The sequence below is a fragment of the Bufo bufo genome, chromosome 3 (genome assembly GCF_905171765.1).
Source record: "Bufo bufo chromosome 3, aBufBuf1.1, whole genome shotgun sequence".
NCBI lineage: Eukaryota > Metazoa > Chordata > Amphibia > Anura > Bufonidae > Bufo > Bufo bufo.
Genome location: NC_053391.1, coordinates 558820778 through 558964956, shown reverse-complemented (window position 1 = coordinate 558964956; position 144179 = coordinate 558820778). Strand labels below are relative to the sequence as shown.

General features: G+C 44.5%; 1 protein-coding gene across 2 annotated transcripts; it reads left to right on the top strand.

Moving 5' to 3' along the window:
- Positions 1-63145: 63145 nt before the first annotated feature.
- LMBR1L (limb development membrane protein 1 like) lies at positions 63146-127426 on the top strand. Of its 2 annotated transcripts, none has more exons than XM_040425529.1 (17): positions 63146-63349; positions 86503-86587; positions 90953-90986; positions 108866-109005; positions 111198-111301; positions 111474-111600; positions 112042-112110; positions 117060-117124; positions 117265-117337; positions 117421-117504; positions 118029-118105; positions 119489-119566; positions 119763-119836; positions 120020-120110; positions 122707-122773; positions 123498-123659; positions 125300-127424. In XM_040425529.1, the coding sequence occupies exons 1-17, from the start codon at positions 63284-63286 to the stop codon at positions 125353-125355; spliced, it is 1452 nt and encodes a 483-aa protein (XP_040281463.1). In that variant the 5' UTR covers positions 63146-63283; the 3' UTR covers positions 125356-127424. The 2 variants fall into 2 exon arrangements, with proteins under 2 accessions (XP_040281463.1, XP_040281464.1); XM_040425530.1 differs by lacking the exon at positions 63146-63349 and adding an exon at positions 107661-107725 and having other exon boundaries at positions 125300-127426.
- Positions 127427-144179: the final 16753 nt, after the last annotated feature.

The following is a 144179-nucleotide window of genomic DNA, read 5'->3' as shown; positions in this document are numbered from 1 at the left end:
CTCGGAACAAACTCCATGAACGCCAGCAGAACCGGTCACCTGAAACTGAGACACAGTTTTACGGAGATCTGCTACCTCCAGTGAAAGACCTTGCATGCGGTCAATCAAGGATCAAATCGGATCCATGCTTAAGACGGTTATGGCGGTTTATAATGTCACGGGTGGTGTTGCAGAAAGCTGGAACTTATAAATAAACATCCAACTGGCTTGATCCCAAACTAAGGAGCATATGGGTGAGCCCTATAAAACCCCTAGAGCTCTCCCTGACTGCTATGCCCATGCAAAGGTCTTTATGGTTGACGATTACATGCCCACGTACCTAATACTGTGTGACACCTGAAAACCCTATAATAGTGAGGGAACACGACCACCGGCTCCCTGCACTTAATACGGACGGAGTCAGGGTCACCTAGAATCAAGCCAGCAAGGAAACACAAATAAAGGAAAAAGACTTATCTGAGGAATCAGCAGTAGCAGTCTCCAGCAGTGAACAACTCATCCAGGAAGTAGTATAAACCGCAAAGTGAGGCAGTATAGGATTATATAGGGAATATAAAGGGAGACAATTAGTGTAAATAGGTGACAGCTGGGAGAAGGAAAGGAGATGACAAAGTGAAACCAAAACAAAGAATGTCATGCAAGAGGTAGAGAAGAACGTCTAACAGACCTTCTCACAGAACTGGCGGTGACAGTTGGTTAGGAAACAAAAACCGCCCCACCTCCTGGCTCTAAACGCTGTCCCTATGAGGGGCATTTAAGTATATATATGTATATATACTCATTATAAACCTGGGGAATACATGGGCAGTTATAGTCCTATATATATATATATATATATATATATATATATATATATACACACACACATACATATATATATCTATATACATATACCTGGGGGAGAGCCATGGCAGATACACATATACAGATGTATGCACTGCATACACACATCCTCACATATACATCTACATAAGAGGGAATATATACACGGCCATACAGGGAATATATATCCCTATTGGCCATATAAGGGGGCCCATATACATACATATATACACATATCAAAGAAGGGGCAGATACATATATATATATCCATATACATACGCCCAACTGACTTCCCTCTACAGAGGACATGGCTGACAGTAAATATTAATCCATATTCCTTACAACTGGTAATACACTTACAGCCAATGCATTACAATACAGAGGTATTGTAATGCATTGTAAAGGGGATCAGACCCCCAAAAGTTGTGGGGAACAAAAAAAAGTTTAAATAAGGTTTTGCATAATAAAAATAAAAAAAAGTTTTCTTTTCCTATAATTAAGTATTAAAAAAAAAAGAAAAGTCCATATCAACCGGCTCTATACAAATATCACATGATCCACCCTGTCAGGTGAATGCAGAAAAAAAAGAAAAAGTGCCATTTTTTGGTCACCTTCCCTCACAAAAAGTGTAATACCAAGCGATCAAAAAGGTGTATGTACCCCAAATTGTTACCAACCAAACCGGCATCTCATCCCGCAAAAAATTAGATTCTACCTGAGACAATCGTTCAAAAAATTAAAAAAATAGGGCAGTCAGAAAATGGCAACACAAAAACAAGATTTAATTCTCCGTGGTTTCCATTAGGTAGGCCCCTCAAAATCACTTTATATCTGAATTAGTGCTTAAAAAATTGTTTTGGAAATTTTGTTGAAAAATTGCTTCTAAACCTCTAAACCTTCTAAGGTCCTAAAAAAATAAAATGACATTTACAAAATGATGCCGACATAAAGCAGACATATGGGGAATGATGACTGATGTCCTCAAAAGACAGCTGGGCTCAGCAGCAAGTTGTCTCTGTTTTGGAATCTGAGGCATGGTGCCGCGCTAGAGGGCTGAGAGCCGCATGCGGGGAAACGGGCCTCCTAAAGCCTGTTGTGGACCACTGGAAAAACCTGCTAACAAGGTGATTGTTTTGTTCTTTGGACTTTCCTTTGTGTGAACGAACACTAAGACTGAAAAATGTTGCTTTGTTTTTGCCTTGTGCGTCAATAAAAACTTAAGTTTTGTTTTACAAACAGTTTTTTTGCCTCTGTTCTGCTTCCGCTTACCCTGCCTACCAGAGCGAATCCCCACACCACATAAAGTGACATGTCAGATTTGCAAAAAATGGCCTGGGCAGGAAGGTGAAAACTGGCCTGGGGTAGAAAGGGTTAAAGGGGTTGTCTCATATTGCCTCCTTTGCAGGGGCGTAGCTAAAGGCTCATGGGCCCTGGTGCAAGATTTCAGCTTGGGCCCCCCTTCCCTCAGTGCTTTGTGACCAGGGAGGCAAAAATTGAAACGGCACCCCCCATCCCCCGTCATGCCAAATTCTTGACCTAACCCCTTCCCTGCAGCCAGAGGTGTAACTTGACCAGCATGCACTTTCCATAATACCAGTTCTTCTTATGTGGCACAAGGGTCTTTGTGCCCCCTCATGCTCCTGGGCCCGGTAGCGACTATAGCTACGCCCCTGCTCCTTTGCTGGCTTGATTTATTTTTCCAACACATTATACACTGCCTGTGTCCAGGGGTTATCTGTAATCCAGCAGTGGTGGACCTGCTTGCACACAATAAGAAAAGGCGACGGCCTCTCTTCTGTCTGGGATCAGAGGAGTGCACATAGCCTGGTGCCTTTTCCTATAGTATGCAAGCATGGCCATCGCTGCTGGATTGTAAGCAGTGTTTAATGTTATGGAAAAATGAATCCAGCCAGCAAAGGAAGCAATATGGACAATCACAATACATTAGTAAGTGGCTTGTATTAACTTTCTCTACATGATAAATGCCATTTTCTGAAGTGAGACAACCCTTTTAACCCTTGAAAAAATGAAAAATTTGGGGATAAAACAACATACTACTGGACAAAATGTAAGTTTTCATTTTCACAATCCAATGGTAATAAATACCATGCAACACATGTGAGGTCAAAACCATCACTACACACCTAGCTGAATTCTTTGTGGGGGTGTAGTTTAAAAAATGGGGTTATTTATTGGGGTTTCTACTGTACTGGTACCTCAGGGGTGCTGCAATTTCGAAATGGCACCCAAACCCATTCCAGTAAAATGTGGGTTTTAAATGCCAAGTGGCGCTTCTTCCATTCTGAACCCTGCAGTATGCCCAAACAGCAGGTTATGACTAGGGATGAGCGAAAGAAACATCCGAAGTCGATTCGCATAATAATTTGTTTGAATACTGTATGGAGCGAGCGCTCCGTACAGTATTAGAATGTATTGGCTCCTATGAGCCGAAGTTATTACTTCACGAAGTCTTGCGAGACTTCGCATAATAACTTCATAAATCAATTTCTACTGTAAAAAAAAACATTTCCCGAACTCGGGTTTGGTTCTAAGTGGTATATGACAATGGTCCTGCACTGAAAAAGAGCTGGAGTGGAGGTAACATGATCAAATAGGAAGGAGATGGGCTTAGGCCTCTTGCAGACGAGCATGTGCGGATTAGGTCCGGATGCGTTCAGTGAAAAATGCGCGATTTCGCAAACAAAGTCATTCAGTTTTGTCTGCGATTGGGTTTAGTTTTTATCGCGCAGGTGCATTTAATGCGTTTTCCACGCGCGTGATAAAAAACTGAAGGTATACAAACATCTCTTAGCAACCATCCGTGAAAAACACATCACATCCGCACTTGCTTGTGCATGCGATGCGATTTTCATGCAGCTCCATTCACTTCTAAGGGGCCAGCATTGTGTGAAAATTGCAGAATATAGAACATGCTGCGATTTTCACGCAACGCAATGCGTGAAAACCAACGCACATCTACACAGCCCCACTGAAATCTGTGAGAGAAGGCATGGGGGAGCAGTCTGTGAGAGAAGGCATGGGGGAGCAGTCTGTGAGAGAAGGCATGGGGGAGCAGTCTGTGAGAGAAGGCATGGGGGAGCAGTCTGTGAGAGAAGGCATGGGGGAGCAGTCTGTGAGAGAAGGCATGGGGGAGCAGTCTGTGAGAGAAGGCATGGGGGAGCAGTCTGTGAGAGAAGGCATGGGGAGCAGTCTGAGAGAAGGCATGGGGGAGCAGTCTGTGAGAGAAGGCATGGGGGAGCAGTCTGTGAGAGAAGGCATGGGGGAGCAGTCTGTGAGAGAAGGCATGGGGGAGCAGTCTGTGAGAGAAGGCATGGGGGAGCAGTCTGTGAGAGAAGGTATGGGGTAACTGTCTGTGAGAGAAGGTATGGGGTAACTGTCTGTGAGAGAAGGTATGGGGTAACTGTCTGTGAGAGAAGGTATGGGGTAACTGTCTGTGAGAGAAGGTTTGGGGGGCAGTCTGTGTGAGAAGAAAGGTCACATGGGGGAGCAGATGAGATGATGAGAAACGCTTCACCTGATAAGCAAACAGTAATGCCTATTACACCATATAAGGAATTCAGGTGACTTTTAGACCTGGGGACTTCCCCTTTAAGCCTTGTATGAGTGACAATCAGAGGATCCTGCTCCTTACCTCACTTGGCATTGGTGTGTCATTGAATATGATGAAAGAGTTAATTGGTTAAATTAAGTCACAAGGATAAAAGCAGCCTAAAACGTAGAACCGATGGTTAGAAAACTGGCCCTTACTGTGTTCCCTGACCCTAAGATCCCCACACTGCAGTAGAGGTAACCATACATTTATCTATAGTCTAAATTTATTTGTGTTTCTAAGAAGCGTGAATATGGCTGCAGAAGCAAGAGGCCAAAGATTTCTCAGAAGTAAACTCTGCAGTCCTCAGGAGAAGTTGTCCTAGTGGCATGGGTCAGACAGTGAAGAAAAGGAAAGAGAATGTCTATGACTGTAAGTGACTTAATTTAATTGTATTATAATCCCTTTCATGGTCTGCAAAGTGCGTAGAATTGATACCTATCATTACATAGTCACTCTGGTATGGTACAGTGGATATAAAAAGACTACACACCCCTGTTAAAATGTCAGGTTTCTGTGCTGTAAAAAATGAGACAAAGATAAATCATTTCAGAACTTTTTCCACCTTTAATGTGACCTATAAACTGTACCACTCAATTGAAAAACAAACTGAAATCTATTAGGTGAAGGGAAGAAAAAAAACAAAAACTGCACACCCTCTTATAACTGGGGATGTAGCTGTGTTCAGAATTAAGCAATCACATTCAAAATCATGTTAAATAGGAGTCAGCATACACCTTCCATCATTTAAAGTGCCTCTGATTAACCCCAAATAAAGTTCAGCTTCTCTAGTTGGTCTTTCCTGAAATTTTCTTAGTCGCATCCCACAGCAAAAGCCATGGTCCACAGAGAGCTTCCAAAGCATCAGAGGGATCTCATTGTTAAAAGGTATCAGTCAGGAGAAGGGTGCAAAAGAATGTCCAAGGCATTAGATATACCATGGAACACAGTGAAGACAGTCATCATCAAGTGCAGAAAATATGGCACAACAGTGACATTACCAAGAACTGGACGTCCCTCCAAAATTGATGAAAAGACAAGAATAAAACTGGTCTAGGAGGCTACCAAGAGGCCTACAGCAACATTAAAGGAGCTGCAAGAATATCTGGAAAGTACTGGCTGTGTGGTACATGTGACAACAATCTCCCATATTCTTCATATGTCTGGGCTATGGGGTAGAGTGGCAAGACGAAAGCCTTTTCTCACGAAGAAAAACATCCAAGCCAGGCTACATTTTCCAAAAACACATCTGAAGTCTCCCAAAAGCATGTGGGAAAAGGTGTTATGGTCTGATGAAACCAAGGTTGAACTTTTTGGCCATAATTCTAAAAGATATGTTTGGCGCAAAAACAACACTGCACATCAGCAAAAGAACACCATACCCACAGTGAAGCATGGTGGTGGCAGCATCATGCCAAGGGGCTGTTTTTCTTCAGCTGGAACTGGGGCCTTAGTCAGGGCCGTTTGAAGGAATTTCGGGGCCCCAAGCAAAATAGACATGGGGGCCCCCCCCTCCACGCCCTCCCCACCTTACGCACGCAAAGCCTACAGGAACCACAGTATAGCCATACAGTTTAAGTTCACCCACACTTTATATAAATAAAAAAGGAGGTTTACAGTGCAAATACTGCTGTTGCATTTAATTGCATGAAATTTTAACATTTTCAACAAATGTCCTACTTACTCTCCCCCTCCCTGTTTTTTTTTTTTTTTACTCCCTACCCTACCTTAGATAAGTTCCTAAGTTAATTCAGTCCTCCGGCTCCTTCCCTGGACCCTGTAGCGTGGCCGAGCTCCTCGCTCTCTACCTCCAGTCCTGGCTGTCACTCAGTGCGGCCGGGAACCGCGTGGTACAGGTCAGGAGATTCAGTTTCCTGTTCCCGGCCGCGGCCGGACTAAAAGGAAGTGAGCACTCAGTGTACACTTCCTGTCAGTCCGGCCGGGAACAGGAAACTGAATCCCCTGTTCCTATACCGCGCGGTACCCGGCCGGACTGAGTGACAGCCAGGAGGTAGAGGAGGAGAGCTCGGCCACGCTACAGAGCAGCAGTCAGCAGAGGAGGAACTCGGGAGGTAACCAGGAGTGCTGCAGCCGCCTGAGCAGGGGCGTAGCTAGAAATGCATGGGCCCCATAGCAAAAAAATGTATGCCCCCCCCCCCCCCCCGTGCCATCCACAGATCCCCCTCCCCTAAACAGTGCCATCCACAGATCTCCCCCCTAAACAGTGCCATCCACAGATCCCCCCCTAAACAGTGCCATCCACAGATCCCCCCCCTAAACAGTGCCATCCACAGATCCCCCCTAAACAGTGCCATCCACAGATCCCCCCCTAAACAGTGCCATCCACAGATCCCCCCTAAACAGTGCCATCCACAGATCCCCCCTCCCCTAAACAGTGCCATCCACAGATCTCCCTCCCCTAAACAGTGCCATCCACAGATCTCCCTCCCCTAAACAGTGCAATCCACAGATCTCCCCCCTAAACAGTGCCATCCACAGATCCCCCTAAACAGTGCCATCCACAGATCCCCCCTAAACAGTGCCATCCACAGATCCCCCTAAACAGTGCCATCCACAGATCCCCCTAAACAGTGCCATCCACAGATCCCCCCTCCCCTAAACAGTGCCATGATGGCACTGTTTAGGGGAGGGGGGATCTGTGGATGGCACTGTTTAGGGGGGATCTGTGGATGGTACTGTTTAGGGGAGGGGGGATCTGTGGATGGCACTGTAGGGGGATCTGTGGATGGCACTGCCATCCACAGATCCCCCTACAGTGCCATCCACAGATCCCCCTCCCCGACGCTCACAGCAGTATATTTATAAACTAATCAGTAACTACTTTAACTTTAATCATTGCTCATTGCTGAGCTCTTATGGGAGGAGCAGGCGCGTGGGAGGAGCAGGCGCGTGAAGTCAGTGAGTGAGCGCCGCCCCCCGCACTGCCTGCTATTACCGGAGCTAAGACAAAGTAAGATATCCAAATAATCCAAGTAAAGAGCTCAGCAATGAGCAATGATTAAAGTTAAAGTAGTTACTGATTAGTTTATAAATATACTGCTGTGAGCGGCGTGGCCCTGTATATTCGAACCCCCAGGCAAGCGTCCCTGTCACCATGGGAACGCCTGGGGGTTAGAATATACCATCGGATTTGAGTTTTTACGATCTCACTGAGCTCGTAAAAATCAGATCCGATGGTATATTATAACCCCCAGGCAAGCGTCCCCGTCACCATGGGAACGCCTGGGGGTTAGAATATACCATCGGATCTTCTGAGTTACTCAGTGGCCTGGCTGGAAGTTGGCCCCGGGCCAGATCGGGGCCCCAAGCAATTGCTTATTTTGCCTGTCTGTTAGCGACGGGCCTGGCCTTAGTTAAGCTAAAGGGAATTATGAACAGTTCCAAATACCAGTCAATATTCAAAACCTTCAGGCTTCTGCTAGAAAGCTGAACATAAAGAGGAACTTCATCTTTCAGCATGACAACGACCCAAAGCATACATCCAAATCAACAAAAGAATGGCTTCACGAGAAGAAGATTAAAAAGTTTTGGAATGGCCCAGCCAGAGCCCAGACCTGAATCCGATTGAAAATCTATGGGGTGATCTGAAGAGGGTTGTGCACAGGAGATGCTCTCGCAATCTGACAGATTTGGAGTGTTTTTGCAAAGAAGAGTGGGCAAATCTTGCCAAGTCAAAATGTGCCATGCTGATAGACTCATACCCCAAAAGACTGAGTGCTATAATAAAATCAAAAGGCGCCCACAGGTGACGTGGACCAAGATGTGAGCGCACAGGATATACGTCCAAGGATGGGTCCGATATGCACGCAGTGGAGAGGATCGGAGGAAGCGACTGTGATTGGTCGCAAGTGACGAGTTCCGGCAGGCGGGCGGGACCTGGAAAGATATAAAGGAAGGTCTTAGTGAGCGCGCGCGCACATATACCCCACATCCCCTGACGAAGCCACAGTCAGTGGCGAAACATGTCGGGAGGGGTGGTATAGTGCGACAATTTTAAACAGCGTCCATGTGCAGGGAATTGATGTGATATAGCACGATGCAGCAGATAGGAGAGTGTCAGCAGTGAGGGCTACAGACACTCACAGCGTTACAGAGACCTCTATGAATAAGAATAGAGGACCTAGTATAGCTGCGGTATAGGCTGACAGGTAGGAAAACAGCAGTAAAGACTGAATAGGGTTATAGAGGCAGCCCTGCAATAGAGAATAAAGAGCTACAATCACTGAAAGGACAGCAACATTGTTGCTGTATGGTTACCTTAAGACTAAGGGCCAATAAGTAGCGAATCTCAGCAGGAGCAGTACCTCTATTAGAACTCTATATGCATACACATGCAAACAACTAACCAACCTACAAATAACGCGCAAATTACCCTACATAAAACAAGAGGGCCCTCACCAGATGAGTGTCAAAGGAAGTACACCACTCCAAGGGACATCATCCCATAGACCACAGGACACTGACAATTTTAAAAGTTACCCTTTTTTTTTTTTTTTTTTGTGTGTTATTGTGGATATAAAACTTTTAAAAATAATTAATAAAGATAAATATTTTATTATCAGTTAGGGACCCCTATAGGGATTGTAGGTCTCAAGAGACCATTGGCGCATGAATAAATATCCCGAGGGTCTCTAAAAAGGGACTTTGTTTAAAAAATCAAAAGGTGCTTCAACAAAGTATTAGTTTAAGAGTGTGCCCACTTATGCAACCATATTATTTTATTTTTAGATTTTTCTTCCCTCTACCTAAAATATTTCAGTTTGTTTTTCTTTTTAAACATATTTTTCTTTATTTTATTTATAATATATCATCTTACATGGCATTTTCATTGCATGTCACATAATGGTGAATATAAAGTACATTATATATTTTAAGTATTTCAGTTTGTTTTTCAATTGAGTGGTACAGTTTATAAGTTCTGAAATGATTTATCTTTGTCTCATTTTTTTACATCACAGAAACCTGACATTTAAACAGGGGTGTGTAGACTTTTTATATCCACTGTATCATGCAATATCTTGTCCCTATTTGCATACCCACACCCTTCATTTACACAGAGTTCCATAAATACAATGTTAATGTCCATGCTATTAGCTGTTTCAGATTACTGCGGGGGTAGAGAAGCTACTTTCCATTTTAACACATGGCTCCAACGCATGTTGTAACAGTGGGCAGCCTTGCCCACATACATTAGATCACATTTCAGGTTTCTATGCAGTTTTTGTTAGAGTCTATGTGTTAAGGTAGTTCTATCAGACATTGTATTGGTGTTTTAGTCTGAGACAATATTCTAACACCTTATTGCAGCATGGCACATTTTAGGGCATACCAAATCTTAGATATACCCTAAGATATAAATGTGAATTACATATGCACAGGCAATGTCATTTTGAAATATATACATGTATCAAATATATTATAGTTAAAAAAAAAAAAATTTGTTACAAAGCTGAAAAAAGACCAAAGTCAATCAAGTCCAGTCCGTAATTCTGCTGTGTTGATCGAAAGGAAGGCAAAAAACACCTGTATGAGGCAGTTGCCTCTGGACCAACTCACTTCTTCAGAAATCCAGTAGCCATATACTGCAATATTTATACTTAAAAGGCCCCTCTTGAGCATAAACAATGAATCAACTATCACAACCTCCTCTGGCAGAGAGTTCAATAATCTTACTGCTCTTACAGTAAAGAATCCGGTCTATGTTCTCTAATGGAGCGGGGGAAAAAAAAAATGTTAAAAGGGGTTTTCTGAGAGTTTTTTTTATTTTTTATCCTCTGGATAGGTCATCAGTATCTGATCGGTGGAGGTCCGATACCCAGGACCCCTAGCAATCAGCGGTGTGAGAAGGCACCGGCGCTCCTATCAGTGCCGTGGCCTTCTCCCTGCTTACCAAGCACAGTGCCGTACATTGTATAGTGGTTGTGCCTGGTATCACAGTTCAGCCTTATTCACTTCAATGGGGCTGAGCTGCACCTAGGCCACGTGCCAGATGAACGTGGTGTCACATGGCCTAGGAAAAGCTGGAGAATGCAGTGGTGCTCAAACAGCTGATCAGCGGGGGTCCCACGCCCACCGATCAGATACTGATTACCTATCCTGAGGATAGATTATCAGTAAGAAACTGTCAGAAAACCCTTTAAAAACCTTGAGCAGAAACACAACTTCCCAATACAACTCGTTGCCAATAATAATTTAAACTTCGATTGGTGTGCATCACAATTTGCTAATGTTTTATGTCAGAATACCACTGCAAATAAATACAAAATTATACGCCCCATGTTGATTTATTTTGAAAATAAAAAATGTCCTACAATAGACATCATAAAAGTTTGTAAAAAAAAAAAAAAAAAGTAATACAGTTGTTTTGGATACAGAACATAACACTGTTGCATACAAGAACTGGGCATGGATCTTTGTCTGTTTTTATAAGGTTGCATCTGGATTTTTTTTTCAGTAACAAGCAGCTTACCTAAGAGGGTGGAAACCATCACTGTGTCCTAGATATGTCCTTACTAGCCCTAGATTATCTCATGCAGCAAAAACATCTCATCTGTCAAGACTCTTATGGAAATGTTAACATGTGAACACTTACGTCTCTGCCATAAGTAGGCACGTACACAGAAATCTTTGTAGTGTTCAGATAACTAGTGCTATAGTTACAGTCATAAAGCGATCATAAAAACAGTGGCAAACATGCCACATAGTACCACTTAGTTCCATACACAGTGCCCAGAAGTACCATAAATAGGGATGAGCGAACTTCTGTTTTCAAATTCGGCGTACAAGGTTCGGACCTTGTATGCCAAACTTGAAAACAGAAGTTCGCTCAACACTGAGGCCTCTTTCACACGGGCGTCATGTGCGGGTGCGTTGCGGTGCGTGACAAACGCAGCATGCTCTATATTGTGTGTTTTTCACGCAACGCAGGCCCCATAGAAGTGAATAGGGCTGCGTGAAAATCGCAAGCATCCGCAAGCAAGTGCCGATGCGGTGCGATTTTCACGCATGGTTGCTAGGAGATGATCGGGATTGGGATGGTTATAAGGGAAAATAATAGCATTATTAATACAGAATGCATAGTACAATAGGGATGGAGGGGTTTAAAAAAATAAAAAATAATTTAACTCACCTCATCCTCTTGTTCGCGCAGCTCGGCTTCTCTTCTGTCTTCTTCTTTGACGACCAGAAGGAAAAGGACCTGTGGTGACGTCACTGCGCTCATCACATGGTCCCTTAAGGGAAAATAATAATGATCAGGTCCCAATCCCGATCATCTCCTCGCAACCATGCGTGAAAATCGCACAATATAGGACATGCTGCGATTTTCACGCAATGCACAAGTGATGCGTGAAAATCACCGCTCATGTGCACAGCCCCATATAAATGAATGGGTCCGGATTCAGTGTGGGTGCAATGCGTTCAGCTCACGCATTGCACCCAAGCGGAAATAATCTCGCCGGTGTGAAAGAGGCCTAACCATAAGGTTTTAAGCTACCTACGACTCCTCCCACCTCAGAACCAGCCTCCATGTAAAAGCTCAATCTGAAGATGCACCCATTTCAACACCTACATAGACAGCAAACCTAAGAAGGCCTGTGGCCTATGTGTTACATTATGGCACAGAGCCATAACTAAAGACAATGCTCACAGCATACATAGAAGCACCCATATTGCCAACCTCATGGCGATACTAATATCGCCAGCCTGACAATAGTCTCATAAGGCCAATCAATATACTTCCCACAGTTCCAGATTTATTGTAGTGCCTTAGGCCCCTTTCACACGGGCGAGAATAACGCGCGGGTGCAATGTATGAGGTGAACGCATTGCACCCGCACTGAATCCGGACGCAATCACTTCAATTGGGATGTTCAGATGAGCGGTGATTTTCACACATCACTTGTGCGTTGAGTGAAAATCACAGCATGTTCTATATTCTGCGTTTTTCACGCAACGCAGGCCCCAGGGAAATGAATGGGGATGTGTGAAAATCTCAAGCATCCGCAAGCAAGTGCAGATGCAATGCGATTTTCACGCATGGTTTCTAGGAGATGATGTTAGTAAATTGATGAAAGGCAACATGGTTATAAAAGGAAAATAATAGCATTCTTAATACAGAATGCTTACTAAAATGTGGCTTGAGGGGTTAAAAAATAAAAAATAAATTAACTCATGTCTTCTTTCAGCACCTGCAAAAGGACCTTTGTTGATGTAATCGCGCTCAGGTGACGTCAGCACAGGTCCTCCTGAATGAAGATAGAAGATTCTATCTTTATTCAGCAGGACCTGCTCTGACGTCACCACGCTCACCACGTGGTGAGCGCGATTACGTCATCAAAGGTACTTTTGCAGGTCCTGAAAGAAGAAGAAGGAAGACGATGCCGGCTGCGCAAACAAGATGAGGCGAGTTATTTTTATTTTTTAACCCCTCAAGCCACATTTTAGTAAGCATTCTGTATTAAGAATGCTATTATTTCCCCTTATAACCATGTTATAAGGGAAAATAATACAGTGATTAGACTTTAATGGGGTTGCTCATCCCTATCATCACCTAGCAACCATGCATGAAAATCGCACCGCATCCACACTTGCTTGCGATTTTCACGCAGAGCCATTCACTTCAATGGGGCCTGCATTGCGTGAAAAACGCAGAATATACAACATGCTGTGATTTTCACGCAACGCACAAGTGATGTGTGAAAATCACTGCTCATCTGAACAGCCCCATTGAAGTGATTGGGTCCGGATTCAGTTCGGGTGCAATGCGTTAACCTCACACATTGCACCCGCGCGGAATTCTCGCCCATGTGAAAGGGGCCTTACAGTTCTGGAATGTATTGTATAACACTGACAGCATTATGTCAGTGTTATCCAATACATTCCTGAACTTTAAGGATTACATAGCATCATAAATCAATATAATGCTATGCGACCCCGTCAGTGCTGGGAGGTCAGGACAGTTACTGCTGCATACTCACACTGCAAGTCCGGAGTGTGGAACTCGCTCGTCTGACAGGTGGCCACACACATTGGAAAGAAATTGGTTGATGGTTGAACAGCAATTAAGCAAACAATCATCCGGAGAACGCTTCTCTCACAGACATGGCCATTCACATTTTATTCCATATTGGTCGTTACAGTTGTTCAGACTGCCTATACAGGTTCAATGAAACCAGGGGATGGATCAAAGAACTTTCTGGGAACATTCTTTGAACGAAAGATCTTTTGTCTGACTATTGGAAAAAAATAAAAATAAATGTCCGACTTCTTTTCAAACGATAATGGCCTGTTATTGTTCAGCTGAAATCATCATTTGTTGTTAAATTGCAACCAATGAACATTCGTTTGGTTGAAATCATCCATTTTGATAAACTTTATACTAATATGTGTGGCCACTTTTAGATGTACTCTAGGGTCCATCAAACTGGAAACAGTTGAGGACTGTGTGGTGCCTCAGTAAGGCTATGCTCATATCTGCGGTGAATGTTACAGGCAGGCCTTAGTCAAGAAAATTCCCATGATGGCATTTGTTAAAGGGGTTTTCCCATCTCAGACAATGGGGGCATATCTCTAGGATATGCCCCTATTGTCTGACAGGTGTGGGTCCCACCTCTGGGACCCGCACCTACAATGAGAAAAGAGCGGGGAAATTAAAAGAGGGCACACTGCGCATGCGCAGCCGCCCTTCATTAATTTCTATGGGGCCACTGAAAATAGCCGAGTGCTGGCTCGGCTATTTACGTCTGGCCCATAGAAATGAATGGGAGCAGGGGCGGTGGGTGCGCTCCCATTCACTTATATGGGAGCAGCGCTTGGTCGTAGACGGAACCCGGGAAACCCGGGATCCTCCAGCCACAGCTCTTCCCGCTCCGTTCTAGTTGTAGGTGCGGGTCCCAGAGGTGGGACCCGCACCTATCAGACAATGGGGGCATATCCTAGCGATATGCCCCCTTTGTACGTGATATGATAGGAATACCCCTTTAATAGAGCGTAATTGTGATTAAATGCCCTAATAGTGACTTTGTTGGCTTCTTACACCAAATAGAATTAGCTCAAACACATATAAATGCTGTGCCTGACCCGATAAACTCCACCACACCAAATTGCAATACACCAGCATATATTAAATCCAAGAAATGTTTTACTTAATACATATTAGAAAAATACATAGATAAAAATATATAGCAGCAGCATGTATACACAGGAAAGAAAAAGAACCATACAATAAGTCACAGATCAAGCATCCAAACTCGTTGATCAGTGATACTCATATCAATATCTATTACACACAGTGGAGATCACACTGGCTTCTGTAACACCAGCTAAGCCCTGATGTGGGGGCCATAAGAAAAGCAGACAAAGCAGCATTGATTGACCCAGAGTTCTCACTTGATAGCACCTTTCTTACAGGGAACCTGTCACATTGGACATGGTGTCTGAGTTGCAGGCAGCGTGTTATAGAGCAGGAGGAGCTGAGCAGATTGATGTATAGTTTTATGGGAAATGACTTCAAAGCCCAAAAGGAGGGAAGGGAATCTGTCACTATTTTCATCGTGACAGGTTGCCTTCAAAAAGTTCTAATTGTTTCAAGCAATCCCTATTGGACATGCAGCTTTGCATGTCCAAGAGGAGTGCTCACTCACCTTTGCCGCAATTCTTAGTGCCAAACTTAACACCCCCCTCCCAAGGCTGCTGCATCCACTAGTTTAGTCATTTCAGATGCTCAAATTTTGCTGCATTCTCTCCCGTCAATGTTATCAATGCTAGTGTAATACTGCTCCTGGCCATATGGTGGCAGTCTTGTCAAGTTTTTCAATTCAGCGTAATGTTTACACAGAACTGATTTATTATTTGAGGCAGATTGCCAAAGTGGTTACCAGCCACACTATCTGCTCAGCGACAATTTGATAAAACAATTTGTCACTGGTACTTTTTACCACAATTTATGATATTTTGTAAGCAGGTTACTTAAACTGCTTTAGCACTGCTCACTGCATGCTTCTATATATAGATCATACATAATGGTGATCTAATGGATACCAGTCATTTATTGCAGAGAGCAGGCAGATCACATCCTCCCAACCCTTGCTATCTCAATGACACTAGTATGTGGGATTTAGCTTCTGCATTTGGGCTGTAATGATTAACCCCTTCCCACCCAGTGCCGTAATAGTACGGCGCAGAGGGACGTGACTTGCCGCCCTGCGCCATACTATTACGGCCCGCTGATCGGGCGGGTGCAGGAGCTGTGCCCGCCCGATCAGCTGCAGGAGACCGGCTGTTCCCGTTAGCTGGACCCCTGCTGTATGCTCTGTGTTTTCACTGATGCCGGCGCATTAACCCCTTCTATGCCGCAGTAAGCGCTGACCGTGACATAGAAGGGGTTTGCTGTGGGTGAGGGAGCCCATCGGGTCCTCAGGCTGCTGTGGCGGGGACCCGATGGGTGAGAAGGCAGCCCGATGCCGTGCAGAGGCTGCCCAATGCCTTGCACGGCATCGGGAACTGCCTTCTACGGGTGCCCAGGAGATGCAGCCGCAGGCTGGGTCTCCTAGGCAACCTGTTAGTGTATGACTCCGTGTCATACACTAACAGGCAATGCATTACAATACAGATGTATTGTAATGCATTGCAAGGGGGTCAGACCCCCAAAAGTTAAAGTCAGAAATAAAGTAAAAAATTAATTTAAAAAAGTAAAAAAAAAAGAAAAAAACTACCCTTTTCCCCTGATTTCATAATAAATAAATAAAAAAAAACACATATTAGGCATCTGTAACGACCAGCTCTATAAATATATCACATGATCCACCCCGTCCGATAAACACCATAAAAAAAATAAAAAGGCCCCTTTCACACGGGCAAGTATTCTGCGCGGGTGCAATGCGTGACGTGAACGCATTGCACCCGCACTGAATCCTGACCCATTAATTTCAATAGGGCTGTATACATGAACAATGTTTTTCACGCATCATCGCAGCATGTTCTATATTCAGCGTTTTTTTCACGCAACGCAGGCCCCATAGAAGTGAATGGGGCTGCGTGAAAAATGCATTGCATCAGGATGCACTGCGTTGCATTTTTCACGCAAGTAACTTAGCAACACTCAAGGGACATCAGACAGGAAGTAGGAGTTTTGTCTGCGTCTGACTTGAGGAAGCACATGAGCCAGAAGTTTGCTCCACCATTTTACAGTCCTTGTGGAGCCAAAAAAATACAAAATGCCCAAGACACCACGGGCAATGGAAGTGGAGAGGCTCATTTTCCTCATGCAGCACAGGCCCTACCTCTGGGATCTTCGTTCTGGGGAGTACCAGGACCGCTATAAGAAAGATGCGGCCTGGATAGATGTAACCCAGGATCTCTTTGCCACCATCTGAGAGAAAACATAAGGTAGTAAGTAGACAATGTATACATGTTTGATCCTTGCTGTCCTCCCAAGTATATAGGGCATGTCATACATTATCCTCCCTAGTACATATGGCATGTCATATGTTATCCTCCCTAGTATATAGGCCATGTCATACGTTATCCTCCCTAGTATATAGGCCATGTCATACGTTATCCTCCCTAGTACAGTCCTGATCAAAAGTTTAAGACCACTTGAAAAATGGCAAAAAATCATATTTTACATTGTTGGATCTTAACAAGGTTCCAAGTAGAGCTTCAACATGCAACAAGAAGAAATGAGAGTGAGACAAAACATTTTTTGAGCATTCAATTAATTGAAAATAACGACTAAACTGAAACAGGCTGTTTTTTAGCTGATCCAAATTTTAGGACCACATGCCTTTAAAAGGCCAAATCTGTGCAAAGATGTGGATTCATTGTCATTTTCTGTCAGGTAGCCACACGTTGTGATGGCAAAGGCAAAAAAACTCTCCCTTTTTGAACGTTGTCAGGTTGTTGAACTGCATACAGGGAGTGCAGAATTATTAGGCAAGTTGTATTTTTGAGGATTAATTTTATTATTGAACAACAACCATGTTCTCAATGAACCCAAAAAACTCATTAATATCAAAGCTGAATATTTTTGGAAGTAGTTTTTAGTTTGTTTTTAGTTTTACCTATTTTAGGGGGATATCTGTGTGTGCAGGTGACTATTACTGTGCATAATTATTAGGCAACTTAACAAAAAACAAATATATACCCATTTCAATTATTTATTTTTACCAGTGAAACCAATATAACATCTCAACATTCACAAATATACATTTCTGACATTCAAAAACAAAACAAAAACAAATCAGTGACCAATATAGCCACCTTTCTTTGCAAGGACACTCAAAAGCCTGCCATCCATGGATTCTGTCAGTGTTTTGATCTGTTCACCATCAACATTGCGTGCAGCAGCAACCACAGCCTCCCAGACACTGTTCAGAGAGGTGTACTGTTTTCCCTCCTTGTAAATCTCACATTTGATGATGGACCACAGGTTCTCAATGGGGTTCAGATCAGATGAACAAGGAGGCCATGTCATTAGATTTTCTTATTTTATACCCTTTCTTGCCAGCCACGCTGTGGAGTACTTGGACGCGTGTGATGGAGCATTGTCCTGCATGAAAATCATGTTTTTCTTGAAGGATGCAGACTTCTTCCTGTACCACTGCTTGAAGAAGGTGTCTTCCAGAAACTGGCAGTAGGACTGGGAGTTGAGCTTGACTCCATCCTCAACCCGAAAAGGCCCCACAAGCTCATCTTTGATGATACCAGCCCAAACCAGTACTCCACCTCCACCTTGCTGGTGTTTGAGTCGGACTGGAGCTCTCTGCCCTTTACCAATCCAGCCACGGGCCCATCCATCTGGCCCATCAAAACTCACTCTCATTTCATCAGTCCATAAAACCTTCGAAAAATCAGTCTTGAGATATTTCTTGGCCCAGTCTTGACGTTTCAGCTTGTGTGTCTTGTTCAGTGGTGGTGGTCTTTCAGCCTTTCTTACCTTGGCCATGTCTCTGAGTATTGCACACCTTGTGCTTTTGGGCACTCCAGTAATGTTGCAGCTCTGAAATATGGCCAAACTGGTGGCAAGTAGCATCTTGGCAGCTGCACGCTTGACTTTTCTCAGTTCATGGGTAGTTATTTTGCGCCTTAGTTTTTCCACACGCTTCTTGCGACCCTGTTGACTATTTTGAATGAAACGCTTGATTGTTCGATGATCACGCTTCAGAAGCTTTGCAATTTTAAGAGTGCTGCATCCCTCTGCAAGATATCTCACTTTTTTTGACTTTTCTGAGCCTGTCAAGTCCTTCTTTTGACCCATTTTGCCAAAGGAAAGGAAGTTGCCTAATAATTATGCACACCTGATATAGGGTGTTGATGTCATTAGACCACACCCCTTCTCATTACAGAGATGCACATCACCTAATATGCTTAATTGGTAGTAGGCTTTCGAGCCTATACAGCTTGGAGTAAGACAACATGCACAAAGAGGATGATGTGGTCAAAATACTCATTTGCCTAATAATTCTGCACTCCCTGTAAGCAGGGTCTCTCACAGCGCACCATCGCTGCTGAGGTGGGACGCAGTAAGACAGTCATTTGGAATTTCTTAAATGATCCTGAGGGTTATGGAACAAAAAAGTCAAGTGGAAGACCCCAAAAAATTTAATCAGCACTGAGCCGGAGGATCCAATTGGCTGTCCATCAAGACACTTGACGATCCTCGACCCAAATTAAGGCCCTTACTGGTGCTGACTGCAGCCCCATAACCATCAGACGGCATCTGAGACTGAAGGGCTTCAAAAACAAAAAACGTCTTCAAAGACCGCGTCTCCTTGAACGCCACAGAACTGCTCGTTTGGACTTTGCAAGAGAGCACCAAACATGGGACATTCAAAGGTGGAAGAAAGTTTTTTTCTCTGATGAGAAAAAAATGTAACCTTGATGGTCCTGATGGTTTCCAACGTTACTGGCATGACAAGCAGATCCCACCTGAGATGTTTTCTACGGGGCAACAGTCGAGGGGGCGCCATAATGGTCTGGGGTGCTTTTTCCTTCAGTGGAACAATGGAGCTTCAGGAAGTGCAGGGGCGTCAAACGGCCGCTGGCTATGTCCAGATGTTGCAGAGAGCATTCCTCATTACTGAGGGCCCTCGTCTGTGTGACTGGGTTTTTCAACAGGACAACGGTACAGTACACAATGCCCGCAGGACAAGGGACTTCTTCCAAGAGAATAACATCACTCTTTTGGCCCATCCTGCGTGTTCCCCTGATCTAAATCCAATTGAGAACCTTTGGGGATGGATGGCAAGGGAAGTTTACAAAAATGGACAACAGTTCCAGACAGTAGATGGCCTTCGTGCGGCCGTCTTCACCACTTGGAGAAATGTTCCCACTCACCTCATGGAAACGCTTGTTTTCCCTTTCATCCTCCATGACGGCATACCATGAGAGATGACCCGCCTCCAACCAGGTAGGGACAGGAAGTATAAATTTGACTCTCCTCTGGCTCCTCCTCAGTGTCTTCCTGTCCCTCCAGGTAGGAGATAGGTTTTCGCTTATGGTGCGATCACGAAGAATGAAGAGGAAATCACCATGTGAGGAGGCAGCAGGGTCCGTGCCCTAGTTGGGTAACGGGCTCTGGGAACGTATCTCTTACCTGCTGCTAGGCGCGGGCAGACAGGTCCACGTGGGGCCGGACACTCACGGAGTCCCTCCGGTCGGTCATCATGCTCCCCACTGCGATCCGGCATGGCCGGTGCTCACAGTGTCATCACCGGAAGTGGACGCGCTCCATGTGTTAAACCATGCGGTCCACGGCTTACTTCCGGTTTGGGGCCTGAGAGCACTTCCGGCAGTGGATCGCATGCTGGGATGGCGGGAGATTTGAAAGCGCGCAGGATTATGACGGAGGTCGTCCTCTGATCTGAGGTCTTAAGGTAAAAGTTATTTAAAAAGGGGGGTAAAGCAGCTGTCTACCCTAAACATGTTGGATCCAAATGGAGTTATGGAGACCATTTAGGAATCCACACTTGTGAGTAACTTTACCGGGACAAGGGTTAAACAGTATATTCTGTAGTTAACCCATATGTGTTTCTCTTTCTTTCTGTATGTTTGCAGAGTGAGAAAGAGGTTGCTCAGAAAGTTAAATCTAGTCAGCGGGCTAAAAAGTGCAGTATTTGTTCGGCAAAACTTTCAGATTCCTATACTAGGAAAGTTTGTGTAAAATGTACTGACAATATTTCTAAAGATTTGGTTCCGTCTTTAAAAGAAGAACTTAAAAATACAATCAGAGAAGAAATCAGGGCTGCTATGTCAGATCCCTCGGTAATTCCTTCCTGCTCTAAACAGGTGTCAAAAACCTCTGATTCTGACTTAGAGGAAGATTCAGAGTCAGGAGAATTAGATTCCAGAGACTCTTCTGGATCTGATTCAGAATTTAAAAATTATCTTTTTTCCTCTGAGGATACCAGGAAATTAATTAAAGCCGTTAGAGTCACTATGGATCTTTCTGAGGAAAAGGTCCGCAGATCAGTCCACAATGAAATGTTTAGTGGTTTTGAACAGAGGTCTAACTGAGGTTTTCCGGTACATAAAAATATGCATGAGCTAGTCAAAAGAGAATGGAGGTCCCCAGATAGGAAATTGTTCATTCCCAAAACAATAAGACGACGATTTCCATTTTCTAGTGAAGATGAAGCTCTTTTAACCACCTCCGGACCGCTGTACGCAGATTCGCGTTCCGGAGGTGGCAGCCCTGCGCTCAGCGACGCATATACGCGTCATCTCGCGTGAGCCGGGATTTCCTGTGAACGTGCGCGCTCACAGGAACGGAAGGTAAGAGAGTTGATCTCCAGCCTGCCAGCGGCGATCGTTCGCTGGCAGGCTGGAGATGTGTTTTTTTTTAACCCCTAACAGGTATATTAGACGCTGTTTTGATAACAGCGTCTAATATACCTGCTACCTGGTCCTCTGGTGGTCCCCTTTGTTTGGATCGACCACCAGAGGACACAGGTAGCTCAGTAAAGTCCCACCAAGCACCACTACACTACACTACACCCCCCCCCCCCCCGTCACTTATTAACCCCTTATTAGCCCCTGATCACCCCTGATCACCCCATATAGACTCCCTGATCACCCCCCTGTCATTGATTACACCCCTGTCATTGATCAACCCCCTGTAAAGCTCCATTCAGATGTCCGCATGATTTTTACGGATGCACTGATAGATGGATCGGATCCGCAAAACGCATCCGGACGTCTGAATGAAGCCTTACAGGGGCATGATCAATGACTGTGGTTATCACCCCATATAGACTCCCTGATCACCCCCTGTCATTGATTACCCCCCTGTCATTGATCAACCCCCTGTAAAGCTCCATTCAGATGTCCGCATGATTTTTACGGATCCACTGATAGATGGATCGGATCCGCAAAACGCATCCGGACGTCTGAATGAAGCCTTACAGGGGCGTGATCAATGACTGTGGTTATCACCCCATATAGACTCCCTGATCACACCCCTGTCATTGATCAACCCCCTGTGAAGCTCCATTCAGATGTCCGCATGATTTTTACGGATGCACTGATAGATGGATCGGATCCGCAAAACGCATCCGGACGTCTGAATGAAGCCTTACAGGGGCATGATCAATGACTGTGGTTATCACCCCATATAGACTCCCTGATCACCCCCCTGTCATTGATTACACCCCTGTCATTGATTACCCCCCTGTAAAGCTCCATTCAGATGTCCGCATGATTTTTACGGATGCACTGATAGATGGATCGGATCCGCAAAACGCATCCGGACGTCTAAATGAAGCCTTACAGGGGCATGATCAATGACTGTGGTTATCACCCCATATAGACTCCCTGATCACCCCCCTGTCATTGATTACACCCCTGTCATTGATTACCCCCCTGTAAAGCTCCATTCAGATGTCCGCATGATTTTTACGGATGCACTGATAGATGGATCGGATCCGCAAAACGCATCCGGACGTCTGAATGAAGCCTTACAGGGGCATGATCAATGACTGTGGTTATCACCCCATATAGACTCCCTGATCACCCCCCTGTCATTGATTACACCCCTGTCATTGATTACCCCCCTGTAAAGCTCCATTCAGATGTCCGCATGATTTTTACGGATGCACTGATAGATGGATCGGATCCGCAAAACGCATACGGACGTCTGAATGAAGCCTTACACGGGCGTGATCAATGACTGTGGTTATCACCCCATATAAACTCCCTGATCACCCCCCTGTCATTGATCACCCCCCCTGGATACGTAGAACTACAGGTAACAGCACTCTGCTAGTCAATTGCGCAAAGATATAAGCAAACACTAAAAGAATAAATGCTTGAGGGTCATACTTACTGCAAATGCAGCTAGAAGCTTTTTGCGAATATAATTGATCAAAAATATTTCGGGCCCATCTACCGGTCGTCAAGGTCGCTTCTAATCAGATGGGTCCTACTCTGACATGCCTCTCCTGGGCTTACAGCCTACAATCTGGGCAAAGTAGTACCAAGCTGCATCCTACACATGCCTCTCCCAGGTTGTGAGCCTGCAGTATGGGCTGGGTAGAATACAGCTGTACAAGCTATCTAATTAAAAGCACATGGTAAATGGGCTGGTGGTGCACGGTTCAATCTCACCACCAGGGGGAGCCACTCCCCTAGTGGCAGTGACAATGGGGAAACCCCCCCTGTCATTGATCACCCCCCTGTCATTGATCACCCCCCCTGTCATTGATCACCCCCCCTGTCATTGATCACCCCCCCTGTCATTGATCACCCTCTGTAAGGCTCCATTCAGACATTTTTTTGGCCCAAGTTAGCGGAATTTTATTTATTTTTTTCTTACAAAGTCTCATATTCCACTAACTTGTGTCAAAAAATAAAATCTCACATGAACTCACCATACCCCTCACGGAATCCAAATGCGTAAAATTTTTTAGACATTTATATTCCAGACTTCTTCTCACGCTTTAGGGCCCCTAGAATGCCAGGGCAGTATAAATACCCCACATGTGACCCCATTTCGGAAAGAAGACACCCCCAGGTATTCCGTGAGGGGCATATTGAGTCCATGAAAGATTGAAATTTTTGTCCCAAGTTAGCGGAACGGGAGACTTTGTGAGAAAAAAAATAAAAAATATCAATTTCCGCTAACTTGTGCCCAAAAAAAAAAATTTCTATGAACTCGCCATGCCCCTCATTGAATACCTTGGGGTGTCTTCTTTCCAAAATGGGGTCACATGTGGGGTATTTATACTGCCCTGGCATTCTAGGGGCCCCAAAGCGTGAGAAGAAGTCTGGTATCCAAATGTCTAAAAATGCCCTCCTAAAATGAATTTGGGCCCCTTTGCGCATCTAGGCTGCAAAAAAGTGTCACACATGTGGTATCGCCGTACTCAGGAGAAGTTGGGGAATGTGTTTTGGGGTGTCATTTTACATATACCCATGCTGGGTGAGATAAATATCTTGGTCAAATGCCAACTTTGTATAAAAAAATGGGAAAAGTTGTCTTTTGCCAAGATATTTCTCTCACCCAGCATGGGTATATGTAAAATGACACCCCAAAACACATTCCCCAACGTCTCCTGAATACGGCGATACCACATGTGTGACACTTTTTTGCAGCCTAGGTGGGCAAAGGGGCCCACATTCCAAAGAGCACCTTTAGGATTTCACAGGTCATTTACCTACTTACCACACATTAGGGCCCCTGGAAAATGCCAGGGCAGTATAACTACCCCACAAGTGACCCCATTTTGGAAAGAAGACACCGCAAGGTATTCCGTGAGGGGCATGGCGAGTTCCTAGAATTTTTTATTTTTTGTCACAAGTTAGTGGAAAATGATGATTTTTTTTTATTTATTTTTTTCCATACAAAGTCTCATATTCCACTAACTTGTGACAAAAAATAAAAACTTCCATGAACTCACTATGCCCATCAGCGAATACCTTGGGGTCTCTTCTTTCCAAAATGGGGTCACTTATGGGGTAGTTATACTGCCCTGGCATTCTAGGGGCCCAAATGAGAATGGAGGTCCCCAGATAGGATGGATCGGATCCGCAAAACGCATCCGGACGTCTAAATGAAGCCTTACAGGGGCATGATCAATGACTGTGGTTATCACCCCATATAGACTCCCTGATCACCCCCCTGTCATTGATTACACCCCTGTCATTGATTACCCCCCTGTAAAGCTCCATTCAGATGTCCGCATGATTTTTACGGATGCACTGATAGATGGATCGGATCCGCAAAACGCATCCGGACGTCTGAATGAAGCCTTACAGGGGCATGATCAATGACTGTGGTTATCACCCCATATAGACTCCCTGATCACCCCCCTGTCATTGATTACACCCCTGTCATTGATTACCCCCCTGTAAAGCTCCATTCAGATGTCCGCATGATTTTTACGGATGCACTGATAGATGGATCGGATCCGCAAAACGCATACGGACGTCTGAATGAAGCCTTACACGGGCGTGATCAATGACTGTGGTTATCACCCCATATAAACTCCCTGATCACCCCCCTGTCATTGATCACCCCCCCTGTCATTGATCACCCCCCTGTCATTGATCACCCCCCCTGTCATTGATCACCCCCCCTGTCATTGATCACCCCCCCTGTCATTGATCACCCTCTGTAAGGCTCCATTCAGACATTTTTTTGGCCCAAGTTAGCGGAATTTTATTTATTTTTTTCTTACAAAGTCTCATATTCCACTAACTTGTGTCAAAAAATAAAATCTCACATGAACTCACCATACCCCTCACGGAATCCAAATGCGTAAAATTTTTTAGACATTTATATTCCAGACTTCTTCTCACGCTTTAGGGCCCCTAGAATGCCAGGGCAGTATAAATACCCCACATGTGACCCCATTTCGGAAAGAAGACACCCCCAGGTATTCCGTGAGGGGCATATTGAGTCCATGAAAGATTGAAATTTTTGTCCCAAGTTAGCGGAACGGGAGACTTTGTGAGAAAAAAAATAAAAAATATCAATTTCCGCTAACTTGTGCCCAAAAAAAAAAATTTCTATGAACTCGCCATGCCCCTCATTGAATACCTTGGGGTGTCTTCTTTCCAAAATGGGGTCACATGTGGGGTATTTATACTGCCCTGGCATTCTAGGGGCCCCAAAGCGTGAGAAGAAGTCTGGTATCCAAATGTCTAAAAATGCCCTCCTAAAATGAATTTGGGCCCCTTTGCGCATCTAGGCTGCAAAAAAGTGTCACACATGTGGTATCGCCGTACTCAGGAGAAGTTGGGGAATGTGTTTTGGGGTGTCATTTTACATATACCCATGCTGGGTGAGATAAATATCTTGGTCAAATGCCAACTTTGTATAAAAAAATGGGAAAAGTTGTCTTTTGCCAAGATATTTCTCTCACCCAGCATGGGTATATGTAAAATGACACCCCAAAACACATTCCCCAACGTCTCCTGAATACGGCGATACCACATGTGTGACACTTTTTTGCAGCCTAGGTGGGCAAAGGGGCCCACATTCCAAAGAGCACCTTTAGGATTTCACAGGTCATTTACCTACTTACCACACATTAGGGCCCCTGGAAAATGCCAGGGCAGTATAACTACCCCACAAGTGACCCCATTTTGGAAAGAAGACACCGCAAGGTATTCCGTGAGGGGCATGGCGAGTTCCTAGAATTTTTTATTTTTTGTCACAAGTTAGTGGAAAATGATGATTTTTTTTTTTTTTTTCATACAAAGTCTCATATTCCACTAACTTGTGACAAAAAATAAAAACTTCCATGAACTCACTATGCCCATCAGCGAATACCTTGGGGTCTCTTCTTTCCAAAATGGGGTCACTTATGGGGTAGTTATACTGCCCTGGCATTCTAGGGGCCCAAATGTGTGGTAAGGAGTTTGAAATCAAATTCTGTAAAAAATGACGAGTGAAATCCGAAAGGTGCTCTTTGGAATATGGGCCCCTTTGCCCACCTAGGCTGCAAAAAAGTGTCACACATCTGGTATCTCCGTATTCAGTAGAAGTTGGGGAATGTGTTTTGGGGTGTCATTTTACATATACCCATGCTGGGTGAGAGAAATATCTTGGCAAAAGACAACTTTTCCCATTTTTTTATACAAAGTTGGCATTTGACCAAGATATTTATCTCACCCAGCATGGGTATATGTAAAATGACACCTCAAAACACATTCCCCAACTTCTCCCGAGTACGGAGATACCAGATGTGTGACACTTTTTTGCAGCCTAGGTGGGCAAAGAGGCCCATATTCCAAAGAGCACCTTTCGGATTTCACTCGTCATTTTTTACAGAATTTGATTTCAAACTCCTTACCACACATTTGGGCCCCTAGAATGCCAGGGCAGTATAACTACCCCACAAGTGACCCCATTTTGGAAAGAAGAGACCCCAAGGTATTCGCTGATGGGCATAGTGAGTTCATGGAAGTTTTTATTTTTTGTCACAAGTTAGTGGAATATGAGACTTTGTATGAAAAAAAATAAAATAAAAAAAAATCATCATTTTCCACTAACTTGTGACAAAAAATAAAAAATTCTAGGAACTCGCCATGCCCCTCACGGAATACCTTGGGGTGTCTTCTTTCCAAAATGGGTTCACTTGTGGGGTAGTTATACTGCCCTGGCATTCTAGGGGCCCAAATGTGTGGTAAGGAGTTTGAAATCAAATTCTGTAAAAATTGACCTGTGAAATCCGAAAGGTGCTCTTTGGAATATGGGCCCCTTTGCCCACCTAGGCTGCAAAAAAGTGTCACACATCTGGTATCTCCGTACTCAGGAGAAGGTGGGGAATGTGTTTTGGGGTGTCTTTTTACATATACCCATGCTGGGTGAGATAAATATCTTGGTCAAATGCCAACTTTGTATAAAAAAATGGGAAAAGTTGTCTTTTGCCAAGATATTTCTCTCACCCAGCAGGGGTATATGTAAAATGACACCCCAAAACACATTCCCCACCTTCTCCTGAGTACGGCAATACCAGATGTGTGACACTTTTTTGCAGCCTAGGTGGGCAAAGGGGCCCATATTCCAAAGAGCACCTTTCGGATTTCACAGGTCATTTTTTTACAGAATTTGATTTCAAACTCCTTACCACACATTTGGGCCCCTAGAATGCCAGGGCAGTATAACTACCCCACAAGTGACCCCATTTTGGAAAGAAGAGACCCCAAGGTATTCGCTGATGGGCATAGTGAGTTCATAGAACTTTTTATTTTTTGTCACAAGTTAGTGGAATATGAGACTTTGTAAGAAAAAATAAATAAATAAATAAAATCATCATTTTCCGCTAACTTGTGACAAAAAATAAAAAGTTCGATGAACTCACTATGCCCATCAGCGAATACCTTAGGGTGTGTACTTTCCGAAATGGGGTCATTTGTGGGGTGTTTGTACTGTCTGGCCATTGTAGAACCTCAGGAAACATGACAGGTGCTCAGAAAGTCAGAGCTGCTTCAAAAAGCGGAAATTCACATTTTTGTACCATAGTTTGTAAACGCTATAACTTTTACCCAAACCATTTTTTTTTTACCCAAACATTTTTTTTTTATCAAAGACATGTAGAACAATAAATTTAGAGCAAAATTTATATATGGATGTCGTTTTTTTTTGCAAAATTTTACAACTGAAAGTGAAAAATGTCATTTTTTTGCAAAAAAATCGTTAAATTTGGATTAATAACAAAAAAAGTAAAAATGTCAGCAGCAATGAAATACCACCAAATGAAAGCTCTATTAGTGAGAAGAAAAGGAGGTAAAATTCATTTGGGTGGTAAGTTGCATGACCGAGCAATAAACGGTGAAAGTAGTGTAGGTCAGAAGTGTAAAAAGTGGCCTGGTCTTTCAGGGTGTTTAAGCACTGGGGGCTGAGGTGGTTAACAACCTGTCCTAAGATAGACGTATCCCTATCTAAATTGGTGAAAGGTCCCAATGCCCTACCTTTTGAGGATATGGGATCTTTAAGGGATCCCATGGATAAAAAGACAGATCAAACTCTCAAAAAAACATGGGAAGCTTGTGCGGCCCTGTTTAAACCAAACCTAGCTGCAACATCAGTATCCAGGTCTTTAAAGAAATGGCTCACGCAATTAGAATCCTTGCTGAAAAATGGTAGTACATATGATAGTCTAAAAGATTCCTTTCCACTATTAATTAAAGCTGTGGATTTTCTGTCTGATTCTACTGCAGAATCAGTCAGAATGGCCGCAAAAGCAACTGGGTTAGCGGTTGTAGCCAGGAGATCCCTCTGGTTAAAATCCTGGTCTGGAGAGGTCAGTTCAAAACTGAAGTTATGTACCTTGCCTTTTCATGAGAATTTGTTATTTGGAGAAGATTTAGAATCCATCCTAGAAAAGGCTTCCAACTCAAAGAAAACCTTTCCCAGGAAGTTTCCATTTCGGAGAGTTAAAAAAGGAGCTCCCTTTCAAACGAAGAAAACGAATAGAGATTCTGGCTGGTCAAGGGGAAAAAACCACAAAGAATACGGAATTGTCAAAGCAATGACGCCAGATCTCAGGTAGGAGGAAGATTAAAGTTTTTTCTATACTATTGGGCAATGATTACAACAAACCCTTGGGTCTTAAATATAGTAGCAGAAGGCTACAAAATTGTGTTCCGTCTTCCTCCTCCCTCAAATATTTTCAGGATTACTCCAGTGCAAAGAACAACCGTTCTTCAAAAAAATCTGGAAGAAGGGATTCGGAAGTTACTGGCTCAAAAAGCCATAATTCCGGTTCCCCCTTCTCAACAAGGTCAGGGATATTATTCAACCGTATTTCTAGTAAAAAAGCCAGACGGGAAATTTCAGTTAATAATAAACCTAAAAAACTTGAACAAGTTCATAGACTACAACAAGTTCAAGATGGAAACGATAAGATCAACTGTGAATCTGCTAAAGAAGGGAGACTTTCTGGCCTCCATAGACCTAAGAGACGCATATTATCATATTCCGGTATGCAAACAGTCTCAAAAATTCCTGCGGATAGCAGTCTATTTGGGGAAAGATCTTCTCCATTTTCAATTCCAGGTATTACCGTTCGGTATAACCTCAGCCCCCAGGGTCTTCACAAAGGTGATGCTGGAGCTGGTGGCGCATTTGAGAAGGAGAAACATCCTGATTGTCCCTTACCTAGACGACCTACTGATAGTAGGCGAGACAAGACAATCCCTAGAGAACAATCTCTTTGTTACCTGTCAGACGCTGTATCTAGCGGGATGGTTAATAAATTGGGAAAAATCAAAACCAGTCCCGTCCCAGGAAATAATTTTTTTGGGCCTCTTCCTAGACACCACTCGTCAAAGGACGTCTCTTACAGAGCAAAAGGTGTCTGGAGTGGTAGAAAAAGTCACAAAGTTTCAGAGTCATCCGTCTTGTACCATACGAGAAGCTATGAAACTATTAGGGACTTTAACTTCTTGCATCCCTGCAGTAAAGTGGGCTCAGTTCCACTCTCAAACTCTGCAACATTGGGTATTAACCTGCTGGGACAGAAACCAGAATTCTCTGGAACAAACAGTTCTGATTCCCTTAGCAGTAAACCAGTCTCTTCAGTGGTGGACACAAGTAAGTCACCTATGTCAGGGAATTCCATGGAATTCGGAGGAACAGGTGTTGTTCATCACAACAGACACAAGTCCTTTGGGTTGGGGAGCACATTACTCTCATCTCTTTTTCCAAGGGGCCTGGGCAGACCACAAAAAAACTTGGTCATGAAACCAGAAGGAATTGATGGCAGTTTGCGAGACAATAAAAGTTGCGACTCAGTACATAAGAGGAAAAGATGTTCAGATAAGGTCCGACAACACAACAGTGGTGGCGTATTTAAATCATCAAGGTGACACAAGGAGCCAATGCCTGAGCCAGATAACAGATCTTGATAGCTCCCTTATAGCCCAAAAAAATCATGGTTTCCACTGTTAAAGATCATGTCTATTCAGAGTCCGTGGATTCTCCCTTGGGATCAGGATCTGTTGTCGCAAGGACCAGTTCACCATCCCGGGGTGGAAAGGCTGGAACCTGAAAGGATGATTCTAAAAGCTAGAGGCCTGTCAGATTCTGTCATCATTACTATGACGGCCAGTAGAAAGGAGATAACCTCAATGGTAAAGTGTGGAGAACTTTTAATACCTGGTGTATGAAAGAAAAAGTATCCCCTGAAAATTTTTCCGTTCTTTCAGTTCTAGGTTTTTTACAGCCCGGGCTGGAGAAAGGGCTACGTCCCAATACACTAAGGGTTCACGTGTCGGCTCTTAGCGCAGTTTTTGATGAGAAAATTGCCAATCATTCTTGGATTATCAGATTCCTAAAAGGGGCAGACAGACTGAGACCATCGTTGAGATCCACGATTCCACCCTGGGATCTCAATGTGGTTTTAACAGGCCTAATAGAAAGTCCCTTTGAACCCTTGTCAAATGTCTCAATAAAATATATAAACGCTAAAAACCCTTTTCTTAGTGGCAATTACGTCAGCTCGCAGGGTTAGTGAAATCCAGGCCCTAAAGATTAATGAGCCTTTCTGTGTTATTTCTTCAGATAGAATTACGTTTAAATTGGATAACTCCTTTCTTCCCAAAGTTGTGTCTAATTTCCACAGGCAAGAAGAAATATTGGTTCCCTCGTTTTGTGACGACCCAAAAACAGAAGGAGAGGAAAGGTTTCATAAACTGGATGTACCCAGAGCAGTTACAAAAACCTTCAGAAAGACGGACTCTTTATTTGTTCAAATTGTTGGTACTAATAATGGGCAGAGAGCGACAAAAAAATACTGTCTCCAGATGGATAAAAATGGCTATTTCAGAGTCATATAAAGCTCTAGGGAAATCACCTCCTGAAGCCTTTACAGCCCATTCTACAAGATCAGTTTCTGCATCCTGGGCAGAAAAAGCTAACGCGTCTCTAGAACAGATCTGTAGGGCGGCCACTTGGTCTAGCCCTAATACATTTATCAAACATTACAGAGTCCATGTTAAGGCAGGTCAAGACCTAGCCTTTGGGAGGAAAGTTCTTCAAGCCATAATCCCCCCCCTAGTTGTTTAATATGTTATATCTCATGGTATGCCGTCATGGAGAATGAAAGGGAAAAACCAAATTACGTACCGGTAATTCCCTTTTCATGAATCCTCCATGACGGCATAGGGGTTTCCCACCGCAAAAAAAATAAATAAAAAAATTATTTATATATATATATATATATATATATATATACAAATATATATATGTATATATAATACAGATGATAGAACTACACATAGGTGATGGTGTGCGTGTTGGTGTGCAAAAAACCCCCCCCCAAAAAAACGAGGAATAAATTTAAAGATTCGAAAGAACACTCTCTAGGCTGTCGATCCAGAAAGACACTGAGGAGGAGCCAGAGGAGAGCCAAATTTATACTTCCTGTCCCTACCTGGTTGGAGGCGGGTCATCTCTCATGGTATGCCGTCATGGAGGATTCATGAAAAGGGAATTACCGGTGCGTAATTTGGTTATCAAGCATGCCGAAACAAATTTTTGAAGTGATAAACAATAACGGCGGAGCTACTCATTACTGAGTTCATGTTTGGAAGTTGGATTTCTGTTATGGGGGGGGGTTTCGTTTTTTTTTTGGAGGTGTGGTCCTAAACTTTTGATCAGCTGAAAAACAGCCTGTTTCAGTTTATTCGTTGTTTTCATTAAATTGAATGCTCAAAAAATGTTTTGGCTCACTCTAAGTTCTTCTTATTGCATGTTGAAGCTATACCTATCCGGCCCAGACGACGGCCAATGCCTCCTGCCGAGACTCATGTGAACACACAGGGTCTTGATTATTTATCTCAAGCTTGGCAGGAGGATCATCATGATCTATTTGGCCGGAGTCTGGCCCAATATATGCGCCAGCTGCCTCCAGAATGATTACTGAGAACCAGACGGGCTCTCGAAATCGTTCTGGAGGCAATCCGCATGTCACCCGCGCGGGAAAACGCAATAACACGACGCAATCGCATACAAAACTGACAGCACTCGCAGGCAAAATCGCACGATTTTCCCTGAACGCACCCGCAATGCATCCAGACCAAATCCGCAACGCCCGTGTGAAAGAGGCCAAACTGTGTCAAAAAAGGCATTTTTGTCACCTTACATCACAAAAAGTGCAACACCAAGCGATCAAAAAGGGGTAGGTCCCACAAAATGATACCAATAAAACAGTCACCTCATCCCGCAAAAGATGAGCCCCTACATCAGAAAATCGCTCAAAAAATATAAAAACTATAGCTCTCAGAACATGGAGACACTAAAACATTTTTTTAGTTTCAAAAATGATATTATTGTGTTAATGTAAAAAAAAAAAAAAAAAGTATACATATTAGATATCGCCACGTCCGTAACAACCAGCTCTATAAAAATATCACATGACCTAACCCCTCAGGTGAACACCGTAAAAAATAAAAACTGTATAAAAAAAACTATTTTTGTCACCTTACATCACAAAAATTGCAACACCAAGCGTTCAAATAGGCGTATGCCCCCCAAATTAGTACCAATCAAACCGTCACCTCATCCCGCAAGAAAGGAGACCCTACCTAAGACAATTGGTCAAAAAGTAAAAAAGCTATCACGCAGACAATGGAGACACTAAAATATGATTTTTTGGGCTTCAAAACTGCTATTATTGTGCTAAAGCAGTGCTTCTCAATTATTTTCTGTCATGCCCCCCCTAGGAAGAAAACATTTCGCGCCCCCCGCGCGACTGTAAATAGTATCATTTGTCTATAAAATTGTTATAAGTACACCTCTGCATAACACTGTATCCTTATTAACGTATAATAGAATAAAAAAAAGAAAGAAATGTGGATCGGACACACACTTATGGGGGGATCTGTGGATGACGGACACTTATGGGGGGATCTGTGGATGACGGACATTTATGGGGGGATCTGTGGATGACGGACACCTATGGGGGGGATCTGTGGATGACGGACACTTATGGGGGGATCTGTGGATGACGGACACTTATGGGGGGATCTGTGGATGACGGACACTTATGGGGGGATCTGTGGATGACGGACACTTATGGGGGGATCTGTGGATGACGGACACTTATGGGGGGATCTGTGGATGACGGACACTTATGGGGGGATCTGTGGATGACGGACACTTATGGGGGGGATCTGTGGATGACGGACACTTATGGGGGGGATCTGTGGATGACGGACACTTATGGGGGGGATCTGTGGATGACGGACACTTATGAGGGGATCTGTGGATGACGGACACTTATGGGGGGGATCTGTGGATGACGGACACTTATGGGGGATCTGTGGATGATGGACACTTATGGGGGGATCTGTGGATGACGGACACTTATGGGGGGATCTGTGGATGACGGACACTTATGGGGGGGATCTGTGGATGACGGACACTTATGGGGGGGATCTGTGGATGACGGACACTTATGGGGGGGGATCTGTGGATGATGGACACTTATGGGGGGGATCTGTGGATGATGGACACTTATGGGGGGGATCTGTGGATGACAGACACTTATGTGGGGGGATCTGTGGATGATGGACACTTATAGGGGGGATCTGTGGATGATGGACACTTATGGGGGGGATCTGTGGATGACGGACACTTATGGGGGGGATCTGTGGATGACGGACACTTATGGGGGGGGGGGTCTGTGGCTGGCACTGTTACAGGGGGATCTGTGGCTGGCACTGTTATATATGTGCCATCCACAGACCCCCCACCCCATAACAGTGCCATCCACAGACCCCCACCCCTTAACTGTGCCATCCACAGATTCCGTGTGCCCGCCGCCGCCGTTTAAAGTTATTAAACATGCCCCCCTCACTCCTAATAGTACCGTATATACAAATTTCTTCTGTATAATGCCGGCAGGCGGGCCGGCGCGTCCCTCAGTGACGTCACTTGTCTGCGCCGCCTGCTTCATTCATAAAGCAGGCGGCGCAGGCACGTGACATCACTGAGGGACGCGCCGGCCGACCGGCCTGCCGGCATTATACAGAAGAAATTCGCACACCCCAAAGGCCGGCGCTGAACGAGCCCCCCTTTACGGAGCCTGGCGCCCCCCCTGGGGGGCGCGCCCCACTATTTGAGAAGCACTGTGCTAAAGTGAAATAATAAAAAAAAAACATTAGGTATTGCCGCGTCCGTTACTACCTGCTCTAAAAAATGCCACATGACCTAACCCCTAAAATAAATAAATAAATAAATATAAGCGCCAAAAAAAGCAATTTTTTTACATCACAAAAATTGCAACACCAAACGATCAAAAAGGCGTATGCCCCCCAAATTAGTACCAATTAAACTATCACCTAATCCCGCAAAAAAGGAGACCCTACCTAAGACAATCGGTTAAAAAATAAAAAAAAGCTATGGCTCTCAGACTATGGAGACACCAAAACATAATTTTTTTGGTTTCAAAAATGCTAATATTGTGTAAATACTTAGGTATTGCAACGTCCGTAACGATCTGCTCTATAAAAATATCACATGACCTAACCCCAGTGAACGCTGGAAAAATAAATAAATAAAAACAGTGCCAAAATTAAAAAAATTTGGGTCACCTTGCCCCATAAAATGTAATAATGAATGATCAAAAAATCATATGTACCCAAAAGTGGTACCACTAAAAAACGCGAACTCTTCCTGCAAAAAATGAGCCCCTGCACAGGACAATCAGCAGAAAAAAATAAATAAATAAGGCATTTAGAAAATGAAGACACAAAAACTAATTTTATTTTTGAAAAATGCTTTATTATGTAAAACTGAAACAAAGAAAGTAGACATATTTGATATCATTGCGTCCGTAACAACCTGCTCTATAAAAATAGCACATGATCTACCCTGTCAGATGAATGGTGTAAAAAAGTGCCAAAACAGCAATTTTTTGGTTACCTTGCCTCACAAAAAACTTAATATAGAGCAATTAAAAATCATATGTACCCCAAAATAGTACCAATAAAACTGGCACCTTAGCCCCTAGTTTCCAAAATTGGGTCACTTTTTGGGAGTTTCTACTGTGAGGGTGCATCAGGGGGCCTAAAATGGGACAAGCATCTAAAAACCAGTCCAGCAAAATCTGCCTTCCAAAAACCATATGGTGTTCCTTTCATTCAGCGCCCCTGCCGTGTGCCTTTACATCAGTTTTCAACCACATGTGGGGTGTTTCTGTAAACCACAGAATCAGGGTAATAAATATTGAATTTTGCTTAGCTGTTAACCCTCTATGTGTAAAAAAAGGATTAAAATGGAAAATCTGCCAAAAAATTTAATCTCCATTTTCCTTTAATTCTTGTGGAACACCTAAAGGGTTAACAAAGTTTGTAAAATCAGTTTTAAGTAGCTTGAGGGGTGTAGTTTCTACAATGGGGTCATTTATGGGGGGTTTCCACTATGTAAGCCCCACAAAGTGACTTCCGACCTGAACTGGTTCTTAAAAAGTGGGTTTTGGAAATTTTCTTAAAAATTTTAAGAATTGCTTCTAAAATTCTAAGCCTTCTAACGTCCTAAAAAATAAAATGACATTTACAAAATTATGCAAACATAAAGTAGACATATGGGGAATGTTAAGTAATAAATATTTTATGAGGTATCACTTTCTGTTTTAAAAGCAGAGAAATTGAAATTTTGAAAATTGGTAATTTTTCTAAATTTTTGGTAAATTTTGGATTTTTGCATAAATAAAGGTGAAATATATTGACTCAAATTTATGACGTACAATGTTTCACGAGAAAACAATCTCGGAATGGCTTGGATAAATAAAAGTGTTCCAAAGTTATTACCACATGAAGTGACATATCGGATTTTCAAAAAATGGCCTGGGCAGGAAGGTGAAAACTGTCCCTGGGTAGAAAGGGTTAAAATAAATCACTTTGAACACAGAGTTTATGAATTTATTGTGTTCAATAGAAGCGCTAGTCACGTCTTATTGACAAGTTAAATCTGAATAGTCAGAGGCAGGGAATCTGTTGGTTACAAAGCATTTTCATGAAAATGTGTAGCCTACAGCAGGGATCAGCAACCTCCGGCACAACACCTGTTCTGAAACTACAACTCCAAGAATCCCAATTCACTTCTATGGGAGTAAGGCCTTATGCACACGACCATTGTTTTGGTCCACATCCGAGCCGCAGTTTTTGCAGCTTGGATGCGGACCCATTCACTTCAATGGGGCCGCAAAAGATGCGGCCCCATTGAAGTGAATGGTGCTGTCCGCATCCGTTGCTCCGTTCTGTGGTCCGCAAAAAAAATATAACCTGTCCTATTCTTGTCCGTTTTGCTTACAAGAATAGGCAGTTATATCAATGGCTGTCCGTGCCGAGGTGCAAATTGCGGAACGCACATGGACGCCACCCATGTTTTGCGCACCGCAAAACACACAATGGTCATGTGCATGAGGCCTTACAAGAACAGCAGCGTAAGTGTGCATGATGGGAGTTGTAGTTTCACAGCAGCTGGAGTGCCAAAGGTTGCTGATCTAGGGGGTTCTGGTTCACCTTTTTGAACAAAGCTTTATGTGACCACTAGATGTCACTATGAGCCAGGCAGTAATGACATAGGACAGAGACAGCAGCTTTGTTGAGGTACAGAGCTGCTGAGGAAATATACTTTTTGATTCAGGACACTATTTTGGTTAAATAAAGTCATATAACTTTTATTGTCCCTGTTATCAGTTTGATATAAAGATAATCCTTATCAATATTTCCCAATGAAGATTTTTTACTTGCCCATACACTATAGATAGCTGTGGTCTATACGATCATACAGCAAACAGTTAGGCCTCTTTCACACGGGCGTCGCGTGTGAGGGCCGGACAAGATGCGGGTGCGTGATTTTTCCGCGCGAGTGCAAAGCGATTTAATGCGTTTTGCACGCGCGTGAGAAAAATCGTCATGTTTGGTACCCAGACCCGAACCCAGACTTCTTCACAGAAGTTCGGGTTTGGGATCGGTGTGGTGTAGATTTTATTATTTTCTCTACTAACATGGTTATAAGGGGAAATAATAGGATTCTTAATACAGAATGCTTAGTAAAATGTCCATTAAGGGGTTAAAAATAATAAAAGGATATTTTTTGCATAACTTACCAGTAAAATCTCTTTTTCGCTCTTCATTGGGGGACACAGGAACCGTGGGTTTAGCCATGTCCTCTAGGAGGCGTTGACACTAGATAAAGCTGTTAGCTCCTCCCCTGGCAGCTATACCCCCTCCAGCCTGGAGAGAGAGCTTCAGTTTGTGCACAAGCAGTAGGAGAAGCAAGCCAACCAAGATAAAACATGGAACACCAATCATGCCAAAGAACCCAACGGGGTTCAAACGAGCAACTGCCACAACTGTGGTCAACAACATACTGGGTGGGTGCTGTGTCCCCCAATGAAGAGCGAGAAAGAGATTTTACTAGTAAGTTATACAAAAAATCTCCTTTTCTGGCCCATATTCATTGGGGGACACAGGAACAGTGGGACGTCCAAAAGCAGTCCACAGGGAGGGATAAACCACAGACCCATGGAAGTAATCGTCCCTGCAGGCATCTAAGAAACTGCCGCCTGCAAGACCATGCGGCCTAAGGCAGCGTCCGCCTATGCATAAGTATGCACCTGGTAAAATTTTGTGAATGTATGTAAGGAGGACCAGGTAGCCCCCTTACACAACTGAGCGGCCGAAGCGCGATTCCTCCGAGCCCAAGATGCTCCCACCGCTCTGGTGGAGTGAGCTGTGACACCTAAGGGCGGAACCCTGCCCCGGGCGCAGTAAGCCTCCGCAATTGCAGACTGAATCCAGCGTGCGATTGCCACCTTGGAGGCCGCTAATCCCTTGCGAGGACCCTCCGGAATGACAAAGAGGGAATCCATACGGCGAAAGGGACCGGAGGCTGCTAAATAGATCTTCAGAGCTCTGACAACATCCAAATGGTGTAATTCCCTTTCCGTAGGGTGTGAAGGAGATGGAGACAGTGAGGGAAGGACAATTTCCTCGTGAATATGAAAGTCAGAGACCACCTTCGGAAGCAAGGGACAGGCCCGGAGAACCACCTTGTCCCTATGAATAACTAGGAAGGGCTCTCTGCAAGAGGGTGCCGCCAACTCAGACACCCGTCTGATGGAAGTGATAGCGACCAGAAAAACTACCTTCCAGGACAGGAGTCGGAGAGAAATCTCCCGCAAGGGCTCAAAGGGAGACGCCTGGAGCGCCGAGAGGACTATATTCAGATCCTAAGGCGGTAAAGGAGGGCGGTACGGAGGAACCGTATGTGCAACTCCCTGAAGGAAGGTTTTTATGGGCCCCAGAGGGTCAGAGGGCGCTGGAAAAAGATAGAAAGCGATGACACCTGATCCTTCAAGGAACTAAGGGCTAGACCAAGGTCCAACCCTGATTGTAGAAAGGATAGGACCGTGGGAAGAGAAAAACGAAGAGGGGGGATGTACCGGTTTTCACAGAATCCCAGGAAGGATCTCCAGGTCCTGTAATAGATCTTGGATGACGCAGGCTTCCTGGCCTGAATCATAGTGAGGATGACATCCGCCGAAACCGCATTAGAATGGCGGTTTCAATGGCCATGCCATCAAGCGAAGAGACCTTAAATGCTGATGGAAGACTGGACCCTGCGAAAGAAGGTAGTCTCTGAGAGGTAGTGACCAAGAAACGTCTCCTAGAAGGAGAACGAGGTCGGCGTACCACGAGCGACGGGGCCAATCCGGGACGACGAGGATCGTCAGAATGCCCTTCATCCTGATTTTCCGTAGAACCCTGGGAAGGAGGGGGAAGACAAGTAAAGGAGGGAAAACCCTTGCCAAGGGGAGATCAGGGCGTCCACGCCGCAAGCTTCCGGATCCCTTGCGCTAGAGAGGAAGGTGGGAAGCTTCCAATTGAGCCTTGAGGCCATCAAGTCCACGTCGGGGCGACCCCAACGTAGACAGATCGCCTCGAATATCTCCGGGTGGAAGGACCACTCGCCCAGATCTATCGTGGTACTGCTGAGGAAGTCCGCAGTCCAGTTCTCCACACCCGGGATGTAGATCGCTGAAATTGCCGGTACATGGGCCTCCGAACACCGTAAGATCTTGGCAGATTCCTGCATCACCGCGAGGCTGCGCGTTCCCCCCTGGTGGTTGATGTACGCCACCGCCGTGGCATTGTCCGACTGGACTCTGACGGGACGACTCCTCAGGAGGTGGGTCCAGTGTCGAAGGGATAGAAGAATCGCCCTGAGCTCCAACACATTGATCGGGAGCTTGGACTCCTACTGAGACCATGTGCCTTGGACTGTCCTGGGAGGGAACACTCCTCCTCAACCCAGGAGACTGGTGTCGGTAGTAACAACCCTCCAGGATATCGGAAGAAAGGACCTTCCCAGAATTGGAACCGACAGCCATCAACAAAGGGACGACCTCACCAGAGAGAGGCGTATGGGACAGTCCAGGCTCTCTGAAAATTTGTCCTAGGAGGACAGGATCGCTCTTTGGAACATGCGGGAGTGGAACTGGGCAAAGGGAATCGCCTCGAAACAGGCGACAATCTTCCCTGACGTCCTCATGCAAAGTCGAATGGACGGAAGCCTGCAGTCGAGAAGGACCCACACGGAGCGATGTAAGGCCAGCCGCTTGTCCGGAGGAAGGCGAATCTGTGCTGCCTCCGTGTCCAGAAGCATTCCCAGAAAGATCAGGCGTCTGGAGGGAGTTAGGGATGACTTCTGCAGATTGACCAGCCACCCGAAACGTGCCAGTGCTTCCAGCATGATCTTTACGCTGCTCGATGCCTGAGCGAAGGAGGAAGCCTTGATGAGGATGTCGTCCAGATAAGGCATAAGGAAGATGCCTCTGGAACGGAGCGGTCACCGCCACGTCTGTGAGAAGGTCTGACAGACGTCCTTTTCTACCTCTTGCATGATGTTCTTTGTTTTGGTTTCACTTTGTCATCTCATTTCCTTCTCCCAGGTGTCACCTATTTAGACTAATCCTCTTTCCTTTATATTCCCTCCCATACTGCCTCACTTTGCGGTTTATACTTCTTCCTGGATGAGTTGTTCACTGCTGGATGCTCCTTCTCCTGATTCCTCAGATAAGTCTTTTATTTGTGTTTACTTGCTGGCTTGATTGTAGGTGACCCTGACTCCATCTGGCCCTAGGCTGTGGGAGATGGGTGCTCTTGCCTCCCGTGGCCTCAGAAATAATTTAGTCCAGCCGAGAACCAAAGAGACGGGTGCCGGCAAAGGGGAGACCGACTAACGAACACTTGGAAGTCGCGTCCGCTGTCCACACCTTCAGCAAATGTTCGCGACGTAAGGTGACCGCAAGCACTGAAGAGCGCACGATGAGGGCGCCAGCGTCTAATGACGCCTCACAGAGGAACTTCCCCGCCTGGATGAGCAACTGCGCTAAGGAGCGGAGAGCCTGAGCAGGGACCTCGGATACCAAGTCCTGGTCCAGCTGGCTGCCCCACTCACAGATTGCCTTTGCCACCCACGCGGAGGCGAATACGAGCCTAAGGGCTGAACCCATAGCTGCGAAGAGGGACTTTGTCAAGGATTCCATCCGACGATCTTCAGCGGACAGAAGAGAGGATCCATCGGCTATAGGAATAGCCGTATTTTTGGCTAGCCGTACCACTGGTGGGTCCACCTCAGGAGGGGGAGTCCACATGGAAACAGATCGCTGGGAAAGGATATCCAACTTTTTGGGGGCGGAAAAACGCATGTCTTGATGAACCCAAGCCTTGGAAACCACCGCCGAAAAATCACCTTTGAGGCCTAGGATGCAAGAAGGATACCCCCTGTTGGTCAGTGGGGGGAGGATCATCCTGCACCTGGAAGGTGTCGAGGATAGCAGCAATGAGGCTATCCACGGTGGAAGCCAACTTAGAAGGCTGCTCCATATCCATATCCGAATCCAAATTCTCAACCTCTCCTTCGGACAGCACGTCCCCAGGAGAAGAAAACCCTGACTGTGACAGTACACGGGGTGGAGAGGGAGATGCGTCAGAGGAAGAAATGTGGTCTACTCTGGAACGCTTTTGTGAATGCTGTGCACCGACGGAATCACCAGAGGGAAGTGACCTGGGGGGGGGGGGGGGGTCGCCCGAGCAAGAAGCCCTGGAGGGTGCATCCGAGGGAGGTGCAGCCTGCGTAGGTGGTGGATTCTCAACCAAGCGACCCACTATAGATAGGGTGGATTGGGAGATTTTGGCAAGGTTTTCCACTGCCTAAGAGAGAGTTCTGGCCCAATCAGGTAACTCAGCGGGTGGAGGGGGAGGCAGCATGACGGGCTGAAGGGGGGCCCCCTGCCTAGGCGTCTGACAAGCAGAGCAGACAGAATCCGGTTTCCCGCAGGGGAATTTTGTCTGACATATAGAGCAGGCATAATGGACAGTTATTGGTAGCCGAGGCAGAGCCCCAGAGGGATCAGACATGATGGTAGTGACCTAGGGGGGTTGGTAATCTGGGTTGGAGAGAGTACAGTGACCTGAGGAGTGGAGCACAGTTCCTACCAGAGCCAGGAGCAGACGCCATCCAGAGGAGGATGTCCCACAGTGAATACTTCCTGAAGCTGTGGCGGGAAGAGTACGCCCCGCCCCACCCCCTCAGGTCCTGCATCTGCCGCTAATTAACCCCCTCAGTGCCAGGCCACCCAATGATAGCACCCTTAGGTGAAGAAGAGCACCTTAGGAGTGGAGAGAGTCGCCGCTGACTGGATATCGCTGTGAGCGCTGCGACTCTGTCCTGCGCCACTGCCGCTCGATGTGGCCCCGCCCCCTTGCACCCGATGCCGAAGCGCGATTCCTCTGACTAGTCTCCCCGAAGAATAATTCTCAGCAGCGCTGAGTAATAGTAAAAAACACCCTGCCGGTCGGTCATGTTAGGACTGGAGGGTGACTCCTTCACTGCCGCCTGAAAGGGGGGGGAGGAGAGGGGAACAACTTGCAGCCAAGAGAAGTAAGCCGACCTGCATGGTGTAATTCGCTTTCCTGAGAAAGGATCATACCAGCGGTCGGACGGGCGGCGGGCATTGGGCTGGCATCACTTATCTGTCCGGCCGTCTTCACCCTTCCTCTGGTCCAGCAGGGTCACCCCTTTAGCTACTGGCACCGTAGTGGCAGGAAGCTGGAAGAGGAACTTGATGGATGACCCTTCTGCTGGCGGGATGCAGGGGAGCGAGGCTGCCCTGGTCCCCTTCTCTTCTTGTGGGGGAGGAGGCAGCGTGGCGGACCAACGCTGGCGTGCTCCCCCGGGAGAACAGGGAGGCGGGGCAACCCACCTGAAAAAGAAGGAATAAAATAAGAAACTAAAATAAAAAATCTTCAGGAGCTACCCTGCAGAGCAGGGAGGTCTTGCCTCCTATTGACACTAGAAAAAACTGAAGCTCTCTCTCCAGGCTGGAGGGGGTATAGCTGCCAGGGGAGGAGCTAACAGCTTTTACTAGTGTCAACGCCTCTGTGGCGAAACCAACCTCGCCACTGGGTTTTGGAGGGGCCTGGCTACTAGCCTCTTGCCCCAGGATTATGGGCCCTCTCATCAGCCAGGCCTCATTTGTTCACAAAGGACTTGGACTAACTTGAACCCTGGTCTAATTCGTGCAATTTTGGGATGTTAAATGTCTATGTGTATTGAAAAGGGTGGGACATGGTATATGTTGAGTAGGGAGGTCTGTTCCATTGTCTCTCTGTGTGTATTGGCGATGTCCTTTGTCCTGAGAGATAATTGAATTACTTCTCGGTTGTCTCCAGGACAGAGGATATTGTGTATTCGCCTGCCTGTGATGATTGCATCAACCCAGTGTGAGGTAATTCTATCACGGGCAGAGGGGAGGATTTTGTGTGGGAGTGTCTGAGTGTATTGTACGTGGTTATTGGCTGTTTTTACAAAACCCTGTGGGTGGTAACCTTGTTGGAAGATGTGTATAAATGCTTGTGTGTTAAAATAGAGAGTTCCTGTTTTTATACCTTCATGAAGTTTTGGCTCATGTTTGGGGAATGGGATAACTACACTCTTGGGGATTGCTATATCACAATACTCCCCTGAGTAAAAGCTCTTGTAAGAGCTTGTTCATGGTTCCTGCTCTCTGGATGTAGGAGAGGTTCACCCACTGGAAGGAAGCTGAAGCCCGGTCTTGGGTCCATCGTGGGTGGAGGACGGTGAGACCCCAACCAAGCTGCGGCGGTTCGTGGGGTCTGCAGTGTGTACGGTGTCAGGTGGAGTGCTTGGAGTCCTCGGAAAGCACTAGGAGCATCTATCAACGGAGGTACCGGGTCGGGGTGCCTAGGAGATCCGTTACAGCCTCCTAGAGGACATAGCTATACCCACGGTTCCTGTTTCCCCCAATTAATATGGGCGAGAAATACATTTAACTCACCCCATCCACTTGATCGCGTAGCAGATCTCCTTTCTACTTTCTTCAGGACCTGGCTAAAGGACCTTTCATGACATCACTGCGCTCATCACATGGTCCATTACCATGGTGATGGACCATGTGATGAGCGCAGTGACGTCGCCACAGGTCCTTTTCATCAAAAAAGAAAGAAGACATGCCAGTCTGAGCGCTCAAGTGGATTAAGGTGAGTTTATTAATAGTTTTTTATTTTTTAACCCCATTCATCACTATTTTACTAAGCATTCTGTATAAAGAATGCTATTATTTGCCCTTATAACCATGTTATAAGGGAAAATAATAAAGATCGGGTCCCCATCCCGATCGTCTCCTAGCAACCATGCGTGAAAATCGCACTGCATCCGCACTTGCTCGCGGATGCTTGCGATTTTCACGCAGCCCCATTCACTTCTATGGGGCCTGCGTTGCGTGAAAAACGCACAATATAGAGCTTGCTGCGATTTTCATGCAACGCACCAGTGATGCGTGAAAATCACCGCTCATGTACACAGCCCCATAGAAATTAATGGGTCCGGATTCAGTGCGGGTGCAATGCATTCACCTCACGCATTGCACCCGCACGGAAATCTCGCCCATGTGAAAGGGGCCTTAGAGTTGTCACAATACCAGAATTTTGAGCTTGACTTCCATACTGAGAAAAGTATTAAGATACCGTATTTTTCGCCCTATAAGACGCACCAGGCCATAAGACGCACCTAGGGGAAAAAATTAACCAAAAGGTGTGCTTTTGGTGGGCTTTGAACTAATGGTAGCCTGTGAATGACACCATTATGGGGGTCTGTGGAAGGCACTGTTATGGGGGTCTGGGGCTGACACTGTTATGGGGGCATCTGTGGATGGCACTGTTATGGGGGCATCTGTGGATGGCATGACACTGCTATGGGGGGGGGGATCTGTGGATGACAGATAAATAGCATCTTATGCTATTTGACATCCACAGATCCCCCCCATAACAGTGATATAACAAAATAATAGCAAAGACAGGTGCACTCTGCGGTCTTACTAAACCCTCAAACTGATTTTAAAATTGAGAGATTAGCCAACATATCCTACGGTGTAGGACATGTCTGAGTCCGAGCACCACGCCAAGGTTTCTCGAATAGCTCGGGGACCTAACACTCACCTACCTGAGCCATATGGGCTATACCAGGAGCCAGTGGGCAAATTACAGGAGCATGAGGCTGACTCACAAACAACTCACCAATTACCTCCAGCATGTAACCATGCTTACAATGGGAGGAGGGAGGAGTCTGCGAGTCCCACTCAAGACTGGCTGATATGGCCCAGGCCTCACAGGTGCACCTAAATGTAGCCTGTAGATAGAAAGCAGGCACATTTAAATTGGAGTTTATACACCTCCAAGCATCTCTATAAATACAAACTGAAAAGAATGGCGTGGTATTAAACAAGCAGGAAGTGCTCAAACCCACATGCAGTTGTGCATATATATAGGGGAGCAAATCCTGCACTTGTGGCCCGTTGCTAATGACGATCCCCAGCAAAAATGCATACAGTGGAGGATGCCCGCAGCGAAACACAAGTACTACAATAGACATCCTACACAAAAGATAGCAATTATGTGGATGTGATAATCAATATAGCAATATAACAAAATAATAGCAAAGACAGGTGCATGTGGGTTTGAGCACTTCCTGCTTGTTTAAAGGGATTCTGTCATCAGAAATTACTCCTATAACCTAAACATATGGCGATGTCCCTAGTAATTCAGTGAATCCTAAAGTGACTTTATCAAATGATCCTGTGGCTCTATAATCATAAAAAAGACGTTTATATCACCTGTCAATCACTTCAAAATGTGTCCAAGGGGATGTCTCATGCTGAAAGGTGCCCAGCTGCAGCCATCTCGTTTATGTGCCCAGCGCCGCCTCCTCAAGGGAAATCGCCGCCCACCTTTTTATTATATCCGCCTACTTCAGTTCGTGGCCGCCTCTGTAACCTCCGCTCGCTTCAGCCAGATCCCGCGGGTGCGCACTAGGTATAACCTGATGCGCCCGTGCAGACTACTGGCATCGGCCTCGTTTAGCGAAGTGCGCATGCGCCGGCCGTCGCATGAGTAGTTTTATTTTGAATGAGTAGTTTTATTTTGAAGGGGGGGATCAATTGCACATTATATGAGGCGGTACATTACTAATAATGTGAGGCACATGATGGGGTCACTTACTAATAATGAGAGGCACATGGAAGTCTAAATTGATAAAGCCATGTGCCTCACATTAATAGTAAATGACCCCATAATGTACCTTCTCACATAATGGACATGAGGTTAATGTGATGTATATGATGGGGTTATTTACTATAAAGGTGACGCGCATGGAGGTCCGAATTGATAAAACCATGTGCATCACATTAACAGTAATCCCAACAAGTACCTCCTTATATAATTGACAACATGGGGTTAATGCGTGAGGTACATGACAGAGCAGAGGTCACAACAACGCCTGTTTAGGCCATTTTACTCTCTGAAAAAAAGTCTTAGGTGTACCAATACGCCTTAAGCCTCTTTCACACGAGCGTGACGGATTGGCTCCGGGTGCGTTGAGAGTGCATTCAGGGAAACTCGCACCATTTTTCAAGCAAGTCAGTTTTGTCTGCGATTGCGTTTTTTCCGCGCGGGTGCAATGCGTTTTGATGTGTTTTTCACGCGCGTGATAAAAAAAACTGAAGGTTTACAAACATCTCTTAGCAACCATCAGTGAAAAACACATCGCACCCGCACTTGCTTCCGGATGCAATGCGTTTTTCATGAGACCCCTTCACTTCTATGGGGCCAGGGCTGCGTGAAAAACACAGAATATAGAACATGCTGCGATTTTCACGCAACCCAGAACTGATGCGTGAAAAACAGCGCTCTTGTACACAGACCCATTGAAATGAATGGGTCAGGATTCAGTGCGGGTGCTATGCGTTCACGTCACGCATTGCACCCGCGCGGAAAACTCGCTCGTGTGAAAGGGGCCTTAGACTTTCCCCATCAGTGGAGGGCGCTCTGAATAGTGCAGGCAGCGCAGAGATGCTGCCTGTGCCTAAAATAACCAATAGCAAAGCTCCGTAAAACAAGGAGCTTTGCTATTGGTTGATTCGGGCAGGCTGCCGGACCGATACAGACCCCTGCAGCAGGGAGCTGTAAGGAGGAGGGGCATGCTCCCAGGCAGGCAGTGTAGTCAGGAGAGTAGGGTGTAGTGGGTGTGCTGTGCCCGAGGACACCAGAGAACATGGCGGCAGTGGTCCTGAAGAGGACTCCTCAGTGGTGGGAAAACTACAGCCCAGACATCCAGTGCAGAACAAGGTGACAACAAAGGGTGTAATGTATGGAGTGCAGTAAGTGATCATCACACGCTGCCCCACATACATTGCACACATCACTCCATGCCCCACATACATTGCACACATCACACCCTACCCCCGCATACATTGCACATATCACACGTAGCCCTGCATACATCACAAGCAGCCCCACATACATCGCACCCTGCCCCGCATACATCGCACCCTGCCCCGCATACATCGCACCAAGCCTGCATACATCACACGCATCACATCCTGCCCCGCATACATCGCACCCTGCCCCGCATACATCGCACCAAGCCTGCATACATCACACGCATCACATCCTGCCCCGCATACATCGCACCAAGCCTGCATACATCACACGCATCACATCCTGCCCCGCATACATCACACCAAGCACTGCATACATCGCACACATCACACCATGCACTGCATACATCGAACACATCACACCATGCCCCGCATACATTACATGCTGCCCCGCATACATTACATGCTGCCCCGCATACATCGCACATATCACACCATGCCCCGCATACATTACATGCTGCCCCGCACACATCACACCAAGCACTGCATACATCGCACACATCACACCAAGCACTGCATACATCGCACACATCACACCCTGCCCTGCATACATCACACTCTGCCCCGCATGCATGGCACCCTACCCCGCATACATTGCACACATCACACCCTACCCCGCATACATTGCACACATCACACCCTACCCCGCATACATTGCACACATCACACCCTACCCCGCATACATTGCACACATCACACCCTACCCCGCATACATAGCACACATCACAACTAGCCCCGCAAACATCACAACTAGCCCCGCAAACATCACAACTAGCCCTGCATACATCACACCCTGCCCCGCATACATCACACACATCAAACTTAGACCCGCACACATCACACGCAGCCCCGTATACATCACAGAATGCCCCGCATACATCACACGCTGCCTCGCATACATCACACCTTGCCCCGCATACATCACATGCATCACACCCTGCCCGCATACATCAACCTTAGCCCTGCATACATAACACCCTGCCATGCATACATCACACCCTGCCATGCATTCATCACACCCTGCCCCGCATACATCACACCCTGCCCAGCATGCATCACAACTTGCCCCGCACACATCAAACCCTGCCCCGCACACATCAAACCCTGCCCCGCACACATTACACCCTGCCCTGCACACATTGCACACAGCCCCCATTATTATATACAGTTCAGCATGGGCATAGTAATTATAAGGAAGCCTATATATACACAGTACAGACCAAAAGTTTGGACACACCTTCTCATTCAAAGAGTTTTCTTTATTTTCATGACCATGAAGGCATCAAAACTATGATTAACACATGTGGAATTATATACATAACAAACAAGTGTGAAACAACTGAAAATATGTCATATTCTAGGTTCTTCAAATTAGCCACCTTTTGCTTTGATTACTGCTTTGCATACTCTTGGCATTCTCTTGATGAGCTTCAAGAGGTAGTCCCCTGAAATGGTCTTCCAACAGTCTTGAAGGAGTTTCCAGAGATGCTTAGCACTTGTTGGCCCTTTTGCCTTTACTCTGCGGTCCAGCTCACCCCAAACCATCTCGATTGGGTTCAGGTCCGGTGACTGTGGAGGCCAGGTCATCTGGCGCAGCACCCCATAACTCTCCTTCATGGTCAAATAGCCCTTACTTTCAAAGTTTTCCCAATTTTTCGGCTGACTGACTGACCTTCATTTCTTAAAGTAATGATGGCCACTCGTTTTTCTTTACTTAGCTGCTTTTTTCTTGCCATAATACCAATTCTAACAGTCTATTCAGTAGGACTATCAGCTGTGTATCCACCTGACTTCTCCTCAACGCAACTGATGGTCCCAACCCCATTTAAGGCAAGAAATCCCACTTATTAAACCTGACAGGGCACACCTGTGAAGTGAAAACCATTTCAGGGGACTACCTCTTGAAGCTCATCAAGAGAATGCCAAGAGTGTGCAAAGCAGTAATCAAAGCAAAAGGTGGCTACTTTGAAGAACCTAGAATATGACATATTTTCAGTTGTTTCACACTTTTTTGTTATGTATATAATTCCACATGTGTTAATTCATAGTTTTGATGCCTTCAGTGTGAATCTACAATTTTCATAGTCATGAAAATAAAGAAAACTCTTTGAATGAGAAGGTGTGTCCAAACTTTTGGTCTGTACTGTAATATATATATATATATATATATAGGCTTCCTTATAATTACTATGCCCATGCTGAACTGAATATAATAACATATATTGATAGAATATAGAATAAAAATTGTACCCTTGTTGCTGTGTTTATACATATTTATTGTGGATTATACACATATTCTGTCCATATATATGTGCCAATATCTTTTCAACTGGCACTATCATTATTTTCCACATTTTAAAATATATATACAAACCGGATTCAAAAAAGTTGGGGACACTAAACAAATTGTGAATAAAAACTGAATGCAATGGTGTGGAGATGGCAAATGTCAATATTTTATTTGTAATAGAACGTAGATGACAGATCAAACGTTTTAATCCGAGTAAATATATCATTTTAAAGGAAAAATACGTTGATTCAAAATTTCACGGTGTCAACCAATCCCCAAAAAGATGGGACCAGTAGCAATAAGAGGCTGGAAAAAGTAAATTTGAGCATAACGAAGAGCTGGAAGACAAATTAACACTAATTAGGTCAATTGGCAACATGATTGGGTATAAAACGAGCTTCTCAGAGTGGCAGTGTCTCTCAGAAGCCAAGATGGGTAGAGGATCACCAATTCCCACAATGTTGCGCAGAAAGATAGTGGAGCAATATCAGAAAGGTGTTACCCAGTGAAAAATTGCAAAGACTTTGCATCTATGATCATCAACTGTGCATAACATTATCCGAAGATTCAGAGAATCTGGAACAATCTCTGTGCGTAAGGGTCAAGGCCGTAAAACCATACTGGATGCCCGTGATCTCCGGGCCCTTAAACGACACTGCACCACAAATAGGAATGCTACTGTAAAGGAAATCACAGAATGGGCTCAGGAATACTTCCAGAAACCATTGTCAGTGAACACAATCCACCGTGCCATCCGCCGTTGCCAGCTGAAACTCTACAGTGCAAAGAAGAAGCCATTTCTAAGCAAGATCCACAAGCTCAGGCGTTTACACTGGGCCAGGGATCATTTAAAATGGAGAGTGGCAAAATGGAAGACTGTTCTGTGGTCAAACAAGTCACGATTCGAAGTTCTTTTTGGAAATCTGGGACGCCATGTCATCCGGACCAAAGAGGACAAGGACAACCCAAGTTGTTATCAACGCTCAGTTCAGAAGCCTGCATCTCTGATGGTATGGGGTTGCATGAGTGCGTGTGGCATGGGCAGCTTGCATGTCTGGAAAGGCACCATAAATGCAGAAAAATATATTCAGGTTCTAGAACAACATATGCTCCCATCCAGACGTCATCTCTTTCAGGGAAGACCCTGCATTTTTCAACAAGATAATGCAGACCACATTCTGCATCAATCACAACATCATGGCTGCGTAGGAGAAGGATCCGGGTACTGAAATGGCCAGTCTGCAGTCCAGATCTTTCACCTATAGAGAACATTTGGCGCATCATAAAGAGGAAGGTGCAACAATGAAGGCCCAAGACGATTGAACAGTTAGAGGCCTGTAATTAGACAAGAATGGGAGAGCATTCCTATTTCTAAACTTGAGAAACTGGTCTCCTTGGTCCCCAGACGGTCTGTTGAGTGTTGTAAGAAGAAGGGGAGATGCCACACAGTGGTGAAAATGGCCTTGTCCCAACTTATTGGGGATTTGTTGACACCATGAAATTCTGATTCAACATATTATTCCCTTAAAATGGTACATTTTCTCAGTTTAAACTTTTGTTCCGTGATTTATGTTCTATTCTGAATAAAATATTAGAAGTTGGCACCTCCACATCATTGCATTCAGTTTTTATTCACGATTGTATAGTGTCCCAACTTTTTGGGATCCGGTTTGTATATAATTATTTATATGAATAGTCTCCACATTGTGTCCATTAGATTTATATATATCTATTTGTAGTTTGCCAATATTGCCCTTTTAATTCTATATATATATATATATATATATATAATATATATATATATAAACAACAACAACAAAGAAAGTCCGCAGCACTCCTTGCTGGGATTTATGCACAGGGTGCTAAATCCCCAGCAAGGAGTGCTGCGGACTTTCTTTGTTGTTTATCGTCCTGTACGAGGGACCACCGCGGGCACCGCATAACTGTGAAGGAGTGCTGCCTGACCTTTTCTATTGAGAGATATATAAGTCTAATTATTCAGCAGTGCTGTTTATTGCTTATAACATACCTAATATACCTTATGAATAGAATAAGATCTGAGGGAGCGTCTGAAGAAATGCAGCCTGTGCGATCCGAACAGCTTTGCACCCGGCTGTAGGAGGTTGGATGGCTGTAGGCTGTAATCGGGCAGCCAAGGCAGGTTCTAGCGAAGTGCGCCGGCTGGCGCATGCGCACTTCGCATAACGAGGCCGCTGCCAGGAGTCCGCAAGGGGCGCATCAGGTTATACCTAGTGCGCACACGCGGGATCTGGCTGAGGAGAGCGGACGTTAGAGAGGCGGCGATGAACTGAGGTAGGCGGCTCTAATGGAAGGGAGGGCGGAGATTTCAATTCAGAAGGCGGCGCTGGGCACCGAAAGGAGATGGCTGCAGCCGGGCACCCTGCATCGTGAGACGTCCCCTTGGACACATTTTGACGTGAGTGACAGGTGATATAAACCTGTTTTATATGATTATACAGGGAGTGCAGAATTATTAGGCAAGTTGTATTTTTGAGGATTAATTTTATTATTGAACAACAACCATGTTCTCAATGAACCCAAAAAACTCATTAATATCAAAGCTGAATATTTTTGGAAGTAGTTTTTAGTTTGTTTTTAGTTTTAGCTATTTTAGGGGATATCTGTGTATGCAGGTGACTATTACTGTGCATAATTATTAGGCAACTTAACAAAAAACAAATATATACCCATTTCAATTATTATTTTTACCAGTGAAACCAATGTAACATCTCAACATTCACAAATATACATTTCTGACATTCAAAAACAAACAAAAACAAATCAGTGACCAATATAGCCACCTTTCTTTGCAAGGACACTCAAAAGCCTGCCATCCATGGATTCTGTCAGTGTTTTGATCTGTTCACCATCAACATTGCGTGCAGCAGCAACCACAGCCTCCAGACACTGTTCAGAGAGGTGTACTGTTTTCCCTCCTTGTAAATCTCACATTTGATGATGGACCACAGGTTCTCAATGGGGTTCAGATCAGGTGAACAAGGAGGCCATGTCATTAGATTTTCTTTTTTTATACCCTTTCTGCCAGCCACGCTGTGGAGTACTTGGACGCGTGTGATGGAGCATTGTCCTGCATGAAAATCATGTTTTTCTTGAGGATGCAGACTTCTTCCTGTACCACTGCTTGAAGAAGGTGTCTTCCAGAAACTGGCAGTAGGACTGGGAGTTGAGCTTGACTCCATCCTCAACCCGAAAAGGCCCCACAAGCTCATCTTTGATGATACCAGCCCAAACCAGTACTCCACCTCCACCTTGCTGGCGTCTGAGTCGGACTGGAGCTCTCTGCCCTTTACCAATCCAGCCACGGGCCCATCCATCTGGCCCATCAAGACTCACTCTCATTTCATCAGTCCATAAAACCTTAGAAAAATCAGTCTTGAGATATTTCTTGGCCCAGTCTTGACGTTTCAGCTTGTGTGTCTTGTTCAGTGGTGGTCGTCTTTCAGCCTTTCTTACCTTGGCCATGTCTCTGAGTATTGCACACCTTGTGCTTTTGGGCACTCCAGTGATGTTGCAGCTCTGAAATATGGCCAAACTGGTGGCAAGTGGCATCTTGCAGCTGCACGCTTGACTTTTCTCAGTTCATGGGCAGTTATTTTGCGCCTTGGTTTTTCCACACGCTTCTTGCGACCCTGTTGACTATTTTGAATGAAACGCTGATTGTTCGATGATCACGCTTCAGAAGCTTTGCAATTTTAAGAGTGCTGCATCCCTCTGCAAGATATCTCCCTATTTTTGACTTTTCTGAGCCTGTCAAGTCCTTCTTTTGACCCATTTTGCCAAAGGAAAGGAAGTTGCCTAATAATTATGCACACCTGATATAGGGTGTTGATGTCATTAGACCACACCCCTTCTCATTACAGAGATGCACATCACCTAATATGCTTAATTGGTAGTAGGCTTTCGAGCCTATACAGCTTGGAGTAAGGACAACATGCATAAAGAGGATGATGTGGTCAAAAATACTCATTTGCCTAATAATTCTGCACGCAGTGTAGAGCCACAGGCGCATTTGATAAGGTCACTTTAGGATTCTGTGTATTAGTAGGTGTGTGTTATTCCCTCATTATCCCAATTACAATGAGCAGATAAAAAGGTCCAGAGTTCATTTCAAGTGTGCTATTTGCATTTGGAATCTGTTGCTGTCAACTCTCAAGATGAGATCCAAAGAGCTGTCACTATTAGTGAAGCAAGCCATCATTAGGCTGAAAAAACAAAACAAACCCATTAGAGAGATAGCAAAAACATAAGGCGTTGTTTTAACGGTTTGGAACATTCTTAAAAAGAAGGAATGCATCGTGAGCTCAGCAACACCAAAAGACCCGGAAGACCATGGAAAACAACTGTGGTGGATGACTGAAAAATTCGTTCCCTGGTGAAGAAAACACCCTTCACATCAGTTGACCAGATCAAGAACACTCTCCAGGAGGTAGGTGTATGTGTGTCAAAGTCAACAATCAAGAGGAGACTTCACCAGACTGAATACAGAGGTTCACCACAAGATGTAACCATTGGTGAGCCTCAAAAACAGGAAGGCCAGATTAGAGTTTGCCAAACGACATCTAAAAAAGCCTTCACAGTTCTGGAACAACATCCTATGGACAGATGAGACCAAGATCAACTTGTACCAGAGTGAGGGGAAGAGAGGAGTATGGAGAAGGAAAGGAACTGCTCATGATCCTAAGCATATCACCTCATCAGTGAAGCATGGGGGTGGTAGTGGCGTGGGCATGTATGGCTGCCAATGGATTTGGTTCTCTTGTATTTATTGATGATGTGACTGCTGAAAAAAGCAGCAGGATGAATTCTGAAGTGTTTCGGGCAATATTATCTGCTCATATTCAGCCAAATGCTTCAGAACTCATTGGGCGGCACTTCACAGTGCAGATGGACAATGACCCAAAGCATACTGCAAAAGCAACTAAGAGTTTTTTAAGGGAAAGAAGTGGAATGTTATGCAATGGCCAAGTCAATCCCTGACCTGAATCCGATTGAGCATGCATTTCACTGCTGAAGACAAAACTGAAGGAAAAATACCCCAAGGACAAGCAGGGAACTGAAGACAGTTGCAGTAGAGGCCTGGCAGAGCATCACCAGGGATGAAACCCAGCATCTGGTGATGTCTATGCGTTACAGACTTCAGGCTGTAATTGACTGCAAAGGATTTGCAACCAAGTATTAAAAAGTGAAAGTTTGATTATGATATTATTCTCTCCCATTACTTTTGGTCCCTTAACAAGTGGGAGGCACATATGCCAAACTGTTGTAATTCCTACACCGTTCACATGATTTGGATGTAAATACCCTCAAATTAAAGCTGACAGTCTGCAGTTAAAGCACATCTTGTTCGTTTCATTTCAAATCCATTGTGGTGGTGTATAGAGCCAAAAATGTTAGAATTGTGTCGATGTCCCAATATTTATGGACCTGACTGTATATACAAGTGAACAAATCTCGCATACCCTGCTTGGAAAAGGAGAGAGAGCCTTTCTAATCACAATTGATGTGATTAAACGTAAGTGGGAGAATAAAAAGAAACACTATATCAACTCGGAGTTACAACTGTCAACATTAAGGAGTACTACAAATGGAACGTATCCCAAGGGGACTAAGGACACGTCTCCTCAGACCAATATGTTTTCAAACAATCCGGATTTTTATGCGAAATATATATGATGCTGCTCAATATGGAATTTCTTCAGAAAGACCTGTTGGATATCAATAAAAGGATAATGGACTATGTGATCCAACAGTCTACAGTGGAGTTGAACAAATATCGCCTGAACATAGAGACAAGTAAGCAACAAAAATGGTACAGAGACCAGGAGGACTATAATATTATGTCTATAAAGAAAGGGGGACCAAAAGATACAAAACGCCGGGGTACCCAGGGAGCGAAGGGATGCCAAATGAACCTCACGGATACGGAATCTTCAGGCGAGCAAGGGGATAAGGCAGGTTTTTGAGGAGCAGGAAGCGCCCAAGGAGGGGTGGACGCAAACACAGAAAAAGTCGACAGAGGGAATGGACCCACACAGATAACTCGTTAAAGGAAACCACCGATGGGGAACCAGATACAGACACCACAGAGGGAGGGACAACACACAGAAGATATGCAACGATGAATGACTCTTCTCTAGTGGTAAATATTTCCTCATATGAACTTTCTCAAGGGGAACTGCAACTGTTAGGCAAGGGGTTGTCATTCTGCCCTCAAATAAGCGTGGATTGGTTTCAGAATGAGATTGATTTGGGACAATTTTTCAGACGGATTAGACTACGTGTTTTTTAATGACCAGAAATAATCAAGACCCAACTAGGGACCCTAACGGAAATAGATAGTAATATGCTAACATTAAAAGGGACAGGTCTTTACCTTAAAAACTACTTCCAACCACCAATTAGCCACAAGGCAGTAGATACATACGTTTCCTTAGTCAAATCGGAAATCAATGAATTGAGGAGGCAGTCAGTGAATGACTATGGTTCCAATTTGACCAAGGAAGAGAAAGAGGCCCTGGATTCACTTAAACAGAGGAGGGAACTAACAATCAAGGAAGCAGATAAAGGGAGCGCCATTGTAGTAATGGACAGTTAAATATATAGCTGAGGTAAATAGACAACTGCAAGATAGGGAGATCTATGAACCACTTGATAATGATCCCAAGTTTAAAATTATGCGTAAAATTTAACTGTTAGTCAATGACGCATTTGCCAGTAATGTAATTGATGAAAAACTACATAAATATCTCATCCAACAACATCCTGTGACCCCTCTTTTGTATATTCTGCCCAAAATACACAAGGACTTGGAGAATCCCCCGGGTCGACCCATAGTCTCAGGGATAGACTCAGTCTTCGCACATGCAGCGATTTTCCTTGATAAAATACTCAGACCCTATGCTATTGGAGCCAACTCATATGTCAGGGACACCACCGATTTTCTTAACAAATTGGGTAGTGTGGAATACGAGACAGGAGACATCTTAGTGTCCTTTGATGTCACTAGTTTGTACTCAAGCATTGATCATGACCTAGGACTCAACACAATTAGGTGGGCATTAGAACACACAGAATACACTACAGAAGTACGAGACTTTTTATTGGCCCTTTTGAAAATTCTTTTGACTAGCGCAGAGGGACCACGATGGGGTCAAACGTGGCCCCTACATATGCAAACATCTACATGGCCTGCTTTGAGGAGACACATGTATACCCATCCACCCTCTACAATCTAGTGAGGGGGTGGATGAGGTATATTGATGAAATTTTCCTGATTTGGAAGGGCACTGAAGTGGAATTGGATTGGTTCTACAGCTCCCTTAATGGAGTACATGCACAGCTAAAGTTCGCTAGAGGTACACTCTAGACAGTCCTTACAATTTTTGGACACTTTGGTCTATGTGGAAGGTAACGGATTGAAGACAGATATGTAAGTTAAGCCTACGGACCATAACAATGTATTAAGATTTGATAGTGCGCATCCCAGAAACATGCTTGACTCACTCCCATATAGCCAACTACTTAGAACCAAACGCATATAGTGTCTGATGAGGGACGGGTTGATAAAAGATTACAAACAATGGCACGGAAGTTTGTTAATAGAAAATACCCCAAGAACCTGGTGAAAAGACATGTGGAAAGAGCCAGACAATTAGAACGGGTGGAACTTCTGACAGTTAGAGAAAGAGAAAAAAACAGAGAACAGAATCCAGTTTGTGTCAACATACACTAAGACTAGTGGACAGATTACAGGAATTCTAAGACGTTATTGGCATATCTTGACACAATCATTCCCAAGCATAGGGGAATTTCAATCCCCCGCACTCATGTCATGTAAGAGAGCCAAGAACTTGGGTGACAGAGTGGTCCGCACAGACACAACAGACAAAGTGACAAAAATACACAATAGAACAGGATGCTACCCCAGTCTCAACTGTTGCAACTGCAATGCCCTCATAAAAGGCAACACGTTCCCACACCCGAGAACAGGAAGGCAATACAGAATAAAAGACTTCTATACATGTTTATCTGAATATGTGATCTACACATTGCAGTGCCCGTGTGAGCTACTGTATGTTGGTGAAACTACACAAGCATGTAAAAATAGGATCAACCAACATCTGTACTCTATCCATAAGATTTTGGCAAAAAATAATAGTGAGAGTGAGTTACCGGTCCCTGAACATTTTTTGAAATACCAGCATAGTGTTGCCCAGTTAAGGTTTAGGATCATAGACGGTGTCCCCCTCCTTGAAGAGGGGAGGGGATCGGGAACGGGTCCTAAAGAAATTGGAACTCAGGTGGATTTTTGAGTTAAACACTTTGGAACCTAACGGACTGAATCGCAAATTCAAAGTGGGTTCCCTCTTTTAAACTACTTTTGTAGGATATGCTAAGATATATTGTAACCTAAGATGATGTTACCTGACATATGTTGTGATTTTGACTATTTATTAAAAAAAAAATTCAGTTCACATCGAGGGGAGCACAGGGGCTGAAGGTGATACATTCAAGGACATGCTGTCTTCTACACATATAGATGCTTGCACCAATTAACATAGAATGTTCTAATACACTATCATTGTATGACGACTGGATGATACAACTCAAGGTTTGATAACATTTCGATTGCTATCAACATGAAGTGTTGGAAAGGTTATTTGAATAGTTTAATTATTGGCTGTGTTTTGCCTTGCAGGCAGGGGTCTTGCATTGTGCCGAGAGATTTCTACAGTGACCAGATCTAGATAAATTTATGACCCATGGCACAAGAGCCGTAATAACGGTTATATTACATAAACCCTTGAGTGAATGGTAATGAGGGACCGATAAGCCCCTACATCCGGGGCGGAAGTCACTGTATGATGGGACTTGATAGTTCACGTTTAGTCTGAGGCCTCTCAGCGGACTCCCAGGCTATGAGCTGTGCGCTACGATTGGCCAGCGCTGCAGCAAGGGACAACCCTAATACAAAAACTCCGCCCAGTACAACAGAGGGAGCTGCAGACACCGGAGCCTATACCGGGCGAACGGAGCAGCGCCCAGACATACTAGTAAGTGCAGGGGGACCCCTGGGCGTCGCTCTGCCCACTGATATAGTTAGTTTTTAAACTAGTGAAAGGTCCTCTTTAAGTTAGCCCATTATGTTTGGTAATTGTATCACAGGCAGAGCCCATTGTGTTTTGGTAATTGTATTTTGTTGATTGCGTCAAAGACAATGCCTATTCTGTTATTGAGTGCGTCACAGACAATTCCATTGTGTTTGTTGAATGTATAGTTTTTGTGTTAAAACTGTAAAGGATTGGCTGCTATGTTATGTCCTCAGTTCCCAACCAGGTCCACGGGGGTGGTACCCTTGTTGGAAAATGTGTATATAAGTCAATGCTTGTGTTCAATAAAGAGACCTGCTTTACCCCTTCATGAAGTTTTGGCTCATGTTTGGGGGATGGGATAACTACACTCTTGGGGATTGCTATATCACAATACTCCCCTGAGTATAAGCTCTTGTAAGAGCTTGTTCATGGTTCCTGCTCTCTGGATTTAGGAGAGGTTCACCCACTGGAAGCTGAAGCCCGGTCTTGGGTCCAGCGTGGGTGGAGGATGGTGAGACTCCAACCAAGCTGCAGTGGTTCGTGGGGTCTGTGGTGGTTATGGTGTCAAGTTGAGTGCTTGGAGCCCTCGGGAAGCACTAGGAGCATCCATCAACGGAGGTACCCAGTTGGGGTGCCAGGAGATCCGTTACAGAGATCATGTCCTGTAGCGCACACTATAGTTTAAAAGACAGCTTCTGACAGCAATGATTACACCTCCCGTTTGCCAATACACTTTACATGAGGAGATGGTAGCTAGGCAACGGGAAGCTTCGCTTGTCATGTGGCTGGAAGTTCCTCAGCGATATTACCGGAAACACCGCTAGCGCTGGAGCCGGAATCTCCAACTACATGTGCTACGGGACGCCGGCAGGAGCACCATGTGCTACGGAACGCCGCCCATTAGCAAGCACTTGTATGATCCCCTTCAGCCTCAAGTAAGTTGTAGATTGAATTAATGTCTCACAGTAACGCATATTGATGAGGTCACCTCTTAAGGATATGTGGGTTGAGTCAAAATGTGGGAGGGACTGGCACTTTAGGGGTGGACCTCCCATCCAATCAGATTTAGGTGGCATGTATATATTTTGGTTATTGATGTATCACACTGAGCTTGATAAAGACGCATTTGAGTCGAAACGTCGCACGCTGGTTGAGAAATAAACACGGATTTATTTGAGAAGCTGGAGTGCTGCGTTTTTTTCTACAATTTCTGTATCTTGGGGGATCTTTGAGGCCAGGATCTGACACCACAGGCACTGCCACTGTTTGGACCTACTGAGACAACTCAGCAAAAGGTAGTGCTGTCCTTATCTCTTTTTTTTTATATGTCCTAAGAGGAAAAACAATATTACTTACCGGTAATTTCCTTTTCATGAATCCTCCATGATGGCATACCATGAGAGATGACCCGCCTCCATTCAGGTAGGGACAGGAAGCATAAATTTGACCCTCCTCTGGCTCCTCTGTCTTTCTGAACCGACTGCCTAGAGAGTCTTTCCTCTTTTTCTTTTTTATTCACACCAACACATACCGCCACCTATATACAATTCCATACCTATATAAAAGGAAATTACCGGTAAGTAATATGGTTTTTCCCCTTAATCCTCCATGTCGGCATACCACCGGTTTCATCTGAAGTTGATTCGCTCATCCCTAGTGGTCATCAAACAGGAGGGAACCACAACAGAAGGCTTACCTGCCGTCAGAGCAGGGTGACCCAGCAGATGCTTTCAAGAGAAAGGTGAAAAGGGGAGGCTGGGGACCCACTTCAGAGAAGAGGAGTAGAGCTGTGCACCAGCAAGCACAGCCTAAGGCCTCATGCGCATGAACGTATTTTGTTTCCATGTCTGTTCCGTTTTTTTTGCGGATAGGATGCGGACCCATTTATTTTAATGGGTCCGCAAAAAACGCGTTCTGTCCGCATCAGTATGTCCGTTCCGTTGCCCCGCAAAAAAAATAGTGCATGTCCTATTTTTTGGGGGTTTGCCGGACAAGGATAGGCATTATTACAATAGATCCGCAAAAAAATGGATGCCATACAGAACGTCATTCGTTTTTTTTGCAGATCCACAAAAGACATACGGTTGTGTGCATGAGGCCTAAGGCCTAGTTCACGCTAAAGTCATTTGGTCAGTGTTTTCTATCAGTGACTGTGAGACAAAACCAGTATTGGAGCCTCCACAGACATAAGGTATATAATGGAAAGGTCTGCACCTGTTCTGTGTTTTTGACCTGCACATGGGTTTGACTCACAATCACTGATGGAAATCACTGATTAAACCCTTTAGGGTACATGCACACGTTCAGGATTCATGTGCGGAGAATCCGCACTGAAATCCGCAGGCAAATCTGTGCGGTCAATCCGCATCAATTGGTGCGGATTCGGTCCGGATTTTCCACATGCAAGTGATTGATGAAAATCCGGTCAGGAAAAATAAAATAAATTGACATGCTGCGGATTTAAAAATCTGCGCGGAAAAAATCTGCATCGTGTGCATTGAGAATTTCAAATTCTCATAGACTACAACGTACATGACCTACAGTGCGGATTTTCCGAACGCAATCCTGATCGCAATCATGATAATGCCGTGCGCTCCTGCAAGTCCAGAGCGGAGGATTCGCGTGATTCCCGCAAATGGACTCGCTCGTGTAAAACAGACCCTAAATATGCACTCCACAGGGAGAAAACAGGGAAAGAGCAGGCCAGTAACTGAAGGAAGGGGAAGGGAAAAGAGGCTCCGATCGATCCGGCTCCTGCTGTCACAGACAGAAAAGCACAGGAAAACACTGGCAGCAGGAGGGATGGGTGGGGTTTTTAAAGGGATTATCCAAGACGTGAAAGGGTTGTCCTATCCTCTGGATAGTGATTTTGAACCAAAATGAGATGCAGCTCTAAACACAGAACAGGTGCAGATCTTTCCCTTATAATCCTGGTTTTGGCTCACAATCACCGATCATACACTGATGTGTGAATGAGCACGGAGAGCTGCAATAGCCCAGCCATATTGCAGCCCGCAAACAGTGGGTCTGCAATCTATGGGCCCCGGCCGTTTGTGCACTGCATCATGGATTGTGACCCATTCACTTGAATGGGTCTGCAATCCAGAAGGTCCGGTGCTGAACGGAGGCGCGGAAGAACTAAGGAGATCTTCGATGGGGTTTCTCTCTGTGCCTCCGGGTGCGGACGGATCACGGACCCATTGAAGTTGAATAGGTCTGCATCCGTCTGCTGAAACCGAATGGATGTTACCGGACGGCCGGGCAACAGCTGTCTGCATGAGGCCTAAGGCCAAATTCACACGACCGTAGTGTTGTGTGGATACGCAGATTGTGGATCCGCAAAACAAGGATACCGGCCTGTGTGTGTTCCACACATTGCGGACCCCCCCCCCAGGGCCGCCGCTGCCATAGAAAATCCCTATTCTTGTCCGCAATTGCGCACATGCTCAATTTTTTAGTGAGGCCAAGGAACGGAACTACAGATACGGACAGCACACGGCGTCGGCATCTTTTGCGGCCCCGTTGAAATCAATAGGTCTGCACCTGTTACGCAAAATTGCAGAATGGATGCGGACTCATTCATACGGTCGTGCACAAGACCGTAGGTATTTTGCAGTCCGCAAAAAATATGGATGACATCCGTGTGCATTCCGTATTTTGCGGAACGGAACAGCTGCCCCCTAATAGAACAGTACTATCCTTGTCTGTAATGCGGACAATATAGGATTATTTATTTTTTTGCAGAACGGAAATACGGACATACGGAAACGGAATGCACACGGAGTAACTTCCATTTTTTTTGCGGACCCATTAAATTGAATGGTTCCGCATACGGTCAGCAAAAAAAAAGGGTACGGACAGAAAATACATTCGTGTGCATGAGCCCACAATGAGATTTGGGCCAACAAAAATCATTGCGTTAAACGTAGGGCAATAACTTATGGTCTGTGGTAGCGGAATCCATAACTGAATTCTTAGATAATCCGAACCTTGTACGCCGAACTCGAAAACACAAGTTCGCTCATACCTAGACACGTCACGTCTTAGCTTTTAACCGCCAGGTTGCAAACCGCAGCGTTGCCTCCCATTGATAACAAGGGGAAGCAGACCCACTGAATTGGATAGGCATAAAAATCCAAGTAAAAAAAAATAAAAAAAATTCCAGGGGAAAAAAAACGCATCCTAATTAACCTGATGTGGTTTCAGCACTCAAAATACTCCGTGTGAACGCATCCTAAAAAATGAATGTCCTCAAGCGCAGTTATTTGCTGCGGTTTTGCTTATAGAGCTGCTGGTCAGGGAGGCTGCAGTGCACACTGTCGTGCGTTTTTCCCACTAGTAATATTCCTGTCAGGACGCTCGCCTCTATTACTGCCACACGCACGCAGCAGCCAGGCCAGCCGTTACTAGCTGCGTCACTGCTCGTCTCCGCCAATCACGTTGAAGTTCCCAGTCTCCGGGTAATACCAATAGGTGGAGAAATGGGCGGGGCGTGTGAAGCCTAGAGCAGAGCCGATGTAAGCAGATACTGAGGTGCAGTCGCAGCTCGGCGGAGACGTTGAGGCAAAGTGTCGGGGAGTAACGGCCCCTCTCTAATCCTTCGCTGGAGGGTGTGGAACCAGCTCTGGGGGCGCCATGCTGCCGGAGGATGGAAGCTGATCAGGACGTGTCGCTTAGAGAGCAGCTTTTCCACGAGTGGGTCCGGGAATGCATCGTAAGTGCGGGGTTTAAACTGTTAAACTGTGCGGGGAGGGGTCTGGGTTAACCCTTTCAGCTCCTGGTGTGTGCGCGCGGCTGCAACTGGTGCGAGTGCAGAGGAGTATCACTTTATCTCCACAGAGGGCCAAAAGCCTGTTGCTGGGAAGACCCCAGGACAGTGTTTGCTGGGACTTGTAGTTCTCCACCACCTTACCTGTTGGGTTAATATCCGGAGCCCTATTGTCAAAAAGTAGAAGAAGGAGGAATAGCACAAGTGCTGGGGCCTGGGGCAAGATCTGGAGGATCTGTTTTTTCTGCCGAGTGGGGGGCAGGGTCCCTCAGGTCACACCCTGTATATTTACTAGTAGTATTTTTATAATTGTTTTACATTTGTCCTCTATAAGGCTACTTTCACACTGGCGTTTTGGCTTTCCGTTTTGTGAGATCCGTTCAGGGATGTCGCAAGCGGTCCAAAACGGATCAGTTTGCCTCCGTTCCGTCTCCATTCCGCTTTGGAGGCGGGCACCAAAAACGCTGCTTGCACCTTTTTGGTGTCTGCCTGACGAAACTGAGCCCAAACCTTCTGACACACAATGTAAGTCGATGGGGACGGATCCGTTTTCACTGGCACAATAGAAAAAGGATTCGTTTTGAACGGATGCAGACGGTTGTATTATCTGAACGGATCCGTCTGTGCAGATCCATGACGGATCCGCGCCAAACACGAGTGTCAAAGTAGCCTAAGGCGTCATGCACACCACTGCATTTTTTCATCCATCTGCTTTTGTGATTTCTGCGGATAGGGAACGGATCCGTTCACTTCTGTCGGCTCTGCACACATCCACTAAAAATCCGGATCTACTGGCCGCTCTGCCAATTGTAGAGCGTCCGTATTATAGACCAGACTAGTCCTTTCTATACAGGGGAGCGCAAAAATACGGAAGATATTCATATTTTGCCGACCGAAATGTGAACACAACCGTGTGCACGAAACGCAGATCATCCCTGATTTCTAGAACGATTGACCCTCTGTTCACCGGAACTTATCGGCCAATTATTAAATATGTCACATCCGCATGATCTGTACAGTGGATTTCTGATCTGTGGGCGCTCGTATAGTGTCGTCTGTGGACATCTGTCAGTGTATCTACATGTATATGGTGGTGGCGGCATATAGCATGCGCGGTCTGTAACCCTCGCCAGCGCTGTCCATTCATGGTCTCCTGTCGGCCGCTGACTCCTCCACTTACCAGCAATCTGTGCCACGCTGCAGAGCCGGCTATTACGTGTGACGAGTCCTACGTGATCAGGGTTAGGTAAATGTCACTGACGGCGAGGAAGGAGATAAGCAGGAGAGTGCATTGTAGTAGCATTCATGGTCTGAGCTGCGGGGGGTACGGGGGTTACACAAAATACGGTGATCGCCCCCTCTGTGTCAGGGAAGGCGCTCCATACGGAGGCCTCTTTGCCAATTACATTCACCTTATGTTTAGGGCTCATGTGCCGCCCCTTCCGTGCAAAATTGTGGCCCCCATTGCTCGGGCACCGTCCTTGTGGCTGGCGCAGACAGATCCAGATCCATTCAACTTGAATGTGCCCGTGATCGGTCTGCACTGCAAAAAATTTGAACTTTTTACATTTTCTTGCATCACGGAGGCATGGGCCGAAAAGCCTTCCGCTCTGTGCCTGTGCGTCGTATCTTCCAGATTGCGGACCCATTCAAGTGAATGGGCCCACATCCGTAATACGGTTTGCACGCGGCTAGTCCGTGTATATTGCGTACCCGCAATACGGGCACAGGCCAACAACGGTTGTGTTGAGCCCTAAGCCCACAGGGACAGTCTGAAAAGAATTGCAGTTTTTTAACCATTTCCGCATCCGGTGCAGGATTTGCATTTATTTTTTGATCTTAGGAGTGACCAGGAAATGTAGATGCCCGCCACTCACCGTCACTAAGTTCTCCAACCTTATGTACGTTTTATGTCATTACGGCTCAGTCGTTGTGTACTGAAAAGTACGGCACGTTTTCTAATATGATTTGTGATCGCCGTTTTCAAGATCTGCATTTGCTGTCAGTGAACGGCAGCATTCCTGTTTACATCCAGAGGCTGCAAACCTGTACGGGCATTAGAGTAGAGCCAAAGGGGTTCCCCTGGAGTTTTGTGTTGATCTGTCAGATCGGTGGGGGGTCTGCACTGCCGCCAATCAGCGTGAACCTCTTAATTGTGGCACGTCTGATGCCAGTGCGGGACAGATTGACGTGTAATACGCTGGTCTTAATAAGGGCTCATGCACCCGCGCGTCAGAGCTCAGTATTACAGACTGTATACGGACGGCAATATACGGGCACTGGCTTTGTGCACTCTGTGGCGCCGATGTGGACCAGTTGACTCAAATGAGTCCGGAATCCACAATATACAACTAAAGAGAGGCATTCACCTATCTTTTACGGATTAGAAGCACTACAAAGTGGTTCTGAGCGATTTCGGTCCCTGCCAGTCCTGCGCATTTCGGACCGCTATTTGCAGTCTGCAGCACAGGGCACACGCACTTGTGTGCATGAGCTCTAAGGGTACATTCCTGCAAAATGCAGATCCGCAAAAAATGTGGATGACGTACTTTTTTTTTTTTTTTTGCGGATCCATTGTAACTATGTCTATCCTTGTCGGCAAAACGGACAAGAATAGGACGAGCTGTCTTTTTTGTTTGTTTGCGGTGCTACGGATGTGGACAGTACACCGAGTGCTGTCCGCATTTTTTTGAAGACCCATTGAAATGAATGGATCTGCCTCCTATCCACAAAAAATGCAGATCAAAAGTACGATCGTGTGAGTGAGGCCTAACTGTAACCCTAGACCTATAAAGGGATGTTCCCATTCACTGATACCAAGCAGACATTCTGAAAATACAAGACGAGCGATTGGAACAGAATGTATAGAAGATGATTAGAGGGTCGCTGTCACTTCTTTTTTTCCTTTCTGCCTACTTGGCCGTCCCAGATTTGTCTTGATGTCTTCTGTCCCAGGATCCTTCCTTTGCCCGACTGCTAACCGCACCGCGGTGCACACATGGTCTCGTTTCTGCTGGTGTTCCCTCTGCTCGCGCAGGCTTTACTTCGGCAGTTTCTCTCTGTCTCCCCCTCTGTACAGGACACTGAGTTCTTGGCCGCAGACCCTCAGAGTCCGCTCAGCTATGTCCTAATTAGGCTGCAATTAAAGTTGGTCCTCCATCATCCTGCGCTAGATGTGCACTGCCCGGCCACTAGCTTGCTTTTATTACAGGCGGTCTTCTTCAGGGCCCCTGACGCTGCAGACACCAAGGAGTATTTTGCAATCTCCAGTGTATATAATATATACGCTGTAGAAGGGTTGACTGTGACCTTACAGTATCCTATAGGATCTTATCTGTGAGTGCTCGGTGCAGGCAGCATTTTACCGCTCTCAGGTGTCACCGAGCCCTGGGCAGCTGAGAATGTTCCACAGACGTCACTCGGCCTCATACTTTGTGAACTGGCTCGTCTGCCTGCTGCGTCTAGTCTTCAAGTTGTGTTGGTCACCATATGTGCAAGCAGGGATGAAGTATTTGTTTTTTTTAAGCAGCAGTAATGTGGTTGCTGTGCTTGGCTAGCTTTTTCTGTGCCAGGGACCTTGGATGGGATTGCTCCGTCCAGACTCCTCTAGCTGCACTCTTGTGGCCGGCAGCCCTAGACCCTCATGTGTGATGTCCATATGTCTGTGTAGAACGTGGACCTGGAGACGTCGGCATGTTCTGAGTTTTTTGGTGTAGACTGTGCCAAGAACGGTGGTGTACATAGCACCCCTTACTACTATGGCTCTAGCCGCCGTCCATTTACAGTCATCTACTTAAAAATCTCCTCCATTTGCTGTGAAAGGAACGCAGCGTAAATTGACCTGTGGTGTGGATTTTAACCCCCAACATGTGAATTTATGCTGTTTATTTCAACTTTTGCAGTTCACAGGGTGAAATCTGTGGTAAATACACAAAAAATCAGGAAGTCGTGGAGATTTATCAAAACCGGTATAAAGGCAAACTGGCTTAGGCTACTTTCACACTTGCGGCAGTGTGATCCGGCGGGCAGTTCCGTCGTCTGAACTGGCTGCCGGATCCGCTGACTGAAAGCATTTGTGAGACGGATGCGGATCCGTCTCACAAATGCATTGCGAGGACGGATCCGTCTTTCCGCTTGTCATGCGGACAGACGGATCCGTCTTCTATCTTTTTTCACATTTTTACCTGTCTGCGCATGCGCAGGCCGGAAGGACGGATCAGGCATTCAGGCATGTCTTCAGTTTTTTTCGCCGGAGATAAAACCGTAGCATGCTACGGTTTTATCTTTTGTCTGATCAGTCAAAATGACTGAACTGAAGACATCCTGATGCAAACTGAACAAATTACTCTCCATTCAGAATGCATGGGGATATGCCTGATCAGTTCTTTTCCGGTATAGAGCCCCTGTAACGGAACTCTATGGAAAAGAAAAATGCTAGTGTGAAAGTAACCTTAGTTGCCCATCACAGCCAATAAGATTCCACCTTTCATTTTGCAAAGGAACTCTAAAAAATGAGAGGTCGAATCTGATTGGTTGCTATGGGCAACTAAGCCAATTTGCCTTTACACCAGTTTTGATAAGTCTCCCCTAGTATGTCCTGTGTGAATGATACCTTAGGCTTTGCAGTCAAGTTCTAGGAGTTGAACCATGTGATTGGGTGAGGATAGGGACACCTTATGACGTCCACATGCAGCCGAAACCCCCACCCACATGTGGTGGCCGATAGGCAAATGATTTTGCTGGTAAAAATGTGTGACCATCAGCCCCTACATGTGTGCACCTGGACACTGCAATGTGTGCACTTACCGTGACGGTGAAGGGACAATGAACTGGAAGCCTGATCCAGCAGCAGCTATCCTCTAATGGGCATGCTTTTTCTATATGCTGGGATTCCCTGCCCCCACCCTCAGACCTGCACAATGTAAACTGCTGACATGTTATCCCCGAATGTCCTGCCCGAGATACAGCGATACTCCGCATGTGAAGTATTGTGGATGTCACAGTTGACCTGTTCTGTATATGGGTCTGGGTGAAGTTACACAAGAGCCTCCATCTTGGTAGCTGCAGGATGGTATATCGGGCTGAACTTTTACCTAATCTGTTGGTAAGCCGTGTCTAATCATTTCCCAAGAAATCCTGGTCACGGTGCTCTGTCCTGTCAACCTTTGACACCTTAGCTTATAATGTGATAAGGGTGTTACAGTTCTCTGCCCTGGGTCCACTCTGTCCAAACCCAATTTTAGGTTTATTCATTTCCTATACACTGAAGTTGTTTTGTTATAAGTTTCCCAGATAATCCCATATTTTTCTAGGGTTGAAAGTGCAAAATGTGAATTGGGCATGTCTCACTTCAGCAGATGACATCTATCATGTAGAGAAAGTTAATACAAGGCACTTACTAATGTATTGTGATTGTTCATATTGTCATCACATTATATACTGCTCATTTCCAGCGGTTTTGGCCACCCTTGCTGAGCAGATATGAGGTGGCCATGATGGGAGGTGCTGCGCATGCGTGGCTATGTGTGATCCCACGGTCCTGACTCAGCGTTCCATTTGGCTGAATGTATACAAGTGGCCCCTCAAGATACAATGGCCTCAGGATGCAGCAATTTCAACATACAATGCCACAGAGTCCAATCCAGCCAATCATCATGACCATTTCTCTGGTAAAACCCCTGTATTGGTGTCTAGTAGCGCCTCCTTACAGTACAGAGCGGGGGTACATGTCCTGCACTCACCAGGATGAGCTGCTCCTTTAGGTATCGGGTGACGGTGTTTTTCTGGTGCTCTGTGGGCTCTACAGGACCCTGAGGAAGCTCCTGTCCTCATCATGGAAAGTGAAGTGATTTATAGGCTTCAGCATCTATTCCTACCTGTTACATGTAAGGTCTTGCTTTTTCTGTCTTATATGCTTATTTTTCTTAAAGGGACCCTGTTATCAACTTTGTGCTGCCCATACTAACGGTAGTATAAGGTAGAGACAGGTGAGTTGATTTCGGCGGTCTGTCATTTATACGTTAAAAGTAAGTGGCTGCCGAGAACCAACATCACAATCATTGCAGACTGGGCCTGGAAAAGAGTCCCGGCCACCTGAGAAGAGTCCTGGTTATTCATGAAGTCCTGCTCACCTGCTGATGGCTGACAGTCTTCTACCTAGTTTTCTCTCTTTCTCTCTAGGAGAGAACTGCCAATCATCAGCAGATGGGTGAGAGAGCAGGAGGTTGTGAATATCCATGACTCTTCTCAGGTAGATTTGACTCTTTTCCAGGCCTGGGCTTCAATGATTGTGATGTTGGTTCTCGGCAACCACTTACTTGACCACTGAAATCAACTCGCCTGTTAATACTTTATTCTACCGTTAGTATGGGCAGCATAAAGTTGATGACCGGTTCCCATTTTTTTTCTTATTTTGGGGTTTGGAACCGATTTCCTATTTTTCCATAAAGTTATGGACTCGGGTTACAATAGTTTCAACATACAGTGGTTGTCCAAGAACCCATTAATATTGTAACTTGAGGGACCACTATGTGTATTCATCCGGAACAGGCGGCTTACCTCCCGAGAGACCAAAAGGATCGGGCGCTCCCCACACACATTACTGTTTGGCAGCCTTTTAGATGTGGCTTGAATTTATTTTTTACTAATTTGTATGTAAGCACCAGAGGTCACAGAGTTACTTGGCAAACTTGCATCCACTGACCAGAAAACACCATTAGGCATACAGTGGGCTGTGTCAGTCTGTTTTTAGGTTACTGGAAAAAATTGTAAGACTTATATAAATAATTTTGCAGTAAATGCAACTGGCGCACCTTTTAAGTACCGTGTACTTGGCTCCCAAAGTAATGGACTCAAGTAGGACGCTGGAAACCTTCTATAGAGATTCTCGTCCATGTTCACATAATGGTATCATTTAGTTGCTTCAGATTTGTTGGCTGCACTGGCCATACACATTAGATCTATGTCTAGCAAACTCACCCCTTCACCAGGCTAATGTGTATGGTGGCCTTCTGAGTCTCCTCTGACGACAGATGTTGGAGAAATAAGGATCAGGCATGTTGTATTTCAGCTGGCCAATTATTTCGTTCTAGGGGAGATAAGTGTCTGTCAGCAGTTTTACCCCTGTTCACTACATATGTATGCTCAGCCGAGCATGCATAGGTTTGAGAAGAACAGATGAGACAGAGTTCAGCCAAAGGTTCTCATGTTTGGCCAGCTTTACTCTGACACATTCTTGAATCCTGCTTGAGATGATGTGAGCTGTGAGACATGGTGGGACTAATGCAAAAGACAGAGTTAGGCCTCATGCTCAAAATCATCTTTTTGGTCCATGTCCGTTACACATTTTTTTGTAGTTCGCATGTGGGAACTATTCATTTCTGTGTGGCCGCAAAAAAATGCGGACAGCACACGGATATCCTCTGTGCCGCCGTTCCTGAATTATAGAACGTTTCAATGATAGGAACTGAGGAGACTGTAGGATGCCCTCAGCCAGGATGTGTGGTTTGCGGACTGCAAAATATTTCCGGTGGTGGTCATATATTCGTTGGAGGCTCCATCATCAGTTGGCAGATTTGCAATAAATGGGGTCTTCGGTTGCTGCCGGTGTGTATCATGCAGCAGATCTTGCACCATGTGGTTGTTTCCATCAATGTTGGCAACCATGACGCAGATGTGAACAGAGCCAAAGTCAGCACCTCCTAACAGATTGAAAGAAATGGGCAGGAGATCTGCTGTGACTACAATCTAAAAGCAAGCAAACACAAATATGTAGCCGAACTGTGCGAGCGTTAAGATTAGTGCAAGCTTGTAATCGTTTTATTACTTTACATTATGTTACTGCTGTATTTAATAAATTTAGAAATGTATGGTTCTTGGCACATGTTGTTTTTATTAAATTGTGTGAGCCCACCTACCACGGGGTTATCCTGCCTAGAGTAAGGCTACTTTCACACTAGCAGCACGGACCTCCGTCGGGTGAACAGCCTGTCTGATCCGTCCTACCGCTAGTGAACATGTGCCCCCGGACTGCCGCTCCGTCCCCATTGACTATAATGGGGGCGGGGCGGAGTTCCGGCAAGGCACGGCAAGAGGCTGCTGGAATAAATGTCGGACATGTCGTAGTTTTATTCCAACAGCCTCTCGTCGTGCCTCCGCCGCTACTCCGCCCCCATTATAGTCAATGGGGACGAAGCGGCAGTCCGGGGGCACACGGTCACTAGCGGCAGGACGGATCAGACAGGCTGTTCGCCTGATGGAGGTCTGTGCCGCTAGTGTGAAAGTAGCCTTACCATTAGATTATGGGTAGTCTGTAGCATTTTAAGGAGGGTTAGTTGTTACAAATGTGTACAAAAAGAAACTGTCTGGATGTCGACAGTAGTAGGGCTCATGAATACGGCCATTCCCCGCATCACGGATGCGGACCTATTCTATTTTTTTGCGGTGCGGACGGATCACTGACCCATTCCAGTTGAATAGGTCTGCATCCTTCTGCGGTCCCCAATGCACAGAACTGCCGGGCGACAGCCATGTGCATGAGCCCTTAGGCTGCTTTTACACGAACGATACGAATTGCCTGTCGGACCTCACTGGATCTGGCATTGCCGGATTCTACAGATCACCGCCAGATCCCTATTGACTATAATTTGATCCAGTGCTGATCCAGCAGAAATTCTAGGCTTCTGCCTGACCATAACCTTTTGCGTGCATGTCATGTGTGCTGGGTCGGCTTGCTGCAGATGACAACGTGGCCTAAGAGCCTGTGGTGATCGGCTATGTGACGTACTAACCTACTTGTTTCACTGGAGACTAGAGACTGACTGTACCAACCTTGTGGAAGACGATATGCATCGTTCATATTCGGGAAGTAGCCAGACCTGCAAGTCCCAATGAATACCGTCCTGCAGGACTCTCATTTCAGGTCATGAAGGTGTTTGAGAGGCTGATGTTAGCTGGTCTTGGAAGCCACCCACTTCACAACCTCGTTATGGGCCAGCACAGCTCCTTCAGCAATATAACACAGAGCGGTACTGGAGGTCCTCCTATCCCTGGCAATCTCGGTGTATCTCAGAATATGAATGGTGGGGGGATTGGTACCTATGCTGTCTTTAGATGGGTATTCATATGTGAGTCTTTTGTAATTGCATTCGTAGAAGTGTTTTTCATTTTCTTTTTATGTGTGAGTGTATTGTTACTGTGTAATAAATTTGGTACGTGTGCTGTACATCCACTGCTATTTCCATGACTGAGATTAGTGACGTTATCTTGTATTATGGCTCTATATGCCGATGGCTTGAGGCAAAACTGTGTATGTAGTTTGACCTCATGCAAACTTTGCCCCATCTCAACTACTGCTCTAAAACCAGTGTCCTGACTTGTTTACGAGACACCTCCTGAAAGTCTAATCTGTTTCTTCCTGCGCTACAACTACAGTTTAAAAGTAGGGGTGCACCGAAATTTCGGCAGCCGAAAATATCGGCCGAAAATATGGGGTGTGGGATTTGTCACCCACCATCTGCGGGCGGGCGGTTTACTTTGTCACTGCATCTTTATTTTACCTTACAATCGTGAGGCTCCAGTAACTAACAACTCTGCAGCAGCAGAGGCGGAGGCCGTAACGTCACTTACTCACGTGACGCGCCTGCTCCGCCTCCTTCATTCATAAAGTGGGCGGAGCAGGTGCGTCACGTGAGTAAGTGAGGTTACGCCGCCCTCCGCTCTGCCTGCAGAGTTCTTACTGGAGCGTGACGATTGTAAGGTAAAATAAAGATGCAGTGAGTGATGCTGTGAGCAGCAGGGCCGGGGCTGTTATGGGTAGGGGGATCGGTCTATGGCACTGCTATGGGGAGGGGGGATCTGTGCACTGCTATGGGGAGGGGGGATCTGTGCACTGCTATGGGGAGGGGGGATCTGTGCACTGCTATGGGGAGGGGGGATCTGTGCACTGTTATGGGGAAGGGGATCTGTGCACTGTTATGGGGAAAGGGATCTGTGCACTGTTATGGGGAAAGGGATCTGTGCACTGTTATGGGGAAAGGGATCTGTGCACTGTTATGGGGAAAGGGATCTGTGCACTGTTATGGGGAAAGGGATCTGTGCACTGTTATGGGGAAAGGGATCTGTGCACTGTTATGGGGAAAGGGATCTGTGCACTGTTATGGGGAAAGGGATCTGTGCACTGTTATGGGGAAAGGGATCTGTGCACTGTTATGGGGAAAGGGATCTGTGCACTGTTATGGGGAAAGGGATCTGTGCACTGTTATGGGGAAAGGGATCTGTGCACTGTTATGGGGAAAGGGATCTGTGCACTGTTATGGGAAAGGGATCTGTGCACTGTATGGGGAAAGGGATCTGTGCACTGTTATGGGGAAAGGGATCTGTGCACTGTTATGGGGAAAGGGATCTGTGCACTGTTATGGGGAAAGGGATCTGTGCACTGTTATGGGGAAAGGGATCTGTGCACTGTTATGGGGAAAGGGATCTGTGCACTGTTATGGGGAAAGGGATCTGTGCACTGTTATGGGGAAAGGGATCTGTGCACTGTTTAAAGGGATCTGTGCACTGATGGGGAAAGGGATCTGTGCACTGTTATGGGGAAAGGGATCTGTGCACTGTTATGGGGAAAGAACAGTATGCCTTGTGAGAACAGATCTCATTAGGTCTCTTTCACACTTGTGCTATTAATTTCTGTTGTGCCTCATTATAGGAACAGAATAACAAAAAACAAGTGCCGGATTCTGCACATAGCTGACCCGCACACATCCCAATGACTAATGGGGGTCCGTTCCAGAGTTCGGTTTGTTAGCAGAGCGAAGAGTCCTGCATGCAGGACGTCTCTCCTCTCTGCTTTTGATGGAATCAAATGAAAAGCCTCTAATGCGGATGTGAACAAGGCCTCAGCAGTAGACTCCATGGAAAACTCCAGTTCAGATGACACGTTTTTGTTTTTTTGTTTTTTTATGTTTAGGTTAATATTTGCTTTTCTCTTAGGATAATTTTTATTTTATTTTTGTAAATAAAAGGCTTCATGTCCCTGGTGCTTGCGGCACCATGTATGGACCAGTCAATAATTTTTGCTTACACTGGTTACATATTTGTTCTTCTGCCAGACAGTTTGAGAGCCGTTTGGCGTAGAAAGTACTTTAAATGTTTGCTGATTTTTTCTATTGAGTAATCTGAGTTTACAAGTTTTTATAGCCTTAGGGCTCTTCACACTTGCGTTATAGTCTTCGGCATGAGTTCCGTCGTCGGGGCTCTATGCCGAAGAATCCTGATCAGGATTATCCCCATGCATTCTGAATGGAGAGAAATCCGTTCAGGATGCATCAGGATGCCTTCAGTTCCGGAACGGAACGTTTTTTGGCCGGAGAAAATACCGCAGCATGCTGCGCTTTTTTGCTCTGGCCAAAAATCCTGAACACTTGCCGCAAGGCCGGATCCGGAATTAATGCCCATTGAAAGGCATTGATCCGGATCCGGCCTTAAGCTAAACGTCGTTTCAGCGCATTACTGGATCCGACGTTTAGCTTTTTCTGAATGGTTACCATGGCTTCCAGGACGCTAAACTCCTGGTTGCCATGGTAAAGTGTAGTGGGGAGCAGTATATTTACCGTCCGTGCGGCTCCCGGGGCGCTTCAGAGTGACGTCAGGGCGCATGGGGCGCTCTGACGTCATTCTGGAGCGCCCCGGGAGCCGCACAGACTGTAAGTATACTGCTCCCCCGCTCCCCACTACTACTATGGCAGCCAGGACTTTAATAGCGTCCTGGCTGCCATAGTAATACTGAACGCATTTTGAAGACTGATCCGTCTTCAAATGCTTTCAGTTCACTTGCGTTGTTACGGATCCGGCAGGCACCTCCGGCAAATGGAGTGCACGACGGATCCGGACAACGCAAGTGTGAAAGAGCCCTTAGCTGAATGACAGCAGTTTTTCAAATGGTTTACAGCTTCAGTCTTGAACTATTCACCATCCATCCCCTTCACTTATTCAAGTGTCTCTAGTCCTGCAAAAAACATATTTACTTAATCAGTTATCAGTGAGAGGCTAGGTTAACCATGGGCGTTGCGTTCCCTTTAACAGCGGAACACAACACAATGGAAAGTATAAGTATTGCCGTGCGTTGCGTGCCATATAGTGAAGCATATGAAAAGCATGCTTCTTCATGGTAACTTAACGTGTTCGTTTTGCAGTAACGTGACGCACTGCATGCATTGGCCTTTATTCTTACAGTAGAGAAGTACTGTATTTTTCGCAAAAGTGGGGGAAAAATAGCAGTGCGTCTTATGGGGCGAATGCTGCGACCGTCCGGTGAATAGGCTGAGAGGGAGGAGGGGCTGGGGGCCGGCATCTGTTTCTGTAATGGCAGCGGGGCCCGGTGCAGTCACTGTATTCTACTACACCGGGCCCCGCTCACTGTAGTATACGGTAATCATATCTAACTTGTGGGTATTGTTAAAGTATTCCAATCATCTTAAATCTAGCGCTGTACTACTTACTACTAACTTCTTGGCAGTCAGGAGGCCGGGTGGGCGCTCGTAGTGTAGCTCACTACGTCACGCGCCTGCTCCGCCCACTTTATGAATGAAGCAGGCACCGGGCCCCGCTGCCATTACAGAAACAGATGCCGGCCCCCATTCACTACACAGGGACACTGTTATGGGGGGGATCTGTGGATGACACATAAGATAATATGCTGTATATGTGCCATCCGCAGATGCCCCCCTAACAGTGCCATCCGCAGATGCCCCCCTAACAGTGCCATCCGCAGACCACCATTAGTTCAAAACCCACCAAAAGCACACCTTTTGGTTCAAAATATTTTTTCTTATTTTCCTCCTCAAAAACCTAGGTGCGTCTTATAGGCAGGTGCGTCTTATAGGGCGAAAAGTAGGAGTTGGTTCATTTTTTTTCTGACTCCAGGTACCCAAAATTGACTCTGACTCCACAGCCCCGTTCTAACGTCCATTAAAAATGGGTACACTGGTGCAAAATGGTCCTTTTTAATTGTTTAAACAAAATACCTTATTTTTCAGACTATAAGATGCACTTCTTTTCCCCAAAAAGTGAGGGAAAGTGGCAGTGCGTCTTATAGTCTGAATGCTTCCATTATGGACGTGGTCATTGGCTTGTGTGGGGAGGGAAGCGCTATGCAGTACTCCCTGGTCGTCTTCTGGGCCCTGCTCTGCACTATGACCCAACGCTGTGACATCAGGTTACAGTGCAGTACTGTCTGGAGCAAATGAGAGGAGTTTTATTTATTTTTAACATCTAACCTGGGGGCTGATGGGTGTCTGATGTTACTCGTGTGATGACTGATGACATCACCATGCACTCCCAGTGATCATACTGCATCACGAGAGGATTAACTGCCTCTGTGTGTGCAAGTGGATGAAGTGAGTAAAAAAAGTTTTTGGGGCTTAAAAATAAAATACATTATTACAGCTGAAGACCACTATTGAGGACAGTATTACTGCTGGAGTACAATATACTGAAGGCACTGCAGGGGTTAAAAACGGATGCAAAACAGCCAGATGGTCAGAAAATGGATGCAAAACTAGTTGAAAAATGGGTACAAAAAGCTGACAGTGTGGCCATTTTTTTTCACTGGGTTTCTTTTTTCTTTTTCTTTTTTTTTGCCTGAAAATACATGAATTACTACATGAGAAATCTGATTATGTTGCTGATGATGATTTCCTGGACATATTTGTCTGAGTGAAATCCCATTGAACTGAATTGATCTGTTGAGGGGTTCTGCTGACTGTTTTTGTATGTTGTGGTGATGAAGAGAAGCCTGCACAGATACAGTGAAGGAGCTGTGCATGTTCCCATTGGTCTGAGTCTTGCTGCATTGCTGTGTCCTGCTATCAGACAGCTGGAGGTCATCACATCTCTGCTACTTTCCTGCCTGGGCTGTAATCCTCTGATGTGTACACAGCCCTAGACGGCCTGTCGTGGGCCTGAATATCAATGACTGCTTCACCACCTCTCTGTCTGTGACCCATTTACTAGGATGAGAACCACCACCAACCACTGTTCTCTATTGCCGAATAGCAAGTGGTGATTATTATACATTGTGTCTGTTTCTATTTGTTTTCATGTCTAGATGACGTGAGCGGAGTCCTTCTGTCAGATGAGGAGAATTCCGATTCATCAGGTTGGGTGTTGTTTCCATGATCATTCCTCCTGTGGTGTCTCTTGACTAAATAATGTAACAGTTAGGCCTCATTCACACAACCGTATATTCGGTCCACATCTGATCATCATTTTTTGCAGACTTCACGCGGACCCATTATTTTCTATAAGGCGGCAAAAAATGTGGAAAGCACACCGACGACATCTGTGCAGCTGTTCTGCAAATTATGGAACCTGTCCTCTATTTGTTCGTTTTACAGACCAGAATAGAGTGTGGGATGCAAACGACCGGTATGTGCTTTTTGAGCCTTCCAAAAAAGTTAAAAGCTGGACAACCCCAGGAGAGGATATCCTGAGTGCGAGCTAAGCAGTCTGGACTATGTATTTTAGCTCAGCTTTGCCAGCGGGGAAACTGGGGAGTATGAAAATGCAAAATGTCCATCCGGAATCTTTATCTGCTGTACTACTCGTAGTACTCGTGCCATACTGCAGATCGTGGTTTCTTAATTGAGACAGTCTGGTCAACTTTGATACTTCACAGCGATTCCAGTCTTCACAATCGGCACCTACACATAGGCAGGTCCTCTGAGGCAATCGCCCACAGTAGGGAATGTAATGCACAGGTGCTGGAAGGCACAGCACATGGGGCCCCTATCTGAGATATTGAGCAGTTTTGGGCACCTACCTGGCCACTTGTGAGCAGTTTTCCAAAGGAATAAGGCCTGTTTCATGTTGTGTTGTGGCATTCTGGTTTTGAAATCCAGCAGAGGATCTCAAAACTGGGCCAAAGATGATCAATGGGGACAAAACTGATCAGCATGCGTTGCCGTTTTGTTGTGAAACTTAACAAACCAGCTTAAAATTTGTAGCAAAAAAATCTGATCCGGCGCCCATTGACTTAGTGATTTTTCATACCTGATCCAGTTTGGTTCAGTTTAGATTTAATGCATCCGGATGTATTAAATGGCACGATCCGTTTAATTCCAGTTTTGAGATCCTCTGCCAGCTCTCAAAACTGGAATGGCAAGTGGTGATACAGGCCTAAAACTGCTTTTCCTGGAGATTGCATTAGCAACACAAATTATGCAGGTATATTAGCAAGGCTTATCCCCAATGTTCTGTTGGCCATAACCTTTAGTTAAAAATTAAAAAAAATAGGTGACAGACTCCCTTTAAGGGACATCCTACTGTGAGCGGGGCACTTAGGAGCATCATCTGCATAGGGGAGGACACTAACAAGGCATCATATTGTGAGAGGGGGCATCATTACTGTCTGGGGCTGCACTAAGCGGCATCACTACTGTGAGGGTGGCACTAGGGGCACTCTTATTGTGTTGGTGCTCTAAGGCTAACTTCACACTTGCCCGCCGGTGTTCTCAAGATCCAGCATAGCTGGATAGCGCTGCGTGCCTGCCAGACTCCATGACTATTATGGAATCCAGCCGCTCCCCACCATAAGAGGGCCCGGATCCCATCATAGTCAGTGGGGTCTGCTGGGCATGCTGCACTATCTGTCCTCTGCTGGATAGGCATTGCCACAAGTTAGCCTAAGGGGGACTGGGTAAGATTAGAGGCATTTCGGCAGAGCGCTACACTCCTCTGGTGTCCCTTCTTATTTATTTTATTTTATTTATATTTATTTTATTTTTTGTGTGGCAGACTCAAGTTATTTGGACTTTTACAAAAAGTACTCGAGTACCACCTGTCCTAGAGATATGTCTTTGCATAATAAAAGCCTAAAAACTTTTTGTTCCAGGTTTTTTTTCCCTGGAAAACATGTTTCCACATCTGAATCAGGAAAAGGGAACAGCCTTTGGAACCTTCCAGTTCTTTGGTAAGGCTCTCACCTTCTCGATACATTGTACTATACGAATACACCCCATGTATCAGAAGGATCTCTGGTAAAATGCCAGTCCACATTTGATCATAAATATTGAATGGACTGGCACTCTAACACAGGTGATTCACATGGATACACGGTGGATGTACCGTATATTTATTAAGGTATTGTGAGACAGTGACAGGTCTCACTCAGGTTAGAGGCAAGGAAGGGGTGGATAGTGCGGTCCACACCCCTGTTCCACCACAGGTGAGAGAAGCTGGAGGTAATCAGCCTGGCATAAGGCACCTCCCAGAGTGTCAGAAAGGGGTAGTGTGTTATCTGTGGACAGAGGCCTGGAGGCTCTGTCTGGTGTGGTCTCAGCTGGCTAGGCTGAGGGACCACGAGGCTAAGTGACAGCCTGGAATTTGGGGATGCAGTGACACCTGCGGTACAAGGGCCACAAGGTCAGAGTCAGGAGGACTGCTGGACCACAATCCCCCAAAGGGACTTGCATTTGCTACAGCCTGGAGGCTGCTGGACTATTGGGCTGAGAAAGCCGCATGTTATGACCGTGTGTGAATGGTCCTTTAGGTGAGTCAGGTTATTATATGTTTAGTTAGAGCCCAGCCGGGCAGGTGTTTATTTTGTACCATTTATATTTGGCTTGCTGAGGTGCCAAATAAAGCGATGTTTGGACCTAAAACTTGGTGTCTGGCGGCGATACTTGTGTGAATGACCCCCGGAGAAGAGCTAACCCCCCCACAGTATTAAAAATCTGGAATATAGATATATAAAAAAAAACAACTTTAAAACAATACTAAAATATACAAACTATATTATGGGTGGGTATACCCAATATATAATAGGATATATAGTGGAGAGTCACTCCGTATATATCCTGTATCTCCACGTATATAAGAGCACCTATAGTCCCATATATTAATAGACTTTGCAGTATTTCTTTAATTGTAGGATGATATGGTTGCTTCATATATAGAAAAAAACAGGAATGCAGCTTGCACTGTTGATTTGGTATTAATATGTCTCTTGAATCGATATATGCCCGCTTAAATGGATTACTCACAGTTCCGTCGTCAGCCCGTTGTGGCGTCCCACTTCCGTGGCTTACCTGACACTGTACAGAGTATTTAGTATAATTGATGTTGGCAAGTGGGAAGATCGGGTCTCTGCATGAAGTTTCAGCCTGTAATGCGGCTGTGTCCGGTCTTAGCATCTCACGCTTTGCCTCGGCGTCTCACGCTATGCTCGTTGGCGATTCACGTGGTCCACTTTACATCTCGCGGGAAAAATTCAAATCGTGTAATCGAAAGGTATCCGATTTCTTTAAAGTTTGCTGAAGCGCTTCAGTTTTCAGAAGATTCCAGTTTGGGAACTATAGACTATATATTCAATGTCTGAACAAATGTGGGAATGAAAACATATGAAAATCGATAAGTTTGAAGCGCTTCAGCAAACTTTAAAGAAATGTTTGTTTATAGGACAGCAATTACATAGTAACATAGTATATTAAGGCCGAAAAAGACTTTGTCTATCCAGTTCGGCCTGTTATCCTGCAAGTTGATCCAAGGAAGGCAAGAAAAAAACCCTGTGAGGTAGAAGCCAATTTTCCACACTTTAGGGGAATAAAAAATTCCTTCCCGACTCCAATCGGGCAATCAGAATAACTCCCTGGATCAACGACCCCTCTCTAGTAGCTATAGCATTGTTGGTTAGTTTAAATACCAGGTACAGTCACGCTGGGGTTTGAATGGAGGAACCATGCAGGCGATCCATGATTATAGTATATTGACTGTGTAGTTTACTGTATGGTTGGGGCAACCACATGAATGGGGACTGTGCTCTCGGACGCCGGTGTCTGACTCCGTACCTTCCTTGTGCCCCTTTTCTTTTGGAAACTTGGAAGATACGGATTCGTGATATGGTGGTCCGTTTTATAAAACAAATAGTGGTATCATTTATTTTTGCTCTAAATATTAGGTTTTCCACGCAACCCCTTGAATTGGGTGGGCGTCTGGGATCACACAAAGGTGACACCCTGATACCCAGCCCTTATTGGTTTTGGAGGTTCTTTCAAGTAGCCACTTGGGGGTTCTCTATATACCTTTGGCATTTGGCATGGTTACAGAGATGCTGGCAAATCTAGAGGGATCGGCATTGTGGTTTCACACTCCAGGATGCCCCCCCCTGACAGATACCTAGACACAGAGACCAATGATCACTCGTGGGTCTTCTGTGGTCTGGCCAACGGTATTTCTGCTTTAACAATGGAGCTTTTGAGTCTAGCAGTCTCACTTTTAATCTACTTTTGCACGATTTCCACGGAACAGAAGGGGTGAGCCAGCCAGTTGGGCGGAGCATGCGCCCTGTGAACAAGTGGCCATTTTTGATGTGGTTCCCACACCTTTTACAGTAGCACTCCTGTTTGTGGTGCAGTGTCGTTTAAGGGCCCGGAGATCACGGGCATCCAGTATGGTTTTACGGCCTTGACCCTTACGCACAGAGATTGTTCCAGATTCTCTGAATCTTCGGATGATGTTATGCACAGTTGATGATGATAGATGCAAAGTCTTTGCAATTTTTCACTGGGTAACACCTTTCTGATATTGCTCCACTATCTTTCTGCGCAACATTGTGGGAATTGGTGATCCTCTACCCATCTTGGCTTCTGAGAGACACTGCCACTCTGAGAAGCTCTTTTTATACCCAATCATGTTGCCAATTGACCTAATTAGTGTTTGGTCTTCCAGCTCTTCGTTATGCTCAAATTTACTTTTTCCAGCTTCTTATTGCTACTTGTCCCAACTTTTTGGGGATTTGTTGACACTGTGAAATTTTGAATCAACGTATTTTTCCTTTAAAATGATACATTTACTTGGATTAAACGTTTGATCTGTCATCTACGTTCTATTACAAATAAAATATTGACATTTGCCATCTCCACATCATTGCATTCAGTTTTTATTCACAATTTGTTTAGTGTCCCCAACTTTTTTGGAATTCTAAAATCTACTATTCTGGGAGCGATCATCGGGGAAACCAAGTTGGCCGCCGTCCTATTAGTACACACAACACCTGTCCTAATCGTAGCGGAGGATAAGTTACTTTACAAAACTCAGGTAAAGAACTGCCTTATCCTCCTCCTACTTGTCAGGGAGGATCCTGAATACATACAGATGGTAAGACCTTGAGGAGACATGAAGTACAGAGAGGACGGACAGAACAGGCTGTAGTAATGGAGCCTGCATATAAGTGCTGCTGCTCATTAGCCCCTCCCCATCCACCTCTCATGTCTCCTCATGAACTTCATTCCACAGAGATTCACCTGTATGCAGGTTCATAATCCCTGAAAAGTAGAGCAGAGAGGAGAATGAGGCAGCTCTTTAGCTCAGTGTTGTGAAGTAACTTCTCTTCCTGTGTGATAAGGACAGGTTTTGTTGTGCGTACTGATAGGATGGCAGCCATTTTATTTCTCCTAATTGCTCCCTAGACAAAACTAGCCATTATAACTAATGAAAGATATTTGGGAATATATTTACCATAAAGTAACATTTAAGTATTTTCATTTTTCTTAATTCTTGGAGAACCCCTTTAACACTTATACCAGAAATGCAGGACAGAAATCCCAGCGCAGTACAGGTACGGCGCACTGATCTGGCGGTTGCAGGAGCTGCGCCCACCCAATCGGAGGCAGGGGTCCGGCTGTATGCTCCGGCATCTGTAAAAACATTGATGCCGGTGCATTAACCCTTGCACAGCCGTGGTCAGGTCTGACCGTCACGTACGGTATGCTCACGGGTGACTGTATCCATGGGGTCCCCGCGCTGCTGTGACCCCATGGCAGGGAAGGCAGCCTGATGCCTTCCTTAGGCATCGTGGCTGCCTTCCGGGAGAGCCTGTGAGATCCAGCCCCCTGGATCTCACAGGCAAGCAGGCTGTAAGTGGTAATACACTTACAGCCTGTCACGTACCGGCAGGACAGGTAGTGGATCCTCTGGACCAGAGAGGCGATGGCGCGGGTTGTACTAGAGGACCGGTTCTAAGCAGTTACTGGTCTTCACCAGAGCCCGCCGCAAAGCGGGATGGATTTGCTGCGGCGGTAACTACCAGGTCGTGTCCCCTAGTAACAACTCGACCTCTCTGGCTGGTGATATGGCGTGGTACACAGGGAGAAGGCAAGAGCGAAGTCTGACATAGCAGCGGTCAGGGCAGGCGGCAAAGGTTCAAAGGCGAGTGGACGGTAGCAACAGGTACGGCAACAGGTAAAGCAAACAAACATAGAAAGGAACGCTTTCTCTGAGGCACAAGGAACAAAGATCCGGCAGAAAGCTGTGGGAGGAGAAGGTATAAATGGGCAGTGCACAGGTGCAGCCTAATTAAGTCAGCACTGCCTCTCACAACCTTAACCCTTAATAACCCCTTTGGACCAGGCACCAATCACCGGTGCACTGGTCCTTTGAATCTGAGTCCCGGCGCGCGCGCCCCCTAGAGAGCGAGGACGCACACGCCGAGATGCTGGAGTGCTGCCTGGGGGCATACGCTGTGAGCGCTCCGAGGCCAGCAGGGGACCCGGAGCGCTCAGCGTAACACAGCCAATGCATTACAATACAGAAAAAAAAGTGTGTCCTTTTCCCAAAATAATGTTAAAAATTTTTTTTTAAAATATGGGAAAGAAAAAGTAGACCTATTAGGTATCTCCACGTCCGTATCGACTGGCTCTATAAATAGATCACATGACCTAACCCCTCAGATGAAAAAAAACAAAAAACATTTTTGTCGCCATACATCACAAAAAGTGTAATAGCAAGCAATCACAAAGTCATATGCACCCTAAAATAGTACCAATCAAACCGTCATCTCATCCCACGAAAAATGAGCCCCTACATAAGACAGTCGCCCAAAAAATAATTTTTTTTTTATGGCTTTCAGAATATGGAGACACTAAAAAAATCTTTTCTTTTTCAAAAATGCTTTATTATGTAAACCTGAAACAAACAGCCAAAAAGAGTCATATTTGGTATTGTCGCATCCGTAACAACCTGCTCTATAGAAAATACCACATGATCTAACCTGTCAGATGAACACTGTAAATAACAAAAAATAAAAACTGTGCCAAAACATCTTTTTTTTTTTTTTTTTTTTTGTTACCTTGCCTCACAAAAAGTGCAATATAGAGCAACCAAATATCATATGTACCCTAAAATAGTACCAACAAAACTGCCACCTTATCCCGTAGTTTCCAAAATGAGGTCATTTTTTCTTATTTATTTTGGAGTTTCTACTCTAGGGGTTCATCAGGTGTCTTCAAATGTGACATGGCAGCTTAAAATTATCCCAGTGAAATCTGATTTCCAAAAACTGTATAGCGTTCCTTTCCTTCTGCGCAATGCCGTCTGCCCGTACAGCAGTTTACGACCACATATGGGGCGTTTCTGTAAACTACAGAATTGGGGCAATAAATATTGATTAACCCTTGCTTTGTTAGTGGAAAAAAATGTATTCAAATTGAAAATCTGCCACAAAAAGTGAAATTCTGAAATTTCATCTCCATTAATTCTTGTGGCACACCTAAAGGTTTAACAAAGTTTGTAAAATCAATTTTAAATACCTTGAGGGGTGTAGTTTCTAAAATGGGGTCATTTTTGGGTGGTTTCTATTATGCAAGTCTCCCAAAGTGACTTCAGAGCTCAACTGGTCCCTTTTTAAAAAGTGGGTTTTGGAAGTTTTCTGAAAAATTTCAAGATTTGCTTCTAAGCCTTCTAACGTCCCCGAAAAAAAAAAAAAAAAAATCACAAAGTTATCCGAACATGAAGTAGACATATGGGGAATGTAAAGTAGTAACTTTCTGGAGTTACTATCTATTCTAAAAGTAGAGACATGAAATTTTTTATTTTTTTACTCAATTTTACCACTGTCATGAAGTACAATATGTGACGAGAAAGCAATCTCAGAATGGCCTGGATAAGTGTTTTAAAAATATTACCACATAAAGTGACACATGTCAGATTTGCAAATATCAGCCTGGGATTTGAGGTGAAAAGTTGCTCGGTAGTGAAGGGTTAAGAATACTATATTTTGTATTATTTTTGAAGAAATAATAAAACCTACAGTGCATGGAAGAAAAGACCCTCTGACTCCTTGATTTAGGACAAAGCCTATGTAACAGACCAGGTGGTGGAATAATCCTGGAAGGAAGCGGTGAAGTGTTTACTCGCTGTTGTCAGTGCTTCCCCATGTCTTTCGGCAGGCTGCACTGGGAACATAAGATTCAGTATTTTCTCTTTAGCACCCTAAAAATAGTTTAGGACTGTCGCCTCCTCGCAGCACTCAGGTTTATGTATGTTTGCAATGCAGATGAATGATTTTGACAGTTACCTCCTTGGCTTGTGCTTGCAGCATCGTATGAGCTTAGGTTCACGCCTTTGCAGCCAGTACATGCATGCTTTTTAAAGGGATCTGGTCACCATGAAAATGCATAAATGGCTGCATGTTATAGAGCAGGAAGAGCTGAGCAGACTAATAATAATAAATAATAATAATATTAAAGCGCCATTCATTCCATAGCGCTGTACATATGAGAAGAGGTATACATAATACAGACAATTGCACTAATCATTAACAAGACGAGTATATAGTTTTATGTAAAATTATTGGGCAAAATTTATACATTTAAATCCCTGCTCATTCTGGCCTTTGAAGTCACAGAGGTGGTCTGATCAGTGACTGACAGCCTTCCCTCTGACTGTGTATACACAGATGGCTGTCAATCACTGATCGGACCGCCTCCTGGACTTCAAAGCCCAGAATGAGCAGGGATTTAAATCTATAAAATACAAGTTTTACAGAATCTTCTCCCATAAATCTGCTCAGCTGTTCCTGCTCTATAACATGCTGCCTGTAGCTCAGACACCATATTCAATGTGACAGGTTCCCTTTTAAATTTTCATGGTAGATTCTTATAGGAAGGAGCTTTACTATAAAACAATAGCTAGAAGGAAACTCTCCCCGCTGGGTACTTTGTTGACCTGCAGTTCTGTGTTTTCGTCTGCATCCTGTTTTGCACTAATGGCGTTTTGCTGCTGTAATAGGAAAAGAGTGTAACAACCTGTTCCTGTTCTCTTGGCAGATCTGCACCTTACTCTTCTCCGCTCTCTACCTCCTCTCGTACATGGTCATCACCAAGTTCAAGAAGCACGCTGATTTCACCACCGGTGAGTCACAAGTTACTGCTTACAGTGCAGCCTTTAATCTGGTTTCTTTATTTCTGCAAATGGCTGAAATTTATCGTTCTTTATGAACATGCAAAATTCTTATTTAAAGGGAACCTGTCACCGGGTTTTTGAGTATACAGCTGAGGACATGGGTTGCTAGATGGTCGCTAGCACATCTGCAATACCCAGTCCCCATAGCTCTGTGTGCTTTTATTGTTTAAAAAAACCCGATTTGATACATATGCAAATTACCCTGAGATGAGTCCTGTATGTGAGATGAGTCAGGGACAGGACTCATCTCAGGTTAATTTGCATATGTATCAAATCAGGTTTTTTTTACACAATAAAAGCACACAGGGCTATGGGGACTGGATATTGCAGATGTGCTAGCGGCCATCTAGCAACCCATGTCCTCAACTCTATACACAAAATCCCAGTTACAGGTTCCCTTTAATACTGTCTCCAATGTGTTTTCTATTGGGTCATTGGTATTTGCACACTTACAGCAGCATGAGTGTTTGTTCACACGGAGAAAGTCCACTGCATTAATGAGATGGTGTGTGTGTTTTTTTTTTTTTTTTTTTTTTGTCTTAACCACAATTACTTTCTAGGAGAAATACAGCTAAAATCCACTTCAGAGAGGTGACATGCCACTTCAGAAGCAGATTGGAAATCTGGGCTGGAAGAAAAAACTAGCGCCGCTTGAACAGGGTGGCATTTCTCTCACTGAAGTCATTGGGAAGCTGTTGCCGTTTTATTTGCGGATCACGTCACAGAAACCGTTTATTTTCCGCAACTTAATTTTGTTTCCTTGTAAGCCTACTTTCACACTGCCTTTTTGGTTTCCGTTTGAGATCCGTTCAGGGCTCTCACAAGCGGTCCAAATGGATCAGTTTTGCCCTAATGCGTTCTGAATGGAAAAGGATCCGCTCAGAATAAATCAGTTTGCCTCCGTTCAGTTTCCATTCCGCTTTGGAGGCCGACACCAAAACGCTGCTTGGTCTCCGTCTGATGAAATTGAGCCAAACAGATCTGTCCTGACACACAATGTAAGTGAATGGGGTCGGATCCGTTTTCACTGGCACAATAGAAAACGGATCAGTTCCCCATTGACTTTCAATGGTGTTCAAGACTGATCCGTTTTGGCTATGTTGGGCTACTTTCACACCTGCGCTAGGTGCGGATCCATCTGGTATCTGCACAGACTGATCCGCACCTATAAATGCAAACTATGGTATCCGTTCAGTGCGGATCCGTCTGCATAATTCAGATCTGAGTTTTCACTATCGTGAAAACTCAGATCCGACAGTATATTCTAACACAGAGGTGTTCCCATGGTGATGGGGACGCTTCAAGTTAGAATATACTAAGAACTGTGTACATAACTGCCCCCTGCTGCCTGGCAGCACCCGATCTCTTACAGGGGGCTGTGATCCGCACAATTAACCCCTCAGGTGCCGCACCTGAGGGGTTAATTGTGCGGATCTCAGCCCCCTGATCGGGTGCTGCCAGGCAGTAGGGGCCAGACCCCCCTCCTTCCCCAGTATTAAAAGCATTGGTGGCCAGTGCGGCTCCCTCCCCAGTATTAGCCTCTGTGTTAGAATATACTGTCGGATCAGAGTTTTCACGATCTAACTCAAATCCGATGGTATATTCTAACACAGAGGCGTTCCCATGGTGATGGGGACGCTTGAAGTTAAAATATACCATCGGATTGGAGAAAACTCCGATCCGATGGTATATTAATAGGGACTCCTGACTTTACATTGAAAGTCAATGGGGGACGGATCCGTTTACAATTGCACCAATATTGTGTCAATGTAAACTGATCCGTCCCCATTGACTTATATTGTAAGTCAGGATGGATCCGTTCGGCTCCGCACCGCCAGGCGGACACCAAAACGCTGCAAGCAGCGTTTTGGTGTCCGCCTCCAGAGCGGAACGGAGCCAAACTGATGCATTCTGAATGGATGCGGATCCATTCAGAATGCATTGGGGCTAAACTGATCCGTTTGGGGCAGCTTGTGAGAGCCTTGAAACGGATCTCGCAGGCGGACCCTGAAACGCCAGTGTGAAAGTAGCCTTACAGATAATACAAACGGATCCGTTCTGAACAGATGCATGCGGTTGTATATCTGACCAGATGCGTTTTGTGCAGATCCATGACGGATCCGCACCAAATGGCAGTGTGAAAGTAGCCTAAACATAGCCTGGCTATCCTGTAGAGGAAGTCATTTACTAAAAGAGACGTGTCAGGAGTGGTGACAGGTCCTCATTAAGAATAATAGGCTGAAGTTAAATTCCTAGTTACTGAATGTTCAATCATTTCAGTCTATTAAATGAGTCATGTTGTTGCATCTGAGTCAAGGCTGTCCATCTTTCGGGTTGATCTAGCTCTAAGCTCACTTTGAACAGTGTACTGATTTGCTCAACATTTCTCATCATCGATCACTGCTCTAGATCTAACGTACAACTGCTGAGCAGGGCTTATTTCTATTACATGTACACAGTGACAGAGGTTGTCCGGTCTTGGAGCCTACAACCCCCATGGGTCCTGTTCCCCTGAACATGTAAAGGAACACTCACCTGTACGCGGTCCTGCTTCTGCTCTGTTCCTGGCCCCTGCTTAAAGGGTTTCTACCACCACATTTTGACCTAATTAGCTGTCAGACACTAGCGATCTGCTAGTGTCTGCTGTACCTAACCATGCTATTGTAATTCCTTTCTCTGCAGCGGTTACCCTAAAAAACGTAGTTTTATTGGTATGCAAATGAGCCTCTAGGTGCTATGGGGGCGTCTTTTTAGCACCTAGAGGCTCCGTCCACTCACCATTTCCGCCGCCCAGCGCGCTCCAGCCCGCCCCTCTGCTCTAGATTGACAGCATACTTACGCCTGCGCCGTGTGCTTCTGTATTCGACGCAGGCGCAGTGACTGTTGGACTGCTCCCTGCGCCGTAATCGGCACAGGCGCAGTGAAGATGCTGGCACAGGGAGACAGTCACTGCGCCTGCACTGAATACAGAAGCACACGGCGCAGGCGCGAGAATTCGGCCAAGATGGAGAGAAGTAGGCTGTCAATCTAGAGCAGAGGGGCGGGCTGGAGCTCGCTGGGCGGCGGAAATGGTGAGTGGACAGAGCCTCTAGGTGCTGAAAAGACGCCCCCATAGCATCTAGAGGCTCATTTGCATACCAATAAAACTACATTTTTTAGGGTAACCGCTGCACAGAAAGGGATTACAATAGCATGGTTAGGTACAGCAGACACTAGCAGATCGCTAGTGTCTGACAGCTAATTAGGTCAAATTGTGGTGGTAGAAACCCTTTAACCCAGAAGCGGCTGGGTCCAGTAACCTCTGCTGCCTATCACAGGCCTCACATTCATTTGAACGTTCTGTCACAGCTGTAAGGTACTGTTCAAGCCGATGTGAGCGCTCAGGCCGGTGATTGGTCACGAGACTCAGCCATTTCCTGTTCCTGTGGGGACCAGAAGCAGCCGGGAATGGTGTAGTGGCTGGACCGTGGACAGGTGAGTCTTGTGTTTTTTGTTTTTATGTTCAGGGGCACAGGTCAGTAGCATTTAAGTTTTTTACTCCAAGGCTGGACAAACCCTTTAAAATAAGAGTCTACAAAACAGCTATCCAGTAGGTTATATATCCTTAGTGGTTACCTGTTTGGTCCAAGGGCCACCGTATGACTTAAAGGGGTATTAACATCAAAGGTATGCCATAAATGGCTGATAGGTGCAGGTTCAACTTCCAGAGCTACCACTTGTCAGGACAGTTTGGGTTCCCTCCTCCCCAGTTAGGGCTCCAAAGTGGAGGAGACCATGCATGCAGGAGGCTCTCTGGATTGTAGATTATGGGTGTTGTGGTTTTTGGTAGCAGCACAGCATTTCACAACGTCCATAAACTACAGTGGAGAGAGCCGCATGACTAGACAGCAACTCGTATACTCTGTTCTGTAGTGTCAGAACTGTCATGGGAGACCAGAGATGGCTACACCGTATACCACGTGCACCTGCTCTGTGTCGCGATGTGAGCAGCAACATAAGACGAGCATCTCTCCGTCCAGACAGGTGATGGCTGCGCAGGATGGCTTGGTGGCCATGTGACCCCCAGGGCACAGGTTGTGTACCCCTGCTTTAATCAGTAATGTCTATATACCAGTGAAATTTCCTTTGGTTACGATGTTTGGTCAACTAGAACAGCTGTGTTTTTAAGACATGGGCCTCATTGGAGACTTCACATTAGTGCTGGAGTCAGCGTCCTCAGATCATTGGGAAGCATGTGGCCTTTTGGAAAGTCAAATTCGGCTGCATCTGTCTGCACTTCATTACAGCTAATCAATGCTATCTGCTCTCTTACAGTTGATGTCGAAGATGCTGCCGTTAACAGAATTGCGTAAGTGTGTTTTTATTTTTTTATTTTTCCTCCTCTCCCACTACAACTAATGAACAGTGAATATGTGATTCCTCACTCTTTCTGTGGTTTAATGAATGTCTGCCCTCCAGAGAAGTGAGTTCTGAGGGTGTGTTTGGCTACTGATCATCCTCCATGTCACAATATAGAGAGGTCTGATACATTTCATTCTTCCCTCTCCCCCTTTTTTTTTTTTGGTGGGGGGGTGGTGAGGGGTACTACCTCTCCTTGCTAAGAGCGCCTTAATAGGTGTGAGAAGACATATAGGCCATACATGCTCCTCTGGAATTCTGGGAAGAAAGGGATGAAAAGGAGCGCTTAACAAGCTCTGCCTCTAATGTCACCTGATGTAAGATGGCCTCCTTACATCTGGTGGCATTAGAGTCAGAGTTTAAGAGCTCATTTGCATCCCTTAGAGCTCTTTCACAAGAGTGGCTGCCGTGCGGGTAATCCGCTGCGTGACAGAGAGCCAAGCCGCGCTCTGGACAGCACAGACACGGAGCAGTAACATGATTGATAATGCTCCGTGCCACTCTGTGACCTTTTTTACTACAAAATCACAGTGAGATAAAGTTGTCATCGTGATTGTGTAGTAAAAAGATCAGAGAGAGGCTTGAGAGAATTGTGAATAGGTACAAAAGACCCTTTGTGTGCCAGCAGCTATTGTAAATTGTGACACCCCCCCCCCCTAGCTGTATGCAAACTTCTCTGTGCTTTTTTAGATACATGGCTATAGCTAGTAGAGGGGTCGTTGCTCCAGGGAGTTGTCTGACTGCTTGAATGGAGTCCGGAAGGAATTTTTTTCCCTTTTTTAAAATTGGCTTCTACCTCTTTTTTTTTTGCCTTCCTCTGGATCAACTTGCAGGATAACAGGCTGAACTGGATGGACAGATGTCTTTTTTCAGCCTTATATACTATGTTACTATGTGAGAAGGAGGACAGCAGCTCCGCTTTGTACTGTCTTGTGCGTATCCATGCTGATTTGCTGTGATACTTCACTACTATCTGGTATAGAGGCAGCCACATTTTTATTTAAATCGTTTTTTAATCCACAAAAGGCAATTAATATTTAGAAACAAAAAATGTGAACACAACGATGTCATTCTTTCATGTCCACAGCACTCTTCCAGATGGCTTTTGTGGGTGCACATCCCTGGGTTGGTCTTCTTCCAACTGGGGATCCGTATACACTTATACTTATAATGGGAGACGGCACACCAGCAGAGTTATTTGATTTTCTTATCTTATTTAATTCATTTCAGTTTTTTCAACACCAGTGATATAAAAGTATATATCAGTTCAAGATTTACATCAGAGCAACGTTTCGGACCCTTTTAGTAGGTGCGCTTGTTGAAGCTGTTCCTATGCTCGGCCGGTGGTCAGTGTTATGTATCGGGGTATTGATGTTTTAGACTTGAAGGTTGGTTTCTAAGCTGATGCTGAAACTGCTGAGCAGTGGAGATCTTGGCATCCCTAATCTTATGTGCTATACTCCACACTGTCACTATTCGCTCTCGATCCTCAAGGCAAGTGACGTGTGGCGCCTAGATTGGCCATAGCTCGGATTTAAAGGTGTTGTCCCAGATAAGAAAAACATGGCTGCCATCTCTACAGAAACAACACTATCCCTGTCCACAGGTCGTGTGGGGTCTTGCAAGCTGCAGTACCAGAGAGTCCAGAGACGGCTCATTGTGCTGCTTTTGGAAGAAAGAAACCATGTTTTTCTAAGGGCTGTTGTACGTTTGCATTAAATCTCTCTGCATTCCGGCATTGGGGACCAGCGGCGGTCCGGCCGGATGTCTGCATGTTTTCCAGGTTATGACCGGATCTCCGCCGGTCTAATGGAGCTGGCGGATGTCAGTTTGCACCACGCAGAGCTGGATCAGGAGATCTCCGGCAAGCTGTTCCCCTGCCGGAGATGTATAACGCAAATGTGAAACGAGCCTAATCCTGGACGATTTCTTTAATCTGACTTGACAGGGGATGCAGAAGGCACACGGTCCCCTCGTGATGCCAGAGAATTCTCTGAATGGTCACCACTGGTACATGGTAGCAAAAAACTAAACCTCTTAACGACCGGTAAGAAGTCTGCCCATGAATGCAGTGTCCTGGTTTTGCTGTGCTTTTCGGCTGTTTGACCTTGCAGTTGTTTTGCGGTTGTTGGCAGGTTGCGGCGTGCTCATCGGGCATTGATGTAATAACTGCTGTGTTGTCATAGATGTTGATCTCTTCCTATGTGTCTGGCCTTTGCTCTTCCACGCAGTCCTAGGACCTGAGCTCAAAGCTCTGGCTTTAGACTTTAATCTTCCCTTAGATTCCTTAGCCAGCTGATGTTAACCCTGTATGTGCCTACTGAAGGCTGTGTACAGCATCATGCATACTATACATTTTTTGCACTTCTGTTGTTGTGTGTTAAATATAATTTACTGCACTTAGTGAAGGTTTTAGAGGCCAGTAAGGGGCCTATTGGACCGCGCAATTGTCACTTGAATTCTCGTATAATTGTTCCAATTTCAGAAAGTATTGGCACATGTAATATACTGTGCAGGGATGGAACGATGAGCAATAAGTTATTTGTTTTCTGTGAATCGGACGAATCTGCCTGACTGAAAAATTATCATTAGTCACTATCGCATTTCCTCTTCTAATCAGAAATCTGATGGTCCTCTGGATTGATCATCAGTATCTGATCGGTGGGGCTCCAACACCCGGGACCTCCGCTAAAAAGCTGTTTGAAAAGTCACCGGCACTCGCAGTAGTACCTCAGCCTTCTCCAGCTATTCCTAGGTCGACTGATGTCACGTTCATCAGTCACATGGCCTAGGCGCAGCTCGGCCCTATTAACCGCCTCCGGACCGCCTAACGCAGGATCGCGTTCCGGAGGCGGCAGCCCTGCGCAGAGTCACGCATCTACGCGTCATCTTGCGAGACGCGAGATTTCCTGTGAACGCGCGCACACAGGCGCGCGCGTTCACAGGATCGGAAGGTAAGCGAGTGGATCTCCAGCCTGCCAGCGGCGATCGTTCGCTGGCAGGCTGGAGATGCGATTTTTTTTTTTTTTAACCCCTAACAGGTATATTAGACGCTGTTTTGATAACAGCGTCTAATATACCTGCTACCTGGTCCTCTGGTGGTCCCTTTTGTTTGGATCGACCACCAGAGGACACAGGTAGCTCAGTAAAGTAGCACCAAACACCACTACACTACACCCCCCCCCCCCCGTCACTTATTAACCCCTTATGAACCCCTGATCACCCCCCTGTCATTGATCACCCCCCTGTAAGGCTCCATTCAGATGTCCGTATGATTTTTACGGATCCACTGATACATGGATCGGATCCGCAAAACGCATACGGACGTCTGAATGGAGCCTTATAGGGGGGTGATCACCCCATATAGACTCCCTGATCACCCCCCTGTCATTGATCACCCCCCTGTATGGCTGCATTCAGATGTCCGTATGATTTTTACGGATCCACTGATACATGGATCCGATCCGCAAAACACATACGGACATCTGAATGGAGCCTTATAGGGGGGTGATCAATTATCACCCCATATAGACTCCCTGATCACCCCCCTGTAAGGCTCCATTCAGCCATTTTTTTTTTTTGGCCCAAATTAGCGGAATTTATTTATTTTTTTTTTTTACAAAGTCTCATATTCCACTAACTTGTGTCAAAAAATAAAATCTCACATGAACTCACCATGCCCCTCACGGAATCCAAATGCGTAAAAATTTTTAGACATTTGGATCCCAGACTTCTTCTCACGCTTTAGGGCCCCTAGAATGCCAGTATAAATACCCCACATGTGACCCCATTTCGGAAAGAAGACACCCCAAGGTATTCCGTGAGGGGCATATTGAGTCCATGAAAGATTGAAATTTTTGTCCCAAGTTAGCGGAAAGGGAGACTTTGTGAGAAAAAAATAAATAAACCAATTTCCGCTAACTTGTGCCAAAAAAAAAAAAATTCTATGAACTCTCCATGCCCCTCATTGAATACCTTGGGGTGTCTTCTTTCCAAAATGGGGTCACATGTGGGGTATTTATACTGCCCTGGCATTCTAGGGGCCCTAAAGCGTGAGAAGAAGTCTGGGATCCAAATGTCTAAAAATGCCCTCAAAAAAGGAATGTGGGCCCCTTTTGCGCATTTAGGCTGCAAAAAAAGTGTCACACATCTGGTATCGCCGTACTCAGGAGAAGTTGGGGAATGTGTTTTGGGGTGTCATTTTACATATACCCATGCTGGGTGAGAGAAATATCTCGGCAAAAGACAACTTTTCCCATTTTTTTTTATACAAAGTTGGCATTTGACCAAGATATTTATCTCACCCAGCATGGGTATATGTAAAATGACACCCCAAAACACATTGCCCAACTTCTCCTGAGTACGGAGATACCAGATGTGTGACACTTTTTTGCAGCCTAGGTGGGCAAAGGGGCCCACATTCCAAAGAGCACCTTTCGGATTTCACAGGCCATTTTTTACAGATTTTGATTTCAAACTACTTACCACACATTTGGGCCCCTAGAATGCCAGGGCAGTATAACTACCCCACAAGTGACCCCATTTTGGAAAGAAGACACCCCAAGGTATTCGCTGATGGGCATAGTGAGTTCATAGAGGTTTTTATTTTTTGTCACAAGTTAGTGGAATATGAGACTTTGTAAGAAAAAATAAATAAAAAAAATCATCATTTTCCACTAACTTGTGACAAAAAATAAAAAGTTCTATGAACTCACTATGCCCATCAGCGAATACCTTAGGGTGTCAACTTTCCGAAATGGGGTCATTTGTGGGGTGTTTGTACTGTCTGGGCATTGTAGAACCTCAGGAAACATGACAGGTGCTCAGAAAGTCAGAGCTGCTTCAAAAAGCGGAAATTCACATTTTTGTACCATAGTTTGTAAACGCTATAACTTTTACCCAAACCATTTTTTTTTTTTTACCCAAACATTTTTTTTTTAATCAAAGACATGTAGAACAATAAATTTAGAGAAAAATGTATATATGGATGTCGTTTTATTTTGCAAAATTTTACAACTGAAAGTGAAAAATGTCATTTTTTTGCAAAAAAAATCGTTAAATTTTGATTAATAACAAAAAAAGTAAAAATGTCAGCAGCAATGAAATACCACCAAATGAAAGCTCTATTAGTGAGAAGAAAAGGAGGTAAAATTCATTTGGGTGGTAAGTTGCATGACCGAGCATTAAACGGTGAAAGTAGGGTAGGTCAGAAGTATAAAAAGTGGCCTGGTCATTAAGGGTGTTTAAGCTATAGGGGCTGAGGTGGTTACAGTGAATGGGGCTCAGCTGCGATAGCAAGCTCAACCACTATCAAATGGACGGCGCTGTGCTTGGTGAGCAGAGAGACGGCCACAGTGCTACTGCGAGCATCGGTGCATTCTCAAACAGCTGATGGGCTGGGGTCCCACATATTGGACCCCCTCCAATCAGATCCAGAGAATAAGTAATCAGTGTAAAAATCTCTGAAGACTCCTTTTAATAGTTTGTTGCTCGTTCACCCCTAGAGCAAATTATTTATTTTCTGTAATTGAGCATCTTTAAAATGCAAACAACTTGCTAAATCAGCAATCACTGCTCATTAATGAAAAAATATCCTCCCTGTCTTATAGGATTTTTAGGGCTCATGCACACGGCCGTGTGCCAGCCGGGCCGTATTGCGGCCCGCAAACAGTGGGTCCACAAAGCATGAGCCCCGGACGTTTTTGCACTGCATCACGAATGCAGACCCATTCACTTGAATAGGTCTGCAATCTGGAAGGTGCGGTGCACTACGAAGTGCTTCCGTGGGGTTTCTGTCTGTGCCTCCGCACTGCAAAAAAGTAATGCATGCACTACTTTTTTGTGGTGCGGACCGCTGGATGCAGATTGCGGACCCTATTCAAGTGAATGGGCTGTCACACGGGGAACCTATGGCCAGTGCCCGTGCATTGCAGCATGGGCCCGGCCGCCGCACGTTCGTGTGCATGAGCCTTCAGGCCAATTTCACATGACCGTATGCAGCCTGTGTAATACGCTCCTTGTGACGGAAGTATTTCCCGGACTGAGCATTGCTCCTGTGACACGAGCTTGCAGCATTATACTGGCTTGGCTGTACTGAATTGTATTTACATAATGTCATCAGTACAGTTCAGTGCAGCCTGAATACATGTGTGAAACTGGCCCTAAAGGCAAGTAAGGTAAGGTATTACACAGCCTGATGTGGCAGCCGATTGTCAGGAGGGAAGCGTTCCTTCCCGGCAATCGCCTGCTCGCTAGCGTAGGAGACCGCTGCTATTGCATGCAGTGATCTCCTCCGCAGCGATCATTGCCATCGCTTGTCCCCATGCTGTATAGTTGTTTGCCGGCCTCAGATCGCTATTGGACACCACAATCTGTCGCCTGCAAACGATAATTTAAAAAAAAATTTAATTTATTTTTATTTGGATTACCCAATGATCGAGCATTCATCAGGCAATCAGTGGCAGTGTTACACTGCCAGATGACCGCTAATGAGTAGTCATGCGAACGTTTGTTAGTGATTATCTGCTGAAAAATCGAGCAGTGTAATACAGGCTTTAGTGTGTTTGCCCAAGTGGCAAATGATTGACCATATTCACCTGGCTATGCCATACAAGTTACAGCTAACAATGGCATAAAATATGACCTGCCAGATCACAGGAGCCTATTGTCTGAACAATAGGAAATGTCAGATAAATTGATGTAAAACCGGCCCATTGACTACATTTCCCCTATTGTCTGCCATGACGTACCGAACGGTGTTATAGTGAAGCTACACTTCACCGTTTACCTGCAAAAAATGAGCATAGCAAATCCATGGAGATTCATAGTAAAACTGCAGACTGCTGAGGTTCACGTGGCACACTGACCCCAGGGCGAAATACTTCTGATACAGCATGTGAAAGGGCACACTATTGTCTACATGGCTGATAACAAAGCCGTGCGTATGGACCCTTGATACCTCCTTCGTTTTGCTTATGGTCATTACTTAAGTCTTTTCCGTCCCTCACCTCTCATGGCACCACTCTTGGTGACTATTTATTTATGGGTTTATTGGTAGTCCGCATAAATGGCACCACTTCTTCTTGTCATTTCTGCTGTTTCCTTTCTTGGTGATCCATGACGCTTTTTCAAGTTCTGTTATTGTTTTCATTCTCCGGAGTATGAATCCTTTTCACCGCACTTCATGCCTCTTGGCTTTTTAAGATGTCTTTGAAATATGATCTGTTCCTGCATCTTGTAATCTTCATGCTGGAAGGAATGAAATGTTGAGTGCAGTCATGGAAAACTTTAGTCCGTTTTATGCTTTAGACTGTAGTCTTGTCACGGGCCTATATGTTATACACTTCTCTGGCATAATCTTAGCAGGGCCATTTTAATACATCAGAACGTTCATGAGTGGCCCCTCCTTACTGCCCACACACTGTAGAATGCCCCCTAAGTGCCCCCTTTCAATAGTTTTCCAACTTCGTGCCCCAATAGTGATGCACCTTTACGTTAAGCTAAAGCCCGCCCATCAGTGCCGTTGACCTCACCGGGTACACTGCTTGGTAAAAATGGGGATATGCACAACCCCTTTAAAAGCGATGGTTTGCTATAATCTATAACGCGGATCAGCAACCTCCGGCACTCCAGCTGTTCAAAACTACAACTCCCAGAATCCTCCTTTTACTTCAATGGGAGTTACAAGAACAGCTAAGCAAGTGTGCATGCTGGGAGTTGTAGTTTCACAGCAGCTGGAGTGCCGAAGGTTGTTAACCCCTGATCTATGTTGTACGGGATATTTATTTTTTTTTTTATTTTTTTTTATTCTTTATATTTTTATTTTGAAAAGACATAAAATTAGTACATAGACCAATTTGAAACAGATCAGTGTATATAGTATAACAGTCATAAATATCCTTATAGCCCTCCCCCCCCATTGGCTGTCGTTCCCCTCAATTCATTCAAATACAACAAACAATAAATACATTAAAGATATCTACGTGGCTCTGCGTGCTACTCTCCGCTTCCTTTTAATATCCTCATAAATTTTGATTTGTTGAAGGTATAGATCCCACTCCCTAGAAGAGGGCTGAGAGACAGAGCCCCAGTACTTCACCAATATAGCCTTCGCCACCATCAAACCTCTCATCCAAATCCGTCTAACCTGGGGGGGGACTTCCGTTTCTGAACCATAGTCTCCAAAGATCACTATCAAGATCCCCGGGTTATAGTTCATTGAGGATTCCTTTTGTAAAGCAAAGAAAACCTCATCCCAATATTTTCTTATTTTATTGCAACTCCAAAGCAAATGGACATAGTTCGCATTAACATATCCACATTTAGGGCAGCAACAGTCCCGGCCCCTATTTTGGGGAAATTTCCCTTGGATTTTGGGCGTGTAGTACAACCTATGAAGGATCTTAAATTGAATTAGTCTATGTGCACTGGAAACTGTCGCCTTTCTCACGTTCCTATAGATAGTGGGCCACTGTAAAGGAGGGCAGTTCAACTCTTGCTCCCATTTACTTGGGCTTTTAAAAGTCGTTACAGTTGCCAGTGCCATTCGGAGTTTAGCGTATAATCTAGATAATTTCACCTTCTGGTCCTTCTGGGCTTCACAGTAATCCAAAAAAATATTCTCTCGTGGAAAAATACGACCCCTATTCCTAGAGGCTTCAAATACATGTTTCAAACGTGCATACATAAATACATCTAGTGGTGAACAATGATTAAAACCGAATTCCAAAAGTGATTTAAAGCGACCTAAATAAAAAAGGTGAGACACCGTATAGATGCCATTTCGTGACCAATAACCAAAATCTGTAATTTTGAAGAATTCCTCCTGTACGGGATATTTTTAGATACATTTTGCTGTAGTTGCACCAGAAAAGTCATGTTATTGTGTTTGATAAATGTCCCTAATAGGTAATAAACGGTTGAATTATGAAGGCCACCCACTTCTCTAGAAGAGCTATGCAGAGGAGGCTAATATGACTTTTTGTGGAGGCGGCATACAGAATAGCAGAGCTGAGGTTTTTATCCAGTAATTCTGTGACTGGTATGTCCGTCATCTCTTGTTTATAAGCCAGAAGCCCAACTTGTGGACATATTGACGCCCATATGTCAGTCCTGCTGCATCGACTTGTTTGTTGATGAGTCAAACCGCCTACCTCAAGGGTTACTGCCCTAATTAGTGATGATTTTTACTGTCCAAAAATGAGGTGCAGGGACTGGATGATCTGGGTGTGACCCCCTAAATAAAGTTCTACACAATTGAACATAATCACCCAAAAAAAGAAACTAACTTTCGTATGTATGAAAATCCAAAAAGCTTTATTGTAAATATATATAAACAGTACATGCATGTATTATAAAACAGGCAGCACAAGGCGGGACATACAGATGAGGAGCAGGACCCAAGGAGAGGACGGGAGATCAGTGCAAAAAAATACAGGGAAAAAGAATACTAGCTGAAAGAGTATACCTCCAGAGTCTCATAGCAGCAACGCCCCAAACACAATGCAACCGAGGCGATTGTGGAGACTGAGGTTTAAGATGGAAGGAACACAATTAAACATACCCTGAATGGTGCAAAGATCTCTCGGCCAACTCCTGACCCAACGCCATTTCACCAGTAGCTCTGGCTTCTTCCGGGGATACGGAAACACATAAAAACATCTCCCCTATATAGTGCCCACACAGGTGTGTGGAAGATAATTAAGATTGCAGGACCTGAATGACGTCAGCACCAATGGAATTGGAGCCCCAGTACTAATGGGGGCAGGACTGTGCTGCCTGTTTTATAATACATGTATGTTATATATATATATATATATATATATATATATATATATATATATATATATATATATATATAATTTACAATAAAGCTTTTTGAATTTTCATACATACGAAAGTTAGGCTACTTTCACACTTGCGTTGTTCTTTTCCAGCATAGAGTTCCGTCACAGGGGCTCTATACCAGAAAAGAACTGATCAGTTATGTCCCCATGCATTCTGAATGGAGAGTAATCCGTTCAGTTTGCATCAGGATGTCTTCAGTTCAGTCGTTTTGACTGATCAGGCAAAAGAGAAAACCGCAGCATGCTACGGTTTTCTCTCCGGCAAAAAAACTGAAGACATGCCTGAATCCGGCATTTTTTCCCATAGGAATGAATTAGCGCCGGATCCGGCATTCAGAATACCGGAAAGCCGGATCCGTCGTTCCGGCATGCGCATGCGCAGATCGGTAAAAATGTGAAAAAATGTACAAGACGGATCCGTCGGTCCGCATGACAAGCGGAGAGACGGATCCGTCCTTGCAATGCATTTGTGAGACGGATCCGCACCCGGATCAGTCTCACAAATGCTTTCAGTCAGCGGCAGATCGGCGGATCCGGCGGGCAGTTCCGACGACGGAACTGCCCGCCAGATCACACTGCCGCAAGTGTGAAAGTAGCCTTAGTTTCATTTTTTTTGGTGATTATTATGACTCCTTGGGGGTCTGATGTTTTGATATCATTCTGTCCGGTTAATATTGGTTGACAATTGAACATAGAAGAATTGTGTTTGGGAAGTCTGATTGCTGGGCTGGTAATTATAGTATGAAACAACATGTATTCGACGTACCCTAGAGTTTACCTATTAAAAAGAATCATGTTCACTTCCCGTCCCAGTAGAGGCCCTTTTTACATGGCCCAATGTACAGGCAAATTGAGGCAATTATTGGGAATGACCCAAAATGTTCCTGGTAATTGCCGGATTGTATTTACGTGCAGCGGTCATCTCCTCTGTATGGGATCAAGTGATCGCTACTGTGATCATTCATCCCCAAACAGTTTTATTGTTTGGCGGCAGTATATCTCTGTTTGCATAGGACGATGTGCTACTGGCATAGTTATTTTATGTGGTGCTATCACCTAATGTATGAGGGATCAGTGCCACATTTAGATGGAGCAGTTATCAAAAATGAAAATTCGGACAGAAGTTCGTCCTTGTTAATTTGCTACAATCCTTAGCCCATACTATCTATAGTGAGTATGGAACTATTGTATTTACTTTTATTTTTGTTTGCACTGTGCTGTTACATTGTGTTTGTTTTTGCTTTTGTGCCTTCAGCCATGGCAGTGTGCGCCTGCGAATTGGGATGTGCTGACAAACCCTGGCACCAGGAGAGGTATAATACAGTGTATGCTTGGCATGCATGTGGCACCAAATGAGGTAGTATTTAATTGTAGGTTCCTGTCCTAAGGAGGCCACCTTACCATTAGTACACTTTCTATAGTGAGTATGGCACTATTGCTGTTGCATTGTGTGTGTTTTTGCTTTTGAAGCCTCAGCCCATATAAAAGTGTCATAAAGGGGTTTTCCAGCCTTATGCGCATTTTTAAAAAGCCCCAGCTCTCCTGCTCCACACTCCTTTATTCCAGCTACCTGGCTCCACGATGATCTGGTCCTCCGATCTTTAAACTCCTGGATGGGATCCTGTGTGCGACTGCAGCCATTGACTGGCATCAGCTGTAACGTGTCCCCAAGTGGGACCTTACTGCTGAGACGTGTGCTGCTTGGGGGCACGTCACAGCTGATGCCATTGGGTGCAGCACCACACGTGATCCCATCAAAATATTTATAGGCAGGTGGCCCAAAGATCGTTGAATTGAGTGGCAGGGCGCAAGTGAGTGGTGTGAGATATTGCTACCATATGAATATTTACGGTGGTCATTGGGCCTGTTTGGGGATGAAGGATCGCTAGTACGGTGTTTACACAGGGTGATGTGCTGCTGACAAATATTTTTAATTTTTGTGCCACAAAAACTTAGATGCCTCTACATCAAGCGTTTTGCTCGTTCGTCAGTTGATCGGGGGCACATTTACATGGGCCAGTCATCTCGATAATCATCACATCTAAATGGGCCCTCAAGTATTATTCTCACTCAGGGTACCTCTTAAAAAGCGTGTGCGGCCAGTGCAGTTCTCTGACGGATGGACCCTACCCCACTGCAGTTAGGCTTTATGTGCATGGCCATCACATGAATCATTAATGATGAATGCCTTCTAAAGAGCGCGCTCTCTCCTCTCTGTAAGAGACAAGCACTAGACAGAATCAGACTTTCTATGGAGCCCATCTCCAGGAGAGAGAGCGCTCTTTGTGAGCACTTCTCTCTCCTCCTAGCCATCTGTTGGGATCTCAGTTCTGATCAAAACCTTCTGTCTCTATGGAATATCAAAAGTATTTTTTTGACAATACAGGGGCACTTTTCATTTTAAAGGGAATCTGTCACCACATTTTGGGCTATTACCTCCACTATTTCATGAGTAATACTGCAGAAAAGAAGTCGCACTTAATTTAGCTACTGCCCCCTGTCCCCCCACTGTTAGCTTATCAGGACTGCTGAGCACACAGGAGTCCCCTCCGTTATGTGAGCACAGCAGTCCGGACTGTGTATTTCAGACAGCGGGGGAATGGGGAGCAGTAGGAAAATATAAAATGGCAAACTAGAGGCCTTATCTGTAGTACTGTAGATAATAGTCTCAGATGGTGATGACCGATTGCCTTTAAGTCAACAAAGAGAGCCCTGTGGGCTTCCATTTCCCACCTAGATATGGCAGCCAGCAGCCCCTTCAGGCTGGAGACGTCCATCCTTGGCATTAGTCCTGTAGTGCCCACCCACTGGTCATGACTTGAGAATATCCCACAGAATGAATACCTGAGGTAAGTCCTGATGAACTCATTTATATCACCTAGTCAATAATAAAGAAATCCCGAAAACATGACCAGCAGGTGGGCACTGGAGTTGAGGAACCCTGCTGTAGTGTATGCCAGGAATGCCCTGTAAGCCAGTCTGACACTGGCACACAGGACTGAACATGATGCCTTATTTGCAGAGTTTTCATGGAGGGAATATATTTTTCTACGTGATGAGCTGTTACCGTCCTGTGCTCTCAGCCTCAGTCCAGACACGAGTTCTCGGACTTGTTTAGGGCTGGTAAACCACAGCAACTCTTACCCTTTAATAATCTTAGTAAGATACCACAGATAAAAGGATTTCTACCCGTTTATGAAATCACACAATTCTCCTTTTAGCATAAGATGGTAAAGGCACAAGTATTGCAGGATATGTTTTCTCCTTACCCATACCTCATTATTGTACATGAGCTGCTAATGACTTTACCCATAGATCTGTTTTACTGAATCAGTTCATCCTGGTCTTTCTATATCATTACATTGTAAAAACCTCATGGTGCTCTTGCTGTGGAAGGCTTTATGTCCTGAAAGGAGGACCTGTTGCCTCTCCTGATATTGTGTTTTCTTCTAGAAGTTATGAATGTATTGCTAGCACTTTGCAATGAAGGTCCAGATGGGTGTTTCCAGCTGGGGGCTGTGTCTTTGGACAGTGACACTGGCCGCACTGATTTGGATAGTGTCGGACTGTGCTTGATAAAGACCAACTAAGGTCGAAACGTCGCTGTATTCTAGCTGCTTGAGTGAATAAATCACCGCTTTTTCACCAACTACCGGCGAGTGCTGCGGATTATTGAATTTTCTGGACTGTGGAGGGACACACCCACAAGTGGTAACACCCAGTTGGATCTTTAATGCAGTTGGATCATTCATACATTCTAGCAGGAACAATAAAGGAATGGTACATTATGGTCATAAGAATAGATGCTCCAGAATTCTAATTTCTTGGTAATTGCAAGTGTTGCTAAAACAGACATGTCGGGAGAGGCCCTCCCGCTATTGGATCCACTACAGATTGCTAGAATGGGCGATCCCAGACCACAGGTTCATTCAGACCCCTCACTGGTCGTACAGGGAGTTCAGGACCCCCATTCTAGCTATCTATGGGGGGTGGGTGATACATAGTAATCCTATTCCTGAAGTGTCTCTGTTCTGATAGATACACTCCTTCTCTCCTTCTCTCCTGGCCCTCAAAAAGTAGCCACCTCCAGCGATGGTATGAACTCCACTGGCACGGGTTCATGAACTGTGACCAAGGGGTTATGGCCACCATGTTCCCCAGACTTGTCCACATTCGATTTTATTTTTTTTAACATTTATTTGTGGGGAAATTTAAATAAGAAAGTGTCTGCTAACATTCCACATCCCCGGGATGAACTCAAGGAGAACTTCACAAACGCCATCCGCAGCATCGCAAGCCGTATCAGCCGACATAATCCTACCTGCCCAAAGGTGCATAGATGTGAACAGGGACCACCACTTGTGGGTAATTAAAGAATTTGCTCGTTCATCTTGTCTTACTATCGCTGGAGGCAGCCTACTTTTTTGGGGGCCACTCTGTATAATTTGCATCTTCATGCTCACTGGCCTCCCATTGCCGTTCTTCCATAAACTGGTAGTAAAATGCGTAGAGAGGAATCTGTGAGAAACTTGAAGTCCTCTCCATTATATGCATGCGCCCAAGAGTCCTGTGAATGCATGTTACCGCCAGTTTACGAGAGCACAGCGTCGAGATGCCAATGAGTATGAAGATTCAATTACATAATCAAGATTGGTGTCGTTTACATCATAAACCTTCTTACTGTGGTTTGGCCAGAGTGTTTCTGAGCTGACTATTCGCTGACTGCTCCCAGCATGAGGGCAGGCTTGGGCACTAGCAGGGGGCGTGTCTGGGCTCCTTCCTGCAAGAGTGACGCCCCTCTGGGCACCTTACTGGCTCATTTGCATACCAAATAAACTGGATTTTCAGAAGATAGAAAACCTCTATTGCTGGAACAAAGCACTTAGTACCTTATTTCCAGATGTGCCTATTAGGCCATGGCTTTACTTCAATAGCGATTATCCTGGTGACAGATTTCCTATAAAGGGGTTTTCCCATAAATGCCATTTATCGCCTTTTACCTAGGATAGGATAAATGTATAACTGCAGGGGATCCAACAGTGTACTCACTATTTCACTTAGTCCCATACACAGTGAATGGAGCAGTGGTCCATTCACACCGGGTACTCGTTGGTTCGATGTTCAGGAGTTGCATATTAAGCACCTATCATGTGGATTGATGCCAAATTTTCTTCTGGAAGTACCCTTTTAATGAAGCCAGAACACCATACACCACAGTATTCTGAATATCTTCCGCAAGTATCGCGGTGCTGAGCATGAGAAGTGGAGATTTGGGGGGGGGCGGTGGTAATCGTAGTCCACTTCCTGTTAATCCCTGTGACGACCAGTCCGCCTGTACTTCACCTGTAATGGCTGATAAATAGGAAACCATACACTGTATTCAACTGCTCTGCAAAGAGTCGTGACTAATCTGTGAAGCTGAGGTGTAATGTCCCTTTAAAAGAGAATTTTTAGAAATGAAGTCGCAATGACCTCTCTATGTATATCCTACTGAGGTAATTACTCGCGTTCATTTCCTCAAAACTGCTTTTACTGGCTTGACTTGAACTTCTGAGCTTTACCTACCTGTGACGGATCACACCCAGTGCGTGTACAGGCGGCGTGTCTCCGCTTCCTGTTATTTTTCTGGCTCGGCGAGCGTACACGGCCTTGCATCATCACTCTCCCCTAGACGTCACGTTGCTCTCTCAACTACTTACCACGAGCCATCGTCGGCAATAGTTCGAATTCTTCTCTCTGTACAAGAAGTTCAATCACAGTGATTGTCATATTGACCCATGGAATCTCCTCTCGGCTGCGAAATGTGATCCTTTACTATTCCGGTAAAATGCATTAGAACTATAGGGTAGTAATGCCTTAACATAACATAACCTCTATCAACTTATCTCTTATATATAAAAAAAAAAAATGAGTTTGTCTATCTAGACGTCCTTTTTTTTTTTTATGCACGACCAAACGACTGGACCGATCTTCACCAAATTTGGCATACAGGTACATCAGGTGTCCGGGAAGGTTTTAAACCGTGTCTCAGCTCTTTAGGACTTAACGTTCCTGAGATTTTCCCCAAAAATTACTTGTATTAGCCAATAGAAGTCAGCAAGCCTTTCACCTAAATCCGAACTGCCATTTACACGGTCACATGTCCCTTATCAGCCAATAGAAGCTTGCAGGTCCTAATCCAGGTTGCCATAACAACTGATCACAGGTTTTAGCAGTTCGCAGGTCCTTAAATATTCAGTCATATGACGTGTGATGGCACAACTACACTGCTACATGCATGGGGGGCAGGGGCCACTGTTAAAGGGGTGGGCGCTGTGGAGGTCATTCTTAAAGGGGCGGGTATTGTAGAGGTCACTGTTATGGGGGAAACTGTTATCTTTTTACGACACACGGAAACCTAAAATGAAATAGATGAAATATACCCGTGCGAAACCGGGTCCTTCTGCTAGTGGGTAATAAATCCTGCATTAACAAAGCAGCCATCGGCATGTGGTTACGAAATACAAAATAATTAACTTTTGGCTAAGCAGTTCTCCGAGCACAACCGGCAATGGACGTCTTTATTCTTGTTGCTATAGGTGTACTACGTCTACCATAGCACGTACCGCGTTGTAGACTATAGGTATTTGCTCTGTGTAATATGCAGCCCATTATAAAAATTGTAGGTTGACTTCTATGAACTATGTGAGGAGGATTGACCTGTCATGTTCTAACATACTCTGGTATTATGGACTTGTTTTGTCTATACTGTAGTGTGAAGGATTTAATAGTAATTACAGTAAATGGCCCGCTTGATCTCAGGATGGCTACACCCATAATTTCGAGATGCTGCATATAGGATTAGGTTAGTCACAATGTATTTCCATACAGCTCTAAAAATGGAGATCTGGACTAATTATCTGCAGTACTTTTCAGGTATTATAGCAGTTAATACTCCAAAATTGTAGCGACAGAGTCCCTTTAACACAAATCTGGTCAAACCATTCCTCCATGTATATACTGACATCTGAGTGTAAGTTTTTGTGGGTGGTATCCAGCTATAGTGCGGTTCACATCTACGGTGGAGGTTTCTTTAGGAGCCTTCATCGCGGATTCCGGTAAAAAATCTTGACAAAATACTACTGCGGCAGTGTTTTGTCTGGCAGAATGCTGGAAACCCGAAAGACCTTGTGATAGTCAGTGGAGCTTGAGAAAGTCTGGTTAGCCGAAACGTTGCATCTGGTATAAACCACAGGAGTTGCATGTCTATGGAGAGCCACCTCCGTTTCTCTACCTTTTTAGTCAGTGTAGTCTGTCGGGTGCTGTCTGTGTCCTATAGGCATATACTGGATCAGGCACATCCAGTTAAAAAAAAAAAATTGTTTCTGTACCTGAACAGGTATGCAGATTAGCTCTTTTTCCAACAAAGAAAAGGAAGATGTACCTATGGTGGCACGAGTTGGAAAGTAGCTTTTCCAGAAATCAGTGTTCGACCTTTCAAGCAGGCCTTGAGACATAATTTAGGATTCGAGTCACGCCAGTACCTCATCTGCAGTCATCAGTGCAGAGAAGAGATATCTGGCTTTCAGAAAATCAAAAATGTACCTCATGTGTGAGCCTAGTCTTATCAGTAACTGTAGGTTTACACGGTCCGATTTTCGGGCAGGTTAATGGGGGGTGAACGATTCTACTAAAGCGGAGTCCCAATAATCTGCCCATTAAAAATCTACCACAAAAAAAACACCTTCTGGTAAAGAGAAAAAAACAGAACCCATGGGCTCTGTGGTCATGTATTCCTAAGCCACCCCTCCAAGACATTTAGCGTTTGCAAGATTTGAGGATAACACCCCATCGTGTACGTGCCTGCATTGTCCTGTCTAGTAGAAACTGCCCAGGAGATAGGAGAAAGCGGACACGTGCTCTGATCACAAATGTGTGTGCCTTCTAGCAGTCATTCTCTAAATGTACCTGTTTGCTGTAGTAATATGATATTGTGTCTATACAGGCTCTGGATGTGCACATTTACACTTGCTGTCTCCGTGGGGGCCGTACTCTTGCTGCCCTTCTCTATCATCAGTAATGAGGTCCTACTCTCCATGCCACACAACTACTACATCCAGTGGCTCAATGGATCCCTCATCCACGGTGAGTGCAAGCTAAAATTCCTTGGTACTTTTATGGGAAAAGAAAAATACCGATCACTGGCTCTTCAGAGTAAAGCCTGTATTACACTGCAGATAATCGCTATCGAGCGTTCGCATGAAGTCTCATTAGTGATCATCTGTCAGTGTAATACTGCTCAATCATCGGGCAAGCCAAATCTTTTGACATGTTAAAAAATTGATCGTTTGCATGCGGCAGATCGTGCTGTCTAATAGCGATCTGCTGCCGGCAAACCACTAGACATTATAGGGACGAGCAATGGCCTAGCGATCACTCATTCCCGTGCTGCAGAGATGATCACTGCATGTAAATAGCCAGCGGTCTCCTCTGCTAGCGAGCAGTCGATTGCCGGGAGGGAACGCTTCTCTCCCGACAATCTGCCTTTCGGGCTGTGTAATGCAGCCTTAAAGGCAAGACTAGACCTATTGCTTGGAGTGAAGTGGTTCAGTGAGTAGTGCGATCTGCGTCTTCATACCAGAAGTAATTTCCACGCCATACTTCTAGGAACTTATGGAGTGAAATATCCAGCAGTACAAAGGACCCACATAAAGATCTCCTCATGATGCGATCAGTAGGCCATTTGTTTAGTATTACAGCTGCTTGTTTGCCCACTTCCCTTTTTCTTCTTTTGTTTGTTCTGTTTCAAAGATTCTGTTCATGGGCAGCAACTTAAAGGGAACCGGTCACTGGGATTTGGGGTATAGAGCTGAGGACATGGGTTGCTAGATGACCGCTAGCGCATCCGCAATATCTATTCCCCATAACTCTGTGTGCTTTTATTGTGTAAAAACCCCGATTTGATACATACGCGCTGTAAAACGCCCAGGTGAGAACCATTTCCATAGGGAAGCATTGGTTTCTCCTTGTTGTGCGTTTTACAGCGCGTAAGAACGCGCTGTAAAACGCTCAGGTGTGAACTGAGTGTAAAGGGTTTGTCCAACCTCATTATAGGCCATCGGTATCTGATTGACAGGGGTCTAAGGCCTCTTTCACATGAGTGTGGTCAGTGAAACTTGCACCATTTTGCAAGCAAGTTCAGTCAGTTTTGTCTGCGATTGCATTCAGGTCAGTTTTTTTCCACGCGGTTGCAATGCATTTTTCACTTCTATGGGGCCAGAGCTGCATGAAAAACGCAGAATATAGAACATGCTGCGTTTTTCATGCAATCCAGAACTGTTGCATGAAAAAAAAAAATGCTCATGTGCACAGACCCATTGAAATGAATGGGTCAGTATTCAGTGCGGGTGCTATGCGTTCATGTCGCGCATTGCACCCGTGTTGAAAACTCGCTCGTGTGAAAGAGGCCTAACACCCCTGTTCTGCAGCAGTCGGAGTATACAGCTCTGTCCATTGTGCAGTGGAAGGAGCTAGTTCTGACTCTGCAGCTACTTCAGAATAGCTGATTGGCATGGGTGTCGGACCTCCACCTATCAGATAGTGATGGCATATGCTGAGGGTAGGCCTTCAAAGTCAGGGCAGTAAGAAAGTATGCATTTCACCCATAAGCTGGTGAGGGATGTGGAGTGAACGACCATATGTGGCAAACCATTCACCAGCCCTCTAGTAAGTATATTGAATTAGTGGGTAGAATTGCACCCTCAGCATTGTTTGGTATTAGTTAATCCTGAGCGAGTCCCCATATCAGCAGTAATTGTGGCAAAGCTTTGAGCATGGGTAGGGTGGCAAATAGAAATGAGGGAAGAGATGTAGGGAGTGCAGCACTGTGGTTAGCAAATATTGACCTATCCTTAGGATAGGCTAACAGTATCTCTGGCATCCGCACCGATCAGCTGTTTTGGGCTGCCAAAGCGTAGGACACCAGCAGTATATGGAGCGGAGGCAAAAGGCTCTGTACACTGTGGCATCGGCGTACTAAAGCTCAGCTCCCATTCACTTGAGTTGCAGTACCCCAGTACAACCACTACAGTGTATGGCGCTGTCTGCTTGATAGATAAAGCCCTGTGCCACGGCAGCCTGAAACAACTGGATGGCGGGGGGGCTGGGTGTTGGAGCCCACCAATCTGATGGTGATGGCCATTCCTCAGGATAGGCCATCAATATTGGCAGCCCTTTAAGGACTGAGAAACGCGTAGGACAATTCCCAGAAACTAATAATTGGCTCATTCATAAAGCATGTATCCACCCCCAGCTAACCCTTTCCTCTCCTTTTGTAGGCCTATGGAACTTGGTGTTTCTCTTCTCGAATCTGTCATTGGTATTTCTGATGCCGTTTGCATATTTCTTCACTGAGGCAGAAGGATTTGCAGGATCAAAAAAGGTAAAAACTGTCACCCTGTGCATCTTCCCCATATTTGTGTGCCTTAGCGGTGATTGTGAACCAGTGCTCATACAGAATCTGTCTCTAGTCTTAGACTGTTGTGGGTGCTGTTCTGTGTGTAGTTATACGTCTTTAACCATTCCTGTTCCTTTTTTTTTTGTCATTTCTCTAGGGAGTCATGTCCAGGGTATATGAGACCTCAGTAGTTCTTCTGCTTCTCACCCTCCTGGTCTTTGGCATCCTATGGGTGGCGTCTGCAATTGTAGACGATGATGCTGCTGGAAGGGAATCTTTGTATGGTATGTCTTTTAGTTAACTAGTTAGAGGCTGAAGCGTTTGGTGTTAAGCTTAATTAACATTGGCATAGTTCTTTCCCTTTCTGTTCCATTCTAGGAACAGAAAAACTATGGGGGGGGGGGGGGGGGAAGCAGCATTGCCTGCTCTGTAGTGTGAATGAAGCCAATGGCGCCTGATAAACCCCATTGATTACTGATTGGGTCAGGGAGGTTTTCTCAGAAGGAATAGCATGGCATGATTCTTCAGCTGCGCCTTTTACAGTGAATCAGAAAAATACCAATATCTCTGTTGGCAAAATGAGCATTATTACCAAGCTACCCGTCACTCTGACTTCTGATTTTCCGTAATGTAGGCTATGTTCATTTTGGGTGGAACTCCTCTTTAAACGCTGGCCCTAATGGAGAAGTGACAGCCATGCATAGAGTCTTTCTCTCTTCTTTCAGATCTCTGGGAATACTACCTTCCATACCTGTACTCTGGCATCTCACTGTTCGGCGTACTGCTTCTTTTATGTAAGTATAATTCGAACATACATTTTCCTACCAAAGAGAGGATTCAAATCACAGAAATGGCATTCTGCACGTTAGCAATTTAGCTATTTCTGTGGATGTACTGATAATCTACATAGCAGCATTAGTTTAAAGGGACACTGACAGGCCCGATAAACATATTTAGATATTCCTATGCAATCATAGGTCTATTAAAGTGTATTCCAATGATATAAGAGTACCCCAACTGTCGTTTCCTAGCGCCGCCCAGCTCATTATTATTCACTGCGCTGGGCGGCTTTTACAGTCCCCGACCCGCCGCTGGCGCAGCAGGAGACGCCGATGCCGCCGCATTGAATAAGGGACGCAGGCGCACTGCGATTCCGGCGAGTGAGGGTCCCGGGTAAGTTATCCAGCGCACGCGCAGAAGGTACAAGTGAAGCCGATGTCCATACGTTTCTATTGGGCATGTGCCGGCTCGGCAGGATCGGGGACTGTAAAAGCCGCCCAGCGCAGTGAATAATAATGAGCTGGGTGGCGCTAGGAAACGACAGTTGGGGCACGGCTGGGCACAAAGGTAGGAGAAAAACCGCCCCTTGGGCATAAAGGAAGGTGATTGACAGATGAATATAAAGTTGTTTTTACATGGTTTAAAATGCGGACAGGGGGTACTCTTATATCATTGGAATACACTTTAATAGACCTATGACTGCATAGGAATATCTAAATATGTTTATTGGGCCTGTCAGTGTCCCTTTAAAGGCTATGTACACCTTTTGGAGTCAAATTTTTTTATGATTGCATTCAACTCATTTTTGGCTAAAAATCATATTTTCAATTGGCCTTTATTAAAAATATTGAGCTGTTCAGTCACAAAGGGTTAATGACTGGTACTTTCACTTTGTGCAGGTCATCGAATTACCCTTATTTCTAAACTACTAACAGGTCATAAACTCTTATTTAAGGGTACTTTCACACTAGCATTAGAAGAATCCAGCAGGCAGTTCCGTTGCCGGAGCTGCCTGCCGTATCCAGAAATCCGTATGCAAACGGATATCATTTTGTTTCTGGATCTGTCTGACAAATGCATCGTAATACCGGATCAGTCTCTCCGGTGTCATCCGGAAAAACGGATCTGGTATTTATCTTTTTCACAGATTTAAAGGTCTGCGCATGCGCAGACCGAGAAACCGTATCCGTTTTTCCAGAACACTTGGTAACGGATCCGGCATTTAATACATTTCAATGGAAATTAATGCCGGAACCGGCAAGTGTTCCAGAATTTTGGCCAGAGAAAATACCCCAGCATGCTGCAGTATTTTCTCTGGCCAAATAACGTAAAAGGGACTGAACTTGAATACATCCTGATGCATATTGAACGGAATGCTTTCCATTCACAATGCATTGGGATAAAACTGAAGCGTTTTTTTCTGGTATTGAGCCCCTAAGACAGAACTCAATACCGGAAAATTTTAACGCTAGTGTAAAAGTACCCTACGCCACATTCTTATCAGTAAGATAAGAACTGAGCTATGAGTGTTTATAATGTCAGAGAGCAGATATAAGAAGTCCGTCTGCTCCTCAGATGACGGAAAGGACAAAAAATCCACAGGCAGCTAGTGGAGCATGTCAGCTCTCTACAGAAAGAAGGATTCCATATTGTTAATAAAGACCAACTGAAAAAATGATTTTTAGCTCAAAATAAGTATAATGCAATAATAAAATAAAATTAATTCCCCCAAAGGTGTACATAGCCTTTAACCCCTTAAGGACTCAGCCCTATTTCACCTTAAGGACTTGGCCATTTTTTGCAAATCTGACCAGTGTCACTTTAAGTGCTGATAACTTTAAAACGCTTTGACTTATCCAGGCCGTTCTGAGATTGTTTTTTCGTCACATATTGTACTTCATGACACTGCTAAAATTGGGTCAAAAAAGTTAATTTTTTTGCATAAAAAAATACCATATTTACCAAAAATTTTGAAAAATTTGCAAATTTCAAAGTTTCAGTTTCTCTACTTCTGTAATACATAGTAATACCCCAAAAAATTTTGATGACTTTACATTCCCCATATGTCTACTTCATGTTTGTAGCATTTTGGGATTGATATTTTATTTTTTGGGGATGTTATAAGGCTTAGAAGTTTAGAAGCAAATCTTGAAATTTTTCAGAAATTTACAAAAACCAAATCTTTAGGGACCACTACAGGTCTGAAGTCACTTTGCGAGGCTTACATAATAGAAACCGCCCAAAAATGACCCCATTCTATAAACTACACCCCTCAAGGTATTCAAAACTGATTTTACAAGCTTCGTTAACCCTTTAGGTATTGCACAAGAGTTATTGGCAAATGGGGATGAAATTTGAGAATTTCATTTTTTTGCCTAATTTTCCATTTTAACCCATTTTTTCCACTAACAAAGCAAGGGTTAACAGCTAAACAAGACTGTATCTTTATTGCCCTGACTCTGCCGTTTACAGAAACACCACATATGTGGCCGTAAACTACTGTACGGGCACACAGTAGGGCGTAGAGTGAAAGGTGCGCCGTTTGGTTTTTGGAGGGCTGATTTTGCTGGACTGTTTTTTTGACACCATGTCCCATTTGAAGCCCCCTGATGCACCCCTAGAGTAGAAACTCCATAAAAGTGACCCCATCTAAGAAACTACACCCCTCAAGGTATTCAAAACTGATTTTACAAACTTTGTTAACCCTTTAGGTGTTGCACAAGATTTAATGGAAAATAGAGATACAATTTCAAAATTTCACTTTTTTGGCAGATTTTCCATTTTAATATTTTTTTTCCAGTAACAAAGCAAGGGTTAACAGCCAAACAAAACTCATTATTTATGGCCCTTATTCTGTAGTTTACAGAAACACCCCATATGTGGTCGTAAACCGCTGTACGGGCACACGGCAGGGCGCAGAAGGAAAGGAATGCCATACGGTTTTTGGAAGGCAGGTTTTGCTGGACTGGTTTTTTTGACACCATGTCCCATTTGAAGCCCCCCTGATGCACCCCTAGAGTAGAAACTCCAAAAAAGTGACCCCATTTTAGAAAGTACGGAATAAGGTGGCAGCTTTGTTGGTACTAGTTTAGGGTACATATGATTTTTGGTTGCTCTATATTACACTTTTTGTGCGGCAAGGTAACAAGAAATAGCTTTTTTGGCACTTTTTTTTTTTGTTATTTACAACATTCATCTGACAGGTTAGATCATGTGGTAATTTTATAGAGCAGGTTGTCACGGACGCGGTGATACCTAATATGTATACCTTTTTTTTATTTATGTAAGTTTTATACAATAACTTCATTTTTAAAACCAAAAAAAGTTTTAGTGTCTCCATAGTCTAAGAGCCATAGTTTTTTCAGTTTTTGGGCGATTATCTTGAGTAGGGTCTCATTTTTTTGCGGGATGAGATGACGGTTTAATTGGCACTATTTTGGGGTGCATATGACTTTTTGATCGCTTGTTATTACACTTTTTGTGACGTAAGATGACAAAAAATGGCTTTTTTTACACCGTTTTTATTTTTTATGGTGGTCACCTGAGGGGTTAGATCATGTGATATTCTTATAGAGCCGGTCGATACGGACGCGGCGATACCTAATATGTATACTTTATTTTTATTTATGTAAGTTTTACACAATGATTTCATTTTTGAAACAAAAAAAATCATGTTTTAGTGTTTCTTTAGTCTGAGAGCCATAGTTTTTTCAGTTTTTGGGCGATTATCTTGGGTAAGGTATGATTTTTGCGGGATGAGATGACGGTTTGATTGGTACTATTTTGGCGTACATGTGACTTTTTTGATCACTTTTATTACCTTTTTTGGGAAGTAAGGTGGGCAAAATTTCAATTTTCTCATAGTTTTTATTTTTTTATTTTTATGGTGTTAACCGTGCGGGGAAAGTAACATGACCGTTTTATAGATCAGGTCGTTACGGACGCGGCGATACCTAATATGTGTAGTGTATTTTATTTTTTTAATTTTTATTCAGTGATGAATGTTTTTTTTTTTATCTTAACTTTTTTCACTTTTTTTAACTTTTTTTTTGACCCAGACCCACTTGGTTCTGGAAGATCCAGTGGGTCTGATGTCTGTATAATACAGTACAGTACAATATATATTGTTCTGTACTGTATTTTACTTACACAGAACAGATCTATGCTTTTAGCACAGATCTGTTCAGCACCATGTTCAGCACCATGCGCGCGCACGGGAGAGAGAGCAGACAGGCCGGCATCGCGTAAGGCGCATGCGCGATTCTCTTACATGATCGCGCTTTTGTCAGCAAGAAAGACGGGATCGCGCGGCGAATCAGGAGGACGGCGCATGCGCAGGTTTCGGAAGCGCCGTCCCGGCGACTGAGCCGGCTGTCAGTTAAGGAGCATAGAGGAGGGGTTAGGGCAGTGGCGGTATGGCCAGAGGAGATGGAAGGGCTACCCCCTTGACTGGTTGCATGACTGTTGGAGCACCGAATGTGAAGTTTATAAGACAATTTTTTGAAGTATAAAGAGCCCAGGAAAGCGGCACTAACATGGATAACAACACACTCAAGATAATCTATAAGGTACTGTTGCTAGTTTATAAAGTGAAAATGAGGTGAAAGGTTCGCTTTAAATGGGATCTGAGCTCCAGTAACCTGACACGGCCACTGCAGAGAACAGAACTGTGCCTCTGGCTCCGTTCTCGGTATTGGTGCCTACTGTGGACAGCGGATCGGTGGGGGTGCTGGATGTTGGACCTCCACCAATCGGATATTGATGACCTATTCTAAGGATAATAGAAAAACCCTTAAGCTAAAAGACACTGCTTAAGTATGCGGTTTTATTTTATGACAGGAAATGAGTGTCACATGAGGATAGTAGGTCTTCCAGCATTTCTGCACGTTCTCAGTTATCCAATGATGCTTTTACTTTGTGTATGTGTTCACAGATTTTTAATTTTATTTTTTCTCCTTTGCAGTTTGTACTCCATTAGGACTGTCCCGGATGTTCTCAGTCACTGGAAAACTGCTGGTCAAACCTCGGGTGGGTGTATATTCTGATCACAGCTTCACATTGTTTTAGCCTTCCAATTAAAGACTGCAGTAGTGACTGAATCAGCATGGGTGCGTAACCTAGCTCCGCCATCTGCACATGTTTCACCTTTTTGTGTTTTGCCTTCCCAGCTATTGGAGAACTTAGAAGAACACCTGAGTTGTACGGCATTTGAAGAAGCGGCCATATCCCGTAAGATCTCTAGTAAGTACCTGCTCTATTAAATTACTATTGCTGGTTGACAAACACTTTTTTTTCTTATTACTTTATGGGCTTTTATTTTACAGCTAAGGCCTCTTGCTGGCTGAACTTAAATATGGAGGCGCTACAGAAAAGGCTTTTAGCAATAAAGAGCCACAGAATTACATTAGGTAAGACTTATGGATGTGCTTGAAGTAATGATGCTTTTTTCTAAAAATAGATGTTCACTGTAAATTATTGGGGCATGCACCAGTAACTGCCATAGACTTCACTTTCTGGTCCCTCTTAATACATTTTCTGATTAAGCCTGGTATATGAAACACTAGTTTTAATAAATTCCCCCTATATCGTTTAAAACCTGTAAGGGTTGTGCACACATGAAATATTTTTATTCAAATTATTGACTTGTCTGCCCTGTCCCATTGTATGTGAAATGTCACAAAACCAAAGAGAGACAGCATTTATGTCACTTGTAAAGATGAAGTAATTAAGACATTTCAATTCTGAGTCGGTATACAATATAAGCCAAGTAGTCCAAAAGTAAAACTCACGAGTGAAACTCTGCCATCTGGTGGCCACGTTTGGTATGCCTAAATGGAATGAATATGGAAAAGCTTAAGTGGAGATGTTGCTGTCTAGTTATTTCTTAAACCAAAATGACTTTGTTTGAAATAATAACTTTATTTCCTTTTAGAGATGAGAAGAAAAGCCTCTCCTTGGCAACGTAATTTGGTCTACCCCTTGGCCATGTTACTACTTCTTGCACTGACGGTAGGTTCCTCTGATTTACAGAACAGCCTTTTTATAGTTAACTATCTCTGATCTGATAAGCTTATATTAGTTCCTTGCAAAATGCATGTGATTGCATTTGGTAGTTAGTAGAGATGAGTGATTTGAGATGCCTAATCTAGCAGAGTTCTGCACCTGCGACCTGGTGTCCCCTGAAGCTGAGGACACTCACCCTACTGCTTAAGTGATGGTGCTTACGCTGCTGATCTAAGTAGTGCCGGAAGTGCAGAAGCTCTGCTTCTACTACTGTGTTCATGCTCTGCTACCCAGAAGTGTATTGGAGCATGCGCAGCCGCTGATAGTCTCTGCATTGTGTGGAAGCGGAGCAGTGGCCCCGGTGTGAGATTGTCAGGGCCAGCTTTGATGTCCGGTCCTGTCAATGAAGTGGCAGAGGGAGCTTCCTTTACAATATGCCCTGTGTTAGCTGTTAGCGACAATAAGAGTTTGTGGGTTTGATTATTTTTTTATTTTATAATTCAGATTTAATGTTGTCAGAAGTATGAGAATAGTCCCGACAGCAAAGGGTTTTAAACTGATGACGGTGTGGGACCTGACAAAACCCGTTTTCCCCCTATTCACAATGCCATTCGTCTTGCATTGTCCTATTGTGCACTTTATTGAATCTCCTGAATGGATCCCAATGCAGAAAATACAGTTGGTCATTACATTAGCGTCTGATTTGGCCACTTTATCATGAGACTTATAATGGGTGCGTTGGGTCTCGGGCATGGCGTCCATCATTTAAATGGGAAGAATACTGCAGCATCAAAAATGACGGCTCCAAAAGAGTTTCCGATGGAAATGTGAACAGAGCTCTACTGGTCTGACTTCTTACCCAAGCACTGATGCAGCTTAGGCCTCATGCACACGACCGTGCCGTTTTTTGCGTTCCTCAAACCACGGATCCGCTAAAAAACGAAAGCCGCCCGTGTTGCCTTCCGCAATTTGCGGAACGGGCGCCGGCAATATAAATGCCTATTCTTGTCCGCAAAGCACGGACAAGAATAGGACATGTTATATTTTTTTTAGCGGGCCGCGGAACGGAGCCACGGATGCGGACAGCACGGACAGCCAAAACGGCGGCTCGAATGCGGACCCAAACAACGGTCGTGTGCATGAGGCCTTATGCTGTTATGTTTTATATGTTCCAACAAGCATTAGACCATATCAGTCACATTAAATTTCTATTACAAGGTTTTTTTCCTACTTAAAATGTCTAAATTGTATCATGCATGCAATAGAAAACCTCTGAGACCCGCCTCCCACCTACCGTATTGTCTAAACTGCCTGCAGGTTGCTTCAACATAAGTGTCTTCTGGACATTACTCCTATAGAGTCTCATGTTGACTATTTATTATCTTCAAGGGCATCTCTGTACTGATCGTCTGCTTCCACGTCTTGGAACTTCTTATCGATGACGCAGCCATGCCAAAAGGGATGCAGGTACTGTTACATTTTAGCTGTACTAAATGTTTTGTTTTTGTTTTTCTCTCTCCAATGCCAAAAATGTAGCTGAAAAGACTAGGACCACACATCTACACGTTATACATTGATCTATTCTGACTCAGAATTTTTGTACAATGTTCTATTATTGTCCAGAATCTTAATAATGAAGGTTTTTGTGTTTTGCATTTCACAGGACTCGCGGCTCGGAAAAGTATCTTTCTCTGTCTTTGGGTCATTTGGAGCTGCTGTGCAAGTCGTTCTCATATTGTATCCTTTGAAAGTAAAACATGTGAAGATGTAGACATAGTTACGTGTCTCAGTGCCATGTTAAAGGCCAGTTGGTGCCACGGAGTGTTTTCCCACAAAACCATATGATCAGTATTCTCAGTTCCCGATGAAATAGTATAAAACTGTAGTATGAGTGGATTGGAATCCTTAACCTCACGCCAGCTACTTGATGGCCGCGTCTGTCGTTGGGTTTTACAGCTCTCCTTTCTTCATGCGACTCCTGCCCCAGAAACATAACACAACCATGACCAAAGTAAGAACTTCTTGTTTGTTTGTCTTATTTTTCAAGTTGTAAATGCATAATTCCACGTGAGAAATGCAAGATCATATTCATATCCAGCATTGCCTGGAAATATTTGACCAATCTCGACCTCATGCCAGATAGCTGGACCATCTACAGTTCAAGGCCTACCCTTTTTTTAGGGCTAAATCGGATAATCTAATTCTATACCACTAAATTTCTGTTCAAGTGTATGAAGTGACCTATAACGCAGAAGTGGTAGTCGCTAATCTGATTAACTGATCATTTTAACTACATTAGGCCACTGTTTAGTGTGTATATACTAATGGTTGATAATATTGGTGGACATTTTGTATATTAATACTTGATTGAGAACGTTGGCTACTGATCTTCCCTTCCCTCAGTGTGAACTTCTTGTCTTAAGAATTCACTCAGAATGACTTGGTATGTTCAGCTCTATAGCAGATGGCAAATCCTATGGAGTGTCATCTGTTCATTTTTACTCGATTGAATTTATATTGATACGGTAGGTCTACACCTGCGCTGCCGCTAATATGTGTGTCTTATTTCCCTGATATCTATCAGGGAAATCGCCGCTGGGTCTCCGAAACAGTCTTCCTCCCAGACTCACAGAAGTATATGCATACAGGTTATCAAAGGTTAATTGGATCCCCGCGCTGATAAAGACACTTCTTATAATATTGCCGCTCATGTATGGATGATGAAAACCACTCTCTCTTATGTGGTCAGAATTAGTATATTATAGGTCCTCACCTCTGTCTAATACTCCGAAGATCGTTGATGGTTTAGTGCAGGTGATCTTGTTATTCCTTCCCGAGTGGTTGGTGGTAAAGCACTTGGTCTTCTCGCTTCCTCTCTCCTGCGTGCGCCGCCCTGGCCGGCAGCTGGCGCGAGCGCGGGGAAGCAGACAGGAGTTAGTCGGAGAACGTTCTTGTGACGTCACACTTGCAGGTACGGATGCTTCTAAGGATAAAACAACCTTCCGACGCGTTTTCGGAACATGCGTGTTCCTTTGTCAGGGATAGGTAGATGTTAGTTCTCCTTGTTAAATAGGCGTCCCATTCCCATGACAACTCTTGTATAGTTCAATGTGGGTTAACTATTTACCTGCCTTTTGTTGTTCCCAACATGCCTCCAGCAGTCATCTTTTTTGTTTTTATTATTCTGAAAGCAGTTTTTAGAAGTCCATGCAGCAACCTTTTTTTATGGGTAAAATCTTCCCATATATTTTATTTGTTTAGAAATTAGATAATTATTGGAAAGCGAATAATTCACAATTGGAGGGATTGAGAAAGTAAAAATAGACGTGAGAGGTGGTGACTACATAAAACAAATGTCCCGTTGTGAAAGCAGGTGGATTTATTAACGTAATAGTCTGGCACCTAGAGGCTTAAATCAAGAAATGGAATTATTTGCTTTCCAATAATTATCTGCTTTCTAATAAAATAAGATATATGGGAAGATTTTACCCATAAAATAGTTGCTGCATGGACTTCTAAAAACTGCTTTCAGAATAATAAAAACAAAAGATGACTGCTGGAGACATGTTGGGAACAACAAAAGGCAGGTAAATAGTTAACCCACATGGAACTATCCAAGAGTTGTCATGGCAACTGGACTCCTATTTAACAAGGAGAACTAACACATCTACCTATCCCTGACTAAGGAACACGCATGTTCCGGAACACGTCTGAAGGTTGTTACCCTTTGTGGCATGAGTGACGTCGCACAAGAACGTTCTCGGACTAACTCCTGTCTGCTTCCCCACGCGCGCCCCAGCTGCCCAGCAGGAGAGGGGAAGCGAGAAGACCAAGTGCTTTACCACCAACACTCGGGAAGGAATAACAATATCACCTGCACTAAACCATCAACGATCTTCGGAGTATTAGACAGAGGTGAGGACCTATAATATACTAATTCTGACCACATAGAGTGGTTTTTCATCATCCATGCACGAGCGGCAATTTTATAAGAAGTGTCTTTATCAGCGCGGGGATCCAATTAACCTTTGATAACCTGTATTTTTATTGAATACTACACAGAAATAAGTGCAATAAGTTCAGGCTAGAGCAACCAGATAAGTAGGAGACCGTTGACAATGCACCAAAAGCAATTTGTCTGTATAATATACATAAACTGAGCAAATGGCATCACCCAAAGAATGATAAACTGGGTGGCAAGCGCTTGTATCCGTTTTGACTTACACTGAAAGTCAATGGGAGGCGGATCCGTTTTCAGTTGCACCATATTGTGTCAGTGAAAACTGATCCGTCCCCATTGACTTACATTGTAAGTCAGGACGGATCCGTTTGGCTCTGCGTCGTCAGGCGGACATCAAAACGCTGCAAGCAGCGTTTTGGTGTCCGCCTCCAGAGCGGAATGGAGGCTGAACGGAGGCAAACTGATGCATTCTGAATGGATCCTTATCCATTCAGAATGCATTGGGGCTAAACTGATCCGTTTTGGGCCGCTTGTGAGAGCCCTGAACGGATCTCACAAGCGGACCCAGAAACGCCAGTGTGAAAGTAGCCTAAGACAGGTGGAGAATGGTATTTTCACCACACATAACCTCTGCTTTCTTTTATAGATCATTGGAAACTGTGTGTCCTTGCTAGTTCTCAGCTCTGCTCTCCCAGTCTTCTCCAGAACATTGGGTAAGTCTTACAAATGTTCAGATAAATCCATTTGCAGTAATGATGTACATTCTTCTGGGAGATTTCTTCTCACAAAAACAGACGTTCATAATGTTAGTGACAGATGAACTCAAAACAATGTCTGAATTTTGAGCCCTTAATTCTGCTTTTTCCTCATCTTTCATTTCTTTATTCTTCCTTTCTCTCCTTTCTTCTCCTTCTGTAAAATTGCAGAAAATATTGGGCCGCATAATAATTAAACCAATTTGCTCCATAAGATGCACCTTGGATTTAGAGGAGGAACGTTTTTCAGAGCTCTGATCAGATCCTGATTCCTCATTAGACCTCAGATCAGACCCCCATCAGACATAAAATAAATAAATGAACCTCTCTTCCTGCACTCCCTGGTCTTCTCCAGACAGCTTGCTACACTGTGATCTGACATCGCACAGCACCAGGTCATAGTGCACACACTACATACTGACCCTGTATGCGGTCAGGACAGTACATCTCCCGGAGAAGACCAGGCAGCGGTGTGTATAGCCAGCACCAGGAGCGCTATATTCACTGGTCCTAATGTGTACTGAGTGCTTCCATAAGGTAGTAGTCTTTCCAGAAGATGCACTGCCATTCTCCCACCACAAACACACTATAAAGTGTGTCTTATGGAGAGGAAAATACGGTAACCGTGTGTTTCTAAGTATTTATATATTTACAGCAATTTGCTTTTTTCCTATGTACAAAGGTATCACCAGATTTGACCTTCTGGGTGACTTTGGACGTTTCAATTGGCTGGGAAATTTTTACCTGATCTTCCTGTACAACATCTTGTTTGCCGGACTCGCCACGCTTTGTCTCGTGAAAAAGTTTACCTGGGCCATGCAAGCTGAGCTTATCCGTGCATTTGGTAAGAGCGCTGTCTAGAAAAGCACAGGAACTGAGCCATTAAATACATGAGGGCAGAGTAATCGCTAGGCATTTCTTATGAATGGCTAAAATCAAGTTACACTGGTTTTTGTTGTGCTCTTGGCAACCATGATATATATAATTTTTCATTCATTCATTCTTCTCTGTGGGCTAGCTATATATGATATGTAATACAGCACCTTGGTCTTTTTCCTGCAGGGGGCAGTGAGGGATTATATAGGTTTACCTCCTATTGACATTGGAATGTTGTAGAGATGATATAATTTTTCAGATTTCTGACTAAGCACATTTTGTGCTATGCCTGGTCCTGCATAATCACCACTGCTTAAGTTCTTTCCAGCACCAATATTCTTATTAAAAAAAAAAAACTTTTAGTCACATACTGTTAAAAAAAAAAAAAAAAAAGGGGGTATAAAACATACCTGGATTTGTTAGAAAGTAAACACAGATCTGACTCCTCACAATAAAGTTACATTTGCTTACACTATGGGCTCTTGCATTTGTTTTTGGCCATCCACATTTGATGAATGCCACCGATTCTGCCAAAATTAATTCTCCTCCTCCTATTAAAAACTCATGCATACTCTGCCAAGCATGCATGTGTGCGGTGGAGTTGGAAGTAATAACTGGTGCAAAAAAGTGGAGGCGTTCCCTATACAGCCTATCGGAGTGCTTATTTGGAGGAAAATTTTAATCTAGAGTATGTTTGGTCGCTATGAGCAACTGCTTCAGTTTTGATAATCCTCCCCCGATCTGTTTGATACCGGCCATATGGAGAGTGTTCTGCTGGCAGTACAACAGCAAAGCATTTGTTTTCAAAGCCTAGGCTTAGATGGTATGGGGACTGTAAAGAAGTATGTAGTCAAGTTTGGTGGTATGTAGAATGTTTTTATCTCGACTTGATCGTCTTAAAGCGACCCTCCGGTTCAAGAAATAAAGGGGGAGATTTATCAAACTGGTGTAAAATAGAACTGGCTTAGTTGCCCTTAGCAACAAATCAGATTCCACCTTTCATTTTCCAAAGGCGCTGTCCAAAATGAAAGGTGGCATCTGATTGGTTGCTATGGGCAACTAAGCCAGTTCTACTTTGCACCAGTTCCATAAATCTCCCCCAAAATTCATATTAACTAGGAAACTAGCAGAACACTTAACTAGTGCCCTCCATCATTTCAGCTGAAGATTTCCGGGCTGCACTTCCTCTCGGACTACCTGATGCACACTACCCGTTTTGTAGTACAAGACACTTCCTGCAGTGCTAGCCAATCATAGGGCACGGTATGCATGAGGTAGTCTCCGAAGCAGGGTGGCCATCTTGGATGACAGAAGAAGAGCCAGGAAATTGATGGATCTTTAGCTGGAAAGGTGAAGAGTGTTCTGTTCATTCCCTAGTTAATGTGAATTCTTTTTTTTTCTTGATCTGCAGGATCGATTTAATTACTCTTTATGCTTTTTGTTTAACCTTAATGAAAAAGAATGTCACACGTATCTAAAGACCCTGTGTAGACAAGCATTTGGCTGTGCATTTATTACTCTATGCAGATCTTTATGGAAAGGTAAATATGGACAATAGTCCTGTTGTCTGATCACCATTTTATTTATTTTTTTGTCTTCTCCTTTTAGGACTAGACAGATTATCTCTGCCTGTGAACAGAATTCGTACTCAAGGAAAGGCCTGACTTGCTTCCAAGGAGTTCTCCTTCAATATGATAAGCACCTGGTATCCAGGTGCTCAAATCTACTGATGGTCAGACAGTCTGCTCAGGCGGTGGTTCAAGCTTGGCGGACCTCAGTGAAGACATCTCATGAATGACTTCATGGGACAGGAATGTTGGATCGGGCACTATCTGCTGGATTTATCAAGATGACATCGTTAGCATTTTCTTGCTAGCTAACTGGAATGAAGATCTGATGTTCCAAAATAATCTGAGCCAGTTCTTGCAGGGGTGAAGTCTCCCCCTTCACATTGTTTGAATATGATTTCTGCTGCTAAAGAATAGGACAGGAGTAGACATAGACTTGTGTTGGTTTTCCCATATTTTTATTAGATATCTAATTATTTTTTTTATTAAGGGTATGTTCGTTGACGAGATACGTGCAATGCCAGCATTACTCCGTGGACCACCCTTGTTTAGTTGTAGCAAGAGACTTGGAAGTTCCTCTGAGATGAATAATCCATGGAACTTTTTTCACAGCACCATCTCAGATGGATGAAACTGCTGGAAGTCAGTAGACTTTGCCCGTCTCCTTCACTCTTCCAGTGCTTGTTTACATGAACTCCACTCCAGCTTGCTGGGCGTTTGTTTTTTTTACCATCTCACAAGATGCTGGTGGCATTCACTAATAAGAGTTCACCAGCTCATTATAAAGTAAAGCCCATAGACAAAGACTCTCCTGCCCCTCACATGAAGAGGGGCCTGGCTTCTTCTGTGACTTTTTTTATTTGATTGAGATTTTTATGTGTTTGTACCTGGATCTTGTCTGTTTCTGAATGTGTGTAGTAGCCTGGAGTCGCTCATAACTCAGTTAGGATCTGTGAATCTTTATCCTGCTGCCGTGTCTTTCTCTATTTATTAGTCCTTCACGACCTTTCTGGAGACGTATTTTACCTCTGCTCCGTGTTTGTTAAGCAGGGACCTACAAACTACCATCATAAAAATGACCTAAAATCACGGCCATCCACCTTTTTAACCTGCATATGATTTTTACCACAAATAATAGTACACACCCTGAAGAGTAGATCAAAGAGATGTAGTTCACTGTGTCAGCAAAGAAATTCACTTGTCTATAGGTGCACACAGGTTTTAAAGGGCATCTGTCGGCAGATTTGTACCTATGACACTGACTGACCTGTTACATGTGCACTTGGCAGCTGAAGGCATCTGTGTTGGTCCCATGTTAATATGTGCCTGCATTACTGAGAAAAATGATGTTTTAATATATGCAAATGAGCCTCTTGGAGCAACGGGGGCGTTGCCATTACACCTAGAGGATCTGCTCTCTCTGCAACTGCCATGCCCTCTACAGTTTGACACCACCAGGCATGATCACATTTTCACTGCCCGACCCTATTAAAGTGCAGAGGGCACAGCAGTTACAGAGAGAGCTGAGCCTCTAGGAGTAAAGGCAACACCCCCGTTGCTCCTAGAGGCTCATTTCCATATGTTAAAACTTTATTTTTCTCCACCATGCAGGCACATATGAACATGGGACCAACACGGGTGCCTTCAGCTGCGCACATGCGACAGGTCAGCCAGTTTCAATGGTACAGATTTGCTAACAGATGCCCTTTACTAGGTTGCCACATATCAGTGACTGTTGTTCACCCTGTGGTGTATATAACCATCACTTTTCACATATGTAAAATGTATTTTAACTAAAGGAAATTTTATCAGATTCTGTTAAAGGAGGAGATGCACTACTTTTAGGATATATGAATGTTTGCTGTAATAAAAGTTGCCTTTTGGAGAAGGCATTTGTGTTGGGCAAATTGGTATACAAGGTACAAGGCGTAGATCTGAGAATGTTACAAGGCGACTTTTCATTAGCAAACAATGTACTTATTCGTATATCCACCTTTTAGCAGGCAGAACATTTTACATATTAAGGCCCCTTGCAGACTAGCATGAGCAGATTAGGTCCGGATGCTTTGCGGATGCGTTCCAGTAAAAAATGCGCAATTTCACAAGCAGTTTGTTTCATTTTTGTCTAAGTTCGCGTTCAGTTTTTATCGCGTGGGTGCAATGTGATTTAATGCGTTTTGCATGCGTGTGATAAAAAACTGAAGGTTTACAAACAACATCTCTTAGCAACCATCCGTGAAAATTTTCAAGCAGCCCCATACACTTCTTTGGGGCCAGCGTTGCGTGAAAATCGCAGAATATAGAACATGCTGCGATTTTCACGATACGCACAAGTGATCCGTAAAAACCAACGCTCATGTACACAGACCCATTGAAATGAATGGGTCCGGATTCCGTGCGGGCGCAATGCGTTCGCATCACGCATTGCACCCGCGCGGAATACTCGCTCGTCTGGATGGGGCCTAAAGCTAGATTCACACGACTGTATGTGTTTTTTGCGTTCTGCAAATTGCCTATCCGCAAAACACTTATATCGGCTGTGTGAGTTCCGCATTTTACGGAACACACATGGCCGGCTCTATGATAGAAATGCCTATTCTTGTCTGTGATTGCAGACAAGAATAGGACATGCACTATGTTTTTTGCGGGGCTGCAGAACAGGACTATGCTGTCCGCACCTTTTGCGGTCCCGTTGAAATGAATGGGTCTGCACCCTTTCGGCAAAATTGCGTAACAGATGGACACAGAAACACGGTCGTCTGAATGCAACCTAACAGGTTTTTAAATAATTTTCTTTTTTAACTATAGAAAATAACGTACATGTTATCAGACCATTGCAAATTCCACCACTAGGTGGCAGCGGACTATGAGTTTTTAATGTTCTCGCAGCTGACTGATTTCATACAAGCCATTGAGTTTTCTTTGTGTCTCCTTATTCGGCTTCTCAACATTTTTGTTAAACAAATATTACTCTGTAAGCTGTAGTTTTGATTATAGATGGTAAAAGAATACTTAAACCTGGTCCATGTACACTGAAACGTCCCAAAAATAATTTTGGGAACAGAAATATGACATGAGATTTTAACAGAAAAGATCACTCCCTTCTTTCTGTGACCCCAATTCCAGAATTGGGACTTGAGGATGAATTGTTGAGTGTTTAGTCACTTTATTTGTTGATGTATCCTTTTTTATATTTTACTGTAGAAGACATTTTAGACCCATAGAACCTATAGACGGAGCTCTTTCATTTAGGCTTTAGGGAAAATAATGGGCGCATCTGATGTTCAACTGCACATGTGGTACATAACAGCCAGTGTTTCTGATCCGGCTGGTGTGGTCTCATTCCCCCTCCAGTTGCTCGGATTGCCCAACCTTTTATTAAGTGATAGGCTATCACTAGCTGATTGCAGTAGGTGCAACCCTTTAGTATCGAGCTCCCTTCACTAGAAGTTTTGAGCTGTGTCGTTCAGGCTCCAGCTTGTGCAATGGAGCTACACCCAACAGCTGATCAGACGGAGGTCCGTCACCCTGGACCCCTGCTATCAACGATTGATGGCCTATCCGGAGTATAGGTCATGACTTGGAAAAAGCTGGACAACCCCTTTAAGGTACACCCACTATGTTCCCTTAGTATAGTATCTTATAGAGGTCTGTCTGGTGACCGATGCCCTTTAAATTTAATAGTCCTATTGCATTGCCACATGGGGAAACCTTAGTCTTCTATTTATAAAAAGACAATGGCATAAGTGGCATCTATGGAGGTAGACTACCCCTTTAAGGGGATGATCACACACAGCAGATTTGTTGCAGAAATTTCTCGTACCCCATTCGTGTATGCAGCAGTTTCTGCAGCAAATTGGCTGAGTGTCGTCATACTGTAATCTATCTAAGGCTACTTTCACACTAGCGTTTTTTTGCGGATCCGTCATGGATCTGCAAAAACACTTCAGTTACAATAATGCAACCGCGTGCATCCGTCATGAACGGATCCGGTTGTAGTATGTCTTCTACAGCCATGACTGATCCGTCTTGAACACCAATGAAAGTCAATGGGGGACTGATCCGTTTTCTATTGTACCAGATTGTGTCAGAGGAAACAGATCGGTCCCCATTGACTTACATTGTGTGTGAGGACATATGTTTGGCTCTGCTTCGTCAGGCGGCCAGCAAAACGCTGCAGGCAGCGTTTTGGTGTCCGCCTCCAGAGCGGAATGGTGGCAAACTGATGCATTCTGAGCGGATCCTTTTCCATGCAGACTGATACGTTTTGGACTGCTCCGCTTCTGAGGGCCCTGAATGATCTCACAAACTGAAAGCCAAATACTGAACTTGTTTGTTTGTTACTATTTATTTTCTTTTTGTTTTTTTCCACTCATTTTGAACACAAGTATCAGTTTGTGTTTAATGAGGACACTAAGCATTCAGTATAATGCTAGCACCCCAGCAGCAAAGTACTGTTCTATTGAAGATCATTTACAGCCTCCTAGTGGAGGCTTTAGCTAACTGCAACCTGTAGCATCAATTAATAAACTAACCGCTGTCACTACTATGATAAATTCCGATTGAGTGCAATAAGTTACCAAATCCTCCACGTGTATTTGTGGCCGTGTAATTGAGGTTTGACCACTCTGTTCGTCTGTCATGCAAGCCCCAGCGATATAATAACTCCTTAAACGCAGATGGTTGATGGCCGTGTGTTAACTGGTAAAATTGCATGGCCCTTCATGTAGACTGAATAAACCACACTAGGGCCTCTTTCACACGAGCCCCCATAGAAATGAATGGGGTTTCAGTGAAAAACGCAGTGCATCCGGAAACAAGTGCGGATACAATGCGTTTTTCACTGTTTGCTAGGAGATGTTTGTAAACCTTCATATATTTTTATTATTATTTTTTTTTATCACGCTCGTGAAAATTGCATCAAAACGCATTGCACCCGCGTGGAAAAAAACGAGCACAATCGCAGACAAAACTGAGTGAACTTGCTTGCAAAATGGTGCGAGTTTCACTGAACGCATCCGGACCTAATCCGTCACACTCCTGTGAAAGAGGCCTAATGGAACACTGCTGCGGCGTGCTTGGCCATGTGGTGCTACATCTAAAATGCGTCAGTCGCACCGTGTTGGCTGTACTTTAAATAGATTTCCCTTCACAATAGTAAGTCTTCTAGGCCAGTTTCACAGGAGTGTGTTCAGTCTGGAAAATGTAGTCCATGTGACAGCCGGACCTGAGTGATCTAGGATACTAAGGTCCAGCCCAACCAATGTTCTACTATTCTGCGTCATGTGAATATGGACAGTAGACCCACGGTCGGGCTGGAACTCAGCATTATAGATCAGTGTGATAGTGATTTCTGGTCGGCCGAGCCACGCAGACCATGTTTTCTGGACCGAACACACTTGTGTGAAACTGGCTCTTGGCTGGATTTACACAGGACCTTTTTTGAGCCATCAGAAAAATCATTGTATGCTTTTTAACAACTGCATGTGTTTTTACTGCTCCAACATCGGGCACAATTTTCAGTGAAGATGGTGCTCGTGGTTTCATTTGTGAAATCTCATCATCTGGTGGTAAAATCGCATGCGTTATTTCCGATGGCTCAAAAATGACCCGTGTAATGCCAGCCTTACACTCTTGTTTGGGCGATTCCTTGCAAACCAAAATCTACAACCCCTTTCTACCCGTCCTTGCTGGTTTATCTTCTGTCCATGTAATATTTCAGGGCGTTATGTGTAATTCCCCACTTCTGCCTGGCATAAGCTGCCCTGCTGTGTATTAATTTGTGTTTCTATGATTGGGTAAATGAGTGACTTTTTTTTTCTTTTTTTTTTATATATATATATATATATTTGGTTTTAATTGTACAGAATTGTATTTTTGGACTAGAAAGAAAGTTTCCGAAAGGAGAAAGTGAATTCAGTGTTATCTTTCCCAGCTCCAAGTCCCATGCAGTGAAATGTCCTGGATGATTCTTTTGTATGGAAATGAAACAATATGTTTGGTTGTAAATTGCTTGCTGTGTAAGAAATGACTCCCCTGCTGATTTTTGGGTAGCCCCAGATTTGGATCTTTTACGCTCCCAACTTTTTAAAGGAAGCATATTGCACTTCACAGCTGTGTTTGCCTTTTGGTGAAACATCCATCTGGATAAACCCAAAGCTGTCAGCAGACTTATCCAGCTCCTGGAAAATGTCATTGCATAGTACCTGACCAGCCATGTCCTTAAAGGGGATGGCCAGGTTATAAGACTAGATGCACACGCATGCAGCTAGTAATTACAAAGTATTATTAAAGTATATGCACTGATGTCCATTAGTATTATATGAATAATTCATGTTTACATGGATGTCCCCTGACCTGCACTGAGAACCTAGCTGCTGATGGAGAGTTCCATTCATTTACACTGGGGATGTATTGGGTATCTAGCACTTGAGCAGTCCTTTCCCAGTATAAGTGAATGGAGGCCGCTGATGAACTGATGGTTTTATTCCTATTAAACTATTGGACACTGGTGTTGATAGTTCATTAATGTTTATTACTAGCTGCATGATTGTGTTACCAGCAGATGTGCAGCTAGTAATATAAACTGGCTTACCCCTTTTAAGCAATACAATGGTTATACAGCCAAGTGGTATGGAAAGCATGCTGCCATCTGTAGTCACCAGGGGCTGGTCATACTGCACAGCAAATGTCTAAAGAGGATAATACAAATGATGCATGATGATGTATGGTGATTGATGCATTTTTTATTTTTTTTGTTTTGACAAATTTCATAAACATTTTCAACCAATTAAAATCTCCTTCTTTTTGTACATGAACGTGTGGCAGTTTTTTTAATGATAAATGACCCCCATGGATTCCTGATTGCTGTTAACTGGATTACATAGTCCAGACTAGGGATCGACCGATTATCGGAAGTACCGATATGATCGGCCAATATTTAGGATTTTGTATATTATTGGCATCTAACCATGCCGATATACAGATAATGCGTATAAAGCGAATACTAGTGAGCACTTCCATTATGGAAGTGCGCACTAGTATGCATCGGGAGCGGGAAAGAAGCGCAGCAAGCGCTTCCGATACTTACCCTCCCTGGTCTTCTTTGATGGGGCCCGCGCTGCACTCTCCTGACCACGTACAGCGTCAGGACGTAGTTCTAGACAATATAACAGGGCCACAAAAGAGTTGTCCTTTTCTCACCTTCTTGCTTAAGTGACTTTCACTGTTTGACACCAGGAGATCTGCTATGCTCCTGCAGAATCTGTTGCAGATTAAGGCTACATGCACACAACCGTATGTGTTCTGTGGTCCGCAAGTTGCGGATCTGCAAAAAAACTGGATGACATCCGTATGCCATCTGTGTTTTTTTTTTTTTTGTTTTTTTTGCGGATCCATTGAAACAGTGCCTAAAACTAACAAGAATAGGACATGTTCTATATTTATTTTTTTCCCCTCCATGACGGCACCTTACTTGGAGATTATCCTCCTCCTCCAGCCAGGCAGGGACAGGAAGGTTCAAAAGGGCCCGCCTCCTCACTTATCTACAGTGTCTTCCTGTCCCTGCCAGGCGGAAGATAGGTCTACGTTCGTGCTCCGGTCGGGAGCTATCGCGGATGGCGGGTGCATTGCGCCAGCCACGGTCTTACCTTGGGCAAGTAAGTCCGTTCCATGGATGCCTGCCGCGGCAACCGGACACTCAAAGGAGTACTTCCGGTTTCTAGGCTGCCTGCTGCCCGAGATTCTCGGCTCCGGCGGGTGACGTCATCTGGGGGCCTAATTGTGGTAGCCGGAGAGTTGCCGGCCCGGATGACGTCGGAGGTCCTGGGGAGACTTCCGGCCATACGTAGTTTTAAAAACTGGCGCCCTGGTCAAGTCGGATGTCGGCCTCTGACCAGAGAGTTTGCAAGCTTCCTGCAGCCTCAGATATCCGCACTTATGGATCAGGAGGAAGCTATGGACCAACCTGTAGCTGTGAGTGACATCCAGGTTGTGAGTATGGAATGCTGCTTGCACTGTTACTAAGTCTTTCTCATCTTTCCCCTTTTTTTTTGTATGGAAGAGTGACAAAGATAGTTCTGTAAGGCCTAAAATATCGCCGAAATCTAAAATTCCTAGATGTCGCGTATGTTTGGCCAAACTCCCCGATAATTATGCTAAAAAACTTTGTGGAAAATGCATTGATAGCATTGTTAGGGAAGAAGTCCCCGTTCTTGAGTTGTCCTAAAATTGATGTTTCACTCTCCAAACTAGCTAAAGGTTCTTCTTTACCATTCGAAGATACAGGATCATTGCGTGATCCTATGGACAAAAAAGTGGATGCTAACCTTAAAAGAACCTGGGATGCGGTCGCGGCTTTGTTCAAACCTAATATCGCGGCCACGTCCGTTGCTAGGTCCCTAAAAAGTTGGTTGGAACAACTAGATATACTATTAAAATCCAATACCCCATACGAAAACTTTGCAGACTCCTTCCCTCTCATTAAAAGCCATAGATTTTTTGTCAGACACAACAGCGGATTCTGTCAGGCTGGCCGCAAGAGCTACGGCTCTAGCCAATAACTCTAGAAGGGCACTTTGGTTAAAAGCTTGGTCCGGAGACACAGGTTCCAAAGCAAAACTATGTAACATCCCGTTTTATGGTAATCTTCTCTTTGGTCAGGACTTAGATAAAATTCTAGAGAAAGCTTCTCATTCCAAAAAGAACTTCCCGGAGGATAAAAAGAAGAGGAAAGCTCCCTTTTTTCGTCCCCAAAAAAAGGTTAGTTTTCAAAATAAAAGGAGTAAAACGGAAAACTGGAGATCAGGAAGACAGAAAGGGAAGGGTTTTATGTTCTCTCCCCGTTCCGAGGAATCTTCCAAAAAATGACGCCAGAGCCCCAGTGGGGGGAAGACTGGGAAAAATACTCATGCAGCCACTGGTTACTAAATACCCTCCACAAGGGGTACAGTATTCCCTTTGTCAAAAGTCCCCCCTCTCTATTTGTTCAGACTCCAGTTCAGAGCTCGGAACATCCCCAGCTTTGCATGGAGCAAGAAATCGAACTGCTAGTTCAGATGAACGTCTTAGTTCCGGTACCAACGAATCAAGTCGGTCTGGGCTGTTATTCCAGGGTGTTCTTGATAAAAAAACAAAACAAAAGGGAAAATGTGTCTTATTATAAATATGAAAGCCCTGAACAGGTCCATAAAGTACGAAAAATTCAGGATGGAATCTATAAGAACCACGGTCAAAGTTCTACAAGAAGGGGTGTTTCTAGCATCCATAGACTTAAAAGATGCGTATTTTCACGTACCCATTCATCCAGGGTCACAACCGTTCTTGAGAATAGCGTTATGGGTCCAAGGGCATCTAAAACATTTCTTGTTTCAAGCTCTACCCTTTGGGATAACGACTGCCCCCAGGCTTTTTACAAAAATTATGCTAGAGGCAATAACCCCTCTGAGAAAGGAAAAAATAATGATAGTTCCATACCTGGACGACCTTTTGATAGTGGGGGACTCCCAGAAAGACCTAGAGACCAATCTATCCAAAACGATAGACAGACTGGAGGAACTGGGTTGGATTTTAAATCGGGAGAAGTCCCACTTAGTTCCCACGCAAAAAATAGTTTTTTTGGGAATTCTCATAGACTCGGTGAGCCAAAAATGCTTTTTACCAGCAGAAAAGATCACAAAAATCCAATCCAAAGTAAAACAATTCAGGCAACAAAGATCCCACACCATAAGACAAACGATGGCCCTGATAGGATCCTTTACAGCTTGTATCCCGGCAGTGAAGTGGGCGCAAATACATTCCGTCCTCTTCAGACGTTTATGTTAAAAATATGGAACCGGAAACAAGATTCCCTGGACAGTCTAATAACAATTCCGGATCACATTTGGTCCTCTCTAAAATGGTGGGAATTAAATTTAAATTTACAGAGGGGAGTTCCATGGATAGTGAGAGATCAGTTGATCCTCACCACGGATGCCAGCCTATGGGGCTGGGGAGCACATCTCCAAACAGTGTCAGCCCAAGGGGAGTTGTCACAATCCCAGAAGAGGTACTCCTCAAATCACCGGGAACTTCTGGGGGTGTGGGAGGCTCTGAGTTACTTCTCAGAGGAGTTAAAGAGGTCCAACGTACAAATAAGATCCGACAACAAGACGGTGGTAGCATATATAAACCACCAGGGAGGAACAAAAAGCAAACAACTACAAGCCCTAGCCAACAAGATTTTCTTGTGGGCGGAGGAGAATCTCCTCTCCCTATCAGCGGTTTTTCTAAAAGGGACGCAAAACATCCAAGCGGATTTCCTCAGCCGCAGGAAATTAGATCCGGGGGAGTGGAGTTTAAAAGAGGAAATTTTCCAGACCTTAACACAAAGGTGGGGTCTTCCCCAAATAGACCTTTTTGCAAACAAAATAAATGCAAAATTACCAACTTATTTTTCCCTAGATCCATGGGATCCGAGAAGTGCAGGAACAGATGCGCTAGCTCTTCCTTGGAATTTCCAACTGGCATACTGTTTCCCACCTCTGCCTCTGACTCCAAGGGTTCTCAGGAAAATAAAAGAAGAGAGGGCCGAGGTAATCCTAATTGTTCCCAACTGGCCGAGGAGATCCTGGTTTCCTCTCCTGGCAAAGATGTCCAAGGAGGATCCATGGATTCTACCCTGGTCGGAAGACCTCCACTGTCAAGGGCCAGTTTTCCACCCAAGGACGCAAAGTCTGCACCTCTCTGCTTGGATCCTGAAAGGGCAGTCTTAAAATCTAAGGGTTTATCAGACAGAGTAATACCATGCTAGCCAGCAAAAAAGAAGTCACTAATAAAATTTACCGCAAAATCTGGAATAGATATGTTTCCTGGTGTTCAGAAAATACTTCTAACTCCGTGGGGAGTATTTTGTCTATTCTAGATTTTCTTCAAGAAGGTTTTAATAAAGGGTTCAGCATTAAGTGCCTATTTAGATGAAAAAATAGCTCTTAATCCGTGGATCATTCGCTTCATGAAGGGAACTGTCAGACTCAGACCCCGGAGTAGACCTCTGGTCGCTCCGTGGGATTTAAACTCTGTCCTCTCCGGTCTCACTAAACCCCCCTTTGAGCCCTTAGAGTCAGCAAATATCAGATATCTGACCCTTAAAACAGTATTTCTAGTGGCCATTACTTCTGCACATAGGGTTAATGAGATACAGGCCTTCTCGGTTAAAAAAACCCTTCATGACGATCAGGGACGACAGAATAGTTTCGACAATTCCTTTCTACCTAAGGTTGTCTCGGAGTTCCATAGAATGGAGGAGGTGGTTCTCCCTTCGTTCTGTGAAAATCCCAGATCTAAAAAAGAAGAGGTTTTTCACACTTTGGATGTCAGAAGGTGTGTTCTGAAGTATATATCAAACTAAAGACTGGAGAAAATCTAATAACCTATTTGTCCAATTCTTAGGGGGTAGGAAAGGATTAAAAGCATCCAAACCTTCTATTACACGCTGGTTAAAATCGGCCATCTCAGAAGCCTACATAGCAATAGGAGAACGACCCCCGGTAAATATCAAGGCTCATTCAACAAGGGCAGTATCGACTTCATGGGCGGAAGAAGCATCCGCTTCCTTGGATCAGATCTGTAGGGCAGCAACCTGGTCGAATCCTCATACCTTTGTAAAACACTATAGGATAGATATTGATTCTAAAAGAGACCTATCCTACGGTAGGAAAGTTTTACAAGCAGTTGTCCCTCCCTAATTGACTAATCTGTTAGTTCTCCAAGTAAGGTGCCGTCATGGAGGGGAGGGGAAAAGTTGAATTAGTCTTACCGGTAATTTCTTTTTCGCGAATCCTCCATGACGGCACCGCTTATATTCCCCCCCCCCCCCCAAAAAAGACTAGTTATAAAATTAAATAATTAGTCTACACTGCGTGCAGAATTATTAGGCAAATGAGTATTTTGACCACATCATCCTCTTTATGCATGTTGTCTTACTCCAAGCTGTATAGGCTCGAAAGCCTACTACCAATTAAGCATATTAGGTGATGTGCATCTCTGTAATGAGAAGGGGTGTGGTCTAATGACATCAACACCCTATATTAGGTGTGCATAATTATTAGGCAACTTCCTTTCCTTTGGCAAAATGGGTCAAAAGAAGGACTTGACAGGCTCAGAAAAGTCAAAAATAGTGAGATATCTTGCAGAGGGATGCAGCACTCTTAAAATTGCAAAGCTTCTGAAGCGTGATCATCGAACAATCAAGCGTTTCATTAAAAATAGTCAACAGGGTCGCAAGAAGCGTGTGGAAAAACCAAGGCGCAAAATAACTGCCCATGAACTGAGAAAAGTCAAGCGTGCAGCTGCCAAGATGCCACTTGCCACCAGTTTGGCCATATTTCAGAGCTGCAACATCACTGGAGTGCCCAAAAGCACAAGGTGTGCAATACTCAGAGACATGGCCAAGGTAAGAAAGGCTGAAAGACGACCACCACTGAAAAAGACACACAAGCTGAAACGTCAAGACTGGGCCAAGAAATATCTCAAGACTGATTTTTCTAAGGTTTTATGGACTGATGAAATGAGTGAGTCTTGATGGGCCAGATGGATGGGCCCGTGGCTGGATTGGTAAAGGGCAGAGAGCTCGAGTCCGACTCAGACGCCAGCAAGGTGGAGGTGGAGTACTGGTTTGGGCTGGTATCATCAAAGATGAGCTTGTGGGGCCTTTTCGGGTTGAGGATGGAGTCAAGCTCAACTCCCAGTCCTACTGCCAGTTTCTGGAAGACACCTTCAAGCAGTGGTACAGGAAGAAGTCTGCATCCTTCAAGAAAAACATGATTTTCATGCAGGACAATGCTCCATCACACGCGTCCAAGTACACCACAGCGTGGCTGGCAAGAAAGGGTATAAAAGAAGAAAATCTAATGACATTGACTCCTTGTTCACCTGATCTGAACCCCATTGAGAACCTGTGGTCCATCATCAAATGTGAGATTTACAAGGAAGGAAAACAGTACACCTCTCTGAACAGTGTCTGGGAGGCTGTGGTTGCTGCTGCACGCAATGTTGATGGTGAACAGATCAAAACACTGACAGAATCCATGGATGGCAGGCTTTTGAGTGTCCTTGCAAAGAAAGGTGGCTATATTGGTCACTGATTTGTTTTTGTTTTGTTTTTGAATGTCAGAAATGTATATTTGTGAATGTTGAGATGTTATATTGGTTTCACTGGTAAAAATAAATAATTGAAATGGGTATATATTAGTTTTTTGTTAAGTTGCCTAATAATTATGCACAGTAATAGTCACCTGCACACACAGATATCCCCCTAAAATAGCTAAAACTAAAAACAAACTAAAAACTACTTCCAAAAATATTCAGCTTTGATATTAATGAGTTTTTTGGGTTCATTGAGAACATGGTTGTTGTTCAATAATAAAATTAATCCTCAAAAATACAACTTGCCTAATAATTCTGCACTCCCTGTAGAGTTATATGTATGAGATTTAATATGTATAACAGAGAATAGATACCGTAAGTAACTGGTGAAGGTCACGAATGAGTGTGTAAGTTTAGGGCCTGTCAAGTCCAGAAGACACTGAAGATAAGTGAGGAGGCGGGCCCTTTTGAACCTTCCTGTCCCTGCCTGGCTGGAGGAGGAGGATAATCTCCAAGTAAGGTGCCGTCATGGAGGATTCGCGAAAAAGGAATTACCGGTAAGACTAATTCAACTTTTTTTGCGTGCAGGGCTACGGAATGGACATACTGATGCGGACAGCACACGGTGAATGTCCGCATTTTTTGAGGACCCATCGAAATGAATGGATCCGCATCCTATCCGCAAAAAAAAAAAAAAAACGGACACGGAAACAAATTACGTTTGTGTACATGAGGCCTAAATGACATGAAAATCAAAAGTTTCTTCAGCAGTTGATTTGCACTGCTGGCTGCAGAACTTCTTTTATATCAGCGATTTGATCTCAAGCTCCCTCTTAGGCCCCTTTCACACGGGCGAGTATTCCGCGCGGATGCGATGCATGAGTTGAACGCATTGCACCCGCACTGAATCCCGACCCATTCATTGCTATGGGGCTGTGCACACGAGCAGTGATTTTCATGCATCACTTGTGCATTGTGTGAAAATCGCAGCATGCTCCTCTTTGTGTGTTTTTCACGTAACGCAGGCCCTATAGAAATGAATGGGGTTGCGTGAAAATCGCAAGCAAGTGCGGATGCGGTGCGATTTTCACGCACGGTTGCTAGGAGACAATCGGGATGGAGACCCGATCATTATTATTTTCCCTTATAACATGGTTATAAGGGAAAATGATAGCATTCTGAATACAGAATGCATAGTAAAATAGCGCTGGAGGGGTTAAAAAATATATATATTTTTTTTTTTAACTCATCTTAGTCCAGTTGATCGTGCAGCCTGGCTTCTCGTCTGTCTCCTTTGCTGAACAGGACCTGTGGTGAGCATTCATTGCAGGAACAGGACCTGTGGTGATGTCACTCCGGTCATCACATGATCTTTTACCATGGTGATGGATCATGTGATGACCGGAGTGACGTCACCACAGGTCCTGTGAAGAAGTTCGGGTACCAAACACGCGTGATTTTTCTCACGCGAGTGCAAAACGCATTACAATGGTTTGCACTCGCGCTGAAAAATCGCGCGTGTTCCCGCAACGCCCGTGTGAAAGGGGCCTTACTTTTCATAATGTTTTCTAGCAGCAGCTGTTGTATATGGTATACTATAAATTTTATGTTCATACCCCCTTCTGCTGTGTGCCTGCAAAGCACCTCTGTGACACATTAAGAGGTCTTGATTCATGCAGAAAGGAACTCTTGAGCTCAAGCGTCCTCTCGCTGTATTACAGTGGGCATAGAGATGGGAGTATGAACAACTCGGCAGGAGCAGTACTACTCATGTCCTATTAATGCTTGAGGGAGGTGACAAGACTACCTTTAACCAAAAGGAAAATACTCCATCTTGGTCAGGACCGATTGATATAAACCTACTACCAAAAGTGAAATGATGGCTGACCAATAAAGAAGAATTGCGGACGGAAAAGGAAGCATAATAGTCATATCCATCTAACAAAATCCACAATCCATTCTACAGTTAGAGATTATCCCTGGGAAAATATTTTACATTTTTCAAACCAGCACCTGGATATGAATTCTTTTGTAATTGCATGTAATTAAAAACTTACTATAGCCAGTGAGCTATTCAATAAAATGTATCTGAACAGCGCCACCTGCTGTTTGCTCTTTTTCTGATATCTGTGTCCTGCACACTGAGATGGAAGCACATACTCCTTTCCATCCTTCAACTGCCACTAGCTGCAGAAAAAAAGAACACACCGCCTGAAAAAGTGCTCACCCTCTGAGGGGCCGGCCTGAAATAAATCTAGCAGAGCCACTTGAGCAGTGAAAGAACCAGCCTTTTTTTTTTTTTTTTTTTCTTTATTCATGGAATAATCCCTTTAAGTGTATTCTTCAAATAAAGTACTGATCCAATATCAAACAAGTTTTTGGACCATCTGGGCCCCTTACTAAATAAGGGTTGATGCACACGAGAAAGGTATGGACAGTGAGCGGTTACGGTAAGCTGGAACCGTATGGCTAGAATATGTAAGTTGGTGTCCTCACCTGAAAGCATTGCTTTGTACATACAGGGGGGCCTCTATCATTGCACGTTAAAAAGCTTTTGAAAAGTGGCAAGAGAAGGTAGAGCTTAGAGGAAGGGGACAGAGCCTACCACAGCCCATCGAATTTGCTGTAACTTATGCCAGTCCCTGGCTGGCCTAGATTTGAGGTTGTGATGTGGAGTGCCAGAATTTACACAGAATGTATTAAGAGGCATCAGCCGTTCAGTAAAAGATCATATAAAAGCATTCTATCTTCTATTTAAATAACCTTACATAACCCAGAAATGAATAGATTTAGAATCAACCCCATGTCATGATCACCCAAATACTGCACACATACAATTGCATTAGTCAGGCTCCTGCTGTAACAGCCAAAATATATAAAATCCATTAATTTAAGGGCATCTGTCAGCAGATTTGTACCTATGGCACTGGCTGACCTGTTACATGTGCACTTGGCAGCTGAAGGCATCTGTGTTGGTCCCATGTACATATGTGCCTGCATTATCATTTTTAATAGTTTTAATATATGCAAATGAGTCTCTAGGAGCAACGGAGGCGTTGCCATTACACCTAGCGGGTCAGCTCTCTCTGCACTTTGACAGGGTCACAGGTTATGGAATGGCAGTATTTTGTGCTGTACTACGGCATTGCTGCGCCCTGCCTACTTCTGTTGCCCCGGCTCAGTTTGGATTTGCCTACAACATGGGGCCACTTTTTTATTTTATTTTTATTTTTATTTTTTTCCAGGGCCACTTTAAGTTTCCAGTTGGCCCCTGCCTGAAGCGACAGGTATGCTGTAAAGAGGTTCTCTGCAAAGCCAGATAATGTTATATTGAATATTGCTTAGTAACTTTTTTTTTTGTGTCCATTTCATGGCATACAGACATCCTATAATATCCTGTTTGTAGTGTTCTTAAAACCACTACTCATCACAAAAACAAGCCATTGTACGTATATTTGTTGATGAAAAAGTTATACAGTTACCGCTCTTAATAAATCAAAAATTGCTGTATCAATGGCCCAAAATAGTCTGGTCCTTAAGGGGGGCTTAAAACAAATAATAACTGGTCAAGTGGGACAGTTTAGGACCAAAGCAATATGTGATTAATCCAGCTACCTTCTAGTGATCCAGCATTGTACTTTACATCACTTACACCCCTTCCTGCAGGCACTATATGTAATGGGAAAAATGTCTTGCCTCGCTCTCAGACCTTGCGTCTTATTCCTCCCTCTGGTAGAAATCTCCTGGCAAGATCTCCTTGTTTGTTCACCAGCCGTAATAATTGTGAATGCCAGCCGCATCCCCCTTACTGACTGGCACCATCGTTTGTTCATTTTTCCTGTAACAGAGATCTCAGATTGGATAAATTTAGGCTGTAGCAATACAGCCAGCTCCACGGACCAGAAACTGGAAATAATCAGTCTGCTTCTGCTCCGTCATACCAGGGGCCTTTCTGTAAATGTCAAATAGTTATATACTCTATTTCGCTATACTTTGTATTCTGCATTAGACTAATCTGATGAAATCCATATCAATGGAGATCTGATTCAATATTAGGCCTCATGCACACGACCGTGCCGTTTTTTGCGATCGTCAAACTGCAGATCCGCAAAAAACGGAAGCCGCCCGTGTGCCTTCCGCAATTTGCGGAAACAGAACGGGCGGCCAATTGTAGAAATGCCTATTCTTGTCCGCAAAACAGACAAGAATAGGACATGTTCTATTTTTTTTGTGGGGCCACGGAACGGTGCAATGGATGCGGACAGCACACGGAGTGCTGTCCGCATCTCTGGCGGCCCCATTGAAGTAAATGGGTCCGCACCCGAGCCGCCAAAACGGCTGCTCGGATGCGGACCCAAACAATGGCCGTGCGCATGAGGCCTTACTGTATATTTCTAGCTGTAGTTCCATAGTGAGCTGAACTTGTGAACCGTGAGTGAGCTCTTGGTGACCTGCTTGCCTCCTGGAAGAAATACTGTACTTTTCTTATTTTACAGAACTGGGCTTTGAGTGAGGCAACCCCTTTAAGGGTGCTTTACACTGCCCGATGGTTGGGCACATTATCACTGAGTGTTCATACCTGCCAGTGTGAAGGTGCTACCAGTTACCCAATGAATGAGCAAAATGCTCATTCATCTAGAATCATTGGTGCAGACACCTAAATCATTGTTTGCCGGCAGCAGATCGTTCCGTCTCAACAGCCTCTGCTGCCAGCAAACAATGATTCTGTACGGGGATGAGCGATGGCATCAGCTGTGGTAGGAGATCGCTGCATGTAAATGCATTGGTCTCCTACAAGCTCCTTCCCGGCAATCGTCTGCTCAAGTGAGCAAACGTAAGGCCCCTTTCACACGAGGGAGTATTCCACGCGGGTGCAATGCGTGATAGCCCGCACTGAATCCGGACCCATTCATTTCAATAGGTCTGTGTACATGAGCGTTGGTTTTCACGCATCACTTGTACGTTGCGTGAAAATCGCAGCATGTTCTATATTCTGTGTTTTTCATGCTACGCTGGCCCCATAGAAGTGAATGGTGTTGAGTGAAAATCGCATCCCATCCCCAAGCAAGTGCGGATGCGGTGCGTATTTCACTGATGGTTGGTAAGAGATGTTGTTTGTAAACATTCAGTTTTTTTTATCACACGCGTGCAAAACGCATTAAATCGCATTGCACCCACGCGATAAAAACTGAACGCGATCGCAGACAAAACTGAATGAACTTTCTTGCGAAATCGCGTATTTTTCACTGAACACATCCGGACCTAATCCGCTCACGCTCTTCTGCAAGGGGCCTTTACACTGGCTGTAGTCCATATCAACAGCTCATGGTCCTGTTTTGGCTGCGCGGGAAAGGGGAAGGATCCCTATACAAGGATATGAGGAAAGCTATATGTGCCGAAATGCATGTTAAAGGACTACTTTTTGATAATAAAGACCTAAGATTCAAGTAAGCAAGGCGGCTGGGAATTTTTCGATTTGGACCTTTACATTGGCTGACACAGCAGACAATTATTGGGAATGATCCGTTCTTTCCTGATAATTGCCTGCTCATTAGAGGCGGTGAGAGACGTATTTTCATGCAGCAATCACCTTGACTGTATGGGAACAAGGGATCACTGCTGATATCGCTCTTCCCCATAGAGAATCACTGTTTCTGGGCAGGGGATCGCAGTTTAGACAGAAACAATGATTTAGGTGACCGCATCAGCAGTGCTTTTACATCTGCGGTTTTGTATTCCAGTTATGAGATCCGGAAAACCGGAACAAAACGGTTCAGTTTGATTGAATGCACCAGGAT

What these genes read in the sequence shown, in the direction of transcription:
- LMBR1L (XM_040425529.1), top strand. Translation starts at nt 63,284, where the DNA reads ATGGAAGCTGATCAGGACGTGTCGCTTAGAGAGCAGCTTTTCCACGAG. An exon ending in GCACGCTGATTTCACCACCG is followed by an intron (nt 86,588 to 90,952) that starts GTGAGTCACAAG and finishes GCTCTCTTACAG; the next exon opens with TTGATGTCGAAGATGCTGCC. An exon ending in GATTTGCAGGATCAAAAAAG is followed by an intron (nt 111,302 to 111,473) that starts GTAAAAACTGTC and finishes TCATTTCTCTAG; the next exon opens with GGAGTCATGTCCAGGGTATA.